Source organism: Myxine glutinosa, chromosome 2, assembly GCF_964187855.1.
Source record: "Myxine glutinosa chromosome 2, kmMyxGlut1.1, whole genome shotgun sequence".
Taxonomy (NCBI): Eukaryota; Metazoa; Chordata; class Myxini; order Myxiniformes; family Myxinidae; genus Myxine; species Myxine glutinosa.
The window spans coordinates 126,636,401-126,780,579 of NC_136262.1; positions in this window are offsets into that span (position 1 = coordinate 126,636,401).

Here is a 144,179-nt window from a genome sequence, read left to right on the forward strand (position 1 = left end):
GCAATACCTGATGGTGTCGCAATAATCTGCTAATTCCATTCTCCATCGAGTGAATTTCTCCTTCTTAATGCGCTGGGCATGGCGCGTGTCGTACATGAAAGTGACACTTTGCTGATCAGTAAAAAACCACCTTTAGAGGCCATTTTTCCCCGCAAGCGGGGGTTGGCCTTTTTCTGGGACCGTGGTTGTTGTTGTTGTTTTTTTTTTTTTGGTCCCCTTTTTGAAGCAATGTTTTACGGCCGGATGCCCTTCCTGACGCCAACCCTTTTTGTCGCCTTTTTACGACAAACAGGGAATTACCAGTGAACTGGTACTCAATTTGCTGACCTCGGAAGGATGACAGGCTGAGTCAACCCCCTGGCGTTAATTCAGCGATTGACCGGGATTCGAACCCAGGATCCTAGGATCCTAAGCCCTCACCCTAGCCGCTTGCCCAACACCAGGGCTTTCCACCACCAGGCCAGGACTTTGCTGATCAGTAATGACCTCAAAACGTTTGCCAAGCAAATATGGCCTCCAACACCTAATAGACTCAACTATGGCGTACGCTTCCTTTTCGACAGACGAGTGTCGTTTCTCTGCGGAGGAGAGAGTCCTTGAAAATAAGGCCACAGGTTGCCCCCCTTGAGAGATCGTGGCAGCTATCGCGTGGTCCGATGCATCGCTTTCCAAGCCAAAGGGCTTGCTTTCATCGATAGATGACACAGCGGCACCAGCTATGTCTGACTTCAGGCCATGGAAAGTGACCTTGGCGGTATGAAACATGGGGAACACTTTGCAATCTACAAGAGGACGAAGCTTCTCAGAAAAATTTTGGACCCACTTTGAATAATGTGCGAATAGCCCGAGAGCACGCTTCAAAGAAGCACAATCATATGGCGGGACCATGTCTTTGTCTGGGGTGATAGTGCCTTGGGTCACGGTGTACCCCAGGAGATCTATCGTTCAAGCGGAATAGTGACATTTAGCCTCATTAAGAGTCAGGCGGTACTTGGGCGCAACCTTGAGGAAGCGCTGCAGATTAGCATCATGATGAGCTTGATCTTACCCACAAACCATTAGATTGTCCAGGTAAACAAAGACATCTGTTAAATGTTCCTTAGCAATGATGACATCCAAGGCCCTTTGAAAGCATGAACCCCATTTGTGACCCCAAAAGGCAAACGCGTGAACTGGTACAACCTCTGTCCAGATTCGAACCCTGTGTAGATAGGATCAGCCTCTGCCATCGGAATCTGATGATATGCGCTGCGGAGATCTAAAGTGCTCTATACCGAGTACTGTGCCACCTGACGAACCAGGGAATCCAACCCTGGGAGTGGGTAGGCGTCCAATTCCGTAAACCGATTAATCGTCTGCGAGTATTCGATTACCAAGCGTTTGCGATGATTTTCGGTCTGGACTACCAAAACTTGAGCTCTCCAAGGCGATCGACTAGTTTTGATTATGCCCTCCTTTAGAAGTGGACTTGTCTCCTCAGCAATAAATAGCGTGTCAGCACGTGAGTAGCGTCGCGATTTAACGGCAACCGGGGTGCAGTCAGGAGTCAAATTGTGAAACAGCGACAGGGGTTCAATTTCCATCCTGGCCAGAGCACACACAGAAAGAGTGTTGTCACCACCAAATTCCATTTCTAATCGACCATGACGACGGAGAAAATCGTGTCCTAGCAATACTTCGGCACATAACGTTGGTAAGACCATTAAATGCACATCCGGATACATTCGGCCAATAATCACTAGCTTCAGTCGGCATTCTCCTTTAGTACGCAGCCAAAGAGCTTGGGAAGCCATGAAAATTCGGCGTGTTGTCCCGAGAATCGGCCAGCCATGCTTCTGGACGAGTTGCATGTCAACATAGCTATCAGTAGAGCCGTGTCGATCAAGGCGTTTGCCATCTGTCCCTCAATCATAACTGGAATAACAGCGTTGGACAGTCCAGATGGCCCGATAGTTGCCGGGTCATCCAGAGGGGGCGATCGTGGGTGGGCATGGGCGTGGGGCATGGGCCAGACGTGGGCCAGCGTCGAGCATGGAGCCGATCGAGCCCCAGGCGATGAAAGGATCCCAGTCAAAGTCGCTCGAGTCATGCGAGGCGCCAATTGTCTCTCGGTCGGCGAGATGATCCTAGTCAAGGTCGCGTGAGCCACGCGAAGCCCGCACGGGGATGTGATCCCAGTCAAGGCCGCACGGGGTGCCGATTGTTCCTTGGGCAGTGAGAGAATCATGGACAATGTCGAGCGAGTTCCCCGGCCTAGTGACGAGCGACATACCTTTGCAAAATGGCCTTTCCGAGAGCACGAGTGACATGTCGCTTCTCGAGCCGGACAAACAGACCTCAAATGATTCCGTTTTCCGCAGAAAAAGCACTTAGCATTACTCCCGACAGATAGAGTGGCAGCAGCAGCGGCTGTCACGCTCGTGCCTGAAGCCTCGAGAGTGTCCATTGTCCCCGATTTCAGCAGAGGTTCAGCATCTGTTCACTTCGCCATAGCAGCACTCTCCGGTCGCTCACCAGTTATCCCCGCAATGACGTACGGGCGACCATATGCTTCCGATTGTGTCTGCACCTCATAGTAAACAAGTGCCAACTCATGTGCCTTCGCCAGCGTTAGATCCGTCGTTTCCAGAAATCTTTGACGTATTGTCGGCGAGTGAATCCCCGAAACAAAAGAATCACGCATCAAATCATCACACACCTGTTCGTGCATCCAAGCTTCAGCTGTACAGTCCTTCGCTAAACGACGGAGGTCCTGGACAAAGTGGTCAATGGATTCCGAAGGGTCCTGTCATCGTGAAGCGAGCAGGTAGCGAGTATAGGCCATGCTCCGAGTCTTAATGTAGATTCGACGTAGTTCCGCTTCGGCGGCAGTGAACGTGTCGCACTGAGAAATGTACTCTTAGACAGAATAGGGCACGTGGGAATTAAGAACAGCTAGCTTGGTCTCACCCGGGAGGTCCGCCTGGGCTCCAAGGTAGCTTGTCATTAGACGTAGCCAGTGCTTGAGCTGGGCAGACGAGTCCGGCGCTTGAGGGTCCGCTCCGAAGATCGGTACATGCATCAGCTTGTGAGTCATGACGATCTCGTTCAAGACAAGAGATGTATTTCGATTAATTGTTGTAAAAACCAGAGTTACAACATTGGCTCAGTTTGTGAGTTTAATCGAAATAGATCCCTAGCAATACCTGTAAAGAAAACCAGTGAACATCATATCAATATTCAGCATTCATCTGGATCAGTAATGGGTTTACAAACGAGCACAAGCAAGCCTCGAACAAAGTGGTTGTACATACCATCTATTTAAGCACCTACGTAACATACAGTAAATGTCACAGGAATGATCATTGCGCTGGATGTCCGAATTCTTATAACTGCCGCGCAGTGGACAGAAGTCGCATGTCACCTGGGTTCAGACTTAGACACAATTTCACGACAGAAGACGGAATGAGAAGATGGAATGAGAAGACGGAATGAGAAGACGGAGAGAGAAGATGGAGAGAGAAGTCGGAGAGAGAAGTCGGAGAGAGAAGTCGGAGAGAGAAGTCGGAGAGAGAAGTCGGAGAGAGAAGTCGGAGAGAGAAGTCGGAGAGAGAAGACAGAGACAAGACGGGGTGGGCTTGTTCATGGGGACCGATAAGTGCTCTGACCATGGCCATGTTGCCTTGATGAATCTGGGCAGCAGGGAAGAATGGGGAAGATTTGGGCCATGATTTGTGTTGGGGGGTACAACCACTGCAAATGGGCATTCACGATAGTTTCCGCCTGAAGAAATTAGTTCAACAGGTGAGTAAAAAGAGGAACGAAGGAGTGGAGGTGAGCAGTGAGTCTGGATTGGGGAATTTCACCAGACGAGGGTTACTGGAAGACTGCACGCACCCTGCTAGAAACCTTGGCGGGAGATGTGGGAACAGAGCACAAAAGGGCAGAGGGTGCAAGACCAGGAAGGAGGTGGTAGAAGACAAAGAGACTACCGACCAGTCTGTGATGTAAAAGTGATGGACCCGGAGAATGATAGGTGGGAGACTCCAATTAATTTTTACGTTTTGGTTCATCACCTGGTGAATGTCTTTAATCTCCTTTTAGACAAATGTCCTTAATTGGTATTTTTGCTAAGATTGATTTACCAACTGTATCCTTTTAATTTCTGTGGTAATTTTCTTTCCAATTTTCACCTCTGCCACCAAAGTTGGATGGAGTTTATGTTTTCACCCCTGTCTGTCTGTGTGTTTGTCTGTGAACAAGATATCTCAAAAAGTTGTGGACGGATTCAGGCGAAATTTGGCAGAGATGTAGCGTATGTGACAAGGACGAAATGATGAGATTTTGGTGAAGATCTGGATCCGGATCCGGCGAGTATAATTTTTAAGTGATTCTTCACCATTGGGAGATAGGGCTAAAACGATACATAGCAGGATATCTCAAAAAGTTGTGGATGGATGATTTTGATTAAATATGATTCTGTATTGCGATATTCTGGTCTACTCTGGGATACAAAACGTAAACTGTTCACCTGGCGGAGGTATGCTCTTGACTGAGTGCCGTTCTAGTTTTAAAATGCATTTGAACTCCTTGGTTTCAGTGTCTGCAGGTTTGTTCAGGTCTGAATGTATTGTTGAGGTGGCTTCTTAGTTCAGATGTCAACTGGGCATATTACGGTGTGCCATGGACTTTATGGATTACAAGGCTTTGATCCACAGGGCTATAACGTGTGCTTCTCCAGTGTGAATATGAGCTCCACCATCCTATCTAATCTCATTTAGTGAGGCCAGAACACACCAGAAGCAGTTCAACATTTTGCCCGATTTCATTTTGCGGCTTATTGTGCAGCATATATGTGGTTTTTTGTTGTTGTTGTTGTTTTTTTGTATACTGAATCGAGGCTCGTGAAAGAGCTAACATTTACTTCACAAACAAATCAACCAGACAAACAAAATATATAAAAAGAGGGAGCGGAAGACAAGATGGGGAGAGAGGGGAAGCACACAAACATAACATTTGAGAGCAGGGAGATGTGTGGAAGGGAGAGGGCTTGGGGGGAGGAGGCGTGGGAAGGGGGGAGGGGGGAGGGAGAAGTATAAAACACAAGGACACCAAGGACTTCCAGGACAGAAGTTGGTATTTCAAAAAAGTGGATTTGGGGTGAAATTAGCGGGGGTAGAAAAGATCAAGGTTTTGGATGGGGGAAGATAAGAGATGGTGGTGAACAGCTGTTTTAAAGTTGTTTTAAAGTTTGTCTAGTTGTTGGTTCTTTTATCTTGGTCGAAATGGTATGTATTTCGAAAATTATAAAATGTAATGTTATCTTGATTACATTATTTTTTTAAACACACAGCACTTACCAAGTAATCTTAAATGGAAGATTGACGTGATTGCTATAATCTTTGGACATCTTTCTATCTGCAAGTCATCTTGGTTTGCATAAAATTATATTCCAAAAATAAACTCAGAAGATACAACTTAAAGTCAAATTGGTTACCAATGAACTATCTTGCTGTCATGACATCTGCATTCAATTTCCTCAGTGAAGCCTTCTGCAAAACAGAAAAAAGATTGTTCAGATAACATTGTGGGTTGTCAATGCTCATAAGGAAAGGAAGATACTCCATCTACCATGATTGCTTTTCCATGAGCATCGATAGCTATTCGAAAAAGGGTCAAAAACAGAATGAAAAAAAGGGAAAGAAAAGGGGGGTGGGGGGAAAGGGGGAAAAAAAGGTATCGATACAGTTCCATGAGTATCGATAGCTATTCCAAAAAGAGCTTCTCCAGTTCCATGAGTAACGATAGCTATTCAAAATATACCTTCTCCACTTCCATGAGCATCGATAGCTATTCAAAAAGGAGCTTCTCCACTTCCATGAGTATCGATAGCTATTCAAAATATACCTTCTCCACTTCCATGAGCATCGATAGCTATTCAAAAAAGAGCTTCTCCACTTCCATGAGTATCGATAGCTATTCAAAACATACCTTCTCCACTTCCATGAGCATCGATAGCTATTCAAAAAAGAGCTTCTCCACTTCCATGAGCATCGATAGTTATTCAAAAAAGAGCTTCTCCACTTCCATGAGCATCGATAGCTATTCAAAAAAGAACTTCTCCACTTCCATGCATATCGATAGCTATTCAAAATATACCTTCTCCACTTCCATGAGCATCGATAGCTATTCAAAAAAGAGCTTCTCCACTTCCATGAGTATCGATAGCTATTCAAAACATACCTTCTCCACTTCCATGAGCATCGATAGCTATTCAAAAAAGAGCTTCTCCACTTCCATGAGTATCGATAGCTATTCAAAACATACCTTCTCCACTTCCATGAGCATCGATAGCTATTCAAAAAAGAGCTTCTCCACTTCCATGAGCATCGATAGCTATTCAAAAAAGAGCTTCTCCACTTCCATGAGCATCGATAGCTATTCAAAAAAGAGCTTCTCCACTTCCATGAGCATCGATAGCTATTCAAAAAAGAGCTTCTCCGGGTTTTTGAGTATTGATGAGCATTTAAAAAAGAGCTTCTCCGGGTTTTTGAGTATTGATAAGCATCTAAAAAAGAGCTTCTCCGGGTTTTTGAGTATTGATAAGCATTTAAAAAAGAGCTTCTCCAGTTCCATGAGTATTGACAGCTATTCAAAAAAAAAAGTTTCTCTAGATCCTAAAAGAGTGACTTTTGTCAACCCCCAGTTGATCAAATCTATTATATTTAACAATTAGGTTTATAATCTTTTGAGTTAATAATAAATGGTACTATAGATGATAAATAAGTGTAAGACTATCTTCAAATTAATTTTCACACTCAATATCCCAACCACCTCTTGTTTCTGTGATTTTTTTTATTTGAAGATAAAGTTTTCTTTAAGCTCACTTGCAATGTGGAAAATTACTATTTTTTTGATTAAGAGGATTCAATTTTCCAAAGTGTAGATAGGAGTTTGTTTTTTTAACGAAAATCATACTAAAATATGCAATTTCATGTCTGTCTGTCTGACTGTGATATATTTGGTCGTTACTTATCCAATCTCAACCAAACTTTATCGGACTAAGGGTCACATGATAGAGGTTGTAGCGACATTGCCTCCCTCCCCCCCACCCAAAGGTTTTTTTTTAATGCAAGCAACGTATTAATGTGTATAAATAGCTTATCGGGACATTTTGTTGGTGCACCCCTACCGGAAGTAAACAAATTTTATAAACCACAAACATGTACGATTCCCTTTTCAAACGGCCACGACTGCTGTTTAACACTAAACTGAGAGGGAGGACACCCAACGTTCTTGAGGTATTATATGCTTATCGTGTCCACTACAGACTAACTGACCCGAACCTAGATCTACTGTAATCTATGTACCCTAAAGAAGACAGTAACATGACCCTTCTGCCGTTCCCTTAGGGAGTGGGTGTACTAGTAACAACAAAAGCAAAAACATAGTTTGTTGTTCTTAAATTAATATTCATCTGAAATTGAATAAAGAAAGTACGTTATATGTATACAGTGTATTTTCTTTACAACTGGGCTGTGAGCGCACTTTTTCATAGGGGATGAAAGGGGGGTGGATGAGGGTGACACCAACAGAAAGGGTTATCATGGAATATCCACTATACATATTGTCGCGCAACTCCGATTAACATCAGAGTTACGGATGCCGATCACGAAGGCTTTACTCCCGAGACGAAAACTCAATGGCGGATTCCGCAACCAAAGCTAATCAAGCGCGTGGGATGAAAGGAAGCGGCGACAGCCCCCGCAGCCTTCTCTATTAAAATCAACCAGGAAAACTGCGTTCAGGAATATGCACAAAAATAATGCAAGGGTTTATTAAGGGAAAAACAAGGACAGGAAAAAGCACGCACCGGTAATAAAATATCATAAATCGGGATCCCGCACACCAGATATCAAATACAAACAGGGGTTTATGAATTAATGAAAAGAAACACGTTCGTTGTGCAAAATGTAATCGCGGATGCGGCCTTATCTCGTCCCCGTCATCCCGTTCTTGGCTGCCGTCCAACGCGGCCCCGCTCGGCCGCAACCAGGCCTCGCTCCAAGTACCACAGTAACGTGAAGGCCCGATTGCACACCACGAGGTCCCTCGGTCCAAGTGCCACAAGGTCCCACAGCAGGACAGCGAGCTCCACTCGGGCTACACCTCAGCCTCACTCGGGTCGGGATCTCTGAACGACTCGACCGGGCTGCTCAAAACAACTCCTCGTATCGAGTCGCTCTTTTTCCAACTGCTCGGGATCAACTGCGCTGAACTGCGAACTGCCAACTCAACTCGTGCACACCTCAAACGAACTCCTCGAAAAATGGCCTCGTTAATATCGATCTTCTTCGTGACGTCAGCCCTGGCGCGCTGCCAACCAATCAGAGCCTCCACCGACTCGCCGGCTCGCCTGGTGTACGCCTACTGCGTCTCAGTTCCGCGCGCTCTTGTTTATCGTGTTATAGCACGTGCTATGCGAAGTGGATAGGCCTGTCGGAGATGTAAATGGTGGCGGCCGTGTGGCGGTGTTCTGTCCTGATTTCTTCCTAGGTCATGTCAGGGGGGAGAGAGGGTTATTAGTGTTGTGCTAAGGGATCCTAACTAAGTGTTTAAGTGGTGTGCAGTGCCAAAAGGGACAGAGGTTTGGCTAACCAGGTGAGGACACACAGGGGCTTATTCGTATTCCCTGCACTACCTATCACCCGAATCTCCTGGTAGATTCACAATTATACATCTTAACCGACAAAACGCCTGCACATGACTTATTACAGGTTGTGTTCCTTACCGCGACATCTCAAAGCATGGTACCTACTCAGATCTATTCTGCTCTATATATCACTACCCAAATTCATAACAATATATATATATATATATATGTATATCACTGTAGCTTTCATTGTGATGCAAAAGCAAAAGTAATTTTATTCAGTTCACCTCCTTGCTTTTTGTCAATATATTTTCTTAAACACCTTCCTTGAAAAATTTAACCTGAAAGGTGATTGTGTTTGCCTGTTGTTGAAGTAACCCATTGATAGTGAAGGACTTTCAGTAGGAAATGACAGAAAACTTGTTGAATGCCAATTATATGCCATCTGCATCCGGAAGATTGTCTGGCTGCTTTGTGTAAGTGGTAAATGATACACTGCTGAAAATCTATGCGTTTGGCAAACTGCAAAAACTCCAATGCAGTGTTTGTAATGCAAAAAAACAAATACAGGTTAGAGATAATCTCCATTGTGGATTTGCCTCCCACTCCCTCCTCCCCAGACTGGCACCTTCATTTCATTTGCATGTTGATAGTTCAAATGGCATTATGCATTTGAGATATTATATACACAAAGAATTAAGTTAAGCACCCCTACACAACGAATTAAGGTAAGCACCCCCTAATATATATTCTTTGTGTATATGTATACATTGGCATATATTCTAAGGTATGTGAGATCAAATAATGATTGGTATGACATTAGCAATTATCCATTGATGAAATTGAGTGATCAAAGTGAAAAAAAGTGATTGGTTGAGTCAGTGATCCGATCACGTGGGTCCTACACACGTTATTGACGCAAAGATCGCTAGAGGTCTTCTCAGAACAATGACTGTACGTTAGAAAACATAAACGTCATCCACACTGTCCGTGATGGACCTATAGCTCCATACTTAAATTGAGGTGAAAATATGCCTAAAATTCCCAAAAAATTTCACCTTAAATTATTCAGAATAAAATATTGAAAACGGCATGATTGTTATGTTTTTATGTGACCATAATATCACTTCTCCAGAAAATATAGCAATATCATGGGTATATTACACTGTTTTGACGACAACAAACTTGTAATGTGCGAGGTTGTAAAAAAACGGGGGGGGTGCTTAACTTAATTCTTTGTGTATATTTCAAGTATTGTGGGCTGGCAGGATAGCCGAAAGGTATGCACATTCTCCTCTGAACTGTGTATCCTGGGTTCCAATCTTGACCCAGCTATAAACTGTCATCCTGGTGTTCCGCATGCAGGGCGAGGCATCAATATGTGTGTGTGCCATTTCCACCAAATTCTGCATTGATGAGGTTACCCAGCATCAGGTCATGGGCACAGCACAAAAATGATGACTTACATTTTCACCTGTATGTACATGTGGCACAGTGCAAGTGGTTCAATGACCCCTGCTGAAGACAGCTGACCCCTGCCACCAGGTCGCTCTCGGAGGGAGCGGATGTTTCCAGTGATGCTAAATTCAAACAGCTAGTCCGAGAATGAATTCCTTTGTGGGATCATGAAATCAAATCTGAAGCACAGAATATCTCTCTCCCTCCATCTTTCTCTTTCCATCTTTCTCTCTCCATCTCTCTTCATCTTTTTTTCTCTCTCTCTCTCTCTCTCTCTCTCTCTCTCTCTCTCTCTCTCTCTCTCTCTCTCCCTCTCCCTCTCTCTCTTTCTTTTTTTCTCTCTCTCTCTTCTCTCTTCTCTCTTCTCTCTCCTCTCTCCTCTCTGTCCTCTCCTCTCTCTCCTCTCTCCTCTCTCCTCTCTCTCTCCTGGCTGTCAGTGTGTTTGGGCGTGGCAAGATGGCGGCTGTGCATGTGTGGTGAGGTACAAGCTGCCCTGCTGTTCTACTCTTTTGTCCCTTTCCGCGTCGTATTTCACCTTTTCCTTCCCCCTGTTCGTTTATCTTCACATCCTTACTCTGCATTTGTGCCTCAACCCCTCCCCTTTGATCAGACCCAACACTTCGGGGCTTCGGCCTCCCCACCCCCCTCTGCCTCCCTTTTCCCTCCTCGGTTTCCTTTTTCTTATCTCGTTTGTATTCATATTCACTCCTTCCTGTCTTTTGTTTCCTTTCCTTTGCTGAGAGAGAGAAAGAGAGCCCGCAGCTGTTTGTGGATAACTTTTGCATTAATCGGCGGCCCATCCCGTCCTCCGGCTGATCGTTTATTTTCTCCACCAGCTGTTTGTTTTCGCCTTTGAAAATCTGTCTCGACTCGTATTTAATTAATCACTGTTCGAGAGCGATATTCACCCCCCTCCCATCCCTCACTCGTCCCTTCTGCCCCCCCCCGTCCTCGTCTCTTCTCCTCCCCCCCTCCCCCTCCCCCACCCTCGTCCCTCGTCCCTTCTCCCCCCCATCCTCGTCCCTTCTCCCCCCACCCTCGTCCCTTCTCCCCCCACCCTCGTCCCTTCTCCCCCCACCCTCGTCCCTTCTCCCCCCACCCTCGTCCCTTCTCCCCCACCCTCGTCCCTTGTCCCTACCCCCCCAACCTCGTCCCTTGTTCCTTCTCCCCTCCCACCCTCGTCTCTTCCGTCTCTTCTCCCTTCTCCCCCCCACCCTCGTCCCTTGTCCCTTCTCCCCCCCCCACCCTCGTCCCTTGTCCCTTGTCCCCCCCCACCCTCGTCCCTTGTCCCTTCTCCCCCCCCCACCCTCGTCCCTTGTCCCTTCTCCCCCCCCCCTCGTCCCTTGTCCCTTGTCCCTTCCCTCCTCCAACCTCATCCCTTATCCCTTCTCCCCCCCCCTACCCTCGTCCCTCCCCCCCCCTAACCCTCGTCCCTTGTCCCCCCTTCACCCTCGTCCCTTGTCCCTTGTCCCCCCCCCCACCCTCATCCCTTGTCCTTTCCCCCTCCCACCCTCGTCCCTTGTCCCCCCCACCCTCGTCCCTTGTCCTCCCCCCCACCCTCGTCCCTTGTCCTTTCCCCCCCCGCCCTCGTCCCTTGTCCTCCCCCCCCACCCTCATCCCTTGTCCTTCCCCCCCCCCCACCCTCGTCCCTTGTCCCTTCTCCCCCCCCCCCACCCACCCTCGTCCCTTCTCCCCCCCCCACCCACCCTCGTCCCTTCCCCCCCCCACCCACCCTCGTCCCTTCTCCCCCCCCACCCACCCTCGTCCCTTCTCCCCCCCCACCCACCCTCGTCCCTTCCCCCCCCCACCCACCCTCGTCCCTTCTGCCCCCCACCCACCCTCGTCCCTTCTGCCCCCCACCCACCCTCGTCCCTTCTGCCCCCCCACCCTCGTCCCTTCTGCCCCCCCCCCTCGTCCCTTCTGCTCCCCACCCACCCTCGTCCCTTCTCCCCCCCACCCACCCTCGTCCCTTCTCCCCCCCACCCACCCTCGTCCCTTCTCCCCCCCACACCCACCCTCGTCCCTTCTCCCCCCCCACCCACCCTCGTCCCTTCTCCCCCCCCCCCACCCACCCTCGTCCCTTCTCCCCCCCCCACCCACCCTCGTCCCTTCTCCCCCCCCCCCACCCACCCTCGTCCCTTCTCCAATCGTCCCTTCTCCCCCCCCCCCACCCTCGTCCCTTCTCCCCCCCCACCCACCCTCGTCCCTTCTCCCCCCCCCACCCACCCTCGTCCCTTCTCCCCCCCACCCTCGTCCCTTCTCCCCCCCCACCCTCGTCCTTCTCCCCCCCCCCACCCTCGTCCTTCTCCCCCCCCCACCCACCCTCGTCCCTTCTCCCCCCCCACCCACCCTCGTCCCTTCTCCCCCCCCACCCACCCTCGTCCCTTCTCCCCCCCCACCCACCCTCGTCCCTTCTCCCCCCCCACCCACCCTCGTCCCTTCTCCCCCCCCACCCACCCTCGTCCCTTCTCCCACCCCACCCACCCTCGTCCCTTCTCCCCCCACCCCACCCACCCTCGTCCCTTCTCCCCCCCCCACCCACCCTCGTCCCTTCTCCCCCCCCCCCACCCACCCTCGTCCCTTCTCCCCCCCCACCCACCCTCGTCCCTTCTCCCCCCCCACCCACCCTCGTCCCTTCTCCCCCCCCCACCCACCCTCGTCCCTTCTCCCCCCCCCCACCCACCCTCGTCCCTTCTCCCCCCCCCACCCACCCTCGTCCTTCTCCCCCCCCCACCCACCCTCGTCCCTTCTCCCCCCCCCACCCACCCTCGTCCCTTCTCCCCCACCCCACCCACCCTCGTCCCTTCTCCCCCCCCACCCACCCTCGTCCCTTCTCCCCCCCCCCACCCACCCTCGTCCCTTCTCCCCCCCCCACCCACCCTCGTCCCTTCTCCCCCCCCCACCCACCCTCGTCCCTTCTCCCCCCCCCCACCCACCCTCGTCCCTTCTCCCCCCCCACCCACCCTCGTCCCTTCTCCCCCCCCCACCCACCCTCGTCCCTTCTCCCCCCCCCACCCACCCTCGTCCCTTCTCCCCCCCCCCCACCCACCCTCGTCCCTTCTCCCCCCCCCCCCACCCACCCTCGTCCCTTCTCCCTCCCCCACCCACCCTCGTCCCTTCTCCCTCCCCCACCCACCCTCGTCCCTTCTCCCTCCCCCACCCACCCTCGTCCCTTCTCCCTCCCCCACCCACCCTCGTCCCTTCTCCCCTCCCCCACCCACCCTCGTCCCTTCTCCCTCCCCCACCCACCCTCGTCCCTTCTCCCTCCCCCCACCCACCCTCGTCCCTTCTCCCTCCCCCCCACCCACCCTCGTCCCTTCTCCCTCCCCCCCACCCACCCTCGTCCCTTCTCCCTCCCCCCCACCCACCCTCGTCCCTTCTCCCTCCCCCACCCACCCTCGTCCCTTCTCCCTCCCCCACCCACCCTCGTCCCTTCTCCCCCCCTCCCCCACCCACCCTCGTCCCTTCTCCCCCCCTTGTCCCTTCTCCCCCCCACCCACCCACCCACCCACCCTCGTCCCTTCTCCCCCCCCTCGTCCCTTCTCCCCCCCACCCACCCACCCACCCTCGTCCCTTCTCCCCCCCACCCACCCACCCACCCTCGTCCCTTCTCCCCCCCCCACCCACCCACCCACCCTCGTCCCTTCTGCCCCCCACCCACCCACCCTTGTCCCTTCTCCCCCCCACCCACCCACCCTCGTCCCTTCTCCCCCCCACCCACCCACCCTCGTCCCTTCTCCCCCCCACCCACCCACCCTCGTCCCTTCTCCCCCCCACCCACCCACCCTCGTCCCTTCTCCCCCCCACCCACCCACCCTCGTCCCTTCTCCCCCCCACCCACCCACCCTCGTCCCTTCTCCCCCCCACCCACCCACCCTCGTCCCTTCTCCCCCCCACCCACCCACCCTCGTCCCTTCTCCCCCCCCACCCACCCACCCTCGTCCCTTCTCCCCCCCCACCCACCCACCCTCGTCCCTTCTCCCCCCCCCACCCACCCACCCTCGTCCCTTCTCCCCCCCCACCCACCCACCCTCGTCCCTTCTCCCCCCCCCACCCACCCACCCTCGTCCCTTCTCCCCCCCACCCACCCACCCTCGTCCCTCCCACCCTCGTCCCTTCTCCCCCCCACCCACCCACCCTCGTCCCTTCTCCCCCCCACCCACCCACCCTCGTCCCTTCTCCCCCCCACCCACCCACCCTCGTCCCTTCTCCCCCCCACCCACCCACCCTCGTCCCTTCTCCCCCCCACCCACCCACCCTCGTCCCTTCTCCCCCCCACCCACCCACCCTCGTCCCTTCTCCCCCCCACCCACCCACCCTCGTCCCTTCTCCCCCCCACCCTCGTCCCTTAATAATAATAATAATAATTCATTTATTTTGTATAGCGCTTTTCCAGAAGCCCAAAGGCGCTTTGACAGAGTGGAAAACATAATGCATAACAATACATGAAAACAACAATTGCAAAAAGACAAGAATCAAGAAAACAAACAGCAGCGATATACGGCATATATATAAGACAAGAATCAAAAAGACAAGACAAGAATCAATAGGGAAATATTTAAAGCAAAAGGAGGGAGAAGGAGAAGAGATAGTCAGGGGTTAAATGCTGTGGGTTGAATGTTGAATGCAGCGTTGAACAGGTGGGTCTTTAGTGATGTTTTGAATGTGGTGAGTGAGGAGGAGTCTCTGATGGTGTGAGGTAGTGAGTTCCAGAGGGTGGAGCAGCGATGGAGAAGGCCCTGTCCCCCCAGGATCTGAATTTGGTCCGGATGGAGGGGGTCAGGAGGTTGGTACCAGCAGAGCGGAGGTTGCGGGTGGGAGTGTGTCTGGAGAGGAGGTCAGCCAGGTAGGATGGGGCCAGGTTATGGAGGGCTTTGTATGTCAAGAGGAGGATTTTGTACTGGATTCTCTGGGGGATGGGGAGCCAGTGAAGCTTGTAAAGGACGGGGGTGATGTGGTCACGGGTCCGGGAATGAGTGAGTAGACGGGCAGCGGAGTTCTGAATGTATTGGAGTTTATTGGTGATTTTTGAGGGTGAACCATAGAGGAGGCTATTGCAGTAGTCCAGACGGGAGGTGATGAAGGCGTGGATGAGGGTTTCTGCAGCCGTGGAGGAGAGGGATGAGCGGAGACGGGCAATGTTTTTCAGGTGAAAGAAGGCTGACTTTGTGATCTGTTTAGTGTATTTGTCGAAGGAAAGGGTTTGGTCAAAGATGACGCCAAGATTCCGGATGTGAGGGGAGGTGGATACTGGGATACCGTCGATGTTGAGGGCAAAGTTATGGGTGGATTTTGTGAGCGTTTTTGGGCCAATGATGATTATTTCAGATTTATCACAGTTAAGCTTGAGGAAGTTGATTTGAAGCCAGGATTTTATTTCAGTGATGCAGTTTGTCAGGATAGAGTGGGTGTCGGTGGAGACGGACTTGGTGGAGATGAAAAGCTGGATGTCATCGGCGAAGCAGTGGAATTGGAGACCATGACGGCGGATTAAGTGACCGAGCGGGGACAGGTAAAGGATGAAGAGGAGGGGGCCAAGAACTGAACCTTGGGGGACACCTTGGGGGAGGGGAGCAGTGGGGGATTTGCAGTTATTGATGGAGATGAACTGGCATCTGTCAGAGAGGTATGATTTAATCCAAGAGAGGGCAGTGCCGGTGACGTTAAAGGTGGATTCAAGTCGGGTGAGGAGGATAGTGTGATCGATGGTGTCAAAGGCAGCGCTGAGGTCGAGGAGGACGAGAATGTTGAGGTTGCCAGCGTCAGAGGAGAGGAGAAGGTCGTTGGTGATTTTGAGGAGAGCAGTTTCAGTACTGTGGTTGGAGCGGAATCCGGATTGGAATGTTTCATACAAGTTATTGGCAGAGAGATGATGTTTGAGTTGAGTGGCTACAGCGCGTTCCAAAACTTTTGACAGAAAGGGTAGGTTGGAGATGGGTCTGAAGTTGTTTAGGGTGTCAGGGTTTAGACCAGGTTTTTTTAGAATGGGTCCCTTGTCCTTTCCCCCTCCCACCCTCGTCCCTTGTCCTCCCCCCCCCACCCTCGTCCCTTGTCCTCCCCCCCCCGCCCTCGTCCCTTGTCCTCCCCCCCCCACCCTCGTCCCTTGTCCCTTCTCCCCCCCCCACCCACCCTCATCCCTTCTCCCCCCCCCACCCACCCTCGTCCCTTCTCCCCCCCCCCACCCTCGTCCCTTCTCATCGTCCCTCCCCCCCCCCACCCACCCTCGTCCCTTCTCATCGTCCCTTCCCCCCCCCCACCCACCCTCGTCCCTCCCCCCCCACCCACCCTCGTCCCTCCCCCCCCACCCACCCTCGTCCCTTCTCCCCCCCACCCACCCTCGTCCCTTCTCCCCCCCCCACCCACCCTCGTCCCTTCTCCCCCCCCACCCACCCTCGTCCCTTCTCCCCCCCCCACCCACCCTCGTCCCTTCTCCCCCCCCCCACCCACCCTCGTCCCTTCTCCCCCCCCACCCACCCTCGTCCCTTCTCCCCCCCCCACCCACCCTCGTCCCTTCTCCCCCCCACCCACCCTCGTCCCTTCTCCCCCCCCACCCACCCTCATCCCTTCTTCCCCCCCCACCCACCCTCGTCCTTTCTTCCCCCCCCCACCCACCCTCGTCCTTTCTTCCCCCCCCCACCCACCCTCGTCCTTTCTCCCCCCCCCCACCCACCCTCGTCCTTTCTTCCCCCCCCCACCCACCCTCGTCCTTTCTTCCCCCCCCCCACCCACCCTCGTCCCTTCTTCCCCCCCCCACCCACCCTCGTCCCTTCTTCCCCCCCCCACCCACCCTCGTCCCTTCTTCCCCCCCCCCACCCACCCTCGTCCCTTCTTCCCCCCCCCACCCACCCTCGTCCCTTCTTCCCCCCCCCCACCCACCCTCGTCCCTTCTTCCCCCCCCCCACCCACCCTCGTCCCTTCTTCCCCCCCCCCACCCTCGTCCCTGCTTCCCCCCCCACCCACCCTCGTCCCTTCTTCCCCCCCCCACCCACCCTCGTCCCTTCTCCCCCCCCCACCCACCCTCGTCCCTTCTTCCCCCCCCCCACCCACCCTCGTCCCTTCTTCCCCCCCCCCACCCACCCTCGTCCCTTCTTCCCCCCCCCACCCACCCTCGTCCCTTCTTCCCCCCCCCACCCACCCTCGTCCCTTCTTCCCCCCCCCACCCACCCTCGTCCCTTCTTCCCCCCCCCACCCACCCTCGTCCCTTCTTCCCCCCCCCACCCACCCTCGTCCCTTCTTCCCCCCCCCCCACCCACCCTCGTCCCTTCTTCCCCCCCCACCCACCCTCGTCCCTTCTTCCCCCCCCCCACCCACCCTCGTCCCTTCTCCCCCCCCCACCCACCCTCGTCCCTTCTCCCCCCCCACCCACCCTCGTCCCTTCTCCCCCCCCCACCCACCCTCGTCCCTTCTCCCACCCCACCCACCCTCGTTCCTTCTCCCCCCCCACCCACCCTCGTTCCTTCTCCCCCCCCACCCACCCTCGTCCCTTCTCCCCCCACACCCCACCCACCCTCGTCCCTTCTCCCCCCCTCGTCCCTTCTCCCCCCCACCCACCCACCCACCCTCGTCCCTTCTCCCCCCCACCCACCCACCCTCGTCCCTTCTCCCCCCCACCCACCCACCCTCGTCCCTTCTCCCCCCCACCCACCCACCCTCGTCCCTTCTCCCCCCCACCCACCCACCCTCGTCCCTTCTCCCCCCCACCCACCCACCCACCCTCGTCCCTTCTCCCCCCCACCCACCCACCCTCGTCCCTTCTCCCCCCCACCCACCCACCCTCGTCCCTTCTCCCCCCCACCCACCCACCCACCCTCGTCCCTTCTCCCCCCCACCCACCCTCGTCCCTTCTCCCTCCCACCCACCCACCCACCCTCGTCCCTTCTCCCCCCCACCCACCCACCCACCCTCGTCCCTTCTCCCCCCCACCCACCCACCCTCGTCCCTTCTCCCCCCCACCCACCCACCCACCCTCGTCCCTTCTCCCCCCCACCCACCCACCCTCGTCCCTTCCCCCCCCCACCCACCCACCCACCCTCGTCCCTTCTCCCCCCCCACCCACCCACCCACCCTCGTCCCTTCTCCCCCCCACCCACCCTCGTCCCTTCTCCCCTCCCCCCCCACCCACCCACCCTCGTCCCTTCTCCCCCCCCCACCCACCCTCGTCCCTTCTCCCCCCCCCCCACCCACCCACCCTCGTCCCTAGTCCCTTCTCCCCTCCCCCACCCTCGTCCCTTCTCCCCTCCCCCACCCTCGTCCCTTCTCCCCTCCCCCACCCTCGTCCCTTCTCCCCTCCCCCACCCTCGTCCCTTGTAAATTATGACTTCGTTTTCGCGTTACGCGGCATATGAAGCGTTGACACGTAGACATGGCGTCGTTTGTGTCCCGCTGAACGATGTCAGCATCGAGGACCTCGTTATTGCTGTCGGCAACATAATCGGTATTGATAAAGTTCGTGCAGCCTCGCGAATGAACAAATGTGTCGTTATTTTCGTATCCGAGGCTGAACTGGTTCACGAGATTGTATCTACAGGACTATCGACAGATGATGGACATTTCGTACTCGTGCCCCCTCTCGACACTCCGGCCGTTAAGGTCATCATCTCGAACTGTCCTCCATTCCTGAAGAATGAGAGACTGGTCTCCGAACTATCTCGTTATGGTTCTGTGGCTTCCCAAATCACTATGTTACCTTTACGTTGCCAGGACGACCGGGCTAAACATGTGATGTCTTTCAGGAGACAAGCTTATCTTGTACTTCCTCCTTCTAAGTTCTAACGTCGAAAGAACGCTGAACATTGTTTTAAAATTCAAAATTGATAATCATGATTACCAATTATACGTAACCACTGACACCTTGAAATGTTTTGAATGTGGTAAATTCGGACACCTGAAACTCTCTTGCCCAAAAGCAGCTTCGTCGAACGATGGGACAAACCGTGTAAACAACAAGGATTCCTCTTCTTCATCTTTAGCTTCGACTGTGAAGGGAACATTTTCCATGTCCGGTAATGACGCTCAGCCTTCCCATCCCGATGATCCAAACAGCACAACGAACGTCGGGGATGGTTTCACCATTGTTCCGTCAAGGAAGAGAAAGACCTTTCCCGAGGGTCATTTAACTCAGAAAAAGGTAGCATTTAACATTAAGCAACCTGTCGGTAACACCCCCCAGTCGTGACTGATGCCACTCTGCAAGGCTTACCTGGGACAACCCCTGTACCTACAGCTAACAAGTTCGGCCCCCTTTCATGTGAGGACATAGACGTCCCACCTGCAGGGACTGGTTTACCTGTTAACAAATCAAATGGAATCGTCTCACCTGTTATGGACTCGGCTATTGGAAAGTCCTCTGATGATTTTGCTGAGACCACTGGTGATGAACCTGCCGAGACCACTGGTGATGAACCTGCCGAGACCACTGGTGATGAACCTGCCGAGACCACTGGTGATGAACCTGCCGAGCCAACTGGTGATGAACCTGCCGAGACCACTGGTGATGAACCTGCCGAGACCACTCGTGATGAACCTGCCGAGACCACTGGTGATGAACCTGCCGAGACAACTGGTGATGAACTTGCCGAGACCACTGGTGATGAACCTGCCGGGACCACTGGTGATGAACCTGCCGGGACCACTGGTGATGAACCTGCCGGGACCACTGGTGATGAACCTGCCGGGACCACTGGTGATGAACCTGCCGGGACCACTGGTGATGAACCTGCCGAGACCACTGGTGATGAACCTGCCGAGACCACTGGTGATGAACCTGCCGAGACCACTGGTGATGAACCTGCCGAGACCACTGGTGATGAACCTTCCGAGGCCACTGGTGATGAACCTGCTGTCACTTTGGAAAATGTTAATCCTAAGCATGATGATACTGAATTCCTGTCAGCAGAAAATAGCGAAACCGCCCCAGTTACTGCTCTCACTTCATCACCTGGTGAAGCTGGAATCGCAGGAATCAATGTTTTGCAAGAGACTTATATTCTGCTAGATACCGCCACACCATCAGAGGTTGTTGCAGTCGGGGGAAGCAACATCGCTGCATCTGCTGATGCTGTTTCTGTTTCACCAAATCCACAGATTATTGCTGTTATTCCACAAAGCAATGTTCCCACGGTGGGAGAGCACACAGATGTTACAACTAGTGCAGGTCCGTGTGCCAATATTGATGACAGTATTGACATGCAGGACTATACAAGCTTGTGTGATTCGGAAATTAAAACTGACTCTGACGAATCTGATCTGGAGGAAGCAAACAGCCAGGCGGAAGCAATGGAGAAGCTTACCAGTCTAGGTCCTACTTCCCCTGAACAAATACGACTTTTTTTTGCAAAATACGTACAGGAAACGCAGTGTAAACCTAACAGAATACTTTCCAGATTTACCGTCCTTCCTTGAGTGTGCTCAGGCTATTATACGCAGGCCTGACTCATTCAACTTTCGTCAGACACATTGTCACCGTTTAAGAAAATTGATCGCAAAGGCAAAAAAGACTCTAAGTTCACTCATGGTGAGTTTCAAGATTGGAACAGTAAATGTCAATGGTGGTGGAAGTTCACTCCGCCAGATCCAGACCAAGCAGCTGATAGACGCTAACGGTCTCGACATACCTTTGTTGCAGGAGACCCATGCCATCAGATCTGTTCAGGCACAGTGGCGACTCATTATGGATAAGGAGTGTTTCTTTAGTAACAGCTCCTCGTCTAAGGCAGGAATCATGTTTGTCTTAGGGAAACATTTCCAACCATCCTCGCTTCAATTCGCGAATATCATTGATGGCCATCTTGCTTCTGTGACCTTCTATCTCAATCAGGTCAAGTTTACAATCCTTAATGTGTACGCTCCAAGCAAAAATGGTGAGTGGACCTCCTTCTTTGCTGAACTGAGAAAGTTCCTCCAAACACTGGATCTGCAGACTTGTCTAATTATTGGTGGCGACTTTAACTGTACTGTTAATGCCTCATGCGACCGAAACGGGCCGGAACCTCAACCATGTACCACAAAACTTTTTGCGAATATCATTGCAAAATATAATCTCCATGATGTCTGGCGCTTGCAGCACCCTTCTGAACAATCCTATACATGGTGTCGTTGTTCCAACAACCACATCTCACTTGCGAGGCTTGATCGCATTTATGTAAATTCTCACCTGTTACATGGAGTTTGCAAATCTGACATCGTGCCTTCCGGTTTCTCCGATCACTCCCTCGCTCGAGCATTCGTTCAACTCTCTAAAGTTCTCACTGGAAATTCAACAATAGTTTAATAGAAGACTTCAATTTTATTCAGGCTTTTGAATCTTACTGGACAGATCTCTTGGAACGGAAGTTAAGCTGTTCTGTTAACCCACTGGTGTGGTGGGATTTAGTAAAAACCCAAATCAAAGGTTTCTGCCAACAATACCAGAGCTTCTCAAAAAGGACTGATTATGAAGCGAGGAAATTATTGCAATCGGATATTTTACATCTTCAGAGGGTCACAGGACAAAATAATAATGTGCAAAGAGCCTTAACCGAAAAACAGTCTTTATCGAAAGAAATACCTGAGAGGAATGCATGTGGTGCCTTAGTTCGGATGAGGGTGCAGCACCTTAACGAGACAGACATACCAACTAAGTATTTTTTTTCTTTAGAGAAGTGCCTTCCGAACAAACAACTGTCTCAACTGCGTTTGGCAGACTCATCCATCACCTTCAACCAATCAGTTATCAAACTTTTCACAAAGGATATTTCTCTAAAATATACTCGATGGAGCAAATACATCCTGTCAGTGTCGCCTCTATCTCCGTAGGCCTGCCAGTGTTGTGTGAGGGTCGACGTTCCCACCTGGAGAGGCCCATTACCTTGGACGAACTTGGCGCCGCTCTGCACAGCCTTGCTGTTGGGAAAGCGCCTGGATTGGACGGACTTATAACTGAATTTTATAAGAAATTCTGGCATCTACTGGGTCCCGAACTCCTCAATACCTTGAACGCAAGCTGCCAGCTTGGCATTCCCTCAGAGTTGCCGACAGGCTATTCTCACCCTCATTCCAAAGAAAGGAGACCTGCTCTATATTCAAAACTGGCGCCCAATCTCTTTGCTATGCACAGACTATAAATTATTCTCGAAAGCCCTGGCAGCGTGACTTACTCCTCATCTCTCCTCATTGTTGAAAGAAGACCAATGCTATTGTGTACCCAAACGCTCCATCTATGACAACATCTCCCTCATAAGAGACATGATTGAACTGTGCAAAGAAAACCCCACAGATTTGGGACTTCTTCTCCTTGATCAGGTGAAGGCCTTCGACCGCGTCGATCATCGGTACCTCTTCAAAGTGCTTGAACGGTTTGGACTTGGTCCGACCTTCATTTCTTACATTAAGATGCTGTACAACAATATTTCTAGTGTGCTTAAGATAAGCAATGAACTTGTTACACCCTTGCCTGTTAACAGGGGAATTCGACAAGGTTGCCCCCTCTCTGGCTTGCTCTATGCTCTCTCCATCGAACCCTTACTGGTTTATTTGCGTGCTAGACTAACCGGGGTTGGGTTTTCTCATCTTGAACGGCCCATTAAGGTGCTGGCATATGCCGATGATGAGTGTGTCTTTGTGCGGAATCTCAATGACATTAACGTTGTCCGTTATTGTCTATCCATGTTTGAAAAGGCTTCTTCAGCCAAAGTGAATTGGGACAAAACGAGCGCCTTTTGGCTTGGTCCGTCATGTCACTTGGCACCAAGACTTCCTGCTCCTCTTGCATGGACCACTGATGGCGTGAAATACCTTGGAGTGTTCTTGGGTAATGACGCCACAGTAGCAAAGAATTGGGCTGGTCTGTCGGATTTTGATGAAGGAAAACTGCAAAAATGGAGAAATCTGATAACACAACTGTCTTATCGTGGAAGGGTCTTGGTGATCAACAGTTTGGTGGCCTCTACTGTATGGCACAGGTTCTTTGTGCTGCACCCTCCAGTAGTGTTGCTTCAACAGCTCCAGAAGTGCTTTGTGTCTTTCTTCTGGGATGGAAAGCACTGGTTGCGACCCGAGGTCCTCAGCTTGCCACTGACCGATGGAGGCCAAGGCCTGGTTGACATAAAGAGCCGGTTAATGGCCTTTCGACTTTCGGTTGCTCTACGCATGCTGTACATGCACCCCTCGCCACCTTGGGTTAACGGCGCTCGTCGCCTTTTGCAGCAGGCGGGAGACTAGGCTATGACCACGCTATATTCTTGATGGATCTCTTGCATCTTGATATGTCTCCCCTCTCTAGGTTTTATCAGAGTGTACTAAACGCATGGTGAGCTCTAACGACAACAAGAGCCACGCATTCGTACACAAAGTAAATGTTCTTGATGGAGCCTTTGTTTTACAATTCAATTTTCCACAATATGCCTGCTGATAGGTGTCTCATTCAGTGCTTTGTTGCGAAGAACATAAAATCGGTCGCCGATCTTTTAAGCCCAAATGGCAGTTGGATTGGAGCTGATGCACTGGCAAGCCTGGTTGGCGTGCGATCCTCCAGAGTTGTGGAATGCATGTTATGCTGTGTGCTTCATACCTATGCACAGCTTGCACCTCATTGGGAGCAAGTCCAAGCAGACAACGAACAAGGTGCTTCTCCTGCTACCTTTCCTGAACGTATTTGCAAGTTTTCTCTTGCCAACTCTCCTCCTTGTACCTCCTTTAGCATAGGATTCAATAGTTTTCCTAAACAAAATGACCTCTATTTGGGTTGCGTAAGTTTTCTTGACAAGGGCAAATGACACAGCGGAGGGTTCGATGGAGAGACCTCTTACCTTCTTCCCCCCCATATTTTCCTAATTGGAAAGGATTCTGTCATCCTCCTGTGCCGCCACGACATGGCGACCTCCAATGGAGACTTGCACACTGGATCCTCCCTTCTAACCACTTGCTGCACCGCTTCTCAAGTCTCCTGGCAGATGAATGTCCCTTTTGTAAAGGGCCTGAAAACCTCTTTCATATTTATGTTGAATGTCAACGGTTGGCTCCTTTATTTATTTTCCTTAAGAATTGTTTTGGCAGGATTGGTTTGGTTTTCAACACTTGTGTTTTCATTTATGGCTTAGACATCTCACACAATAATTTGAATGATGTGTGAGGTAATTTCCTGCTTGCACAGGCAAAAATGGCAGTGTATAAATCAAGAAAAAGAAAAGTTGATGATCTTGGAGCTAATGAGGAAAATGCCTTGTTCTTGTTTTAAAATCTTGTGACGAGCTGTGTAAAGTTGGACTTTGCTTTTTTTTCCATAACAGGAAGGCTGCCACAGTTTGAGGCCAAATGGTGTGTGAAAGAAGTCATTTGTAAAATCCTGGAGAAACGTTTATTGTTTTGTGAAATATTTTGTGCATCATTTTACTGGATTAATTTTTTTTGTATGTTTTTCTCCTTGAAATGAGAATGTGACCCCTATTTGGGGGTTTTCTTTTCTATTTTTATAATAAAAAGATACAAAAGTCTTTCTCTCTCTCCATCTTTCTTTCTCTCCATATTTCTCTCTCTCCATCTTTCTCTCCGTCTTTCTCTCTCTCTCCGTCTTTCTCTCTCTCTCCGTCTTTCTCTCTCTCTCCATCTTTCTATCTCTCCATCTTTCTTTCTCTCCATCTTTCTCTCTCTCTATCTTTCTTTCTCAGTCTTTCTCTCTCCACCTTTCTCTCTCTCTCCATCCAATCCTCAACTGCCACTTGTCCTGACAGCACAGTGTCCATATACATTGTCTGCTCTTCGTTCTATCATGAAAAATTACCAATATTACCCCAATTCATCATAATCCTGTCAAAGTTGACTCAATAAACTATGGACAAGTTCGACATTTCCCCCATGCTATGCAAAGTAACGGCATCGATAATTTCAACAAACTCGTACTTTTTCCAATTTTTTGCCACCATACTCAAATCATTCCATCTCGGTCATTCTGTTTCTATGTTAGCAACAAATTGAAGTCTTCAAACTGAAACTGTAGGTCATTGCTATTTCACTGGACATCTCCCATCCATTCTGACTGGCAAGCATCAGTTTGCTTTGGATGGAACTCGAGCTTATCGCTGACACTTGGTCAAATTCCAAATTCCTGCCCTAACTAGTGGAACGTCAGGCATTGCCAGCTGGTTCGTGAAGACTCGGGCCATGTTTCCCCTTAATGGTGGCCATTAAAGAAGAAGATGTGTATATATATATTATTTTCGTATACAGAGTCAAGGATAATGGAAGAGCTAGAACACTGAATGTATCAGTATGCAAAATAATAAAAGGAACAGTGGAGAGGGCGGTGGAGGAGGGGGACACCAACAGCAGAGTCCAAGGACAAATTAGAGGGAGACTTGGACAAACAATGGGATGGGGAGGGATGAGGGGAAGGAGAGGATGCATGGGGTGGACAAGATGGATAGGGAAGGAACTCTCTGGAAGAAAAAACAGGAGATTTGGAAGCGGTGGGCTTGGGTAGGGGGGAGTAACGGGGATAGAGAAGATCATGGTTTTGGATGGGGAATGATCTGAGATGGTGGTGAACAGCTGTTTTAAAGGCTTGGAGGGAAGAATGAGATTGAAGAGAATGTGAAAGTTGGTTCCGCAGGTGGGAAGAAAGAGGAACAAATGAGTGGAGGTGAGCAGTAATCCTGGATTTGGGGTGTTTTACCAGGAGGCGCTTGATGGTGGTCCATGTGTGCACTACAGAAACTTGAATCTTGGTTTCCATAACGTCATGCTGAGCAAGATGTGAGGCAGGAGCACCAGCCCAGAGAGGAGAGCAGTACTCCATCAAGCTGCGGAGGAAGGCCTTGCAGGCAGACATGAGTTCAGGTGTGCCAAGGAAAGACTCTAAAATCACAAGACAATACCATCAGGCAGGGTTGTTGCAATATCTTGCCATTTTGTTTTTCTGCTTTGCAGCAAGCAAAGTTGATTTCCATGTTTGCAGAGTTGAAAGAGTTGATGCGCATTAATTGTTGAGTGCTCAAGAGTTGATGTTGAGCGCTCATGCCGTGTCCACTTTTTACGTCTAAATCGCTGGCATAATCGATACATTGATTAAACCCAGATTAACGACGAGGATTGGAACATATAATTGAAATACAGTGCTGTCAATGAAAAAGATGTCTATCAATAATAATCAAGGACCTTGCAGAGTGTGATCAGCAAATTGAGCATGGTGTTAAGATTTGTTACCTTTGGACTCCAATGTTTGTTTTTTGCTTTTAGAGCTCTATAGTGTGCCACCCTGCTGTGTCTGCTGTGTTCTTATTCTACTGAAAATATTGGGAACCCCAGCTTAAAATTTTGGATGCAACACTATGCCTGCAAAGCACCATCCGATAGTTTATGGTCGAGTTGGGATCATGCTGACTGATCTCCTATGTGCTATCACTGTCACAAAGAGGGCCCATTATATTGAGAGTGAGAGACAACATTGGTATAAACTGGGTGGTATAAACTGTTCTAAATATAAACTTTGTCACGAAAAGTATTGAATAGCACAGGAAATTATTGAAATAGCTAATTACTTCTTCGATGTACCAGCAGCTGCTGTATCAATGAGGTGTTACGTGCTCCTCCCCAACCCCCTGGTCACGGTGTACCTCCGAGCCCCGAGAGGAGTCATGGCAGAAAAATGTGCTATTCTGTATGTCAAAGGTCAATGGTGAAACCACACCAATTGTTACCAACAAACAAGTATTTTATTAAGGTCACACAAGAATAACAGTACAATAACAATAGTAATCAATTGTACAACCAATATATCCTTCCTATGATGGTACCATCAGTTTCGTACAATATAACTCACTGTGCTCCAAGTGAGTGAAACAAGAACATTCCCAATGTCTCTATTCCGGCATCAAGCCAAAGTCGATCCGCTCCAGTGATCGTCAGAACGATGTCTAATCGAGACCAGAATCCCGTTCCACCAAATCGAGACCAGACCAGAATTCCACCAAATAACATCCAAATCCGTCCATAATTCTTTGAGATATCCTGATATATATCGTTTTTGGCCCCATCTCAATGGTGACAAATCACTCAAAAATGATAGTTTTCGGATTCAGATTTGTATCTTTACCGAAATTGAATCAATCCATCCTTGTCACACACCCAAACTGTCCAACAAATTTCGTCTGAATCTGTCCATAACCTTTTGAGATATCCTGCGATATATCGTTTTGGCCCATCTCTCAATTGTGAGAAATCACTAAAAAATGATAGTTTTCGGATTCAAATTTGGATCTTCAGCAAAATAGAATTAAATTCAACCTTGTCACACACCCAAACTGTCCACCAAATTGCAACCAAATCCGTCCATAATTCTTTGAGATATCCTGCTATATATCGTTTTTGGCCCCATCTCAATGGTGACAAATCACTAAAAAATGATAGTTTTCGGATTCAAATTTGTATCTTCAGCAAAATCAAATCAATTCATCATTGTCACACACCCAAACTGTCCACCAAATTGCAACCAAACCCGTCCATAATTCTTTGAGATATCCTGCTATATATCGTTTTTGGCCCCATCTCAATGGTGACAAATCACTAAAAAAAATGATAGTTTTCGGATTCAAATTTGGATCTTCAGCAAAATAGAATTAAATTCAACCTTGTCACACACCCAAACTGTCCACCAAATTGCAACCAAATCCGTCCATAATTCTTTGAGATATCCTGCTATATATCGTTTTTGGCCCCATCTCAATGGTGACAAATCACTAAAAAATGATAGTTTTCGGATTCAAATTTGGATCTTCAGCAAAATCAAATCAATTCATCATTGTCACACACCCAAACTGTCCACCAAATTGCAACCAAACCCGTCCATAATTCTTTGAGATATCCTGCTATATATCGTTTTTGGCCCCATCTCAATGGTGACAAATCACTAAAAAATGATAGTTTTCGGATTCAAATTTGGATCTTCAGCAAAATCAAATCAATTCATCATTGTCACACACCCAAACTGTCCACCAAATTGCAACCAAACCCGTCCATAATTCTTTGAGATATCCTGCTATATATCGTTTTTGGCCCCATCTCAATGGTGACAAATCACTAAAAAATGATAGTTTTCGGATTCAAATTTGGATCTTCAGCAAAATCAAATCAATTCATCATTGTCACACAGCCAAACTGTCCACCAAATTGCAACCAAACCCGTCCATAATTCTTTGAGATATCCTGCTATATATCGTTTTTGGCCCCATCTCAATGGTGACAAATCACTAAAAAAATGATAGTTTTCGAATTCAAATTTGGATCTTCAGCAAAATAGAATTAAATTCAACCTTGTCACACACCCAAACTGTCCACAAAATTGCAACCAAATCCGTCCATAATTCTTTGACATATCCTGCTATATATCGATTTTGGCCCCATCTCTGAATGGTGACAAATCACTAAAAAATGATCGTTTTCTGATTCAAATTGGGATCTTCAGCAAAATCAAATCAATTCATCATTGTCACACACCCAAACTGTCCACCAAATTTCTTCCGAATCCGTCCACATGTGTTTGAGATATTCCGCTCACATTAAGACAAACAGACAGGGATGAAAACATAACCTCCGTCCACCTTCGGTGGCGGGGATAACGAGAAATATTTACAGGGGTACAAACAATCGCTTTGAACTTTATAATGATCGTACATAGAAGCATAATCTTGCAGTTTTCTAACATTACACTCGTTATCAATTAAATGCATCTATTGCCAAATGTGACAATTAGCAAAACGCCTTGAAAATCGATTTCAAAGGCATTTTTGATCGCTTGTGTTTTGATCCGCTTCGGCTGTGATATCAAATGAAATAATGGGCAATAATAAAAGAGCTTGTGGTCTGTGAACTTTATTATTTATAAAGCTGTAATTAGTTCCTTAAACATTCTTATTTATTGGGAAGCAGGGTGGATCACAGGACACCAATTGTCACCAGTTTTGAAGGTTTTCGCGAATTAGAAATGGTGGACATCTATTTTGACGTTGTCGCTAGCGAGCAGTCAAAAGGGGAGATGGAGGAAAAATTACTGGTTTGTAAAAGTTTCCATGAACCCCAATGTTGTACGTCAATTAGAGCTGTTAGTTGAGGGGATAATACAGGTTAACTAAGAACCAGCAATGTGTGAGTCTGTTTTGTTCAATGTCTGCTCCTCTGTTTTGTTCAATGTCTGCTCCTCTGTTTGTCTTTCTTCCTTTTCACCTTTCACTTAGCATTGATTTTGTCTACCTGCAAACTCAGTTGTTCATCCAAGCATGCGGGTTTCCATCCAAGTGGAGGGTTAGTGATGCTGATGTCTCTGTTTTGAATAATTTCGCTGCCACAGAGCATCATTGACTTGCCTGGGGTAGAAGCAAATTGTGCTCCCAATATAGGACTGGATTGCATGGTGTTACCTGCGGCTGAAACTAATTGTTCTTCCTAATCTTGGAGCTCATTGTCCTAGTTTTGGGTTGGATCACACAGTTCCACCTGATCCTGATGATCATGCTCGCACTTGGGGCTGGTACTTATTGCTATAAGCTTCAAGAATCAAGGTTATAATTATTCCAAGTTGAATCGAAAGCATAGAATTTCGTTTTACGACGTTTTGCTCATCAGGATTATCCCTTTGAGTTGGGTCATTTTAGCGCTTGCCTCGTGACGCAGTCTCCCAGGTTCAGATCCCACACACTATACTGACTGGTCCTCGCTTCATTAGGGGTGTCCTAGAGCTGGAGGTACGCACTCTCGCCTATAAGCTATCTAGCTCTGGGTTAGAATCCCCTTGGATGTCCTGGCGGATTGACGTTAAACCGGGCGTCCCATCTGCTGGTATTAGTTGGTGGACGTTACAGATCCCAACTGTGTCCTTCGCGAGGAGGAGGTGATCCGTCCTGGACAAATTAGAAATTCCTGCCCTAACTTCCTGCGTCGGAGTGGTGACCTAACCTGGATTGTGCTCCGACCCAGCTAACACAACACCGTTGGGCCAACGTTGGTATTTGGTCAATTGGTCGCAAGCGCATTGTTGACATCGGGGTAACGTTGCCCATTGGTTGTAATCGCGACGTATATTTTTCCAACGTTGGCCTGACGTTGCCTATTGGTTGCAATTACGACGTCTACTTTCCAACGTTGGCCTGACGTTGTCCATTGGTTGCAATTGCAACGTCTATTTTCCAACGTTGGCCTGACGTTGTCCATTGGTTGCAATTGCGACGTCTATTCTCCAACGTTGGCCTGACGTTGCTTATTGGTTGCAATTGCGACGTTTATTTTCCAACGTTGGCCTGACGTTGCCTATTGGTTGCAATTGCGACGTCTATTTTCGAACGTTGGCCTGACGTTGTCCATTGGTTGCAATTGCAACGTCTATTTTCCAACGTTGGCCTGACGTTGCCTATTGGTTGCAATTGCGACGTCTATTTTCGAACGTTGGCCTGACGTTGTCCATTGGTTGCAATTGCAACGTCTATTTTCCAACGTTGGCCTGACGTTGCCTATTGGTTGCAATTGCAACGTCTATTTTCCAACGTTGGCCTGACGTTGCCTCTTGGTTGCCATTGCGACGTCTATTTTCCAACGTTGGCCTGACGTTGTCCATTGGTTGCAATTGCAACGTCTATTTTCCAACGTTGGCCTGACGTTGTCCATTGATTGCAATTGTGACGTCTATTTTCCAACGTTTGCCTGACGTTGTCCATTGCAGGCAATTGCGACGTCTATTTTCCAACGTTTGCCTGACGTTGTCCATTGAAGGCAATTGCGACGTCTATTTTCCAACGTTTGCCTGACGTTGTCTATTGAAGGCAATTGCGACGTCTATTTTCCAACGTTGGCTTGACGTTGTCCATTGGTTGCAGTTGCAACGTCTATTTTCCAACGTTAGCCTGACGTTGCCTATTGGTTGCAATTGCGACGTCTATTTTCCAACTTTGGCCTGACGTTGCCTATTGGTTGCAATTGCGACGTCTACTTTCTAACGCTGGCCTGACGTTGCCTATTGGTTGCTATTGCAACGTCTATTTTCCAACGTTGGCCTGACGTTGTCCATTGGTTGCAGTTGCAACGTCTATTTTCCAACGTTGGCCTGACGTTGCCTATTGGTTGCAATTGCAACGTCTATTTTCCAACGTTGGCCTGATGTTGCCTATTGGTTGCAATTGCGACGTCTATTTTCCAACGTTGGCCTGACGTTGTCCATTGGTTGCAATTGCAACGTCTATTTTCCAACGTTGGTCTGACGTTGCCTATTGGTTGCAATTGCGACGTCTATTTTCCAACGTTGGCCTGACGTTGTCCATTGGTTGCCATTGCGACGTCTATTTTCCAACGTTGGCCTGATGTTGCCTATTGGTTGCAATTGCGACGTCTATTTTCCAACGTTGGCCTGACGTTGCCTATTGGTTGCCATTGCGACGTCTATTTTCCAACGTTGGCCTGACGTTGCCTCTTGGTTGCAGTTGCAACGTCTATTTTCCAACGTTGGCCTGACGTTGTCCATTGGTTGCAATTGCAACGTCTATTTTCCAACGTTGGTCTGACGTTGTCCATTGGTTGCAATTGCAACGTCTATTTTCCAAGGTTGGCCTGACGTTGTCCATTGGTTGCAATTGCAACGTCTATTTTCCAACGTTGGCCTGATGTTGCCTATTGGTTGCAATTGCGACGTCTATTTTCCAACGTTGGCCTGAGGTTGTCCATTGGTTGCAATTGCAACGTCTATTTTCCAACGTTGGCCTGACGTTGTCCATTGGTTGCAATTGCGGCGTCTATTCTCCAACGTTGGCCTGACGTTGCTTATTGGTTGCAATTGCAATGTCTATTTCCCAACGTTGGCCTGACGTTGTCCATTGGTTGCCATTGCGACGTCTATTTTCCAACGTTGGCCTGACGTTGCCTATTGGTTGCCATTGCGACGTCTATTTTCCAACGTTGGCCTGACGTTGCTTCTTGGTTGCAATTGCAACGTCTATTTCCCAACGTTGGCCTGACGTTGCTTATTGGTTGCAATTGCGACGTCTATTTTCCAACATTGGCCTGACGTTGCCTCTTGGTTGCAGTTGCAACGTCTATTTTCCAACGTTGGCCTGACGTTGTCCATTGGTTGCAATTGCAACGTCTTTTTTCCAACGTTGGTCTGACGTTGCCTCTTGGTTGCAGTTGCAACGTCTATTTTCCAACGTTGGCCTGACGTTGTCCATTGGTTGCAGTTGCAACGTCTATTTTCCAACGTTAGCCTGACGTTGCCTATTGGTTGCAATTGCGACGTCTATTTTCCAACTTTGGCCTGACGTTGCCTATTGGTTGCAATTGCGACGTCTACTTTCTAACGCTGGCCTGACGTTGCCTATTGGTTGCTATTGCAACGTCTATTTTCCAACGTTGGCCTGACGTTGTCCATTGGTTGCAGTTGCAACGTCTATTTTCCAACGTTGGCCTGACGTTGCCTATTGGTTGCAATTGCAACGTCTATTTTCCAACGTTGGCCTGATGTTGCCTATTGGTTGCAATTGCGACGTCTATTTTCCAACGTTGGCCTGACGTTGTCCATTGGTTGCAATTGCAACGTCTATTTTCCAACGTTGGTCTGACGTTGCCTATTGGTTGCAATTGCGACGTCTATTTTCCAACGTTGGCCTGACGTTGTCCATTGGTTGCCATTGCGACGTCTATTTTCCAACGTTGGCCTGATGTTGCCTATTGGTTGCAATTGCGACGTCTATTTTCCAACGTTGGCCTGACGTTGCCTATTGGTTGCCATTGCGACGTCTATTTTCCAACGTTGGCCTGACGTTGCCTCTTGGTTGCAGTTGCAACGTCTATTTTCCAACGTTGGCCTGACGTTGTCCATTGGTTGCAATTGCAACGTCTATTTTCCAACGTTGGTCTGACGTTGTCCATTGGTTGCAATTGCAACGTCTATTTTCCAAGGTTGGCCTGACGTTGTCCATTGGTTGCAATTGCAACGTCTATTTTCCAACGTTGGCCTGATGTTGCCTATTGGTTGCAATTGCGACGTCTATTTTCCAACGTTGGCCTGAGGTTGTCCATTGGTTGCAATTGCAACGTCTATTTTCCAACGTTGGCCTGACGTTGTCCATTGGTTGCAATTGCGGCGTCTATTCTCCAACGTTGGCCTGACGTTGCTTATTGGTTGCAATTGCAATGTCTATTTCCCAACGTTGGCCTGACGTTGTCCATTGGTTGCCATTGCGACGTCTATTTTCCAACGTTGGCCTGACGTTGCCTATTGGTTGCCATTGCGACGTCTATTTTCCAACGTTGGCCTGACGTTGCTTCTTGGTTGCAATTGCAACGTCTATTTCCCAACGTTGGCCTGACGTTGCTTATTGGTTGCAATTGCGACGTCTATTTTCCAACATTGGCCTGACGTTGCCTCTTGGTTGCAGTTGCAACGTCTATTTTCCAACGTTGGCCTGACGTTGTCCATTGGTTGCAATTGCAACGTCTTTTTTCCAACGTTGGTCTGACGTTGCCTCTTGGTTGCAGTTGCAACGTCTATTTTCCAACGTTGGCCTGACGTTGTCCATTGGTTGCAGTTGCAACGTCTATTTTCCAACGTTGGCCTGACGTTGTCCATTGGTTGCAATTGCAACGTCTATTTTCCAAGGTTGGCCTGATGTTGCCTATTGGTTGCAATTGCGACGTCTATTTTCCAACGTTGGCCTGATGTTGCCTATTGGTTGCAATTGCAACGTCTATTTTCCAACGTTGGCCTGAGGTTGTCCATTGGTTGCAATTGCGGCGTCTATTCTCCAACGTTGGCCTGACGTTGCTTATTGGTTGCAATTGCGGCGTCTATTCTCCAACGTTGGCCTGACGTTGCTTATTGGTTGCAATTGCAACGTCTATTTCCCAACGTTGGCCTGACGTTGCTTATTGGTTGCAATTGCGACGTCTATTTTCCAACATTGGCCTGACGTTGCCTGTTGGTTGCAATTGCGACGTCTATTTTCCAACGTTGGCCTGACGTTGTCCATTGGTTGCAATTGCAACGTCTATTTTCCAACGTTGGCCTGACGTTGCCTATTGGTTGCAATTGCGACGTCTATTTTCCAACGTTGGCCTGACGTTGTCCATTGGTTGCAATTGCAACGTCTATTTCCCAACGTTGGCCTGACGTTGTCCATTGGTTGCAATTGCGGCGTCTATTCTCCAACGTTTGCCTGACGTTGCTTATTGGTTGCAATTGCAACGTCTATTTCCCAACGTTGGCCTGACGTTGCTCCAACGTTGGCCTGACGTTGCTCCAACGTTGGCCTGACGTTGCCTATTGGTTGCAATTGCAACGTCTATTTTCCAATGTTGGCCTGACGTTGTCCATTGGTTGCAATTGCAACGTATATTTTCCAACGTTGGTCTGACGTTGCCTCTTGGTTGCAGTTGCAACGTCTATTTTCCAACGTTGGCCTGACGTTGTCCATTGGTTGCAGTTGCAACGTCTATTTCCCAACGTTGGCCTGACGTTGCCTGTTGGTTGCAATTGCGACGTCTATTTTCCAACGTTGGCCTGACGTTGCCTGTTGGTTGCAATTGCGACGTCTATTTTCCAACGTTGGCCTGACGTTGTCCATTGGTTGCAGTTGCAACGTCTATTTTCCAACGTTGGCCTGACGTTGCCTATTGGTTGCAATTGCGACGTCTATTTTCGAACGTTGGCCTGACGTTGTCCATTGGTTGCCATTGCGACGTCTATTTTCCATCGTTGGCCTGACGTTGCCTGTTGGTTGCAATTGCGACGTCTATTTTCCAACGTTGGTCTGACGTTGCCTGTTGGTTGCAATTGCGACGTCTATTTTCCAACGTTGGCCTGACGTTGTCCATTGGTTGCAGTTGCAACGTCTATTTTCCAACGTTGGCCTGACGTTGCCTATTGGTTGCAATTGCGACGTCTATTTTCGAACGTTGGCCTGACGTTGTCCATTGGTTGCCATTGCGACGTCTATTTTCCAACGTTGGCCTGACGTTGCTTATTGGTTGCAATTGCGACGTCTATTTCCCAACGTTGGCCTGACGTTGCTTATTGGTTGCAATTGCGACGTCTATTTCCCAACGTTGGCCTGACGTTGCTTATTGGTTGCAATTGCGACGTCTATTTTCCAACGTTGGCCTGACGTTGCTTATTGGTTGCAATTGCGACGTCTATCTTCCAACGTTGGCCTGACGTTGCTTATTGGTTGCAATTGCAACGTCTATTTCCCAACGTTGGCCTGACGTTGTCCATTGGTTGCAATTGCGGCGTCTATTCTCCAACGTTGGCCTGACGTTGCTTATTGGTTGCAATTGCAACGTCTATTTCCCAACGTTGGCCTGACGTTGCTCCAACGTTGGCCCAACGGTGTTGTGTTAGCCGGGTAGCCATTGACACTGCCTCGGCCACCCTATGCAGCTGATGGTGAGTGAAGAAGCATCCATCCATTTCTTAAAGTCTGAGACATTATTCATGTAAAACGCCATTTCTTATAACATCCATGTCTTACATGTGATATTAGAAACAGCTTCTCCTGGATCCCGATAGATACTTACAAATGCAAATTCCCCCAAAAAGCAGTGATAATCTACGTAAACTTACACTCGGCTGTTGAACTTTCTCTCCAACATCAACATGAGCCACTCTGTGGTTCTCGGTGCTCATTGTTTGCCAATGATATATTATTTCCTTTACAATTACAATTCTAGAATGTATATCGCAAATGACAATTTCCTAAAATTATCAAGTTTCGGCCTCGGCAAAGTTGTGCAAGAACTACGAATCATGGAGGGCTCGTGCAGATATTACTTTTAGGAAAAGGACATTATGGAAGACTATAGGCAAATCAACACAATCAATCAACATAATTGGAATTTGAACCTGGAAAGCCGGCGTCATGAGCTACATGCTCAGATGGGAATGACAGATAGCTCAATTGAGATTACAGTGAACCTCCGCTTCCCGTAGTCGACCATCCATGCAGAGTTAAGACTCCAGATGCTGTTCGATCAGGTGTGGTGGAAAGGTGTCGCACTGTTATTGCCGGAACCTGAGATGTTTTAGAATGAGTGGAATGAATAAGGAGACCTTCACCAGGCAGCACAACCCGCCATGTGTATTAAAGGTGCACAGCGCAGTCTTCTTGTGCGCTTGTCTCGGCGAAGTTGGATTCCTAAATCTTGGGAAGGAAAGATAGCCGGATTTACCAGACGACCCACACATCCTGGTATTTGGTCCACGCGACCCCCTGTTACCCTCTACAAGGGTTGAAATAAAGACAGGAATGGGGATTTTCAAAAAACGTACTTTACTTGGGAACTACTGGGTTTATTCAAGAGAGGGTTTTCAAAACGAGAAAAGGGAAAGTGAATATTGAGTTGAAGAGAGGTTTGTGTGAGCAAGAGGTAGGGAAAGAGAACGAGACTGCGTGTGTGTGTGTGTGTGTGTGTGTGTGTGTGTGTGTGTCAGAGAGAGGGAGGTAGAGAGAGGGAGAGAGAGCGAGACTGTGTGTGTGTGTGTGTGTGTGTGTGTGTGTGTGTGTGTGTGTGTGTGTGACAGAGAGGGAGGTAGGGAGAGGGAGAGAGAGCGAGAGTGTGTGTGTGTGTGTGTGTGTGTGTGTGTGTGTGTGTGTGTGTGTGACAGAGAGGGAGGTAGGGAGAGGGAGAGAGAGCGAGAGTGTGTGTGTGTGTGTGTGTGTGTGTGTGTGTGTGTGTGTGTCAGAGAGAGGGAGGTAGGGAGAGGGAGAGAGAGCGAGACTGTGTGTGTGTGTGTGTGTGTGTGTGTGTGTGTGTGTGTATATATGTGTGTGTGTGTACATGTTTGTGTGTGTGCGTACCAGTGTACCTCTAAAGTTTAAACATTTTGTGCATTATGTAAAACCTCAAAACTGGTTTTAAAAACACCATTTACATTCGAATATGCGCCTTCATGGAAATAGTCATGCTGGACTGTGGTACGAACACTGATTCAGCCAAAATCGAATTTAAAGTTAATTACCTGTTTCCGGTTCATTGATCGTCTGATTTAGACCAACAGCCTCGGCCGAGGCACATTGCTTGAAATGTGCATTATCAGAAGTACAAAATTCTTTTTTGTCCCAATTATTATTTTTTGTCCCAAGTGTTAAAACACGCTGTCCAAATATCTACACTTTGCAGTAGCATGAATTTGCTTGCTGGGAGGAAATTCTTATAACAAGCTAAATACGTAATATATTTCACTACCAAACTACTCGATCATTTTACGATTGGTGATTGCTGAGACTTTTACACGTTTGTTGAATACATAATGCTCAGCTCAGCAATAGGTTTTCTCACGCCTCATCTTACCCAGTGGACCAAGGTTTATCGAAAAATAAAATTGATAAGATATATCTCTCTGCTCTTTCATTTCAACTTCACATCTGAAAGTCTCTTTCTTCTCCGTCGAATCCGTATCTATTTTGTCTTTCTCTGCTTATGTACGAGATTCTTGTTTGAACGTGCATATCTGTACTAGCTTATTTTTTTCTGTTATTTTCTCAGCCATTTCTCAGTTGTATTTAAAATTTTGATCTTGTCTTCTTATTTCCATCCAGATATTTCTAGTCCCCTACCAGCTTCACCAGAGGTGACAATAGGTTTGCTCTCCCTCTGTCTTCCCGTCCGTTCACCTGTCCGTCCCACCTGTGGTTTTCCAGACTTTTTTTCCCATACACTTTAACATATTCAACTGAATCTTGGTACATGGCTTTATTATGACAAGTTACAGAAAAATTTTGAGTTTTGGGGCGTTTTGTCAGTTTTTCAGAGTTTTGCCCTTTTTGGGATAAGAGGATATTACATATTATACATGGGTCTGTTTTCCAGACTTTTTCCCCGTCACCTTTAACATATGGAACTGAATCTTGGTACATGGATTTATTATAAGTTACAGAAACTGCAACTTGTTCTGGAGCTTTGCATACCTTAAACTAGAACGGGCACTCGGTAGAGCGCATACCTTCGCCGCAGCTACTGTTCTGTACTTGGCATGGGAGTGTAGGGAACAGAACAGTGAACAGTTTGGTGCTGATTTCATGCAAATCGGATAAGAATTGACCGAGTTATGACAAAAAACGCACATTTTGCAAGGTCGTGACCCCCCTGACCTTTGACCCGATTGCTCCCAAAATCTAATCAAATGTGTCCCGTATAATAACCAATCATCCCACCAAATTTCATGCAATTCGGTTGAATACTTTTTGAGTTATGCGAATAACATACACACACACACACACACAGACATACAAATAAATACACAGCGATCAAAACATAACCTTCCGCTTTTGCGAAGGTAATAATTTGTCCTATTGTACATGGCTCACAGCTGCTGAGTGCTAACGTGCATTGGGACATGTAGGGGACGTGTACTGCAAAACAATTCTCCCTGTTTTTTATTGGAAGAACTTTTTTGTGATTAAAAATATATATTTTGAAATTTTGATCTTGTCTTCTTATTTCCATCCAGATATTTCTAGTCCCCTACCAGTTTCACCAGCGGTGACAATAGGTTTGCTCTCCCTCTGTCTGTCCGTCCGTCCACCTGGCCGTCCCACCTGTGGTTTTCCAGACTTTTTTCCCATACCCTTTAACATATTCAACTACTACTTGGTACATGGCTTTATTATGACAAGTTACAGAACAAGTTGGAGTTTCGGGGCTTTTTGTCAGTTTTTCAGAGTTTTGCCCTTTTTGGGCTAAGAGGATATTACATATTATACATGGGTCTGTTTTCCAGACTTTATCCCCTTCACCGTTAACATATTCAACTGAATCTTGGTACATCGCTTTATTATGACAAGTTACAGAACAAGTTTGAGTTTTGGGGCGTTTTGTCAATTTTTCAGAGTTATGCCCTTTTTGAATTTAGAAGATATCACATATTATAGATATTACTAGCAACGGTACCCGCCCAATGGGCGGAGCTTCAATTGGGAAGCCCAATTGAAAAAGGAAAATATCAGAAATTGAAGGCTTTTTTTATTTTAAACGATTCATATAAACATCTGTTGAATCATATCACACGCAAATCATCAAAATCTAAACAGTACATGGTGCCCATTTTGAAAAAAGATTGAATTCTGCAAAACGGAAGCGGCCGCTGCACGTCTTTCTCAGTCGCACGTTTATGTGTGAAGAGTGCGCGCCGAATCAGTAACACGGAAGCGGCCGCTACACCTGTTTCTCAGTCGCTTTGCACACGCTGCCGTGTTACTTCGGAGCCGCACGTTTATATAGGAAGAGTTCATCAGGAGTCGATCTACTCTCTCCTGGTACGTAGAATTTCAACAAAAGCCACATCAGTGTTCATATCGGGAAATATTATTCCATCGTGTTTGGAAAAACTGGAAAATTGGAAAAATTGGAAAAACAATATAGCCTATTATGCTCCAGGGGTCCCAGCCGCTGCGACCCACCCAAAATATCATTGCGATCGGTTCAGCCGTTTTTGCGGTAGCTTCGAACGGACGGACGGACATTTGGTGAATTATAGTAAGATGGTTATTATATTGGAATAACTTTTTTTTGGTATTCTGATGCTCATCCTTGTTCTTGTATCAGTCATTTAATCTTCATAAGTAAAGAGAGCTTTAACTGATCCTGCCGAAGGCTGTTGTTGATATCAACTTTTGCATTCTCACTTTACCATTTCAACATTGCTTTTGAGTGATGGTCTTGCTGTTGGTTTGTGTAGATCTCATTCTCTTTTTATCCTCCAAATCCTGTTTGCCAGGCGTGTCAGAGAAGCCTTTACGTCTGTACCCCCAAATTACTCCTTTGATTATAAGAATCAAAGCGAAAGGAAAGGAAGAATATATTTCTCAATCAAACTGACTTTCACCCTGGGGTACCGTTCCGTGTTAACTTTGCACCACGTTATCTTTTGCATTATTTTTGTTTTTAATCTCTCTTCACAACGCACAGCCTGAAATGTTGTCGGTGGCATTCGCTTTCTGTGCGCTTTGCCTAAATGATAAGGTGCAAAGATGTTGCAATTGACATTCCCTGCCATGTTCGTCATGTTTGTCTGACTTCTCTGTAGACATGCAAAACTTAAAGTATGATGTTTTGCCTTTAGATTTCACCAGTTAAATGTTACATGTGACATTTTGACAGTTTCGTCTTGCAGAATTTTACAAAGTTTGATGACATAGCTGAGTTTTATCCTTATTTTTTTTCCATATTCTGATTCTTTTAAAGAGATTGCACAGTGAATGTTAAGGTGAGAATTTTTATCTGCTCCACCAAAGGTGAACGAGGTTATGTTTTCACCCCTGTTTGTCTGTCTGTCTGTCTGTTTGTCTGAGTAGGATATCTCAGGTTATGGACAGATTCATTTTTAAAGTTTAGGTAGTAGGTTTTTTTCATTTGGTGTTTTAATTTAGGTAGTAGGTTGTAGACAGCACCTGCCCAGGGTGGTACTACCGTCCTGACTTAGGAGTGTTAAAGTGGTGCCCGGAACCATCTTACACGCTCCGTGTCAGGATTGCTGGTCTTACCTACTGTTTCACTCGCACTACAGCTACCTGGCTAGCTTCAATCTCCCTTTCTCGCAAACAAAGACCATACACTTTTCACCATACACTTTTCATCATACACCATTCTTCTCTTTTATTTAAGGCCTGGCCTCAATGAGGGCTATTCAGTCCGTGCTGGGAGCCTCCAACATAAAAAAAATAAATCTAATTCTGGAATAAATACTTGCAAAAATGTGCTGAAGTGTTTCATAACAATGAACCAGATTACTGGGGTTGATTCTATTGTAAGTAATGTTTACATTTTTGTACACCGCTCCTTTCCTATTCCATCTCCAGGAGCTTCATGACGTCATCACGGGACACTGAAGGGGGCCCGGCGATGACACGTGCTGAAAGGGAGTACTCAGTTTTTACTCCGGTTTCTTGTTTTCTTGTTTGTTTGTTTTCTTGTTTGTTTGTTTTCTTCTTTGTTTGTTTTCTTGGTTGTTTGTTTTCTTGGTTGTCCGGGCGATATCTCAGCGATCCTTTGAGCTTGGAAGCTGAAATTTCGGCACAATAGTGAGCACGTGCTTTGGCAAAAACGGTACTTTTTTGTTTTTTGATTAATCAATTAATTGATTAGTTACTTAATTATTATCGATCAATTAAGTACTTATTTATTTCCTTTCTCTTCTGGGCATTATCTCAGGTACCTTTTGAGCTAGGAAGCTGATATTTGGACATGCCAATGATCAAGTGATTTGGCTGTAAAGGGTATTTTTGATTTCTTGATTAATCAATGAATCAATTAATTATTTAATTATTCCATTAATGGCTTAATCAATTTTTCTTACAGTTACAGATTCGGATGAAATGGTGGTGGTTTAAGGTATTCTATTAGCCAATTGATTGATAATTTAATTATTTTACCATTATTATTTATTTATTTTTTATTATTAATCACGTTTCTTTTCTTTCTCATCTGGGCAATATCTCAGGCACCTTTTGAGCTAGGAAGCTGATATTCAGACACGACAGTGACCAAGTGATGTGGCTCTAAAGAATATTTTTTATTTATTGATTAATAAATTAATTGATTTATTGATTACTTAATTATTTTTGGATTAATGACTTGTTTAATTAATTTACAAAAAGTTACAGTTTCGGATGAAACACTGGTGGTTGAGGTATGCTATTAGTCAATTGATTAAGAAATTATTTTATGATTACTATTTATTGATTTAATTACACAATCAATCAATTACTGTACACTTCTCCCTCCCAATACCGTCTCTAAGTGCTGCACAGCGATATCACTGGGCGCTTAAGGCGCCCTGGCAATGCTGCGCTGGAGGATATTTATTTATTTGGCATGGGGGCGGTGTACTTTGAATGTATCTGTACTTATTTTGTTTTTATTTTCATATGGCCAAAGCTTAGTTCTTAATCTTGTTGGAATCATAGCAAATGTAGCATTTTTTTTTTTTGTATTTTCTTGTTGCACTTAGCAATATGGATTTTTCTATCTACAATTTATTTTATCTTTAAATATTTATAATTTGTATCAGCATTGCTAATTGATAATGCACTAAGTACATACTATTGATAATGAACTAAGTTGAGTTTTGAAGTTCTGAGGTAGTTTTATACAGACGTCTTCATTGCATCGGCTCCAAGGAGGGAGGCACGTGATTGAGGAAGACTGAGGAGGCAGACAGAGAAACGAGAAAGAGAAAGACAAATGAGATGGACAGAAATGTGAGATGAGCATTAGATAGATTAATCAAGGGTAGGCATATGTGGTGTGCCCTGATCGTCTGTCATCACTGCACCTCCACACATAACCCCCGTGAGGAGGAGTGGGATTGGGATGAGAGATAACATGTCAGTCCCCCCTTGTTTGGAATTCACGAGCATTAATCATCAGGAGAGATGTAATGGGTTAGGAGTGTCGAGAGGTTTTCTCCTTTCTCGTTCTTGCTTCTCTTCGCCTCTATTGTTGTTTTTGTCAGTCTTTCACAATGTCCTCTGTCTATGTTCCTTTGTCTTTCCCACTATGGCTATAGATCTTTGTCTTTGTTACCTTGTTACCTTTTCTCTGATAAAAGGATAAATAATTAAATTTCAATCACCTGAAAAATAAGAATGATATTCATATTTTGATGAACCCACAAGCACCTAGAACGACACTCAGTAGAGAGCATACCTCCACCTGGTTGGCCATATCACTCAATGGTGAAGAATCACTTAAATAATTCTACTAGCTGGATCCGGATCTTCACCAAAATTGAATCGATTCTTCCTTGTCACACACACAACCTGTCCAACAAGTTTCGTCCAAATCATCCATAACTTTGAGATATCCTGCTATGTATCATTTTTGGCCCTGTCTCCCAATGGTGAAGAATCACTTAATAAATTAAATAATTATCATATCCGAATCTATATTCAGATTTTCACCAAAATCGAATCGAATCGTCCTTGTCAGACACCCAACCGGTCCACCAGGTTTCGTCCAAATCCGTCCATAAGCTTTTGAGATATCCCGCTATGTATCGTTTTTGGCCCTATGGTCGCAATGGTGAAGAATCACTTTAAAAATTCCAGTAGCCGGATCCGAATCCGGATCGACACCAAAATGTAATAATTTCGTCCTTGTCACATATGCTACATCTCTATCAAATTTCGTCCGAACCAGTCCACAACTTTTTGAGATATTTTGTTCACAATCGGACAGACAAACGGACAGACAGACAGGCAGGGGTGAAAACATAACCTCCATCCACCTTTGGTGGTGGAGGTAATTAAATAAAACTGCACCAAATTAAGAGAGTAATTGCTTCAGCCTTCAAATACTTCATCATAAAAGAGAAAATAGAAAAGTATTGTAAAAGGTACCCACCAACAAAAATGATGCAGGCTTTCTGTTGAGGTCATCATACACTGGTCATTGCATGTAGTGTCTCTTGTCATTATTTTCAACTTTTTTACACAACACAGCTTTCAAACATTAGCAGACTTTATGAAGTCTTCTCCATCTCCTAAACTCCTGTGCAGCTGAGCTTTGTCTCTTGTACTTTTACACATGGGCCATTACCTCCCTGCACTTCTACTGTCTCCGTTCCACATCCCCCTCCCTCCTGACCTACATTCTCACCCAACACTCTCCCGTCACATTGCGTTCTGACCTTGTGTATCTGGTATGCCAACATCCATATTTCCAGGTCAAACCATTACTATCTCACCTACCAAGTCACTTGATCATCACCTGACAGTGTGCTTTTGCAACACCTACCGCAAGTTATGTACTCGATTTAATCATTTCTTTTTTCATGAATGCTCGTCCACTTCCTTGATCGTGATCGGCCTGTTCCATGCACTGCAGGTGGTGGTGTTGTTGTTTATGATTGTGATACCCTATAGTCCTTGTTACCTCCCTCTCCATTCCCAATTCCCTAGAATATCTCTGCTCTGCTTCTTCCCCTCCACATTAACCTCTGTTTTATTTAGTTTGTGCTGTTTCGTCCCCCAAATGCCAATTTTTTTTTTGTATGCAAGATCGAGGCTCGTGTAAGAGCTAACATTAATAACAAAAAAACAAACGGACACATGAGACAAAATACAGGGAGCGGGAGACAAGATGGGGAGAGAGGGGGAAGCACACAAGTACAACATTTGATAGCAGGGACATCGGGAGATCTGTGGGAGGGAGAGGGCTTGAGGGTAGGAGGCGTGGGAAGGGAGTGGGGGGGGGGGGGGGGTGGGAGAAGTATAAAACACATGGACACTGCTAGGACTTCAAGGAAAGAAGCCAGTATTTCAAAAAAGTGGATTTGGGGTGAAATTAGCGGGGGTAGAAAATATCAAGGTTTTGGATGGGGGAAGATAAGAGATGGTGGTGAACAGCTGTTTTAAAGACCTGGAGGGAGGAGAGGGATTGAAGGGAGTGAGGGAGTTTGTTCCAGAGGCGGGAGAAAAGAGGAATGAAAGAGTGAAGGTGAGCAGAGAGCCTTGATTTTGGCAGAAAGAGAGGACACAGGCATTTGGCATGACGCTCTCTACGAAGCCCTTGTCCATCCTCCGATTTCCGCTCATCCTTGCTCCCTGGTCCTCTTTCGTGACAATTCTTACTGTCAACATGGCTGTGTCTTGTGACCTTCAAGTATGGAATTTCAGAAAAAACTGCAAGGCAGTAGTCTCATACAGTGAGTCAGATTTCAAACCCATATATGTCATCAACAGGTGCACTCTCTCTGCTTCACCTAGTAATGTCAAACTTTTCTGGAATATATATTATGTGGAAGGAGAAGGAGGTTTATCCATAGATAGATCATGTTAAGAATAATATGGACCATGTGTTTGAGTATGTCAGATTTACTCTTGTATTCAATATCTGTAGAGGTAAGTCATATGGTTAAACGTACACCGAGGAGGAGGTGATTGTAAAGCTTAAAGCAAAATAGATTGTAAGATTGCATGGTGCAAAACCTTCTGTACAGGCGAGGCCAGGTGGAGGATTTGGGCACAAAGGCACAAGGGAAAGCACGACGTTCTTTAACCTTTTTGTGCCCAGTGTCCGATATGAGTACACCAAAAGAAAATGGTCTCCTGGTAATTCTCTTTACAGATAATGGATGACTAATGTGTCTGATCACAGAGGAGACATCCAAGTTTCATATTCCAAGAAGATAAGTTTCCTACACTGCATATACAGACTTGGCATTTAATATGGAATATATATTTTTTCTTGACTTGAGTTTACTTTCTGAACTCAGTATATCAATCTGGTGAGTTCTTTTACCCTTCGGTGATGTCTTTGTTGAAAGAACCATGTCACTGATTGTCTTTTGCAGCAAGAAGTCAATAACAGGATTATATCACAGGTGGCGTGACAAAATGTAAGGACAGGTACATTTGACGATTGGCTTCACAATCGGGTATATAAGGGTTGTTGCGTTCTGTATTAGTGGAAAGCAACTGCTGCACGTCTACAAAAGTTATTGCCGCTTCCTCTGGAGATGGTCCGTCAACTTGACAATGCTGTTTGTCATGGAGTGGTTGCTTTACGAAATTCTGGCATGAAAAAGCGTGCTATTGCTCGGCAGTATGGCATCACTCAAGGTCAGGTGTCAAATATCCTAAAACGAAATGCTCAGAGGGGTGTCCCTACTCCAATACCGAGGCCAGGACGTCCACGACTCCACGCAGAACCACAAGGAGAGATGATCGCCAGCTGCACCGGTTAGTCTGCAATGGCCGTACCAAGTCAGCTAATCGGCTTAGGGCTGAGTGGCAGCAAATGACAAATGTGCCTGTGTCCAGAAGGCTAGTCAACCAACGACTGGTTCAAGCAGGCTATCGTGCCAGGCGTCCCCTGAGAAAGCCATGCCTGACCAGACAACACAGCCAGCGCCGCTTGCAGTGGGCCAGAGAGCACCGTGAATGGCAGCCAGGACACTGGAATCACGTGACCTTCAGTGACGAGTCTAGATTTCTGGTCTATCGTCAAGATGGCCACGTCCGAGTGCACAGACAAGTGCATGAAGCCCACAACGAAGATTTTATAGTGCCAAGAGTCAAGCTGGAGGTGGTGGGGTGACCGTTTGGGCTGCTTTTCATGCAGGGGGCAAAACTGACCTGGTTGTTCTGAATGGAAACCTGAACCAGTTCAAGTACAGGGTCATTCTGGAAGAAACATTGCTTCCATTTGCTCGTGCAGCCTTTCGAGGAAACTTTGTCTTCCAAGATGACAATGCACGGCCTCATCGTGCTTGCATGATCCAACACTTTCTTGCTGACCATGGTGTAGAGCATATGGAGTGGCCTGCCATGTCCCCGGATATGAATCTGATAGAGAACTTGTGGGCAGAATTAACGCGTCAAATCGACAACTTGGACCAGCAGCCTGCCTCTGTGCGTGAATTGCAGCAGGCTATTGTCACTGCATGGCAAGCGATTCCTGTCCAAACCTTGGCAAATCTCGTGAACAGCATGCCTCGACGTGTACGTGCTCTCCTGAATGCTCGTGGGGGTTACACGAAGTACGGAACTGTAATTTCACTGTCCGTAATCCCAGTCATAATTTAGCTTTTGTTTTTGTTGAAAAATTTTTGGGCTAATGTGCAAAATAAAGAGATACTTCTGGAAAACGTACAGAAGTTTAACACAGTACTGTCCATGAATTGAGTTCGATATCAGTTTACATCACTTTCAAGGATCAATTTATTTGCTTCGAAATGTCAAATGTGGTTTTTGTTTCTTTTAAAGGTCACATTAACAAAATCTAGAATAATTTCAACATAATTCCAATGAACTTTTGGTTCTAAGTCATCTTGAAAAGTAAGTTCACCCCCACAAAAAAAAAATTCCATATTAAATGCCAAGTCTGTATTTTGGAATGGTGATGCAAAACTACTATTGATATACTACAATAATACTATTGGGCACAAAGTGGTTGAAAGGACATTGCACAAACTTTTGTGAGGGGCTGCACCTCCCTAGCGTGGGACAACCTCGAAGATGGTACCACCTACAGACTACGGGCAGCTAATAACGGGACCCGCTGCCCATGAAGGTGGTCCCAGGGGAGGAAAAGGCCATGTCCACACATGCACGCGACAGTACAGAGTTGGACATTGGAGAGACAACGCCTCTCTTTCTCTGTTTGATTGCTGCCCGAGGAGAACGTGTGTGAGAGATCGGACGGCTCGTCATCCTTCCTCATCATCATTCCTCCTCATTGACATCCATTCTCGCGCCTGAGATTCACTTCACTCTGTGCCATGCCAACCTGCACTACACCAGCCCAAGACCAGCTCGTGCCTGCCTAAAGTCCTCACCTGTGTTTCTCCTTTGTTGTGGGAATCTGGTATTTTGGCGCCAGAGCGGGTTATTCCTTTTTATTGTCCATAAGATTTGCTTGTTGCTTCCATCCCTCTTTGTGTCTGTCAACCGAAGGTCTGTTCCATATTTATTTATTGTGTACTGTCTATCATTTTCCCTGAATACATTATTAAATCAACTTCTATTTAACTATAAGATGCATTTTCCCATTCTTCCTGCTTCCACGCACGATCCACCACCAAGTTTGCGCTTGCATTTGGGCGATCCTTGGGGTTTTGTAAATGGTAAAGAACAATTAATTGAAAGTAGTAACTTAAAAAATTGTTTCGGTATTCAATATTGTTTCGGAATGGTTGGACCCATTCATTTTTCCGCCAAGTGCTGCACATACCAGTGTGGATGAAGCCACCGGCTGTCCCCTACAAACAGGCCTGAACTCCCTTCTCTTCCTTATCTCCCATTTTATTTTAATTCCCTGCAAATGTTGTTTTCTTGCTTTGCTTCTCTTTCCTTACCCTGAGTTAGATAGACGGTCCGTGTGTATGATGCGATGCTGTGTCGGCCTTTCAAATTGGTTGGGTGGCCTGTGTTGTAGTTAATTAATTCAGTCAGTCATTACAGTTGAGTGCCTTTGTGACTTGCTTCTTGTATCTTTTTGTTTTCAGTGTACCCCTTCCCTTGATGTAGTAAGTAAATTGATTACATTCCATTGTGTTTGACTTTGTGCTGTTGTTCCATGGGGCTTTGTTTTGAAAAATCCACTTAGGCCAATGCGTGAAGTTTGCACACTTGTTTTGGAAACAACACTGATCAAGTCACAAGCTACCTGAGTTGTCAGCGTGGCAGTCTAGAACTCTTCTCATTGGGCTGAACCTTAAGTTCAAGCTTGCACAACCGTTCGGCTAGCTTGTGGGCTTCGGCCCAGAGTGCTGGGTGGAACCCATGTCTCTTGTCCTCGCCCTCTCCTTTGAGGTTACTAACAATCCTTATTACTAAGGTGTTTGTTGTTGGGCCTGAGCTGCACATGCCATTATTGTTGGCTGGTATCCCAGCTGTGACATCAATTGTGAAAAGCACCTGGTCGATATCCCCCAATCACGATGTGAAACTTGATTAAAATCATGCAAAGTGGGTTATTGAGACAATGTTCTGAGAAAATTAATGAAGTCATGGAGAACTTTGACATCAGATCTTTAACATCATCCTGCAACCTCGGTGCTGTAATGGTTCGAGCGTCTGCTCTGAGTCTGGGGGGTCGGCGGAACAAACCCTAACCGACTCGCACCAAAGATTTGATAAATGGTACATGCTACCTTCTTGCTTGACGCTCAGCATTCAAAAAGGTTAGGAGCATGGACAATTCCGATAGGTTGGCATCCATGGGGAGGAGGAAATTCCACCTTAGGAAATGCCGAGTGCGGTAAGAAAAGCGGCGCCATTGTTGTGACGTCTCTGCTGCCCAGAATGTCCCTGAATTGACGGTACTCCCCCAATTTCAGGGGCTGTGTTTGTCTCATCTAACAGTCGTGCGTGTGTGTGCGTGTTCTCCACTACTAGCCTGAGATCATGGAAAAAGAAACATGATTTCTGTTTCCTTTATCATTCTTTTTCTTCGCACCACTTCTTTTTTAAGGTCTTAACTTGTGCTGTTATTCTAACCTGTTCTCTACTTCTATCTTTGCTTATATTTGCCCATGTTTCCTGCACCCTAAAAATTACAAACATTTACATATAATTTAATAATTCATATTTATAAAATTATGGTATGTGAATTTCTACTCACGAAAATGGCAGAGGGAAAACACAGCGCACATCAGTGTCCGTGGTGGAAAAAATACCCAAAAAGGAGAAAAAAATCGTCGCGTCCACATGAGTAGTGAGCAAGTAGTAAGGGACGAGAACCCTGCCGATAGTCACAATTCCCGGGGAAAGTGAAACATAGAGCAGTATGGTATTTCACCAACTTGTCTTGAAGCTCTCAAAACCTTGGACAGAGTGACGTCAGAGTGTCATTTACTCAGAGCATCACTCATATTCTCTCTTGAATAGAACGTATTGTCCTGTCAGCCCCAGTGGTTAACACTGCTGGATGACGAATAGCTGTAATGGTCCTCAATTCTGAGGCGCGTAGCCGAAACTGGCGGTTGGTCTGTTGCGCGCGAGTGAGGGAACCAAAGCGTTTCCCTGGATGGAGCACATGGGTTTATTCTTGGACCCACAAACAAGTAAACACACAACAAATGAAATAAACACCACAATAATTAATTTAATGAAATAAAGCACGGTATTAAAATGAATGCTGAGGTAAAATAAATCTTACTTTGAGACATCTCCATTCAGACATAAATACACAACAGGGGAATGATAAAATAAAAAAAATGTTTTCTCTGGTCAGTCAGCACTCAGCTTGCTCAACGAGATCATTGAATGAAGTCGGCAGTACAAAGTGGCCCAAAACCGCTCGCACAGGAAATGCGCCAGCAATGACGCCGAGTCGCTCTCCACATCCCCATGTACGTGAGGTAACTCATGCAGGCGGTCCTCTTTCGGTCCCCACTCTATCTGAAGTGCCAAGAGCCTCACAAACCGCCACTAACATCTCCTCCTCACGATCGCAAAAGTTCCACACTGCTCTCTCTCAGCACCAGCACACCGAGCCAGCACAAAAGCGACTGACGGAGCACAAAGACCAGACCGAGAGAGGGAAATCTTTCTTGCTTCCAGAACCTTCTCGCTCTGACGTCACTCTGTCCAATGGCCGAGCTCCGTCGAATCACCCCATGGTCTTGCTTGACCAATGACGAACTTCCAGGTGGCGTGGCCTGCCGGCTTGTGCTCTCCTCTGGAGGCGGGGTTTAGCCCGATCGGTTGTTGTTAGTTAATGGGAGGTTGTTGTTGTAAAAAAAAAAAACGTAGGGTAAAGCCACAGGAGGTAATCAAAAACTGGTGGGAAACTAACTTAACCCCTATTTAGATAACACCGCTCCATTCTCCATGACTGTGAAGACACATAAACAACCTTAAGCTCCAGTTTCCCTACTTAATACATCAAGATGCCTCCGACGCGTCCATGGTACGTCCCATGCTATCCCTATACAATCCTACCCATACTATGGTATGTCATCCTCTACCCCCCACAAACGTAACAGTATTCTCTAGGTTTAGAAGGAATCTTCTTCCTCTTTTTCTTGTCCTATCGTTTTTGTGTTCAAGTCCTGGGAGTTGATTGGTTGCTCCTGGTTTTGGACCACTGCCCAGCTATCAAAAAGTTTGCTAGGAGTGTCACTATGTGAGGAACAAGCTTGGTGAATTAATTCTGCCTGCACCGTCTGTTTATGTTGAAATTAATGCATGTTAAAATGGATGTCTACAAGAGTGTCCGCTCTCAGTCTGAGAGGTTGATAGTTAGATCTCTGGTTATGTTCATATTCATACCAATGACCCTTAAAAATAGTATGTTCTACTGCCTTGCTTGATGCTCGGCATTTAAAAAAAGGATGGAGCACGGACAAACAATCTTAACTTGGTAATAACAGCTTGGGCATTGATGGGCCTAATGGCCTCCTTGTGCGGCGAAGCTCCCTGTAAGGGAACTCATTTTGTTATTAATGTCTGCTTTTACTTCCTTGTTGAGAAATCAGATTTGAAACATCAATAATGTTTAATTTGCTCCTCATTTTCTTGGAAGATAGAGTTTAATGGAAACACTCTCAAATGATGAATGGCACACAGTAGCTAGTTTGTGGAATGTAAGGGAGTTGTGTTTTGATGACTATTCCCCACTCCCTCCTCTATTCCCTCTCCTGATGTTGCAAATATTGTACATGTGAGACATCTCAAAATTAAACAGACATTTTCATGAATTGCTAAACTCACAACACTACTTTCCTTTGGGGGCGAGGAGGTTGTTTTAGGCTGGATTTCAAATTAGAGGATTTTGTGGAATCTTTCTCAACACTTCTTAGGCCAAAACCACATGTTTAGGGTTAGGGCGAGAGTTTAGGGTTAGGGTTAGGGGTTTAGGGTTTAGGGTAAGGTTCACTCTCTCTCTTTCTCCATCTTTCTTACCTCACTGGCTTTTCGTTTCACTGTGTTTTTCTTCATATTCTCAACTTGCATGGCTTCGCCATGGCAGGGCAACTAATCATCTACTGTTGCATAAAATTGACAACCGCGTGCTTTTCTTTTCCCCAGCCTCCTGCTAAGAATGATTGGAGAGATCCAAACGTCTTTTCTAATTACCAGTACTCCTGATGACTCGCACTGGTGTTTGGATTCGTGAGGGTCAACAAATTGAAAAGATCACCATTTCTTTATTATTTTATAATCCAACAAGGAAGCCACATTGAGCCATAACAGCTCACTTTGGCTTTAATATCAAGTAGTCATTGAAGCATAAGGAAGTGAAGGAGATGCAGAGAGAGAGGGAGAAAAAAAACATTTACATCTGGATAACTGTGGATGAAAATTCTAAAGTATTTGTTGTCTTTCTCATTCCTCCCTTTGAAATATTTGATCCATTAGAATTTATCTTCCGAGGCCTTTTTTAGTTGGTTGGGGGGTGGGGGGAGGCGGGGGGTGAATAGTGGTGAAGGTGTGGGGTGTGAGAAGGGCGAGGAGGCACAATCCTGGATGGGTCGCCACATCGACCCAGGCTAACAACAAGCTGGTACTCATTTTGCCAACCTCGAAAGGACGACAGACTGAATGACCTGCCTGCTGTTATTTTGCCAAGTTTGGGGCTTCATGTCAGTATCTTAATATCCCAAGCCAACGTGTGTGTGTGTGTGTGTGTCGTTGTTGTTATTTCTAAATACAGGCTTCAGGAGGTGGAACAGAGTCCTCCCGGGTCTCTAAGTATCCACCTCCGTTCCAGTAAGGGATCATGATTCATGGACCAGTTTGTGAAGTTTTCTTATTCTCAAAGTTTTGTTCTGAGAGCTCTTTCGAAGATCATCAATGAGCCTCGGACAGCTTCCAACTGCAGTTCGTTTGTCGTAATATTCCCAGGGATGTTTTTTTAAAGATCTCTGTTAGGTTCTTTTTTTATCATTCCCGTTGTTCCAATAATCACTGGTACAATTTTGGCATGCTTCAGCTTCCAGGATCTTTTCACTTTATTTTTGAGGGCTTGGTATTTGGTCATTTTATTGATTTCTGTGTTGCTTAGACAAAATCGCTGGGGATTGTCACCTCAATCAACAATGCCTTCTTTTCTTTTTTGTTCCTCAGTAATACAGTGCATTCAGAAAGTATTCAGACCCCTTCACTTTTTTCACATTTTGTTATGTTGCAGCCTCATGCTGAAATCGTTTAAATTCATTTTTTCCCTCATCAATCTACACTCAATACCCCATAATGACAGAGAGAAAACAGGATTTTAGAAAGTTTTGCAGATTTATTAAAAAGAAAAAACTGAAATATCACATTGACATTAGTATTCATACCCTTTGCTATGACACTTGAAATTTAGCTCAGGTGCCTCCCATTTCTCTTGATCATCTTTGAGATGTTTCTACACCTTGATTGGAGTCCACCTGTGGCAAATTCAATTGCAACAAAACATAGCTACAAAGATACAGTGCATTCAGAAAGTATTCAGACCCCTTCACTTTTTTCACATTTTGTTATGTTGCAGCCTTTTGCTGAAATCGTTTAAATTCATTTTTTCCCTCATCAATCTACACTGAATACCCCATAATGACAAATAGCAAACAGGATTTTACAATGTTTTGCAAATTTATTAAAAAGAAAAAAGTGAAATATCACATTGACATAAGTATTCATACCCTTTGCTATGACACTTGAAATTTAGCTCAGGTGCCTCCCATCTCTCTTGATCATCTTTGAGATGTTTCTACACCTTGATTAGAGTCCACATGTGGCAAATTCAATTGAATGGACACGATTTGGAAAGGCACACACCTGTCTATATAAGGTCTCACAGCTGACAATGCATATCAGAGCAAAAACCCGAGAACCCGATGGTCACTCTGGCTGAGCTCTGGAGATCCTGTGTGGAGATGGGAGAAACTTCCAGAAGGACAAGCGTTACACCTAGGTCCCCTGTCGGTGAAGTGATGCGAGTTGACAAGTGGACGACGCAAGGCGTCCATCTTGGATTTTGACGTGGCGACCCAATTTTTAATAGCGTTCTCCCTTATGCGTAGATACACCCACACACCAGATTAGAAGTTAGTAGTTCGTTTATTTTTCAAGATATTTCGCTCACAAGGTTCAGACATACATGGTGGCGACCATCTTGGATTTTGACGTGGCGACCCAATTTTCAATAGCGTTCTTCCTTATGCCTAGATACACCCACACACCAGATTAGAAGTTGGTACTTCACTTATTTTTCAAGATATTCCATTCACAAGGTTCAGACATACATGGTGTCAGACATACATGGCGGCGGCCATCTTGGATTTTGACGTGGGTTGCACCCACACACCAAATTAGAATTCGGTCCTTCACTTACGCACGCACGCACGTCCGCACGCACGCACACATGGACGGACGGATGCACACACGGACGGAGGGGAAAACCATAGTCCCCCTTTCGCTCCGCGGTGCGACGGGGGACAACAACCATCACTGCAACACTCCACCGATCTGGGCTTTATGGCAGAGTGGCCAAACGGAAGCGGAAGCCAAACAGTTCAATCTTGGTTTCATCAGACCACAGAATCTTGTTTCTCACAGTCTGAGAGTCCTTTAGGTGCTTTTTTGCAAACTCCAAGCAGGCTTTCATGTGTCTTTCACTGAGGAGAAGCTTCCGTCTGGCCAAAAAAACATGTTTATTTCGTTTATTAAAAATGCTAACGCGAAGAGGTTAGAATTCGTCAAACACATATTTGCTCCCACGAAAATGATATTTTTTTTCCCAGATGGGAGAAACTTACACAAATGTTCCCCTTGGGGGGAAGTTTATATAATACTTGAGACGTTTTGATAAGTGACATGGTTTGGCCGCAATAAATAATTGAAGGAAAATCCTAAAAAGCTTCTAAGTCTTGAACCACTGCATTGATAGACTTGAAATTTTAATGCATTGTAGATCTCATCAAGCGGAACAAGTGTGTTAAATTTCAACATGATTGGTTGTACTGTCTCGAAGCTAATAGTCGTTATTGTTGAAAGAAGAAGAAACGCAACATTTTTTAGCAGGCCACGTGACTCAATGTGCTACTGCCATTTTAATGACTTATTTCCTTCAAAAACCATTTTCTCTGCAATAATTGGAGCGATTGAGAGCAAATTTTCACCATAGGAGGGACTCGGTCTGTAGAATATTTTAAGGGTAAGTATGACGTCACAGGTCACGTGGTTCGGCCGCCATATTGGTTTGAGTGAAAAGTCTGAAAAAAACACTAAAATCCCATTTTCTCCAAAACGCCTGAACAGATCGAGGCCAAACTTTGCAGGCAGAATCGCATACCCATGAGGAACAAAAAAGTCAGCGAGCATGACGTCATGCATCACATGGTTTCAGAGTTATGACGTTTTTAAGCATAACCTTTAAAACCTAGCTCCTCCCTTATTTTTGTTCCAATCGAGGGAAAACTTCACAGATGTGTTCAGCATATCAGTCTACTAAATTGACCGTTGGAATTTGCGATAGGTCACGTGTTTTTTTGTTTTTTTTGTACACTGAATCGAGCTCGTGAAAAAGCTAACATTTATTTCACAAACAAATCAACCAGACAAACAAAATATATAAAAAGAGGGAGCGGAAGACAAGATGGGGAGAGAAGGGGAAGCACACAAACATAACATTTGAGAGCAGGGAGATGTGTGGGAGGGAGAGGGCTTGGGGGGAGGAGGTGTGGGAAGGGGGGGGGGGGGAGAAGTATAAAACACAAGGACACCAAGGACTTCTGTCCAAGGACCAAGGACAGAAGTTGGTATTTCAAAAAAGTGGATTTGGGGTGAAATTAGCGGGGGTAGAAAAGATCAAGGTTTTGGATGGGGGAAGATAAGAGATGGTGGTGAACAGCTGTTTTAAAGACCTGGAGGGTGGAGTGGGATTGAAGAGAGTGAGGGAGTTTGTTCTAGAGGTGGGAGAAAAGAGGAATGAAGGAGTGAAGATGAGCAGAGAGTCTTGATTTTGGCAGTTTAACCATAAGAGGGTTGCAGGCAGATCTTGTGCGACCTGTAGGAATATTTGGGGGACAGAGCCCAGAGAGAGCTGGGGGGGGGGGGGGCAAGGCCAGAGAGGAGTCGGTAGAAGACGGAAAGATCACCAACCTGCCTGCGGTGAGTGAGGGAAAGGCCCTTGGAGTTAGCTTCATCGCGGGAGATTCCAATGATTCTGAACACTTTGGTTTCAACAGCGTGAAGACGAGCTAGGTGTGAGGCAGGAGCACCAGCCCAGAGGGGAGAGCAGTATTCCATTGAGCTGCGGATGAAAGCCTTGTATGTGGTGAGGAGCTCAGGTGTGCCAAGGAAGGACTTCGCACGACGGAGGATGCCCAGTCGGCGACTGGCTTTGGAGGCCAGATTTGAAATGTGGTTTTCCCCTGGAAAGATCATGGCAGATAGTGAGACCCAAAAGCTTGAGTGACAGAACTTCTTGGAGAGGATTATTCAGAAAGTGGATGGGAGGGTTGTCCAGTCGTTCTTTTCGGAGAGACATCGTAAGAGTGTGAGATTTGTCAGGATTGAAAGACATGTTCCACTTGTTTGCCCAGTCTGTGATTTTGTCCAGGTCTGCAGAGAGCGAGGAGGCTGCAGACTGCTGATGTGAGGGATGAGGAATGGAGCGACAGAGAGAAGAGTCATCAGCAAAGAGATAGAGAGGATTTTCAAGAGAGTCAGAGAGATCATTGATGAAGACCAGAAAAAGCACAGGGCCCAGAACACTGTTTGGCAGATATCGTTAATTAAACGACAATATAAAAAAAAACATATCTCTTGAACCGCTTCATTGATCGACGTGAAACTTCATACTATAGTAGAAGTCATGAACAGTAACAAGTTTGCAAAATTTCAAGATTGGATGTACGGTCTGGAAGCTAGAAATTGTCATTGCGTGAAGAAGTAGAGTCTTTGAGTGTGGGCAATTAATTATTTATCACAAGTACAGACGTGCAGGCATCGTTCGACACGATCTCACGGGGTAATTTGAACCTGAAATAAAATTATAATTCCAGATTTGTCAATGGCTGAGGTATATTAACAAACGAATAAAGCAGATTTGGCAAAATTCAGACTTTTTGTTTTACGATCGCATTTCACACAGAGTTGTGCTTGGCTGAAGAAGAAACCTCGCATGGGCTTCTCAGACCATATAAATAATTATTTGTGATGTTCAGGTTTATGTTCTATAGAAATCGCTTTTTCTGCAGTCATTGCACAGATTGACAGGAAATTTTCACCACAGGTGCGCCTGGGCATGAATAATCTTTCAAGGTTAATTATGACGTCACAGGTCACGTGGTATGGCCGCCAGCTTGGAAAAACTGAAAATTTTTACATCTCCATATCTCCAAAAGCACTGCGTAGAAAAGATTAAGACACATCTCATTATAAAGAACTATCCATGGAGAATAAGCCTTGCAAATGATGATGTCATATGTCCCTCCATTATGACATCATAATTCGACAAGTACAAAACTTCATCCGATCAGGATGAAATTTTTTAAGCATCATCTAGGGATAAATTGATGGCACACGTCCCATGTAGATCAAATTTGTGCAGCCTCTTTCTAATGGTAGACTCGTGCACTTTGGAATTGTAGGAGAATGTGTTAAGACTCAGGAGACTCCAATAGATCGAAACAGCTTTATAAAGTAAGGATTTATTATAATTAATGTCACTTGTTTCAATTCAATAATGACGACAATAGCTAAACGGATTGGTAATTCAAGTCGTTGGTTCTTCTTTCTTTGGCCGGTCCTCTCTCAGCGCTGTTCACAGGGTTCCATTCCGTTCCGTAGGTCAGAGCTTCTGGTGACAAGTGTGTTCCTCCCAGGACGTTGTTCACGTTTTATGGTCACAGAAATCTTAATCCTCTCTGCGCTAATCCTAATCCGTTCTCCGCAAACGTTACTCGGTCGCCTCACCGGCACCAGCTCACCCCCCCAGGCGTTGACAACCATCCCCTCCTGCTTGGAGTTCCTCCAATGCTACATTTGCTTCACAATAGTGAAAGCCTAGTCATGTGCTCTAGCCCGGGGCCGTGACAAGGTGAACAAAAGGACTCCCAGGTTCCATGTTCCGAGGTACATTCCTGACATTCTTATGAACCACTCATTGGTTCACTCACCAATCTCATAACTAGTAAAGATTTATACTACCACAGCATCAACAGTGGCAAGAGCTACCTGTAGGTCCCGTGATGACATTCTGGGGTTCTTCGACTTCTTTCAGCATCTTGCAGTCTGCTCTCGGGCTGAACTTGCTGGGGCGGGATGGCCTGAACAAGTTGGAAGTTGTTTGGAATCTTCTCCACCTGTAGATGATCTTCCGGACAGTCGAATGATTGATTTCAAATTGTTTGGAGATCTTTTTAAATCCCTTCCCAGACTCGTAGGCATCTATAACCTTCTTTCTGAAGGCGTCAGAGAGCTCTTTTGATCTGGGCATGGTGACGCCGCACACTTCAACAACAAAGAGCAAACTAAACTAAATGTCTGAGGTTTAAATAAGACAGGTTCCTCCTCACTCTCTGCAGACCTGGACAAAATCACAGACTGGGCAAACAAGTGGAACATGTCTTTCAATCCTGACAAATCTCACACTCTTACGATGTCTCTCCGAAAAGACCGACTGGACAACCCTCCCATCCACTTTCTGAATAATCCTCTCCAAGAAGTTCTGTCACTCAAGCTTTTGGGTCTCACTATCTGCCATGATCTTTCCTGGGAAAACCACATTTCAAATCTGGCCTCCAAAGCCAGTCGCCGACTGGGCATCCTCCGTCGTGCGAAGTCCTTCCTTGGCACACCTGAGCTCCTCACCACATACAAGGCTTTCATCCGCAGCTCAATGGAATACTGCTCTCCCCTCTGGGTTGGTGCTCCTGCCTCACACCTAGCTCGTCTTCACGCTGTTGAAACCAAAGCATTCAGAATCATTGGAATCTCCCGCGATGAAGCTAACTCCAAGGGCTTCTCACTCACTCACCGCAGGCAGGTTGGTGGTCTTTCCATCTTCTACCGACTCCTCTCTGGCCTTGCCCCCCCAGCTCTCTCTGGGCTCTGTCCCGCAAATATTCCTACAGGTCGCACAAGATCTGCCTGCAACCCTCTTATGGTCAAACTGCCAAAATCAAGACTCTCTGCTCACCTTCACTCCTTCATTCCTCTTTTCTCCCGCCTCTGGAACAAACTCCCTCACTCTCTTCAATCCCACTCTATCCTCCAGGTCTTTAAAACAGCTGTTCACCACCATCTCTTATCTTCCCCCATCCAAAACCTTGATCTTTTCTACCCCCGCTAATTTCACCCCAATTCCACTTTTTTGAAATACCAACTTCTGTCTTGGAAGTCCTTGGTGCCCTTGTGTTTTATACTTCTCCCTCCACCCCCCACCCCTTCCCACGCCTCCTCCCCCCAAGCCCTCTCCCTTCCACACATCTCCCTGCTCTCAAATGTTGTGTTTGTGTGCTTCCCCTTCTCTCCCCGTCTTGTTTTCCGCTCCCTCTTTTTATATATTTTGTTTGTCTGGTTGATTTGTTTGTGAAGTAAATGTTAGCTCTTTCACGAGCCTCGATTCAGTATACAAAAAAAAAGAAAAAAAGAAAAAAAAGAAAAGAAAAGATTCTCTCTAACGATGTTCTAATCATTTGCACCTGAGCTGGTGCACCTGATTCTAATTTTAGGTATTTGAAGTAGTGATAAATGTAGGGGTGTACTTACTTTTTCCACATGCGAAATTTGCATTTATGTTTATTTAAATTATACAATGGACTACAAAATGTAAATGTTTCATGATATTTGTTATATTATATCACCTTTATCTATCAATATTGTTGAAATGAAGATCAAATAGCTGTATGTTGAAATATGTTGAAAAAGTCAAAACTTTACACCCGGTTGGGTGTACTTACTTTTTCACGTGACTGTATGTTAGCCATCATTCATTACCTGTGTGCCAAGTTTGAATAAGATCGGTAAATGTATGTCTGAGAAATTGTTGAGGACGTGCTCAACATTGGATTTTTTAAACAACTAAAATGGCCGCCAGTCGGCCATCTTTGATTGCATTGCGAAACATTGCGCATATGTATGTCATTGCGCATATGTATGTCATCATGAATTGTCTTTGTGCATCATAGTATGAACAAAATTGGTCCACACATCTCCGAGATATGGTTGTGGACAGACGCACAGATGCACAGAAGGATGGACGAGACCCAATCTATCAGCCCCTGTTTCGGACCAAGTCCAACAGGCGCTAATAACAGGACATTCTAAACACCCTGTTTGATAATGAATCAAAACAATGTTATGGGCATCGAGGATGAGGACCTGAGTCCCAAACGTCACTCCTGACTAAATGTGTTAAAGGGTGACTAATGTCAGCGACCCTAAGTCCTTCCCCAACCCGCCGGGCCGAGGCCTGCAAGCTGGCCGAGCGGTTTTTGGAAGCTTGAACTTTTGGTTTAGTGCAAGGAGTTTAACTGCCACACTGTCAGCTCAGGGGAGCTTGCAACCCATTCCGAAAAAGGTCAATCAAACAAAATGAAAACGATAAATTTACATTCACAGAATGCAAAATGATACAATAATCAAATCATATAAGTATAAGTATGACAGACTTAATTAATTAATAATGACAGACTGAAACAATTAACACAGGCCACATACAACTGATACGAAAGGCCGACACAACATCCACACACAACACTCTATCTAACCCAGGGAAGGGAAGGGAAGCAAAATAATAAAATTATATTCGCAGGGAATTTAAATAAAATGTGATATGAGGATGCGAATGGAATGGGGTTCAGTCCTGTTTGAAGAGCAGCTTCATCAACGTTCATCAGAGCGGGCTTGGCAGGAACCAATGTTCATCAACGTTCTGCAATCCCTTTCTCCTTTGATCCCTTTCATTTCATCAACCTCCTTCATACAACACAGAAAATACCTCAGGATGATCATCGAGATTGATTCCTTGATATAGCACACGCCGAGGCCGTTCACAGAATGAAGCATGAATAGCTTTTTCACCATCCCAAAGATGCGCCTTTTTCCACACAATACGCTCTCTTCCTTTTTGTCCACCTCCTTCATGCACAATTAATCCTTCAGAAAGTTGAATCCTTCCCAAAGCTGTTTTTGTGCAACCAACACCACCAGCAGTCAAAATCACGAGGCGTAAAGGGAGTGGATATGGGGTAAACTTTAAGTAAAAGGAAAAATAAATACGAAAAGGTCCTATTTGGGGAACCACAACCGAACTGGCACCCCTATGCAACACACCCCAAACAACCGACATTCCCACAAACGCAACAATAATATTGTTACCGTACGTTTATTTTTCAGTGCATATTGATGTTTGCTGTGTAATAAAACTGAAGACATTCGTATACAGGAAAGAACATACAAGTAAGCCTCCAACTCCATTGTATCTGTGGCTGGGGTATATTTGTATTGTGTTTATGTATTGATTGCAACATTTATATTCTTGTATTTATGTACCGGTAATAATCCCTTTGACCTCTTCTTCTTCCGTATGCAGCACAAGGCTGCGGGTTTCATCATTGGCTGTGAGTGTGGCTGTGTTGCTGATGCAATGCCCTCTTATAGGTCAGGGCAGCAATTTGTAATTTGTTCATGGTGCCGGTGATCGCTCGCCTACTCTTTGCGAAGGACAGCGTGATATCTCTAACGTCCGGTAAACGGGACTAATGCAGGTAGAAGGGACACCCAGTTTTGACGTTCATCAGAGGGACAGTACACACATTGATGAATCACCAGGATGACAGTTTATAGCCGGGCCAAGATTCGAACCCAGGCTGGACAGCTTAGAGGTAAGTTTGTAACCTGCAGGCCATCCTGCCAGCCTATCCTTTTAATTACATGTGTTATATTTGTACTTATAATTATTTATGGAATCCTGGGGTCCTGAGTTTGAGCCCCTATCATGCCATTGAATCAGCACCAGTAGTTTGACTCAGTCTGTCATCCTTCTGAGGTCAGCAAAAGGAGTACCAGCTGACTGGTAATGGGGTTGGCACAGCTGTGCCCCCAGAAAATGATGCAGCCAAGCAGCCACAGGCTGCACACAAACCACCGCCATTAGTTATGCAATAAACTGCTGCGTTTTGTTGGGTTTCCTACCAAATTTGTAAATTTTGGGATTAACTATAATTTGTCTGTATTAATATTACTAGGGCATGCCCGTACTATATATATATCTAAAATTATATCCCCCCCCCTCTATTTACATGAAATGGTTTGGTCCATTCGCAAAGCCAAAGCGGACGGCTTGCGAGTACGGTGACAATCCCCCCCCTCTATTTACATGAAATGGTTTGGTCCAAAGCGAACGGCTTGCGAGTACGGTGACAATCCCCCCCCTCTATTTACATGAAATGGTTTGGTCCAAAGCGAACGGCTTGCGAGTACGGTGACAATCCCCCCCCTCTATTTACATGAAATGGTTTGGTCCAAAGCGAACGGCTTGCGGAGTTTGGTAAAGAAATCGCCATAGCTCGGTAACTACTTGTCCGATTAATTTAAAACCTTGAAAAGGCACATCCTCGGGTCCCCAGCAATATACCTGGCAAGTTTCAAGTATATCGGACCGGTAGTTGTCGAGAAACAGCGGTCGCATACACACACACAGACACACACACAGACACACACACAGAGATTACTGGAATTATAGATAGATAATAGACTGATAATAGAGTAAATTAAGGGAAATGGGGGGAAGTAGGGCAGGGGACGAGAAGTGATGAGAATGGAAAGAAAGATCATGAAGGTGTAAAAGAGAATAATGAATTCATTCCTTTGTAGCTCAGATGGTAACACGTCTTAAGATTTATAGCATGCACTCGAGCGTCACATCAAATGCATTTACATTTTCGCCCTCTCTCTCTCTCTCCCTTTCTTTTCTCAACGAATGCTGCTGGAAACTTTTCTGATGTGCTGGCTCACATCCAATGAACTGGACTTGCTTGGAGACCTGACTCTACACAGTTTGTTTCCTGGAAAGGCAGCAGTTGAGGAAAGTGTGTCCTATCTCAGTTAAGGAATAGCAGGTGTCAATGGCTGAAAGTCAAGTTGCTACATTCCAGAAGTCCTAATGTGTTTCCTTAGGGGGAATTATTGATTAACTTTGCCATTATATGATAGTGTGAGCTTCGTTCACTTCTTCCCTGACACGATAAGGACCTGCCCCAGGTGCTCCTATGATTGTCAGAATCAATTGTGAGCTCTAATTGAAACCTGTCACCACAAGCCTAAGATTTAGGGAAAATGAGTTTTGATTTAAAATAGCTATTTCTGCTCAAGATTAAGAAGGTATTATTTGCTTCAGACTAGGTTAACATAATTGAAAATTAATATCACTGAAAGCTTCACGATGGCTAACTCAACAGTGATGTATAAAGCTGAGTCGGAGTTTCAGTCCAGGTAAATAAATATTGCGTCAAACCCAGGGGGCCAAACCAGTTTTTTTTGAAAAACAGATACTGCGTGCTGTAAAGGGTTGGCTGCCAAAAATCATATATATATATATATATCATATATATATGTAGGAACAAAATGTATATGGACAACCTTGCCAACAAGTTACTGGAAATCTGTAGGAAGCCTCCAAACAACATGACCCTGTACGCGAATACGGCGCCTTTACCGACGATCAGCCATTATGGTTTATCTATGTCCCACCAAATGGAAAAGTTAGTTCTAGCAACCCAAATAGACCATAACTAAGTAATGATGACAGCCTGTACCAACTGCAGTTCCCTTCCAAGCCATAATATTGGGCCAGTCATTAAATAGTGTTCGGAAAACCATATATTTATGTTTAATTTAATTTAACCTTTTACAGCACACCATGTCTGTTAAACCCATTTGGCCCCCTGGGTATATGGATTTATATATATATTTTATAGATGTTTATTGTGAAAGCTAACATTATGTCAACTTGTGTTGCAGGTATCTGAAGGAAGATGACTAGCCATACAGGAAAACGGGTGCTGGAGGGAGCCGTGTCTGGAACGGCCGAAGAGAAGGCGTGAACACACGCTTACAGACTACACCAAGTGTGTCATATGTCAAGGACCTGCAATCAAACAACTGTTGAACATTCAGCTGACAACAGCTCCAAAACTTCTTGAAGTCATGACCTGTCGACAGGCCGAGCTCTCCTTGGGTTGGTACCCTTGGTTTGTCACAGAGCAGCATGGCTGTGAAGTTGAAAAGGGAATCAGGAATCATCTTCTCAGCAGCAGCAAATGAAACTTCAGTTGACTGCTCTTGTCTCTCCTTCCTGCACGTCTTGATGTCTCCTCTCAGTATTTTGGCTGCACGCAGTATGATCTGCTGTGTTTCATCGATTTGGCTCTCTGCTTCCAGATTCCTCAGCTTCTCAAGGGCATCACCGAGGGGTATGGAAGATGCACAGATGAAGGCAGATCCACCGGTTTTGTTGATGATAGAGAGGTGCTCCCTTAATTGCTGCTGCAGTTTAAATTTCAGTGATATTGACATGTAGGTGTCTGCAGTCTTTACTCCCAGCTCCCAGAGAATCACCCGGTACTTTTCACGCAAGGACTTGATCAGGAAGCCACATTTCTCCTGGAACAGGGAAATCTCCAGCTGCTCCACCAGATGATTCAAAGCCACATCATACAGATTCTTCTGTGCAGATATACCAGTGGGGACTCATGTTGCCTTGAATGCATTCATGCGTGGTATGTGATATGATACGTCATCCGCGACCATGTCATGTCCTTGCCCAATCAGTCTCAGCAAAATGTCATCTCTACTCATCTTCTTGGCCTTCTCGGCGATCGCCTGTTGGCTGCTTTCTGTCGACACCCTGGCTCTAGGTGCCTTTCCTTTCACCCACCTTTTTTTTTTACATATGATACATGTACTCTTGGCATCAAATGGTGCTGTGCGGTGCCTGTTTGGAATGCACTCTGGCTGGGCCACCGTTGTGCAACTTGCTCCTGGATGCCTCTTATCTGCGAGCCTGTAGCTCTTTTCATTGATGTACAAGTTTCTGCATTTGGCATGCCACTTGGGTGACTTCTCTGCCATCATGGTGCAGCTTTCTGTAGGTCTCGTCCTGTCGACAGGTCATGGCTACAAGAAGTTTTGGAGCAGTTGTCAGCTGAATGTTCAACAGTTGTTTGATTGCAGGTCCTTGACATTTAACACACTTGGTGTAGTCTGTAAGAAGTGTGTCTTCGCGCCTTCTCTTCGGCCGTTCCAGAGACACAGCTCCCCCCAGCAGCCGTTTTCCTGCATGGCTAGTCATCTTCCCTCAGACAGCTGCAACACAAATTGACATCATGTTAGCTTTAACAATAAACAACTATATATTAAATATATATATATATACGGTATATATATATATATATATATATATATATATATATATATATATATATATATATATATATATATATATATGTATGTATGTATATATATGAATGTATGTATGTATGTATATATATATATATATATATATATATATATATATATATATATATATATATATATATATATATATATATATATAAATGAATGAATGAATGATCGTTTTAAGGCCATTTTTCCCCGCTAGAGCAGGGGTTAGCCTTGCGGGCCCCATGACAATCATGGTTCCCTATTTGAGGCAATGTTTTTATGGCCGGATGCCCTTCCTGGCGCCAACCCTTAGTCACCTCTTGCAATGTGCAGGGATACGGTGTACCTATTCTAAACCGGGGTACAAACCGGGATCATTAATCCCAGCAAGCTGGTACTCAATTTGCCGACCTCGGAAGGATGACAGGCTGAGTCAACCCCCCTGGTGTTAATTCGGCGATCGACCAGGATGCAAACCCAGGATCCTAGGATCCCAAGCCGGCACCCTAACCACTAAGCCAACACCAGGTTATATATATGCCATAAGCCAACACCAGGACGCCCGGGAGAACATTGATCGCAGGTCGAGCGGGATATATATATATATATATATATATATATATATATATATATATATATATATATATATATATATATATATATATATATATATATTGTTGCGGTTCTGAGAAGTGTACATATTGATCATTAAAGGTTAATGGTTGGCCCCCATAGTTAGGCCACAAGCAACACGTAGGCCACCTTAGCACATTAGTTATGTCATAGTATGTGTCAGGATAAGGCCATTTCCATTAGTGATACCTGCGTTGTGTAAGAGAAATAAGCTTAGGTCCAGTTCATTTTGCGGCCCACCCTCCAAATCTACCTCGTTGGTCAGCATCCATCCCGTGCCCTGATTCGGCTAATCCACCTCCTTTGCCAGCAGCGTTGGCTGCTGGCGAGGGTTTTCGCTCGAAACCAGCCAAATGCCATGAGGTAGGCCTGAGAGAGGGTGGAGCCAGCGTTGAGGTTGGGGAGGGGTAGCGAGACGGTAAGAGCCAACAACCAACTCGGGCTTGGGTGAAAGTGCGTGAGGGGCGTGGTAAGGGCACGGCTGGAAAGTTCCAGAGGGTTCGCTGGGCGGCGCTATATAAACGCGCGCACAAAGCCCTTGTAAAAGGACTGATGAGCGAGGGGCTTTGTAAGAGGACTGACGCAACTGCAATCGTTGTTTAAAGGACTGATGAGCGAGGGGCTTTGTAAGAGGACTGACGCAACTGCACTCGTTGAAAAGGACGGCCCTTATGAGAGAACTGTATAAGAGGACTGAAGGAATCACGCTTGATACCAAAGGGCCTATGCGACATGATTGTGCAAAGAGGCCTCGTGAGGAAAGCGCATTGGGGAGCGCCTATTGAGCGGCATTGGGAGCGCGTATAGCGCCAGTGCATTTAATACGTACGCGAACGTGGTCGCCAGTAACCGCCGGCCAGCCGTGCCTTTCGCCCTGTAACTGTCCGCTCCACGTAAACGACCCATGGGGAGCTTCTGCTGCCCTGACCATCTGCTTCGCGGTATGAGCCGGGGACCGGAGCGACTGCCTGGATGCCATCATCCCTGGACCATCACCCTGACCTTCTACATCCCCGTGTGAGTGTGTCTGAGAGTGAAATGGGCCCGTGTCCAGGGGATAAGTAAGACTGTATAAGCTTCACTGTGTGTTCTTCTTCTCCTTCCTGTGCAAGTTGTAATAAACCAATTGTTATTCCTTGTTTCTTCCTAATTCGACCGTATCAGTCCTTTCCTCCATTGGGTAAGCGTGGCACGATTCGGAACCGCTCAGATCGGGTTTAGTTCCTGTTAACAGCTCGGATCATGGCTCGCTATCACTCGGCGTTTCCACTACAACCGTGATTCGGGCAGGGTTATTTCCTTGCTTCCTGGGAGGCGTTGGTAATTATGTATTAGGAATTTGGCCTACGACCCTACCCAACGCTGACCGGAAGGAACGTCATAGCCCCGGATCACGTCGGCTAGTAAAAGACAAGGGAACTAATCTCCCCTTGGTAAGGGGAAGGCCGACGTTGAGATCCGCAACAATATATATGTATATATATATATATATATATATATATATATATATATATATATATATATATATATATATATATATATATATATATATATATATATACAGTGATCCCTCGTTTATCGCGGGGGTTACGTTCCAGAACCCCCCGCGATAGACGAAAATCCGCGAAGTAGCGACCATATTTTAATTTTATTATTTATATATATTTTAAAGCTTTATGACCCTCCCCACACTCTTATTAACCTTTCCCATACTCTTATAAACACTTCCTATACTCTTAAACACTTTTTACACTCTTAAACATACGTAATTTTAACAACATATAAAATTCTAATGGGTACTCACCATTGAAGATACTATAGCTACCCATGGGTCCCCCAAGCAAGACCAGCATCAGAATCTCCTTGCTCAAGCTGGTGACGTCACCGGCGGGGATCCCCGGCGCCAGAGTGGCTGGTCACGTGACCGCTAAAGCGTGCCGCGTGTGCGGGTATAATCAGCTACACCTGTTGATCACGTGACCACCGAAGCACGCCACGCTTGAGAGGCGTGGCTTTCGGTTTCTGGTTGTGCTTTATAATGCAGCCCGATAAACGGGATTTTCAGTGTTCCCGAGTTGGTTTTGAGAATAAATATCTTCTCGGACGAGTTTGTGTCTTGCCCGTCATTTCGTCCGTATCAAGCAAGAGCCCCGGCTCTTCAATACTACAACTTGCGTGATGAAGATGATGATGAATTAGCTGTGCAGTACTGATGACGATGAAGGTGATGACGATGAAGGTGATGACTATGACGATGACGATGAAGGTGATGACAATGAAGGTGATGACGATGAAGGTGATGACGATGAAGGTGATGACGATGAAGGTGATGACGATGAAGGTGATGACGATGAAGGTGATGACGATGAAGGTGATGACGATGAAGGTGATGACGATGAAGGTGATGACGATGAAGGTGATGACGATGATGAATGTACTGCACAGCCAGAAAGAGCATTACAGTTACCCATTACGTGGGTAACTAGCGCAAGTGGAAGCTGCCGCATCTGAGTTTTCCATACACACGACTCTTTGTCTCTTTGTCTACCCTTCTACTGTACACTATGTACAGTATTTTATTTCTTGTAATATGTTTTAATCACTGTATTTTTCTTATTTTTTTACGTTTTTTAATTTTTTAGGCTAGAAAATGCTTATTTTACCACAAAAATATTTAAAATAATAGTATATAAAAATACATTTATACCGCAAAATCCCGCGATATAGCGAAAAATCCGCGATATAATTTTACATATACTAGCGAGAAAAACCCGCGATGTACCGAAGCCGTGAAAAGTGAACCATGATATAGCGAGGGACGACTATATATATATATATATATATATATATATATATATATATATATATAAAAATATATATCTATATATATCTATATATACTGAAACGCAAAAGAAACTTACCACCTTTGAAACCTTTAAATATCAACAATAACACTGCGTGTAGTAAATGTGTGAACTTATTTGTGGACAATAGTGTCCTCACTGTCAGACAAAATGGTCACGGATGGTCACTTGAACCTTCAATGGTCACTTCATAGCACAGCTGTTGAACAGCCGTTTTGACTGTCAGTGATTAGCCAAGAGGTACGGGATGATTTTAATGAGCTGCACGTGATGTCTTGATATTGGCTTTAAAAAGGCCAGTGCAAAATGGGCATTTTGACCGAAAAATTTGACCATTTTGACCAACTTCAAAAAGACCGAAAACATAAAAGAAACTTACCACCTTTGAAACCTTTAAATATCAACAATAACACTGCATATAGTAAATGTGTGAACTTATTTGTGGACAATAGTGTCCTCACTGTCAGACAAAACGGTCACGGATGGTCACTTGAACCTTCAATGGTCACTTCATAGCACAGCTGTTGAACAGCCGTTTTGACTGTCAGTGATTAGCCAAGGGGTACGGGATGATTTTAATGAGCTGCACGTGATGTCTTGATATTGGCTTTAAAAAGGCCAGTGCAAAATGGGCATTTCAATCAACATGCCACGATTGTCAAGGGATCAACGGCAGCGTGCCCTGGGCATGCTGCAAGGTGGACTGAGCTACCGTGAGGTAGCACATCGCCTTGGCTGTTCACACCAGACGATATCGGCCCTGGTGGACAGAGACACCCTCCACAACTCTGCAGATGACAGACCTCGATCAGGGAGGCCAAGAGTCACCACTGCAAGGCAGGACAGGCAGATGGTCCGAAGTCACCTGCGGGATCGATTCCGTCCAGCATCCTGCACTGCGGCAGAAACTCCGGGGCGTGCAAACCCACGGATCTCCAATGATACTGCACGAAGACGACTGCATGACTATGGTCTGACTGCCAGAAGACCATACAGAGGCCCCGTGATGACGGTTGCCCATCGCCGCAACCGTCAGAGATGGTGCCAGCAGCATCAGCGGTGGACCTTGGCGCAGTGGAACGAGGTCGCTTTCAGCGATGAGTCAAGGTTCTGTGTGGACAGTCCTGATAGGCGTGAGTGTGTCTGGAGAAGAACTGGCGAGCGATATGCCGATTGTTGCGTGCGTCAAGCCAACAGGTGGGGTGGCCCAAGTGTGATGGTGTGGGCAGCCATATCAGGCCGGTACAGGACGCCACTGGTGGTTGTGGATGGGAATGTTAACGCCCAGCGGTATGTGGATAACATCCTGCGACCTCATCTGCTGCCATTCCTGCTAGACCACCCAGAACTGAGAACCTTTCAGCATGACAACGCTCGTCCCCATGCTGCTCGCTTTACCACTGCATTTCTCCAAGGCGAGAACATCAACACCATGCAGTGGCCTGCGCTATCTCCTGACCTGAATCCCATAGAGCACCTGTGGGATGAGCTTGGGAGACGCGTAGTTGGCAGGGCCAGGACACGGGCAGAGCTGCTTCAGACATTGAGGACTGAGTGGGACAGAATCCAGCAGCAATCCATCCAAAGACTGGTAGGCAGTATACGCCGACGATGCACTGCCTGTATCCAAAACAATGGTGGCCATACACGCTATTGAAAGGGGACTGACATTGCACCCTGTGCTGTTCTGTACTGTAGAACAAACTGATGAGATGGTGTATCTTGGTCAAAAACTTGACATGTCATCAATAAAATGCCAATGTTTCAATTAGCAATTGTTGGTTTGTTTTATTTTGAAGTGTTACAATTTTATTACATTTCAAACAAGTGGTAAATTTCTTTTGCGTTTTCGGTCTTTTTGAAGTTGGTCAAAATGGTCAAAATGGTCAAATTTTTCGGTCAAAATGCCCATTTTGCACTGGCCTTTTTAAAGCCAATATCAAGACATCACGTGCAGCTCATTAAAATCATCCCGTACCCCTTGGCTAATCACTGACAGTCAAAACGGCTGTTCAACAGCTGTGCTATGAAGTGACCATTGAAGGTTCAAGTGACTATCCGTGACCATTTTGTCTGACAGTGAGGACACTATTGTCCACAAATAAGTTCACACATTTACTATACGCAGTGTTATTGTTGATATTTAAAGGTTTCAAAGGTGATAAGTTTCTTTTGTGTTTTCGGTCTTTTTGAAGTTGGTCAAAATGGTCAAATTTTTCGGTCAAAATGCCCATTTTGCACTGGCCTTTTTAAAGCCAATATCAAGACATCACGTGCAGCTCATTAAAATCATCCCGTACCCCTTGGCTAATCACTGACAGTCAAAACGGCTGTTCAACAGCTGTGCTATGAAGTGACCATTGAAGGTTCAAGTGACCATCCGTGACCATTTTGTCTGACAGCGAGGACACTATTGTCCACAAATAAGTTCACACATTTACTACACGCAGTGTTATTGTTGATATTTAAAGGTTTCAAAGGTGGTAAGTTTCTTTTGCGTTTCAGTATATATATATATATATATATATATATATATATATATTTTATATATATATATATATATATATATATATATATATTGTCGCGCAACCGTGATTAACACCACAGTTACGGATGACCGATTTGCGAGACTTTAACTCCCGAGGCGAACACTCAATGGCGGACTCAAGTTCAACACCAACGCGCGGAATGGCGGGGCGCAGCGAAGGCTCCGCAACCTTATCTATTAAAATCAAACACCCAGGAAGACTGCGTTCAGATATTATGTACAAAAAGTAATATAAGGGTTTATTAGGAAAAGTAAAGCCAGTGAAAAAGCCCGCCGGTAAATCTAATAATTCTAATAAACCTAAATCGGGACGTCCCCACACGACTGACAGCAAACACAAACGAGGGAGATTAATCACGAAAATAACACGTCCCGTCGTTCAAAATATACGCGGAGATCGGGCTTATCTGTCTTTGTCGTCTTGTATTGTTGGTGTCCAGCACCGCTCCTTCCGGCCCGATCGCACACCACGAGGCCCCTCGCTCCAAGCACCACGCGTCCGACGCAGGCCAGCGGCTCCACTTGACCAGGGACAGGAAGGACTCCTTTCAACTCCACTCGACTCGACGACGCGGGAGTGCTGGCAGCCAAGTGCCAACGAACTGCTCAGTGCCAACTGGGTGTGCTCTCGTGTGTCTCCTGCGACTCCCTACAACCCGAACTGCACTCGAACTGCGACTGGAATGGCGTGTCCTCTCCAACTCTCCACCACCGCTCAACTCTCTGGTGCCTGCCTGCGTCTGCCAGTGCCTGCCACGAACTCAACTCAACTCCTGGCTTGCGACTCAACTCGAACTTCCGACTTGATCGCTCATCGACGTGTGTGTCCGTGTCTGTCGAAATGGCGTCCGACCGTCGCCTATATTGGTGGCCGATGACGTCACATTGCGCACTCCTCAGCCAATCAAAGCCTCCCGCGACTCCTGACATCTCCCCCGTTACGCGACCCTGCGGTCCTGGCATAACACGTGCCGGCCAGGTTTGTAGGCCTTTGGAGGTGTACACGGTGGCGGCCAATTGTGGTGGTGTTTTTGACCTGGTTTCCTGTCAATTTAATACGAAGTCCTTGTCAGGGAAAGGGGATTATTTAATGTTGCGCTAAGGACCTAACTAATGTTTATGTGGTTTGCAGTGCCATAAAGGACAAAGGTTTGATTACTAGGTGAGACTCACAGGGGCGTTACCTTTAATCCCTCACTATTTAACACTCGAATCTCCAGGTAGATCCACACTCATACATCTTACCCCGACAACCGCCTGAACATCAATAACTTATTACATGTAGAGTCCCTGTCACGACAGCCGAATACCTACCTATTCAGATCTACCTAGCTCTAGATGTTGCATTACCAAATTCATAACACAGCCCCCCCCCTGGAACCGTAGCTCCTGCAAGGTTCACCGCAGGGCTACCATTCCAGCCTTAACACTTACTGTCACACACTTAATTAACCTATGAAATAAATCAGGAAGGGCTGTGGGAAGTGAGTCGGACTACCTACCTACACTTCCTTAACATGCTGAACCCCTTAACCATCATGCAAGTATGTACATCTTCTTCGTTGTTCCTGTGGAGGGAGGAAACAACAACACACAACACTAACTTAACCACAAAACTTAACCATCTTTCCAAAACTCAAAACTCTAACCTTTGTACATACCCCGGTCTACAGACCGCGTCCCCCGGTGGATGCCACAAGACTCAACCTTACCTGCGGGGCCATCCCCAATGCATCCCCCCTAAATTTCCACGGGCCCTGTCCAGATGTTACAGGTGAGTGACACGGCTCGGTGGATTTCGCCCACATTCATGCAACACCGACCCCTTAACCACTCATTCTCATTCCATAGGTCATCAAGGCATTTCAAAAATCAACAAAGCACTTATTTCAATACACCCCCTGCAGGACCATGGCATTGATGTCATTCACGTGTGTGGGCATTCCTCAACTAGGCAGCGGGGAGGTACCGCACAAAAAGATGGTGGGGGCGCATCAGGCTGTGGTGCCCGCAGTCCCAAAAACAAGTCAACCGACTTACAAATTTATTGCCCCCCCCCCCCTTTACCTCTTGGCCCCGTGACAGCCCAACAGCCCCTTTCCGCCGTTACCTCGCCGGTGAGGGTCTCCACACACACCAGGCTCCTTTGCCTCCTGCTTTCACGCAGCAACACGGGTCACCGGGGGACTTCCTCACCCCGCGGCGCCCAACCAGACCCTCCACCGACGAGCTCCAATTTCCAGTTACCACCGGCTGCCAGGGGTAATTGCCGCAGAGGGGGGCCCGCAGGCATCGCTCCTCAGAGCTTGCTCTGTACCTGCGGACACACACACCTTCCCCACCCACAAGACCCCAAAACACACTTCCTCCCCCACTGCCATTCAATTCTCCACACAACTCAGCACAATTCAGTACAATTCCATAGATGGTGTAAAAGGTGTTACAAGGCTTGCCATGGCCTGCTACATGTGAAATTCCCCCAGTTCACATTTAAACCATCACATCTTCCCAAAAGTACATTTCCAAAAGCACAATTATCATCCCTCATTATCTCCAATAATCATCACTCACTCTCCAGGTTCCACTCTCACGACCACATCAAAACACCTAACCACAACACAAAAACATACGCCACCCACAAGACACTGTGGCTCCCATTCCATCCCCTCACCGGCCATGTCATCACTCACACCCGCCTCCCAACTCCAATTTACATGTCCCCAATTTCCAAAGCAAATCCTGAAGCCTGGGACAGTACTCCTCAAAGCACTCACCTCAAGTGCAGGTAGTTGCAGGTTGGTCAGGTTCAAAGTGCAATCCACCCATACAATTCCCAAAATTTCACATTGGGCCTACCAAATACTTCCAAATTTCTCTTTTGTCCCCACTACACTGGCAGGTATGTGGATCCGCATCCAACGGTGATCATCACTACACAACTACCTGTGGCCACGACAGCTCTGCACCTCTACCGTGCAAGGGTCACCGGGACAAGGTGAGCAGTCAAAACGCCAACATGGCCCATGAGTGTCCATAAGGGTGCGACCCACCATCCATCCTTCGGCCCCCCTGCGAGGAACACAGCTGCAGCAGCCCCAGCTGGCCAATGTGGTGAGCACTTGCTGCCACAACACACACTACCGCACACACAACCTCGGCCCTGGGGGGCACGGTCGCAGTGCGTGGCATCCCTACAGCCACGTCCCCTGCACCTCCCCATCATCCCCCAGTCCGACTACAGAACTGCAGCCCCCCCAGTGCTCACCCACACTTGACCACACCAAGGTCCAGTCAACAGCCATGCTCCACCAGGAGACTCACCCAGAAGACATGGTCCACACACCTCGGACACGCACAGCACCACGTTGACCCTCAGGCTACACAACTACATCCCCATCATCCCGCGTCCCAAATATCAGCACAGTTGCCCCCGCAACCAGTTGAAAGCTGTCTTGCTACCCTATTAATTTCATCACAGCCTCCAACACTTTGGTCTACACACCCGGATCAATAATGGCGTCACTGTACAGTGTCCACCATGACATTTCAAAATCCACCCTTAAATTTGCATCTAACCCACAGATTACCCATGCCAACCATTTGTCACCTTTTACTAACCTCACCAAAGAAGGATGCTTTGCCATACACATGCCAGCCGAGCATGGCCCATATGCTCGGCTCGCTCTAGTTTCCCGCACACTCCACCGCTATTGGCCCAGGCGGAGGTGATGGTCCTCTGTCTGGCACCTGTGGACCTACTGGGGGCCCCCTCCTTTCTGGACTGCGAAGCCTGTCAGGAGGTGGGGGCCCATATGGTTGCCGACAATTCCTCTGACTGTGCCCTCTTCTCCCACATCTAAAACAAGTCCCCAAGAACGGACCCCTCTGGTAGCCAGGTGGAGCCCCCCTTTCTCCCGGCCCAGCCCGATAAAAATCAGGCCGTCCTGATGGCCAACCTGGACCACCCTGTCGTGACTCGCTCCCTGCAATTTGTCCCCCCATCAAATTTGTCAGCTGGCGGCTGATTCCCCTTAACATTCGCCCGATGTCATCCTCTGGCTTTTCCCGATCCCGCACCTCGGTCTGCCGTACCGTCACAGGTGCCCTCTCCGATGCGCGGTTCGACCTTCTCAAAAAGGTCAGTCTCGCCGCGCATTCCGCTGCCCGGTGCACCGTGGGTGGGTCCTGTAACTCCACCAACGTCCGGACCTCAGGATCAGGGAGAGCCGCCATAAATTTTTCTATCGCCAGCTTGTCCCACGCCTGTGCTGGTAGGTCCCTGTATGCTATCCTCACAGACTGGTATATATCCTGGGCCAGCTCCTGCAACGTCTCATTAGGCTTTTGCCTGCGATGCAGCAGCTGTGCCCTGACCAGGTCGCACCTTGCGCCTGTCCCGTACCTGTTATTTAAGGCCTCACAAATGGCCTTGCTGGTCAATATTCCCTCTGGGACTACGTTCAACACGTCGGCGGCTGACCCACGCAGTGTCGCCACCAGATTCCCCATGCGCTCCCGCTCTCCCCAACCATTGAGCTGAGACACGCACTCAAATTGTGTCAGGAAAGCCTCGAGGCTCCCTGATCCGTCAAAATGTACGAGGGGGATTGTTTTTCCAGAGACTCTATTCCCCGATTCCTCTCTGTCCAAATCCAGTCCGGGGCCAAAACACCCCCCCAACTGGGTATTCCGTTTCGGAGCCTCTGGTGTCCAAATGTGGCTCGTGGTGAGGGTCTCCTGGGTCACTTTAATCTGGTCCTGAAGATGTTTAACCGACCTACTCACCTCTTCCTTCAGGCTCTCTTGAACCCGACCAACCTCCTGCTTGATGGTATTGTCCCAGATCTCCAGTCGCTCCTGCATAAAATCACTCACCCTTTCATTATCCATTAGTGGCCCCCACAGGCCTTTCTCAATTAACCCTTGCTCCTGCTCTTTTATGCGGGTTTCCAACCCCCTCACCTCCTCGGCCAATTTGCCCCCTTGTCGGTTGAGCAATCCCCATTCCTCACTCTGCTGTAGCATTCTGGCATCCACCCGGCCCCGATAGCCTTCCAGGTCCCCATTTGCTTTATCAATTCGCGCATTTGTGGCACCAATCTGACCCTCCAACTTTTCCCCCATTTGGACAGCCTGCGTCACGCCCTCCTCTATTTTTGACATTAATTCTTCCCGTTTCAATTCAATTTCCACCCCTATGGCTTTTTCCATCTCCCCCATTTGAGTTTCTACTTTACCCTCAAATTTCCCCAGTCTGTCCGTAATTTGGTTTTGCACTCTCCCTTCTATGCCATCAATTCGTTCCCCCAGCTGCTGTGCCATTTCCCCAATTTTTCCTTCCATACTGTTTTCTAACCCCTCTAACCCATTTTTCACTCCCTCTATCTGATTCTCCTGGGCAGCCATTCTATTTTCTACCCCCATTAACCCATTTTTCACCTCTTTTATCCCGTTGTCTAACCCCTCAAAATTTTTGTCTAACTTCCCAATTTTCTTGTCTAACTTCTCACCGGTACCCCTCGCTTCGTCCCTCATTACCCCCATTTGGTTCTCCAATCGCTCACTATCGGCCCTCTGAGCATTTATTAAATTTACTATGGTCTGGAGATCTATCGGGGCCGTCCCAGCGGCGGGGAAAGTTCCAACACTATCCTCCATATCCCCCATTTCCGGCTCACTCCCGACGCTGACGGAGGCCTCGCTGCGCACCTCCATTTCGTCGACCTCCGACATCCGCCTTTCGGAAGGTTGTTTCCCGCGCGCGTATTTATTTTAATAATTCCAGTAACACAATTTAAATTTGACGAAGACGCGATATCGCGCTCCGTATGCCCAATTGATTACTAAATTTCTCCGCCTCGCCTATAACAATTTTGCGTTCGAACGTCGGGCGCAATGTACGCCCGACCGTGTCGATGTCGCCCCGCGGACAAAAAAAATTTGTCCGACCGTGTCGATGTCTCGCCGCGGACAAAAAAATTTGTCCGACGGGTTCAAATCCCACTCCTGACACCACTTGTCGCGCAACCGTGATTAACACCACAGTTACGGATGACCGATTTGCGAGACTTTAACTCCCGAGGCGAACACTCAATGGCGGACTCAAGTTCAACACCAACGCGCGGAATGGCGGGGCGCAGCGAAGGCTCCGCAACCTTATCTATTAAAATCAAACACCCAGGAAGACTGCGTTCAGATATTATGTACAAAAAGTAATATAAGGGTTTATTAGGAAAAGTAAAGCCAGTGAAAAAGCCCGCCGGTAAATCTAATAATTCTAATAAACCTAAATCGGGACGTCCCCACACGACTGACAGCAAACACAAACGAGGGAGATTAATCACGAAAATAACACGTCCCGTCGTTCAAAATATACGCGGAGATCGGGCTTATCTGTCTTTGTCGTCTTGTATTGTTGGTGTCCAGCACCGCTCCTTCCGGCCCGATCGCACACCACGAGGCCCCTCGCTCCAAGCACCACGCGTCCGACGCAGGCCAGCGGCTCCACTTGACCAGGGACAGGAAGGACTCCTTTCAACTCCACTCGACTCGACGACGCGGGAGTGCTGGCAGCCAAGTGCCAACGAACTGCTCAGTGCCAACTGGGTGTGCTCTCGTGTGTCTCCTGCGACTCCCTACAACCCGAACTGCACTCGAACTGCGACTGGAATGGCGTGTCCTCTCCAACTCTCCACCACCGCTCAACTCTCTGGTGCCTGCCTGCGTCTGCCAGTGCCTGCCACGAACTCAACTCAACTCCTGGCTTGCGACTCAACTCGAACTTCCGACTTGATCGCTCATCGACGTGTGTGTCCGTGTCTGTCGAAATGGCGTCCGACCGTCGCCTATATTGGTGGCCGATGACGTCACATTGCGCACTCCTCAGCCAATCAAAGCCTCCCGCGACTCCTGACATCTCCCCCGTTACGCGACCCTGCGGTCCTGGCATAACACGTGCCGGCCAGGTTTGTAGGCCTTTGGAGGTGTACACGGTGGCGGCCAATTGTGGTGGTGTTTTTGACCTGGTTTCCTGTCAATTTAATACGAAGTCCTTGTCAGGGAAAGGGGATTATTTAATGTTGCGCTAAGGACCTAACTAATGTTTATGTGGTTTGCAGTGCCATAAAGGACAAAGGTTTGATTACTAGGTGAGACTCACAGGGGCGTTACCTTTAATCCCTCACTATTTAACACTCGAATCTCCAGGTAGATCCACACTCATACATCTTACCCCGACAACCGCCTGAACATCAATAACTTATTACATGTAGAGTCCCTGTCACGACAGCCGAATACCTACCTATTCAGATCTACCTAGCTCTAGATGTTGCATTACCAAATTCATAACAATATATATATATATATATATATATATATATATATATATATATATATTGTTATGAATTTGAGAATGGTGTTTTTTTTGTGTTGTAAAATATCACCCTCCTTCCTCCAGTTGTTGTGTATAAAGGTCAAAGGGCGTCCCATAGTTAGGTCATATACAATCACGTAGCCAAATCATTGATCTCCCTGTTCAGTAGTTATCTTCTTATTGTGTATTAGATTAAGGCTGTGTCTTCCATTAATTGACACTCCATTGCAGCGAATCCAGACAAGGTAGTATCCCCTTTCAATTTCCCCAGAACCTCCATTGGATTCCCCTTTTCTCAATTGCCAACTGCATTCGCACTTGTGTTGGTGCAGGAAACCACTTTTGCACTTGTATTAGTGTGGAAAAACCACTTTTTGCACTTGTGTTAGTGTTGAAAAACCACTTTTCGCACTTGTGTTGGTGCAGGAAACCACTTTTGCACTTGTATTGGTGTGGTAAAACCACTTTTCGCACTTGTGTTAGTGTTGAAAAACCACTTTTCGCACTTGTTTTAGTGTAAAAAACCACTTTTCGCACTTGTGTTGGTGCAGGAAACCACTTTTGCACTTGTATTAGTGTGGAAAAAACACTTTTTGCACTTGTGATAGGGTTGAAAAACCACTTTTCGCACGTGTTAGTGTTGAAAAACCACTTTTCGCACTTTTGTTGGTGCAGGAAACCACTTTTGCACTTGTATTAGTGTGGAAAAACCACTTTTCGCACTTGTGTTAGTGTTGAAAAACCACTTTTCGCACTTGTGTTGGTGCAGGAAACCACTTTTGTACTTGTGTTGGTGCAGGAAACCACTTTTGCACTTGTATTAGTGTGGAAAAAACACTTTTTGCACTTGTGTTTGTGTTGAAAAACCACTTTTCGCACTTGTGTTAGTGTTGAAAAACCACTTTTCGCACTTGTGTTAGTGTTGAAAAACCACTTTTCACACTTTTGTTGGTGCAGGAAACCACTTTTGCACTTGTATTAGTGTGGAAAAACCACCTTTTGCACTTGTATTTGTGTGGAAAAAACACTTTTTGCACTTGTGATGGTGTTGAAAAACCACTTTTCGCACTTGTGTTGGTGCAGGAAACCACTTTTGCACTTGTATTAGTGTGGAAAAAACACTTTTTGCACTTGTGATAGTGTTGAAAAACTACTTTTCGCACTTGTGTTAGTGTTGAAAAACCACTTTTCGCACTTGTGTTAGTGTTGAAAAACCACTTTTCGCACTTTTGTTGGTGCAGGAAACCACTTCTGCACTTGTATTAGTGTGGAAAAACCACTTTTCGCACTTGTGTTAGTGTTGAAAAACCACTTTTTGCACTTGTGTTGGTGCAGGAAACCACTTTTGTACTTGTGTTGGTGCAGGAAACCACTTTTGCACTTGTATTAGTGTGGAAAAACCACTTTTTGCACTTGTGTTTGTGTTGAAAAACCACTTTTCGCACTTGTGTTAGTGTTGAAAAACCACTTTTCGCACTTGTGTTAGTGTTGAAAAACCACTTTTCACACTTTTGTTGGTGCAGGAAACCACTTTTGCACTTGTATTAGTGTGGAAAAACCACTTTTCACACTTGTGTTGGTGTGGAAAAACCACTTTTGTATTTGTGTGGAAAAAACACTTTTTGCACTTGTGATGGTGTTGAAAAACCACTTTTCGCACTTGTGTTGGTGCAGGAAACCACTTTTGCACTTGTATTAGTGTGGAAAAAACACTTTTTGCACTTGTGATAGTGTTGAAAAACTACTTTTCGCACTTGTGTTAGTGTTGAAAAACCACTTTTCGCACTTGTGTTAGTGTTGAAAAACCACTTTTCACACTTTTGTTGGTGCAGGAAACCATTTTCGCACTTGTGTTGGTGCAGGAAACCACTTTTGCACTTGTATTAGTGTGGAAAAACCACTTTGCGCACTTGTGTTAGTGTTGAAAAACCACTTTTCGCACTTGTGTTAGTGTTGAAAGACCACTTTTCGCACTTGTGTTAGTGTTGAAAAACCACTTTTCGCACTTGTGTTAGTGTTGAAAAACCACTTTTCGCACTTGTGTTGGTGCAGGAAACCACTTTTGCACTTGTATTAGTGTGGAAAAACCACTTTTCGCACTTGTGTTAGTGTTTAAAAACCACTTTTCGCACTTGTGTTAGTGTTGAAAAACCACTTTTCGCACTTGTGATAGTGTTGAAAAACCACTTTTTGCACTTGTGATAGTGTTGAAAAACCACTTTTCGCACTTGTGTTGGTGCAGGAAACCACTTTTGCACTTGTATTAGTGTTGAAAAACCACTTTTCGCACTTGTGTTAGTGTTGAAAAACCACATTTCGCACTTGTGTTGGTGCAGGAAACCACTTTTGCACTTGTATTAGTGTGGAAAAAACACTTTTTGTACTTGTGATAGTGTTGAAAAAACACTTTTCGTACTTGTGTTAGTGTTGAAAAACCACTTTTCGCACATGTGTTTGTGCAGGAAACCACTTTTGCACTTGTATTAGTGTGGAGAAACCACTTTTCGCACTTGTGTTGGTGAAGGAAACCACTTTTGCACTTGTGCTAGTGTTGAAAAACCACTTTTCGCACTTGTGTTAGTGTTGAAAAACCACTTTTCGCACTTGTGTTAGTGTTGAAAAACCACTTTTCGCACTTGTGTTGGTACAGGAAACCACTTTTGCACTTGTATTAGTGTGGAAAAACCACTTTTCGCACTTGTGTTAGTGTTGAAAAACCACCTTTCGCACTTGTGTTGGTGCAGGAAACCACTCGTGCACTTGTATTAGTGTGGAAAAACCACTTTTCGCACTTGTGTTAGTGTTGAAAAACCACTTTTCGCACTTGTGTGAGGGATGAAAAACCACTTTTCGCACTTGTGTTGGTGCAGGAAACCACTTTTGTACCTGAATTAGTGTGGAAAAAACACTTTTCGCACTTGTGTTAGTGTTGAAAAACCACTTTTCACACTTTTGTTGGTGCAGGAAACCACTTTTGCACTTGTATTAGTGTGAAAAAACCACTTTTCGCACTTGTGTTGGTGTGGAAAACCACTTTTGTATTTGTGTGGAAAAAACACTTTTTGCACTTGTGATGGTGTTGAAAAACCACTTTTCGCACTTGTGTTGGTGCAGGAAACCACTTTTGCACTTGTATTAGTGTGGAAAAAACACTTTTTGCACTTGTGATAGTGTTGAAAAACTACTTTTCGCACTTGTGTTAGTGTTGAAAAACCACTTTTCACACTTTTGTTGGTGCAGGAAACCATTTTCGCACTTGTGTTGGTGCAGTAAACCACTTTTGCACTTGTATTAGTGTGGAAAAACCACTTTTCGCACTTGTGTTAGTGTTTAAAAACCACTTTTCGCACTTGTGTTAGTGTTTAAAAACCACTTTTCGCACTTGTGTTAGTGTTGAAAAACCACTTTTCGCACTTGTGATAGTGTTGAAAAACCACTTTTCGCACTTGTGATAGTGTTGAAAAACCACTTTTCGCACTTGTGTTGGTGCAGGAAACCACTTTTGCACTTGTATTAGTGTGGAGAAACCACTTTTCGCACTTGTGTTAGTGTTGAAAAACCACTTTTCGCACTTGTGTTGGTGCAGGAAACCACTTTTGCACTTGTATTAGTGTTGAAAAACCACTTTTTGCACTTGTTAGTGCTGAAAAACCACATTTCGCACTTGTGTTGGTGCAGGAAACCACTTTTGCACTTGTATTAGTGTGGAAAAAACACTTTTTGTACTTGTGATAGTGTTGAAAAACCACTTTTCGCACGTGTTTGTGCAGGAAACCACTTTTGCACTTGTATTAGTGTGGAAAAACCACTTTTCGCACTTGTGTTGGTGAAGGAAACCACTTTTGCACTTGTGCTAGTGTTGAAAAACCACTTTTCGCACTTGTGTTAGTGTTGAAAAACCACTTTTCGCACTTGTGTTAGTGTTGAAAAACCACTTTTCGCACTTGTGTTGGTACAGGAAACCACTTTTGCACTTGTATTAGTGTGGAAAAAACACTTTTCGCACTTGTGTTAGTGTTGAAAAACCACTTTTCGCACTTGTGTTGGTGCAGGAAACCACTCGTGCACTTGTATTAGTGTGGAAAAACCACTTTTCGCACTTGTGTTAGTGTTGAAAAACCACTTTTCACACTTGTGTTAGGGATGAAAAACCACTTTTCGCACTTGTGTTGGTGCAGGAAACCACTTTTGCACTTGTATTAGTGTGGAAAAAACACTTTTCGCACTTGTGTTAGTGTTGAAAAACCACTTTTCGCACTTGTGTTGGTGCAGGAAACCACTCGTGCACTTGTATTTGTGTGGAAAAACCACTTTTCGCACTTGTGTTAGTGTTGAAAAACCACTTTTCGCACTTGTGTTAGGGTTGAAAAACCACTTTTCGCACTTGTGTTGGTGCAGGAAACCACTTTTGCACTTGTATTAGTGTGGAAAAACCACTTTTCGCACTTGTGTTAGTGTTTAAAAACCACTTTTCGCACTTGTGTTAGTGTTGAAAAACCACTTTTCGCACTTGTGATAGTGTTGAAAAACCACTTTTCGCACTTGTGATAGTTGAAAAACCACTTTTCGCACTTGTGTTGGTGCAGGAAACCACTTTTGCACTTGTATTAGTGTGGAGAAACCACTTTTCGCACTTGTGTTGGTGCAGGAAATCACTTTTGCACTTGTATTAGTGTTGAAAAACCACTTTTCACACTTGTGTTAGTGTTGAAAAACCACTTTTCGCACCTGTGTTGGTGCAGGAAACCACTTTTGCACTTGTATTAGTGTGGAAAAAACACTTTTTGCACTTGTGATAGTGTTGAAAAAACACTTTTCGCACATGTGTTAGTGTTGAAAAACCACTTTTCGCACTTGTGTTTGTGCAGGAAACCACTTTTGCACTTGTAATAGTGTGGAAAAACCACTTTTCGCACTTGTGTTAGTGTTGAAAAACCACTTTTGCACTTGTATTACTGTTGAAAAACCACTTTTCGCACTTGTGTTAGTGTTGAAAAACCACTTTTCGCACTTTTGTTAGTGCTGAAAACCACTTTTCGCACTTGTGTTGGTGCAGGAAACCACTTTTGCACTTGTATTATTGTGGAAAAAAGACTTTTTGCACTTGTGATAGTGTTGAAAAACCACTTTTCGCACTTGTGTTGGTGCAGGAAACCACTCGTGCACTTGTATTAGTGTGGAAAAACCACTTTTCGCACTTGTGTTAGTGTTTAAAAACCACTTTTCGCACTTGTGTTAGTGTTGAAAAACCACTTTTCGCACTTGCGTTGGTGCAGGAAACCACTTTTGCACTTGTATTAGTGTGGAAAAACCACTTTTCTTACTTGTGTTAGTGTTGAAAAACCACTTTTCGCACTTGTGTTAGTGTTGAAAAACCACTTTTGCACTTGTATTACTGTTGAAAAACCACTTTTCGCACTTGTTAGTGTTGAAAAACCAATTTTCGCACTTTTGTTAGTGTTGAAAACCACTTTTCGCACTTGTGTTGGTGCAGGAAACCACTTTTGCACTTGTATTATTGTGGAAAAAACACTTTTTGCACTTGTGATAGTGTTGAAAAACCACTTTTCGCACTTGTGTTGGTGCAGGAAACCACTCGTGCACTTGTATTAGTGTGGAAAAACCACTTTTCGCACTTGTGTTAGTGTTTAAAAACCACTTTTCGCACTTGTGTTAGTGTTGAAAAACCACTTTTCGCACTTGTGATAGTTGAAAAACCACTTTTCGCACTTGTGTTGGTGTAGGAAACCACTTTTGCACTTGTATTAGTGTGGAGAAACCACTTTTCGCACTTGTGTTAGTGTTGAAAAACCACTTTTCGCACTTGTGTTGGTGCAGGAAACCACTTTTGCACTTGTATTAGTGTGGAAAAAACACTTTTTGCACTTGTGATAGTGTTGAAAAAACACTTTTCGCACATGTGCTAGTGTTGAAAAACCACTTTTCGCACTTGTGTTTGTGCAGGAAACCACTTTTGCACTTGTATTAGCGTGGAAAAACCACTTTTCGCACTTGTGTTGGTGAAGGAAACCACTTTTGCACTTGTGCTAGTGTTGAAAAACCACTTTTCGCACTTGTGTTAGTGTTGAAAAACCACTTTTCGCACTTGTGTTAGTGTTGAAAAACCACTTTTCGCACTTGTGTTAGTGTTGAAAAACTACTTTTCGCACTTGTGTTAGTGTTGAAAAACTACTTTTCGCACTTGTGTTAGTGTTGAAAAACCACTTTTCGCACTTGTGTTAGTGTTGAAAAACCACCTTTCGCACTTGTGTTGGTACAGGAAACCACTCGTGCACTTGTATTAGTGTGGAAAAACCACTTTTCGCACTTGTGTTAGTGTTGAAAAACCACTTTTTGCACTTGTGTTAGGGTTGAAAAACCACTTTTCGCACTTGTGTTGGTGCAGGAAACCACTTTTGCACTTGTATTAGTGTGGAAAAACCACTTTTCGTACTTGTGTTAGTGTTGAAAAACCACTTTTCGCACTTGTGTTAGTGTTGAAAAACCACTTTTGCACTTGTATTACTGTTGAAAAACCACTTTTCGCACTTGTGTTAGTGTTGAAAAACCACTTTTCGCACTTTTGTTAGTGTTGAAAACCACTTTTCGCACTTGTGTTGGTGCAGGAAACCACTTTTGTACTTGTGTTGGTGCAGGAAACCACTTTTGCACTTGTATTAGTGTGGAAAAAACACTTTTTGCACTTGTGTTTGTGTTGAAAAACCACTTTTCACAATTTTGTTGGTGCAGGAAACCACTTTTGCACTTGTATTAGTGTGGAAAAACCACTTTTCGCACTTGTGTTGTTGTGGAAAAACCACTTTTGTATTTGTGTGGAAAAAACACTTTTTGCACTTGTGATGGTGTTGAAAAACCACTTTTCGCACTTGTGTTGGTGCAGGAAACCACTTTTGCACTTGTATTAGTGTGGAAAAAACACTTTTTGCACTTGTGATAGTGTTGAAAAACTACTTTTCGCACTTGTGTTAGTGTTGAAAAACCACTTTTCACACTTTTGTTGGTGCAGGAAACCATTTTCGCACTTGTGTTCGTGCAGGAAACCACTTTTGCACTTGTATTAGTGTGGAAAAACCACTTTTCGCACTTGTGTTAGTGTTGAAAAACCACTTTTCGCACTTGTGTTGGTGCAGGAAACCACTTTTGCACTTGTATTAGTGTGGAAAAACCACTTTTCGCACTTGTGTTCGTGTTTAAAAACCACTTTTCGCACTTGTGTTAGTGTTTAAAAACCACTTTTCGCACTTGTGTTAGTGTTTAAAAACCACTTTTCGCACTTGTGTTAGTGTTGAAAAACCACTTTTCACACTTGTGATAGTGTTGAAAAACCACTTTTCGCACTTGTGATAGTGTTGAAAAACCACTTTTCGCACTTGTGATAGTGTTGAAAAACTACTTTTCGCACTTGTGTTGGTGCAGGAAACCACTTGTGCACTTGTATTAGTGTGGAAAAACCACTTTTCGCACTTGTGTTAGTGTTGAAAAACCACTTTTCGCACATGTGTGAGGGATGAAAAACCACTTTTCGCACTTCTGTTGGTGCAGGAAACCACTTTTGCACTTGTATTAGTGTGGAAAAAACACTTTTCGCACTTGTGTTAGTGTTGAAAAACCACTTTTCGCACTTGTGGTGGTGCAGGAAACCACTTGTGCACTTGTATTAGTGTGGAAAAACCACTTTTCGCACTTGTGTTAGTGTTGAAAAACCACTTTTCGCACTTGTGTTAGGGATGAAAAACCACTTTTCGCACTTGTGTTGGTGCAGGAAACACTTTTGCAGTTGTATTAGTGTGGAAAAAACACTTTTCGCACTTGTGTTAGTGTTGAAAAACCACTTTTCGCACTTGTGTTGGTGCAGGAAACCACTCGTGCACTTGTATTTGTGTTGAAAAACCACTTTTCGCACTTGTGTTAGGGTTGAAAAACCACTTTTCGCACTTGTGTTGGTGCAGGAAACCACTTTTGCACTTGTATTAGTGTGGAAAAACCACTTTTCGCACTTGTGTTAGTGTTTAAAAACCACTTTTCGCACTTGTGTTAGTGTTGAAAAACCACTTTTCGCACTTGTGATAGTGTTGAAAAACCACTTTTCACACTTGTGATAGTTGAAAAACCACTTTTCGCACTTGTGTTGGTGCAGGAAACCACTTTTGCACTTGTATTAGTGTGGAGAAACCACTTTTCGCACTTGTGTTAGAGTTGAAAAACCACTTTTCGCACTTGTGTTGGTGCAGGAAACCACTTTTGCACTTGTATTAGTGTTGAAAAACCACTTTTCACACTTGTGTTAGTGTTGAAAAACCACTTTTCGCACCTGTGTTGGTGCAGGAAACCACTTTTGCACTTGTATTAGTGTGGAAAAAACACTTTTTGCACTTGTGATAGTGTTGAAAAAACACTTTTCGCACATGTGTTAGTGTTGAAAAACCACTTTTCGCACTTGTTTGTGCAGGAAACCACTTTTGCACTTGTATTAGTGTGGAAAAACCACTTTTTGCACTTGTGTTGGTGAAGGAAACCACTTTTGCACTTGTGCTAGTGTTGAAAAACCACTTTTCGCACTTGTGTTAGTGTTGAAAAACCACTTTTCGCACTTGTGTTAGTGTTGAAAAACCACTTTTCGCACTTGTGTTAGTGTTGAAAAACCACTTTTCGCCTTGTGTTAGTGTTGAAAAACCACTTTTCACACTTGTGTTGGTACAGGAAACCACTTTTGCACTTGTATTAGTGTGGAAAAACCACTTTTCGCACTTGTGTTTGTGTTGAAAAACCACTTTTCGCACTTGTGTTAGGGTTGAAAAACCACTTTTCGCACTTGCGTTGGTGCAGGAAACCACTTTTGCACTTGTATTAGTGTGGAAAAACCACTTTTCGTACTTGTGTTAGTGTTGAAAAACCACTTCTGCACTTGTATTACTGTTGAAAAACCACTTTTCGCACTTGTGTTAGTGTTGAAAAACCACTTTTCGCACTTTTGTTAGTGTTGAAAACCACTTTTCGCACTTGTGTTGGTGCAGGAAACCACTTTTGCACTTGTATTTGTGTGGAAAAACCACTTTTCGCACTTGTGTTAGTGTTTAAAAACCACTTTTCGCACTTGTGTTAGTGTTGAAAAACCACTTTTCGCACTTGTGATAGTGTTGAAAAACCACTTTTCGCACTTGTGATAGTTGTAAAACCACTTTTCGCACTTGTGTTGGTGCAGGAAACCACTTTTGCACTTGTATTAGTGTGGAGAAACCACTTTTCGCACTTGTGTTAGTGTTGAAAAACCACTTTTCGCACTTGTGTTGGTGCAGGAAACCACTTTTGCACTTGTATTAGTGTGGAAAAAACACTTTTTGCACTTGTGATAGTGTTGAAAAAACACTTTTCGCACATGTGTTAGTGTTGAAAAACCACTTTTCGCACTTGTGTTGGTGCAGGAAACCACTTTTGCACTTGTATTAGTGTGGAAAAACCACTTTTCGCACTTGTGTTGGTGAAGGAAACCACTTTTGCACTTGCGCTAGTGTTGAAAAACCACTTTTCGCACTTGTGTTAGTGTTGAAAAACCACTTTTCGCACTTGTGTTAGTGTTGAAAAACCACTTTTCGCACTTGTGTTAGTGTTGAAAAACTACTTTTCGCACTTGTGTTAGTGTTGAAAAACCACTTTTCGCACTTGTGTTAGTGTTGAAAAACCACCTTTCGCACTTGTGTTGGTACAGGAAACCACTCGTGCACTTGTATTAGTGTGGAAAAACCACTTTTCGCACTTGTGTTAGTGTTGAAAAACCACTTTTCGCACTTCTGTTAGTGTTGAAAAACCACTTTTCGCACTTGTGTTGGTGCAGGAAACCACTTTTGCACTTGTATTTGTGTGGAAAAAACACTTTTTGCACTTGTGATAGTGTAGAAAAACCACTTTTCGCACTTGTGTTAGTGTTGAAAAACCACTTTTCGCACTTGTGTTAGTGTTGAAAAACCACTTTTCGCACTTGTGTTGGTGCAGGAAACCACTTTTGCACTTGTATTAGTGTGGAGAAACCACTTTTCGCACTTGTGTTAGTGTTGAAAAACCACTTTTCGCACTTGTGTTGGTGCAGGAAACCACTTTTGCACTTGTATTAGTGTTGAAAAACCACTTTTTGAACTTGTGTTAGTGCTGAAAAACCACATTTCGCACTTGTGTTGGTGCAGGAAACCACTTTTGCACTTGTATTAGTGTGGAAAAAACACTTTTTGTACTTGTGATAGTGTTGAAAAAACACTTTTCGCACATGTGTTAGTGTTGAAAAACCACTTTTCGCACGTGTTTGTGCAGGAAACCACTTTTGCACTTGTATTAGTGTGGAAAAACCACTTTTCGCACTTGTGTTGGTGAAGGAAACCACTTTTGCACTTGTGCTAGTGTTGAAAAACCACTTTTCGCACTTGTGTTAGTGTTGAAAAACCACTTTTCGCACTTGTGTTAGTGTTGAAAAACCACTTTTCGCACTTGTGTTGGTACAGGAAACCACTTTTGCACTTGTATTAGTGTGGAAAAAACACTTTTCGCACTTGTGTTAGTGTTGAAAAACCACTTTTCGCACTTGTGTTGGTGCAGGAAACCACTCGTGCACTTGTATTAGTGTGGAAAAACCACTTTTCGCACTTGTGTTAGTGTTGAAAAACCACTTTTCACACTTGTGTTAGGGATGAAAAACCACTTTTCGCACTTGTGTTGGCGCAGGAAACCACTTTTGCACTTGTATTAGTGTGGAAAAAACACTTTTCGCACTTGTGTTAGTGTTGAAAAACCACTTTTCGCACTTGTGTTGGTGCAGGAAACCACTCGTGCACTTGTATTTGTGTGGAAAAACCACTTTTCGCACTTGTGTTAGTGTTGAAAAACCACTTTTCGCACTTGTGTTAGGGTTGAAAAACCACTTTTCGCACTTGTGTTGGTGCAGGAAACCACTTTTGCACTTGTATTAGTGTGGAAAAACCACTTTTCGCACTTGTGTTAGTGTTTAAAAACCACTTTTCGCACTTGTGTTAGTGTTGAAAAACCACTTTTCGCACTTGTGATAGTGTTGAAAAACCACTTTTCACACTTGTGATAGTTGAAAAACCACTTTTCGCACTTGTGTTGGTGCAGGAAACCACTTTTGCACTTGTATTAGTGTGGAGAAACCACTTTTCGCACTTGTGTTAGTGTTGAAAAACCACTTTTCGCACTTGTGTTGGTGCAGGAAACCACTTTTGCACTTGTATTAGTGTTGAAAAACCACTTTTCACACTTGTGTTAGTGTTGAAAAACCACTTTTCACACCTGTGTTGGTGCAGGAAACCACTTTTGCACTTGTATTAGTGTGGAAAAAACACTTTTTGCACTTGTGATAGTGTTGAAAAAACACTTTTCGCACATGTGTTAGTGTTGAAAAACCACTTTTCGCACTTGTGTTTGTGCAGGAAACCACTTTTGCACTTGTATTAGTGTGGAAAAACCACTTTTCGCACTTGTGTTAGTGTTGAAAAACCACTTTTGCACTTGTATTACTGTTGAAAAACCACTTTTCGCACTTGTGTTAGTGTTGAAAAACCACTTTTCGCACTTTTGTTAGTGCTGAAAACCACTTTTCGCACTTGTGTTGGTGCAGGAAACCACTTTTGCACTTGTATTATTGTGGAAAAAACACTTTTTGCACTTGTGATAGTGTTGAAAAACCACTTTTCGCACTTGTGTTGGTGCAGGAAACCACTCGTGCACTTGTATTAGTGTGGAAAAACCACTTTTCGCACTTGTGTTAGTGTTTAAAAACCACTTTTCGCACTTGTGTTAGTGTTGAAAAACCACTTTTCGCACTTGCGTTGGTGCAGGAAACCACTTTTGCACTTGTATTAGTGTGGAAAAACCACTTTTCTTACTTGTGTTAGTGTTGAAAAACCACTTTTCGCACTTGTGTTAGTGTTGAAAAACCACTTTTGCACTTGTATTACTGTTGAAAAACCACTTTTCGCACTTGTTAGTGTTGAAAAACCACTTTTCGCACCTTTGTTAGTGTTGAAAACCACTTTTCGCACTTGTGTTGGTGCAGGAAACCACTTTTGCACTTGTATTATTGTGGAAAAAACACTTTTTGCACTTGTGATAGTGTTGAAAAACCACTTTTCGCACTTGTGTTGGTGCAGGAAACCACTCGTGCACTTGTATTAGTGTGGAAAAACCACTTTTCGCACTTGTGTTAGTGTTTAAAAACCACTTTTCGCACTTGTGTTAGTGTTGAAAAACCACTTTTCGCACTTGTGATAGTTGAAAAACCACTTTTCGCACTTGTGTTGGTGCAGGAAACCACTTTTGCACTTGTATTAGTGTGGAGAAACCACTTTTCGCACTTGTGTTAGTGTTGAAAAACCACTTTTCGCACATGTGTTAGTGTTGAAAAACCACTTTTCGCACATGTGTTAGTGTTGAAAAACCACTTTTCGCACTTGTGTTTGTGCAGGAAACCACTTTTGCACTTGTATTAGTGTGGAAAAACCACTTTTCGCACTTGTGTTGGTGAAGGAAACCACTTTTGCACTTGTGCTAGTGTTGAAAAACCACTTTTCGCACTTGTGTTAGTGTTGAAAAAACACTTTTCGCACTTGTGTTAGTGTTTAAAAACCACTTTTCGCACTTGTGTTAGTGTTGAAAAACCACTTTTCGCACTTGCGTTGGTGCAGGAAACCACTTTTGCACTTGTATTAGTGTGGAAAAACCACTTTTCTTACTTGTGTTAGTGTTGAAAAACCACTTTTCGCACTTGTGTTAGTGTTGAAAAACCACTTTTCGCACTTGTTAGTGTTGAAAAACCACTTTTCGCACTTTTGTTAGTGTTGAAAACCACTTTTCGCACTTGTGTTGGTGCAGGAAACCACTTTTGCACTTGTATTATTGTGGAAAAAACACTTTTTGCACTTGTGATAGTGTTGAAAAACCACTTTTCGCACTTGTGTTGGTGCAGGAAACCACTCGTGCACTTGTATTAGTGTGGAAAAACCACTTTTCGCACTTGTGTTAGTGTTTAAAAACCACTTTTCGCACTTGTGTTAGTGTTGAAAAACCACTTTTCGCACTTGTGATAGTTGAAAAACCACTTTTCGCACTTGTGTTGGTGCAGGAAACCACTTTTGCACTTGTATTAGTGTGGAGAAACCACTTTTCGCACTTGTGTTAGTGTTGAAAAACCACTTTTCGCACATGTGTTAGTGTTGAAAAACCACTTTTCGCACATGTGTTAGTGTTGAAAAACCACTTTTCGCACTTGTGTTTGTGCAGGAAACCACTTTTGCACTTGTATTAGTGTGGAAAAACCACTTTTCGCACTTGTGTTGGTGAAGGAAACCACTTTTGCACTTGTGCTAGTGTTGAAAAACCACTTTTCGCACTTGTGTTAGTGTTGAAAAACCACTTTTCGCACTTGTGTTAGTGTTGAAAAACCACTTTTCGCACTTGTGTTAGTGTTGAAAAACTACTTTTCGCACTTGTGTTAGTGTTGAAAAACCACTTTTCGCACTTGTGTTAGTGTTGAAAAACCACCTTTCGCACTTGTGTTGGTACAGGAAACCACTCGTGCACTTGTATTAGTGTGGAAAAACCACTTTTCGCACTTGTGTTAGTGTTGAAAAACCACTTTTTGCACTTGTGTTAGGGTTGAAAAACCACTTTTCGCACTTGTGTTGGTGCAGGAAACCACTTTTGCACTTGTATTAGTGTGGAAAAACCACTTTTCGTACTTGTGTTAGTGTTGAAAAACCACTTTTCGCACTTGTGTTAGTGTTGAAAAACCACTTTTGCACTTGTATTACTGTTGAAAAACCACTTTTCGCACATGTGTTAGTGTTGAAAAACCACTTTTCGCACTTTTGTTAGTGTTGAAAACCACTTTTCGCACTTGTGTTGGTGCAGGAAACCACTTTTGTACTTGTGTTGGTGCAGGAAACCACTTTTGCACTTGTATTAGTGTGGAAAAAACACTTTTTGCACTTGTGTTTGTGTTGAAAAACCACTTTTCACAATTTTGTTGGTGCAGAAAAACCACTTTTCGCACTTGTGTTGTTGTGGAAAAACCACTTTTGTATTTGTGTGGAAAAAACACTTTTTGCACTTGTGATGGTGTTGAAAAACCACTTTTCGCACTTGTGTTGGTGCAGGAAACCACTTTTGCACTTGTATTAGTGTGGAAAAAACACTTTTTGCACTTGGGATAGTGTTGAAAAACTACTTTTCGCACTTGTGTTAGTGTTGAAAAACCACTTTTCACACTTTTGTTGGTGCAGGAAACCATTTTCGCACTTGTGTTGGTGCAGGAAACCACTTTTGCACTTGTATTAGTGTGGAAAAACCACTTTTCGCACTTGTGTTAGTGTTGAAAAACCACTTTTCGCACTTGTGTTGGTGCAGGAAACCACTTTTGCACTTGTATTAGTGTGGAAAAACCACTTTTCGCACTTGTGTTCGTGTTTAAAAACCACTTTTCGCACTTGTGTTAGTGTTTAAAAACCACTTTTCGCACTTGTATTAGTGTTTAAAAACCACTTTTCGCACTTGTGTTAGTGTTGAAAAACCACTTTTCACACTTGTGATAGTGTTGAAAAACCACTTTTCGCACTTGTGATAGTGTTGAAAAACCACTTTTCGCACTTGTGATAGTGTTGAAAAACTACTTTTCGCACTTGTGTTGGTGCAGGAAACCACTCGTGCACTTGTATTAGTGTGGAAAAACCACTTTTCGCACTTGTGTTAGTGTTGAAAAACCACTTTTCGCACATGTGTGAGGGATGAAAAACCACTTTTCGCACTTCTGTTGGTGCAGGAAACCACTTTTGCACTTGTATTAGTGTGGAAAAAACACTTTTCGCACTTGTGTTAGTGTTGAAAAACCACTTTTCGCACTTGTGTTGGTGCAGGAAACCACTTGTGCACTTGTATTAGTGTGGAAAAACCACTTTTCGCACTTGTGTTAGTGTTGAAAAACCACTTTTCGCACTTGTGTTAGGGTTGAAAAACCACTTTTCGCACTTGTGTTGGTGCAGGAAACCACTTTTGCACTTGTATTAGTGTGGAAAAACCACTTTTCGCACTTGTGTTAGTATTTAAAAACCACTTTTCGCACTTGTGTTGGTACAGGAAACCACTTTTGCACTTGTATTAGTGTGGAAAAAACACTTTTCGCACTTGTGTTAGTGTTGAAAAACCACTTTTCGCACTTGTGTTGGTGCAGGAAACCACTCGTGCACTTGTATTAGTGTGGAAAAACCACTTTTCGCACTTGTGTTAGTGTTTAAAAACCACTTTTCGCACTTGTGTTAGTGTTGAAAAACCACTTTTCGCACTTGTGATAGTGTTGAAAAACTACTTTTCACACTTGTGATAGTTGAAAAACCACTTTTCGCACTTGTGTTGGTGCAGGAAACCACTTTTGCACTTGTATTAGTGTGGAGAAACCACTTTTCGCACTTGTGTTAGTGTTGAAAAACCACTTTTCGCACTTGTGTTGGTGCAGGAAACCACTTTTGCACTTGTATTAGTGTTGAAAAACCACTTTTCACACTTGTGTTAGTGTTGAAAAACCACTTTTCGCACCTGTGTTGGTGCAGGAAACCACTTTTGCACTTGTATTAGTGTGGAAAAAACACTTTTTGCACTTGTGATAGTGTTGAAAAAACACTTTTCGCACATGTGTTAGTGTTGAAAAACCACTTTTCGCACTTGTTTGTGCAGGAAACCACTTTTGCACTTGTATTAGTGTGGAAAAACCACTTTTTGCACTTGTGTTGGTGAAGGAAACCACTTTTGCACTTGTGCTAGTGTTGAAAAACCACTTTTCGCACTTGTGTTAGTGTTGAAAAACCACTTTTCGCACTTGTGTTAGTGTTGAAAAACCACTTTTCGCACTTGTGTTAGTGTTGAAAAACCACTTTTCGCACTTGTGTTAGTGTTGAAAAACCACTTTTCGCACTTGTGTTGGTACAGGAAACCACTTTTGCACTTGTATTAGTGTGGAAAAACCACTTTTCGCACTTGTGTTTGTGTTGAAAAACCACTTTTCGCACTTGTGTTAGGGTTGAAAAACCACTTTTTGCACTTGCGTTGGTGCAGGAAACCACTTTTGCACTTGTATTAGTGTGGAAAAACCACTTTTCGTACTTGTGTTAGTGTTGAAAAACCACTTTTGCACTTGTATTACTGTTGAAAAACCACTTTTCGCACTTGTGTTAGTGTTGAAAAACCACTTTTCGCACTTTTGTTAGTGTTGAAAACCACTTTTCGCACTTGTGTTGGTGCAGGAAACCACTTTTGCACTTGTATTAGTGTGGAAAAACCACTTTTCGCACTTGTGTTAGTGTTTAAAAACCACTTTTCGCACTTGTGTTCGTGTTTAAAAACCACTTTTCGCACTTGTGTTAGTGTTTAAAAACCACTTTTCGCACTTGTGTTAGTGTTTAAAAACCACTTTTCGCACTTGTGTTAGTGTTGAAAAACCACTTTTCACACTTGTGATAGTGTTGAAAAACCACTTTTCGCACTTGTGATAGTGTTGAAAAACCACTTTTCGCACTTGTGATAGTGTTGAAAAACTACTTTTCGCACTTGTGTTGGTGCAGGAAACCACTCGTGCACTTGTATTAGTGTGGAAAAACCACTTTTCGCACTTGTGTTAGTGTTGAAAAACCACTTTTCGCACATGTGTGAGGGATGAAAAACCACTTTTCGCACTTCTGTTGGTGCAGGAAACCACTTTTGCACTTGTATTAGTGTGGAAAAAACACTTTTCGCACTTGTGTTAGTGTTGAAAAACCACTTTTCGCACTTGTGTTGGTGCAGGAAACCACTTGTGCACTTGTATTAGTGTGGAAAAACCACTTTTCGCACTTGTGTTAGTGTTGAAAAACCACTTTTCGCACTTGTGTTAGGGATGAAAAACCACTTTTCGCACTTGTGTTGGTGCAGGAAACACTTTTGCAGTTGTATTAGTGTGGAAAAAACACTTTTCGCACTTGTGTTAGTGTTGAAAAACCACTTTTCGCACTTGTGTTGGTGCAGGAAACCACTCGTGCACTTGTATTTGTGTTGAAAAACCACTTTTCGCACTTGTGTTAGGGTTGAAAAACCACTTTTCGCACTTGTGTTGGTGCAGGAAACCACTTTTGCACTTGTATTAGTGTGGAAAAACCACTTTTCGCACTTGTGTTAGTGTTTAAAAACCACTTTTCGCACTTGTGTTAGTGTTGAAAAACCACTTTTCGCACTTGTGATAGTGTTGAAAAACCACTTTTCACACTTGTGATAGTTGAAAAACCACTTTTCGCACTTGTGTTGGTGCAGGAAACCACTTTTGCACTTGTATTAGTGTGGAGAAACCACTTTTCGCACTTGTGTTAGTGTTGAAAAACCACTTTTCGCACTTGTGTTGGTGCAGGAAACCACTTTTGCACTTGTATTAGTGTTGAAAAACCACTTTTCACACTTGTGTTAGTGTTGAAAAACCACTTTTCGCACCTGTGTTGGTGCAGGAAACCACTTTTGCACTTGTATTAGTGTGGAAAAAACACTTTTTGCACTTGTGATAGTGTTGAAAAAACACTTTTCGCACATGTGTTAGTGTTGAAAAACCACTTTTCGCACTTGTTTGTGCAGGAAACCACTTTTGCACTTGTATTAGTGTGGAAAAACCACTTTTTGCACTTGTGTTGGTGAAGGAAACCACTTTTGCACTTGTGCTAGTGTTGAAAAACCACTTTTCGCACTTGTGTTAGTGTTGAAAAACCACTTTTCGCACTTGTGTTAGTGTTGAAAAACCACTTTTCGCACTTGTGTTAGTGTTGAAAAACCACTTTTCGCCTTGTGTTAGTGTTGAAAAACCACTTTTCACACTTGTGTTGGTACAGGAAACCACTTTTGCACTTGTATTAGTGTGGAAAAACCACTTTTCGCACTTGTGTTTGTGTTGAAAAACCACTTTTCGCACTTGTGTTAGGGTTGAAAAACCACTTTTCGCACTTGCGTTGGTGCAGGAAACCACTTTTGCACTTGTATTAGTGTGGAAAAACCACTTTTCGTACTTGTGTTAGTGTTGAAAAACCACTTCTGCACTTGTATTACTGTTGAAAAACCACTTTTCGCACTTGTGTTAGTGTTGAAAAACCACTTTTCGCACTTTTGTTAGTGTTGAAAACCACTTTTCGCACTTGTGTTGGTGCAGGAAACCACTTTTGCACTTGTATTTGTGTGGAAAAACCACTTTTCGCACTTGTGTTAGTGTTTAAAAACCACTTTTCGCACTTGTGTTAGTGTTGAAAAACCACTTTTCGCACTTGTGATAGTGTTGAAAAACCACTTTTCGCACTTGTGATAGTTGTAAAACCACTTTTCGCACTTGTGTTGGTGCAGGAAACCACTTTTGCACTTGTATTAGTGTGGAGAAACCACTTTTCGCACTTGTGTTAGTGTTGAAAAACCACTTTTCGCACTTGTGTTGGTGCAGGAAACCACTTTTGCACTTGTATTAGTGTGGAAAAAACACTTTTTGCACTTGTGATAGTGTTGAAAAAACACTTTTCGCACATGTGTTAGTGTTGAAAAACCACTTTTCGCACTTGTGTTGGTGCAGGAAACCACTTTTGCACTTGTATTAGTGTGGAAAAACCACTTTTCGCACTTGTGTTGGTGAAGGAAACCACTTTTGCACTTGCGCTAGTGTTGAAAAACCACTTTTCGCACTTGTGTTAGTGTTGAAAAACCACTTTTCGCACTTGTGTTAGTGTTGAAAAACCACTTTTCGCACTTGTGTTAGTGTTGAAAAACTACTTTTCGCACTTGTGTTAGTGTTGAAAAACCACTTTTCGCACTTGTGTTAGTGTTGAAAAACCACCTTTCGCACTTGTGTTGGTACAGGAAACCACTCGTGCACTTGTATTAGTGTGGAAAAACCACTTTTCGCACTTGTGTTAGTGTTGAAAAACCACTTTTCGCACTTCTGTTAGTGTTGAAAAACCACTTTTCGCACTTGTGTTGGTGCAGGAAACCACTTTTGCACTTGTATTTGTGTGGAAAAAACACTTTTTGCACTTGTGATAGTGTTGAAAAACCACTTTTCGCACTTGTGTTAGTGTTGAAAAACCACTTTTCGCACTTGTGTTAGTGTTGAAAAACCACTTTTCGCACTTGTGTTGGTGCAGGAAACCACTTTTGCACTTGTATTAGTGTGGAGAAACCACTTTTCGCACTTGTGTTAGTGTTGAAAAACCACTTTTCGCACTTGTGTTGGTGCAGGAAACCACTTTTGCACTTGTATTAGTGTTGAAAAACCACTTTTTGCACTTGTGTTAGTGCTGAAAAACCACATTTCGCACTTGTGTTGGTGCAGGAAACCACTTTTGCACTTGTATTAGTGTGGAAAAAACACTTTTTGTACTTGTGATAGTGTTGAAAAAACACTTTTCGCACATGTGTTAGTGTTGAAAAACCACTTTTCGCACGTGTTTGTGCAGGAAACCACTTTTGCACTTGTATTAGTGTGGAAAAACCACTTTTCGCACTTGTGTTGGTGAAGGAAACCACTTTTGCACTTGTGCTAGTGTTGAAAAACCACTTTTCGCACTTGTGTTAGTGTTGAAAAACCACTTTTCGCACTTGTGTTAGTGTTGAAAAACCACTTTTCGCACTTGTGTTGGTACAGGAAACCACTTTTGCACTTGTATTAGTGTGGAAAAAACACTTTTCGCACTTGTGTTAGTGTTGAAAAACCACTTTTCGCACTTGTGTTGGTGCAGGAAACCACTCGTGCACTTGTATTAGTGTGGAAAAACCACTTTTCGCACTTGTGTTAGTGTTGAAAAACCACTTTTCACACTTGTGTTAGGGATGAAAAACCACTTTTCGCACTTGTGTTGGCGCAGGAAACCACTTTTGCACTTGTATTAGTGTGGAAAAAACACTTTTCGCACTTGTGTTAGTGTTGAAAAACCACTTTTCGCACTTGTGTTGGTGCAGGAAACCACTCGTGCACTTGTATTTGTGTGGAAAAACCACTTTTCGCACTTGTGTTAGTGTTGAAAAACCACTTTTCGCACTTGTGTTAGGGTTGAAAAACCACTTTTCGCACTTGTGTTGGTGCAGGAAACCACTTTTGCACTTGTATTAGTGTGGAAAAACCACTTTTCGCACTTGTGTTAGTGTTTAAAAACCACTTTTCGCACTTGTGTTAGTGTTGAAAAACCACTTTTCGCACTTGTGATAGTGTTGAAAAACCACTTTTCGCACTTGTGATAGTTGAAAAACCACTTTTCGCACTTGTGTTGGTGCAGGAAACCACTTTTGCACTTGTATTAGTGTGGAGAAACCACTTTTCGCACTTGTGTTAGTGTTGAAAAACCACTTTTCGCACTTGTGTTGGTGCAGGAAACCACTTTTGCACTTGTATTAGTGTTGAAAAACCACTTTTCACACTTGTGTTAGTGTTGAAAAACCACTTTTCGCACCTGTGTTGGTGCAGGAAACCACTTTTGCACTTGTATTAGTGTGGAAAAAACACTTTTTGCACTTGTGATAGTGTTGAAAAAACACTTTTCGCACATGTGTTAGTGTTGAAAAACCACTTTTCGCACTTGTGTTTGTGCAGGAAACCACTTTTGCACTTGTATTAGTGTGGAAAAACCACTTTTCGCACTTGTGTTAGTGTTGAAAAACCACTTTTGCACTTGTATTACTGTTGAAAAACCACTTTTCGCACTTGTGTTAGTGTTGAAAAACCACTTTTCGCACTTTTGTTAGTGCTGAAAACCACTTTTCGCACTTGTGTTGGTGCAGGAAACCACTTTTGCACTTGTATTATTGTGGAAAAAACACTTTTTGCACTTGTGATAGTGTTGAAAAACCACTTTTCGCACTTGTGTTGGTGCAGGAAACCACTCGTGCACTTGTATTAGTGTGGAAAAACCACTTTTCGCACTTGTGTTAGTGTTTAAAAACCACTTTTCGCACTTGTGTTAGTGTTGAAAAACCACTTTTCGCACTTGCGTTGGTGCAGGAAACCACTTTTGCACTTGTATTAGTGTGGAAAAACCACTTTTCTTACTTGTGTTAGTGTTGAAAAACCACTTTTCGCACTTGTGTTAGTGTTGAAAAACCACTTTTGCACTTGTATTACTGTTGAAAAACCACTTTTCGCACTTGTTAGTGTTGAAAAACCACTTTTCGCACTTTTGTTAGTGTTGAAAACCACTTTTCGCACTTGTGTTGGTGCAGGAAACCACTTTTGCACTTGTATTATTGTGGAAAAAACACTTTTTGCACTTGTGATAGTGTTGAAAAACCACTTTTCGCACTTGTGTTGGTGCAGGAAACCACTCGTGCACTTGTATTAGTGTGGAAAAACCACTTTTCGCACTTGTGTTAGTGTTTAAAAACCACTTTTCGCACTTGTGTTAGTGTTGAAAAACCACTTTTCGCACTTGTGATAGTTGAAAAACCACTTTTCGCACTTGTGTTGGTGCAGGAAACCACTTTTGCACTTGTATTAGTGTGGAGAAACCACTTTTCGCACTTGTGTTAGTGTTGAAAAACCACTTTTCGCACATGTGTTAGTGTTGAAAAACCACTTTTCGCACATGTGTTAGTGTTGAAAAACCACTTTTCGCACTTGTGTTTGTGCAGGAAACCACTTTTGCACTTGTATTAGTGTGGAAAAACCACTTTTCGCACTTGTGTTGGTGAAGGAAACCACTTTTGCACTTGTGCTAGTGTTGAAAAACCACTTTTCGCACTTGTGTTAGTGTTGAAAAAACACTTTTCGCACTTGTGTTAGTGTTTAAAAACCACTTTTCGCACTTGTGTTAGTGTTGAAAAACCACTTTTCGCACTTGCGTTGGTGCAGGAAACCACTTTTGCACTTGTATTAGTGTGGAAAAACCACTTTTCTTACTTGTGTTAGTGTTGAAAAACCACTTTTCGCACTTGTGTTAGTGTTGAAAAACCACTTTTGCACTTGTATTACTGTTGAAAAACCACTTTTCGCACTTGTTAGTGTTGAAAAACCACTTTTCGCACTTTTGTTAGTGTTGAAAACCACTTTTCGCACTTGTGTTGGTGCAGGAAACCACTTTTGCACTTGTATTATTGTGGAAAAAACACTTTTTGCACTTGTGATAGTGTTGAAAAACCACTTTTCGCACTTGTGTTGGTGCAGGAAACCACTCGTGCACTTGTATTAGTGTGGAAAAACCACTTTTCGCACTTGTGTTAGTGTTTAAAAACCACTTTTCGCACTTGTGTTAGTGTTGAAAAACCACTTTTCGCACTTGTGATAGTTGAAAAACCACTTTTCGCACTTGTGTTGGTGCAGGAAACCACTTTTGCACTTGTATTAGTGTGGAGAAACCACTTTTCGCACTTGTGTTAGTGTTGAAAAACCACTTTTCGCACATGTGTTAGTGTTGAAAAACCACTTTTCGCACATGTGTTAGTGTTGAAAAACCACTTTTCGCACTTGTGTTTGTGCAGGAAACCACTTTTGCACTTGTATTAGTGTGGAAAAACCACTTTTCGCACTTGTGTTGGTGAAGGAAACCACTTTTGCACTTGTGCTAGTGTTGAAAAACCACTTTTCGCACTTGTGTTAGTGTTGAAAAACCACTTTTCGCACTTGTGTTAGTGTTGAAAAACCACTTTTCGCACTTGTGTTAGTGTTGAAAAACTACTTTTCGCACTTGTGTTAGTGTTGAAAAACCACTTTTCGCACTTGTGTTAGTGTTGAAAAACCACCTTTCGCACTTGTGTTGGTACAGGAAACCACTCGTGCACTTGTATTAGTGTGGAAAAACCACTTTTCGCACTTGTGTTAGTGTTGAAAAACCACTTTTTGCACTTGTGTTAGGGTTGAAAAACCACTTTTCGCACTTGTGTTGGTGCAGGAAACCACTTTTGCACTTGTATTAGTGTGGAAAAACCACTTTTCGTACTTGTGTTAGTGTTGAAAAACCACTTTTCGCACTTGTGTTAGTGTTGAAAAACCACTTTTGCACTTGTATTACTGTTGAAAAACCACTTTTCGCACTTGTGTTAGTGTTGAAAAACCACTTTTCGCACTTTTGTTAGTGTTGAAAACCACTTTTCGCACTTGTGTTGGTGCAGGAAACCACTTTTGTACTTGTGTTGGTGCAGGAAACCACTTTTGCACTTGTATTAGTGTGGAAAAAACACTTTTTGCACTTGTGTTTGTGTTGAAAAACCACTTTTCACAATTTTGTTGGTGCAGAAAAACCACTTTTCGCACTTGTGTTGTTGTGGAAAAACCACTTTTGTATTTGTGTGGAAAAAACACTTTTTGCACTTGTGATGGTGTTGAAAAACCACTTTTCGCACTTGTGTTGGTGCAGGAAACCACTTTTGCACTTGTATTAGTGTGGAAAAAACACTTTTTGCACTTGGGATAGTGTTGAAAAACTACTTTTCGCACTTGTGTTAGTGTTGAAAAACCACTTTTCACACTTTTGTTGGTGCAGGAAACCATTTTCGCACTTGTGTTGGTGCAGGAAACCACTTTTGCACTTGTATTAGTGTGGAAAAACCACTTTTCGCACTTGTGTTAGTGTTGAAAAACCACTTTTCGCACTTGTGTTGGTGCAGGAAACCACTTTTGCACTTGTATTAGTGTGGAAAAACCACTTTTCGCACTTGTGTTCGTGTTTAAAAACCACTTTTCGCACTTGTGTTAGTGTTTAAAAACCACTTTTCGCACTTGTGTTAGTGTTTAAAAACCACTTTTCGCACTTGTGTTAGTGTTGAAAAACCACTTTTCACACTTGTGATAGTGTTGAAAAACCACTTTTCGCACTTGTGATAGTGTTGAAAAACCACTTTTCGCACTTGTGATAGTGTTGAAAAACTACTTTTCGCACTTGTGTTGGTGCAGGAAACCACTCGTGCACTTGTATTAGTGTGGAAAAACCACTTTTCGCACTTGTGTTAGTGTTGAAAAACCACTTTTCGCACATGTGTGAGGGATGAAAAACCACTTTTCGCACTTCTGTTGGTGCAGGAAACCACTTTTGCACTTGTATTAGTGTGGAAAAAACACTTTTCGCACTTGTGTTAGTGTTGAAAAACCACTTTTCGCACTTGTGTTGGTGCAGGAAACCACTTGTGCACTTGTATTAGTGTGGAAAAACCACTTTTCGCACTTGTGTTAGTGTTGAAAAACCACTTTTCGCACTTGTGTTAGGGTTGAAAAACCACTTTTCGCACTTGTGTTGGTGCAGGAAACCACTTTTGCACTTGTATTAGTGTGGAAAAACCACTTTTCGCACTTGTGTTAGTATTTAAAAACCACTTTTCGCACTTGTGTTGGTACAGGAAACCACTTTTGCACTTGTATTAGTGTGGAAAAAACACTTTTCGCACTTGTGTTAGTGTTGAAAAACCACTTTTCGCACTTGTGTTGGTGCAGGAAACCACTCGTGCACTTGTATTAGTGTGGAAAAACCACTTTTCGCACTTGTGTTAGTGTTTAAAAACCACTTTTCGCACTTGTGTTAGTGTTGAAAAACCACTTTTCGCACTTGTGATAGTGTTGAAAAACTACTTTTCACACTTGTGATAGTTGAAAAACCACTTTTCGCACTTGTGTTGGTGCAGGAAACCACTTTTGCACTTGTATTAGTGTGGAGAAACCACTTTTCGCACTTGTGTTAGTGTTGAAAAACCACTTTTCGCACTTGTGTTGGTGCAGGAAACCACTTTTGCACTTGTATTAGTGTTGAAAAACCACTTTTCACACTTGTGTTAGTGTTGAAAAACCACTTTTCGCACCTGTGTTGGTGCAGGAAACCACTTTTGCACTTGTATTAGTGTGGAAAAAACACTTTTTGCACTTGTGATAGTGTTGAAAAAACACTTTTCGCACATGTGTTAGTGTTGAAAAACCACTTTTCGCACTTGTTTGTGCAGGAAACCACTTTTGCACTTGTATTAGTGTGGAAAAACCACTTTTTGCACTTGTGTTGGTGAAGGAAACCACTTTTGCACTTGTGCTAGTGTTGAAAAACCACTTTTCGCACTTGTGTTAGTGTTGAAAAACCACTTTTCGCACTTGTGTTAGTGTTGAAAAACCACTTTTCGCACTTGTGTTAGTGTTGAAAAACCACTTTTCGCACTTGTGTTAGTGTTGAAAAACCACTTTTCGCACTTGTGTTGGTACAGGAAACCACTTTTGCACTTGTATTAGTGTGGAAAAACCACTTTTCGCACTTGTGTTTGTGTTGAAAAACCACTTTTCGCACTTGTGTTAGGGTTGAAAAACCACTTTTCGCACTTGCGTTGGTGCAGGAAACCACTTTTGCACTTGTATTAGTGTGGAAAAACCACTTTTCGTACTTGTGTTAGTGTTGAAAAACCACTTTTGCACTTGTATTACTGTTGAAAAACCACTTTTCGCACTTGTGTTAGTGTTGAAAAACCACTTTTCGCACTTTTGTTAGTGTTGAAAACCACTTTTCGCACTTGTGTTGGTGCAGGAAACCACTTTTGCACTTGTATTAGTGTGGAAAAACCACTTTTCGCACTTGTGTTAGTGTTTAAAAACCACTTTTCGCACTTGTGTTAGTGTTGAAAAACCACTTTTCGCACTTGTGATAGTGTTGAAAAACCACTTTTCGCACTTGTGATAGTTGTAAAACCACTTTTCGCACTTGTGTTGGTGCAGGAAACCACTTTTGCACTTGTATTAGTGTGGAGAAACCACTTTTCGCACTTGTGTTAGTGTTGAAAAACCACTTTTCGCACTTGTGTTGGTGCAGGAAACCACTTTTGCACTTGTATTAGTGTGGAAATAACACTTTTTGCACTTGTGATAGTGTTGAAAAAACACTTTTCGCACATGTGTTAGTGTTGAAAAAACACTTTTCGCACTTGTGTTGGTGCAGGAAACCACTTTTGCACTTGTATTAGTGTGGAAAAACCACTTTTCGCACTTGTGTTGGTGAAGGAAACCACTTTTGCACTTGCGCTAGTGTTGAAAAACCACTTTTCGCACTTGTGTTAGTGTTGAAAAACCACTTTTCGCACTTGTGTTAGTGTTGAAAAACCACTTTTCGCACTTGTGTTAGTGTTGAAAAACTACTTTTCGCACTTGTGTTAGTGTTGAAAAACCACTTTTCGCACTTGTGTTAGTGTTGAAAAACCACCTTTCGCACTTGTGTTGGTACAGGAAACCACTCGTGCACTTGTATTAGTGTGGAAAAACCACTTTTCGCACTTGTGTTAGTGTTGAAAAACCACTTTTCGCACTTCTGTTAGTGTTGAAAAACCACTTTTCGCACTTGTGTTGGTGCAGGAAACCACTTTTGCACTTGTATTTGTGTGGAAAAAACACTTTTTGCACTTGTGATAGTGTTGAAAAACCACTTTTCGCACTTGTGTTAGTGTTGAAAAACCACTTTTCGCACTTGTGTTAGTGTTGAAAAACCACTTTTCGCACTTGTGTTGGTGCAGGAAACCACTTTTGCACTTGTATTATTTTTTTTTTTTTTTTTTTTTTTTTTTTTTGTATACAATATCGAGGCTCGTGAAAGAGCGAACATTAATCACATGAACACACAGAAAGACAAACCGACACATAAAACATATAACATAGGGAGCGGTAGACAAGATGGGGAGAGAGGGGGAAGGACACAAACACAACATTTGAGAGCAGGGACCGAGAGACATGGAGACATCGAGAGATCTGAGAGAGGGCGAGGGCTTTGGGGGGGGGGGGGGGGGGCGTGGGAAGGGGGCAGTGGGAGAGGTATAAAACATATGGACACTGCCAGGACTTCCAGGAAAGAAGTTGGAATTTCAAACAAGGTGGATCTGGGGTGAATTAGCGGGGGTAGAAAAGATCAAGGTTTTGGATGGGGGAAGATAAGAGATGGTGGTGAACAGCTGTTTTAAAGACCTGGAGGGAGGAGTGGGATTGAAGGGAGTGAGGGAGTTTGTTCCAGAGGCGGGAGAAAAGAGGAATGAAAGAGTGAAGGTGAGCGGAGAGCCGAGATTTCGGCAGTTTAACCATCAGAGGGTTGCTGGCAGATCTTGTGCGACCTGTAGGAATATTTGGGGGACAGAGCACAGAGAGAGCTGGGGGTGCAAGGCCGGAGAGGAGTCGGTAGAAGACAGAAAGACCACCTACCTGCCTGCGGTGAGTGAGTGAAAGGCCCTCAGAGATAGCTTCATTGCGGGAGATTCCAATAATTCTGAAAGCTTTGGTTTCAACAGCGTGAAGCCGAGCTAGGTGTGAGGCAGGAGCACCGGCCCATAGGGGAGAACAGTATTCCATTGAGCTGCGGATGAAAGCCTTGTATGTGGTGAGGAGCTCAGGTGTGCCGAGGAAGGACTTCGCACGACGGAGGATGCCCAGTCGGCGACTGGCTTTGGAGGCCAGCTTGGAAATGTGGTTTTCCCAAGAAAGATCATGGCAGATAGTGAGACCCAAAATCTTGAGCGACAGAACTTCTTGGAGAGGATTGTTGAGAAAGTAGATGGGAGGGTTGTCCAGTCGATCTTTTCGGAGAGACATAGTAAGAGTGTGAGATTTGTCAGGATTGAAAGACATGTTCCACTTGTTTGACCAGTCTGTGATTTTGTCCAGGTCTTCAGAGAGTGAGGAGGCAGCAGACTGCCGATCTGAGGGAAGAGGAATGGAGCGGCAGAGAGTGGAGTCATCAGCAAAGAGATAGAGAGGATTTTCGAGAGAGTCAGAGAGATCATTGATGAAGACCAGAAAAAGCACGGGGCCCAGAACACTGCCTTGGGGAACTCCAGCCTGAACAGGAAGAGGAGATGAGAGAAACCCATTCAGGGCCACACGTTGACGACGACTAGAGAGGAAGTCCGCCAGCCATGCGTGGAGATTTCCATGGATACCAAAGGAGGAGAGTTTGGTGAGCAGAGCGGGGTGCCAGACCGTGTCGAAGGCACGTGATATGTCGAGGGAGACAGCTCTAATTTCCTGTTTGGCATTGAGGACCTCCATCCATTGTTGAGACAGCAGAAGCAGCATGTCCAGAGTAGAGTGACCTGGTCTGAAACCAAATTGATGATCAGAGATCAAGCCATTGGAGAAGAGGAAAGATTTCATATCAGAAGCAATGATGGATTCCATGACTTTGCTGATAATTGGGAGAAGGCTGATTGGTCTGTAGTTGCTAGGATCTGTTTTTGCACCTTTTTTGTGCAAAGCGGTGATGTTGGCTGATTTCCAAGCAGATGGCAGTTGACCTTGAGCAAAAGAGAGGGTGAAGAGAACAGAGAGAGGGTGAGATAGAGCAGCAGAGCAGGATTTTAGGACCCGTGGGCTGATGCCGTCGGGTCCAGTTGCAGAATCAGAGTCGAGGGTTGACAGAAACTTTTCCACCTTGTCAGGAGGAAAGAACACGGAGTCCAGGAGCAGCAGGGTACGACTGGGTATGGTGGGTACAGAGAGGGATGGGTTTGGGACACAAGATTTAGAGGCAAACACAGAGTTGAGGCATTCAGCTTTTTCATGTGCGGAGTCAGCTGTGTAGCCGTTTGAGGTAAGGGAGGGGATGGAGGGGGAACAAACACCAGAAACGGATTTGACCAGACGCCACCAGGATTTGGAAGAGGGAGACAGATAAGAGAGTTCGGTCTTGAGAACGGAGAGATATTGTTTCCTGGCTCTCCTGAGGGTGGACACACACTTGTTTCGGGCTTTGTGAAAGGAAATGAGATTTCCTTCCGTTGGATTTGCTTTCCAGGAGACGAAGGCAAGTTGTTTCTGGGCAACAGCCTCACCACAAGATTCCGTGTACCATGGACGGGAGGAAGGGTATGACAACTGAAGACGAGATGGGATAAATCTGTGCATGAGAGAGAGCAATTTACTTTGGAAGAATTCCCAGGATGAGTTGATGTCAGAGGTGGTAGAGATGGGAGACCAGTCCAGATGATTGATGGCTGCTTGAAGACCGTGCCAGTTGGCCTGAGTGAAATGCCAGACTCGTCGACGCTGAGCAGGCTCCCTGAGGATGGTCAGAGAGATGTATTAGTGTGGAAAAACCACTTTTCGCACTTGTGTTAGTGTTGAAAACCACTTTTCGCACTTGTGTTAGTGTTGAAAAACCACTTTTCTCACTTGCGTTAGTGTTGAAAAACCACTTTTCGCATTTGTGTTGGTGCAGGCAACCACTTTTGCACTTGTATTAGTGTGGAAAAACCACTTTTCGCACTTGTGTTAGTGTTGAAAAACCACTTTTCGCACTTGTGTTAGTGTTGAAAAACCACTTTTCGCACTTGTGTTGGTGCAGGAAACCACTTTTGCACTTGTATTTGTGTGGAAAAAACACTTTTTGCACTTGTATTAGTGTGGAAAAACCACTTTTTGCACTTGTGTTAGTGTTGAAAAACCGCTTTTCACACTTGTGTTGGTGCAGGAAACCACTTTTGCACTTGTCTTAGTGTGGAAAAAACACTTTTTGCACTTGTGATAGTGTTGAAAAACCACTTTTCGCACTTGTGTTGGTGCAGGAAACCACTTTTGCACTTGTATTAGTGTGGAAAAACCACTTTTTGCACTTGTGTTATCGTTGAAAAACCACTTTTCGCACTTGTGTTAGTGTTGAAAAACCACTTTTCGCACTTGTGTTAGTGTTGAAAAACCACTTTTCGCACTTGTGTTGGTGCAGGAAACCACTTTTGCACTTGTATTAGTGTGGAAAAAACACTTTTTGCACTTGTGATAGTGTTGAAAAAACACTTTTCGCACATGTGTTAGTGTTGAAAAACCACTTTTCGCACTTGTTTGTGCAGGAAACCACTTTTGCACTTGTATTAGTGTGGAAAAACCACTTTTTGCACTTGTGTTGGTGAAGGAAACCACTTTTGCACTTGTGCTAGTGTTGAAAAACCACTTTTCGCACTTGTGTTAGTGTTGAAAAACCACTTTTCGCACTTGTGTTAGTGTTGAAAAACCACTTTTCGCACTTGTGTTGGTACAGGAAACCACTTTTGCACTTGTATTAGTGTGGAAAAACCACTTTTCGCACTTGTGTTTGTGTTGAAAAACCACTTTTCGCACTTGTGTTAGTGTTGAAAAACCACTTTTCGCACTTGTGTTAGTGTTGAAAAACCACTTTTCGCACTTGTGTTAGTGTTGAAAAACCACTTTTCGCACTTGTGTTAGTGTTGAAAAACCACTTTTCGCACTTGTGTTAGTGTTGAAAAACCACTTTTCGCACTTGTGTTGGTACAGGAAACCACTTTTGCACTTGTATTAGTGTGGAAAAACCACTTTTCGCACTTGTGTTTGTGTTGAAAAACCACTTTTCGCACTTGTGTTAGGGTTGAAAAACCACTTTTCGCACTTGCGTTGGTGCAGGAAACCACTTTTGCACTTGTATTAGTGTGGAAAAACCACTTTTCGTACTTGTGTTAGTGTTGAAAAACCACTTTTCGCACTTGTGTTAGTGTTGAAAAACCACTTTTGCACTTGTATTACTGTTGAAAAACCACTTTTCGCACTTGTGTTAGTGTTGAAAAACCACTTTTCGCACTTTTGTTAGTGTTGAAAACCACTTTTCGCACTTGTGTTGGTGCAGGAAACCACTTTTGCACTTGTATTATTGTGGAAAAAACACTTTTTGCACTTGTGATAGTGTTGAAAAACCACTTTTCGCACTTGTGTTGGTGCAGGAAACCACTCGTGCACTTGTATTAGTGTGGAAAAACCACTTTTCGCACTTGTGTTAGTGTTTAAAAACCACTTTTCGCACTTGTGTTAGTGTTGAAAAACCACTTTTCGCACTTGTGTTGGTGCAGGAAACCACTTTTGCACTTGTATTAGTGTGGAAAAACCACTTTTCGCACTTGTGTTAGTGTTTAAAAATCACTTTTCGCACTTGTGTTAGTGTTGAAAAACCACTTTTCGCACTTGTGATAGTGTTGAAAAACCACTTTTCACACTTGTGATAGTTGAAAAACCACTTTTCGCACTTGTGTTGGTGCAGGAAACCACTTTTGCACTTGTATTAGTGTGGAGAAACCACTTTTCGCACTTGTGTTAGTGTTGAAAAACCACTTTTCGCACTTGTGTTGGTGCAGGAAACCACTTTTGCACTTGTATTAGTGTTGAAAAACCACTTTTCACACTTGTGTTAGTGTTGAAAAACCACTTTTCGCACCTGTGTTGGTGCAGGAAACCACTTTTGCACTTGTATTAGTGTGGAAAAAACACTTTTTGCACTTGTGATAGTGTTGAAAAAACACTTTTCGCACATGTGTTAGTGTTGAAAAACCACTTTTCGCACTTGTTTGTGCAGGAAACCACTTTTGCACTTGTATTAGTGTGGAAAAACCACTTTTTGCACTTGTGTTGGTGAAGGAAACCACTTTTGCACTTGTGCTAGTGTTGAAAAACCACTTTTCGCACTTGTGTTAGTGTTGAAAAACCACTTTTCGCACTTGTGTTAGTGTTGAAAAACCACTTTTCGCACTTGTGTTAGTGTTGAAAAACCACTTTTCGCACTTGTGTTAGTGTTGAAAAACCACTTTTCGCACTTGTGTTGGTACAGGAAACCACTTTTGCACTTGTATTAGTGTGGAAAAACCACTTTTCGCACTTGTGTTTGTGTTGAAAAACCACTTTTCGCACTTGTGTTAGGGTTGAAAAACCACTTTTCGCACTTGCGTTGGTGCAGGAAACCACTTTTGCACTTGTATTAGTGTGGAAAAACCACTTTTCGTACTTGTGTTAGTGTTGAAAAACCACTTTTGCACTTGTATTACTGTTGAAAAACCACTTTTCGCACTTGTGTTAGTGTTGAAAAACCACTTTTCGCACTTTTGTTAGTGTTGAAAACCACTTTTCGCACTTGTGTTGGTGCAGGAAACCACTTTTGCACTTGTATTAGTGTGGAAAAACCACTTTTCGCACTTGTGTTAGTGTTTAAAAACCACTTTTCGCACTTGTGTTAGTGTTGAAAAACCACTTTTCGCACTTGTGATAGTGTTGAAAAACCACTTTTCGCACTTGTGATAGTTGTAAAACCACTTTTCGCACTTGTGTTGGTGCAGGAAACCACTTTTGCACTTGTATTAGTGTGGAGAAACCACTTTTCGCACTTGTGTTAGTGTTGAAAAACCACTTTTCGCACTTGTGTTGGTGCAGGAAACCACTTTTGCACTTGTATTAGTGTGGAAATAACACTTTTTGCACTTGTGATAGTGTTGAAAAAACACTTTTCGCACATGTGTTAGTGTTGAAAAACCACTTTTCGCACTTGTGTTGGTGCAGGAAACCACTTTTGCACTTGTATTAGTGTGGAAAAACCACTTTTCGCACTTGTGTTGGTGAAGGAAACCACTTTTGCACTTGCGCTAGTGTTGAAAAACCACTTTTCGCACTTGTGTTAGTGTTGAAAAACCACTTTTCGCACTTGTGTTAGTGTTGAAAAACCACTTTTCGCACTTGTGTTAGTGTTGAAAAACTACTTTTCGCACTTGTGTTAGTGTTGAAAAACCACTTTTCGCACTTGTGTTAGTGTTGAAAAACCACCTTTCGCACTTGTGTTGGTACAGGAAACCACTCGTGCACTTGTATTAGTGTGGAAAAACCACTTTTCGCACTTGTGTTAGTGTTGAAAAACCACTTTTCGCACTTCTGTTAGTGTTGAAAAACCACTTTTCGCACTTGTGTTGGTGCAGGAAACCACTTTTGCACTTGTATTTGTGTGGAAAAAACACTTTTTGCACTTGTGATAGTGTTGAAAAACCACTTTTCGCACTTGTGTTAGTGTTGAAAAACCACTTTTCGCACTTGTGTTAGTGTTGAAAAACCACTTTTCGCACTTGTGTTGGTACAGGAAACCACTTTTGCACTTGTATTAGTGTGGAAAAACCACTTTTCGCACTTGTGTTTGTGTTGAAAAACCACTTTTCGCACTTGTGTTAGTGTTGAAAAACCACTTTTCGCACTTGTGTTAGTGTTTGAAAAACCACTTTTCGCACTTGTGTTAGTGTTGAAAAACCACTTTTCGCACTTGTGTTAGTGTTGAAAAACCACTTTTCGCACTTGTGTTAGTGTTGAAAAACCACTTTTCGCACTTGTGTTGGTACAGGAAACCACTTTTGCACTTGTATTAGTGTGGAAAAACCACTTTTCGCACTTGTGTTTGTGTTGAAAAACCACTTTTCGCACTTGTGTTAGGGTTGAAAAACCACTTTTCGCACTTGCGTTGGTGCAGGAAACCACTTTTGCACTTGTATTAGTGTGGAAAAACCACTTTTCGTACTTGTGTTAGTGTTGAAAAACCACTTTTCGCACTTGTGTTAGTGTTGAAAAACCACTTTTGCACTTGTATTACTGTTGAAAAACCACTTTTCGCACTTGTGTTAGTGTTGAAAAACCACTTTTCGCACTTTTGTTAGTGTTGAAAACCACTTTTCGCACTTGTGTTGGTGCAGGAAACCACTTTTGCACTTGTATTATTGTGGAAAAAACACTTTTTGCACTTGTGATAGTGTTGAAAAACCACTTTTCGCACTTGTGTTGGTGCAGGAAACCACTCGTGCACTTGTATTAGTGTGGAAAAACCACTTTTCGCACTTGTGTTAGTGTTTAAAAACCACTTTTCGCACTTGTGTTAGTGTTGAAAAACCACTTTTCGCACTTGTGTTGGTGCAGGAAACCACTTTTGCACTTGTATTAGTGTGGAAAAACCACTTTTCGCACTTGTGTTAGTGTTTAAAAATCACTTTTCGCACTTGTGTTAGTGTTGAAAAACCACTTTTCGCACTTGTGATAGTGTTGAAAAACCACTTTTCACACTTGTGATAGTTGAAAAACCACTTTTCGCACTTGTGTTGGTGCAGGAAACCACTTTTGCACTTGTATTAGTGTGGAGAAACCACTTTTCGCACTTGTGTTAGTGTTGAAAAACCACTTTTCGCACTTGTGTTGGTGCAGGAAACCACTTTTGCACTTGTATTAGTGTTGAAAAACCACTTTTCACACTTGTGTTAGTGTTGAAAAACCACTTTTCGCACCTGTGTTGGTGCAGGAAACCACTTTTGCACTTGTATTAGTGTGGAAAAAACACTTTTTGCACTTGTGATAGTGTTGAAAAAACACTTTTCGCACATGTGTTAGTGTTGAAAAACCACTTTTCGCACTTGTTTGTGCAGGAAACCACTTTTGCACTTGTATTAGTGTGGAAAAACCACTTTTTGCACTTGTGTTGGTGAAGGAAACCACTTTTGCACTTGTGCTAGTGTTGAAAAACCACTTTTCGCACTTGTGTTAGTGTTGAAAAACCACTTTTCGCACTTGTGTTAGTGTTGAAAAACCACTTTTCGCACTTGTGTTAGTGTTGAAAAACCACTTTTCGCACTTGTGTTAGTGTTGAAAAACCACTTTTCGCACTTGTGTTGGTACAGGAAACCACTTTTGCACTTGTATTAGTGTGGAAAAACCACTTTTCGCACTTGTGTTTGTGTTGAAAAACCACTTTTCGCACTTGTGTTAGGGTTGAAAAACCACTTTTCGCACTTGCGTTGGTGCAGGAAACCACTTTTGCACTTGTATTAGTGTGGAAAAACCACTTTTCGTACTTGTGTTAGTGTTGAAAAACCACTTTTGCACTTGTATTACTGTTGAAAAACCACTTTTCGCACTTGTGTTAGTGTTGAAAAACCACTTTTCGCACTTTTGTTAGTGTTGAAAACCACTTTTCGCACTTGTGTTGGTGCAGGAAACCACTTTTGCACTTGTATTAGTGTGGAAAAACCACTTTTCGCACTTGTGTTAGTGTTTAAAAACCACTTTTCGCACTTGTGTTAGTGTTGAAAAACCACTTTTCGCACTTGTGATAGTGTTGAAAAACCACTTTTCGCACTTGTGATAGTTGTAAAACCACTTTTCGCACTTGTGTTGGTGCAGGAAACCACTTTTGCACTTGTATTAGTGTGGAGAAACCACTTTTCGCACTTGTGTTAGTGTTGAAAAACCACTTTTCGCACTTGTGTTGGTGCAGGAAACCACTTTTGCACTTGTATTAGTGTGGAAATAACACTTTTTGCACTTGTGATAGTGTTGAAAAAACACTTTTCGCACATGTGTTAGTGTTGAAAAACCACTTTTCGCACTTGTGTTGGTGCAGGAAACCACTTTTGCACTTGTATTAGTGTGGAAAAACCACTTTTCGCACTTGTGTTGGTGAAGGAAACCACTTTTGCACTTGCGCTAGTGTTGAAAAACCACTTTTCGCACTTGTGTTAGTGTTGAAAAACCACTTTTCGCACTTGTGTTAGTGTTGAAAAACCACTTTTCGCACTTGTGTTAGTGTTGAAAAACTACTTTTCGCACTTGTGTTAGTGTTGAAAAACCACTTTTCGCACTTGTGTTAGTGTTGAAAAACCACCTTTCGCACTTGTGTTGGTACAGGAAACCACTCGTGCACTTGTATTAGTGTGGAAAAACCACTTTTCGCACTTGTGTTAGTGTTGAAAAACCACTTTTCGCACTTCTGTTAGTGTTGAAAAACCACTTTTCGCACTTGTGTTGGTGCAGGAAACCACTTTTGCACTTGTATTTGTGTGGAAAAAACACTTTTTGCACTTGTGATAGTGTTGAAAAACCACTTTTCGCACTTGTGTTAGTGTTGAAAAACCACTTTTCGCACTTGTGTTAGTGTTGAAAAACCACTTTTCGCACTTGTGTTGGTGCAGGAAACCACTTTTGCACTTGTATTAGTGTGGAAAAACCACTTTTCGCACTTGTGTTAGTGTTGAAAACCACTTTTCGCACTTGTGTTAGTGTTGAAAAACCACTTTTCTCACTTGCGTTAGTGTTGAAAAACCACTTTTCGCATTTGTGTTGGTGCAGGCAACCACTTTTGCACTTGTATTAGTGTGGAAAAACCACTTTTCGCACTTGTGTTAGTGTTGAAAAACCACTTTTCGCACTTGTGTTAGTGTTGAAAAACCACTTTTCGCACTTGTGTTGGTGCAGGAAACCACTTTTGCACTTGTATTTGTGTGGAAAAAACAATTTTTGCACTTGTATTAGTGTGGAAAAACCACTTTTTGCACTTGTGTTAGTGTTGAAAAACCGCTTTTCGCACTTGTGTTGGTGCAGGAAACCACTTTTGCACTTGTATTAGTGTGGAAAAACCACTTTTCGCACTTGTGTTATTGTTGAAAAACCACTTTTCGCACTTGTGTTAGTGTTGAAAAACCACTTTTCGCACTTGTGTTAGTGTTGAAAAACCACTTTTCGCACTTGTGTTGGTGCAGGAAACCACTTTTGCACTTGTATTAGTGTGGAAAAAACACTTTTTGCACTTGTGATAGTGTTGAAAAAACACTTTTCGCACATGTGTTAGTGTTGAAAAACCACTTTTCGCACTTGTTTGTGCAGGAAACCACTTTTGCACTTGTATTAGTGTGGAAAAACCACTTTTTGCACTTGTGTTGGTGAAGGAAACCACTTTTGCACTTGTGCTAGTGTTGAAAAACCACTTTTCGCACTTGTGTTAGTGTTGAAAAACCACTTTTCGCACTTGTGTTAGTGTTGAAAAACCACTTTTCGCACTTGTGTTGGTACAGGAAACCACTTTTGCACTTGTATTAGTGTGGAAAAACCACTTTTCGCACTTGTGTTTGTGTTGAAAAACCACTTTTCGCACTTGTGTTAGTGTTGAAAAACCACTTTTCGCACTTGTGTTAGTGTTGAAAAACCACTTTTCGCACTTGTGTTAGTGTTGAAAAACCACTTTTCGCACTTGTGTTAGTGTTGAAAAACCACTTTTCGCACTTGTGTTAGTGTTGAAAAACCACTTTTCGCACTTGTGTTGGTACAGGAAACCACTTTTGCACTTGTATTAGTGTGGAAAAACCACTTTTCGCACTTGTGTTTGTGTTGAAAAACCACTTTTCGCACTTGTGTTAGGGTTGAAAAACCACTTTTCGCACTTGCGTTGGTGCAGGAAACCACTTTTGCACTTGTATTAGTGTGGAAAAACCACTTTTCGTACTTGTGTTAGTGTTGAAAAACCACTTTTCGCACTTGTGTTAGTGTTGAAAAACCACTTTTGCACTTGTATTACTGTTGAAAAACCACTTTTCGCACTTGTGTTAGTGTTGAAAAACCACTTTTCGCACTTTTGTTAGTGTTGAAAACCACTTTTCGCACTTGTGTTGGTGCAGGAAACCACTTTTGCACTTGTATTATTGTGGAAAAAACACTTTTTGCACTTGTGATAGTGTTGAAAAACCACTTTTCGCACTTGTGTTGGTGCAGGAAACCACTCGTGCACTTGTATTAGTGTGGAAAAACCACTTTTCGCACTTGTGTTAGTGTTTAAAAACCACTTTTCGCACTTGTGTTAGTGTTGAAAAACCACTTTTTGCACTTGTGATAGTGTTGAAAAACCACTTTTCGCACTTGTGATAGTTGAAAAACCACTTTTCGCACTTGTGTTGGTGCAGGAAACCACTTTTGCACTTGTATTAGTGTGGAGAAACCACTTTTCGCACTTGTGTTAGTGTTGAAAAACCACTTTTCGCACTTGTGTTGGTGCAGGAAACCACTTTTGCACTTGTATTAGTGTGGAAAAAACACTTTTTGCACTTGTGATAGTGTTGAAAAACCACTTTTCGCACTTGTGTTGGTGCAGGAAACCACTTTTGCACTTGTATTAGTGTGGAAAAACCACTTTTCGCACTTGTGTTGGTGAAGGAAACCACTTTTGCACTTGTGCTAGTGTTGAAAAACCACTTTTCGCACTTGTGTTAGTGTTGAAAAACCACTTTTCGCACTTGTGTTAGTGTTGAAAAACTACTTTTCGCACTTGTGTTAGTGTTGAAAAACCACTTTTCGCACTTGTGTTAGTGTTGAAAAACCACCTTTCGCACTTGTGTTGGTACAGAAAACCACTCGTGCACTTGTATTAGTGTGGAAAAACCACTTTTCGCACTTGTGTTAGTGTTGAAAAACCACTTTTCGCACTTGTGTTAGTGTTGAAAAACCACTTTTCGCACTTGTGTTGGTGCAGGAAACCACTTTTGCACTTGTATTAGTGTGGAAAAACCACTTTTCGTACTTGTGTTAGTGTTGAAAAACCACTTTTCGCACTTGTGTTAGTGTTGAAAAACCACTTTTGCACTTGTATTACTGTTGAAAAACCACTTTTCGCACTTGTGTTAGTGTTGAAAAACCACTTTTCGCACTTGTGTTAGTGTTGAAAAACCACTTTTCGCACTTGTGTTGGTGCAGGAAACCACTTTTGCACTTGTATTAGTGTGGAAAAACCACTTTTCGCACTTGTGTTAGTGTTGAAAACCACTTTTCGCACTTGTGTTAGTGTTGAAAAACCACTTTTCTCACTTGCGTTAGTGTTGAAAAACCACTTTTCGCATTTGTGTTGGTGCAGGCAACCACTTTTGCACTTGTATTAGTGTGGAAAAACCACTTTTCGCACTTGTGTTAGTGTTGAAAAACCACTTTTCACACTTGTGTTAGTGTTGAAAAACCACTTTTCGCACTTGTGTTGGTGCAGGAAACCACTTTTGCACTTGTATTTGTGTGGAAAAAACACTTTTTGCACTTGTATTAGTGTGGAAAAACCACTTTTTGCACTTGTGTTAGTGTTGAAAAACCGCTTTTCGCACTTGTGTTGGTGCAGGAAACCACTTTTGCACTTGTCGTAGTGTGGAAAAAACACTTTTTGCACTTGTGATAGTGTTGAAAAACCACTTTTCGCACTTGTGTTGGTGCAGGAAACCACTTTTGCACTTGTATTAGTGTGGAAAACCACTTTTCGCACTTGTGTTAGTGTTGAAAAACCACTTTTCGCACTTGTGTTAGTGTTGAAAAACCACTTTTCGCACTTGTGTTGGTGCAGGAAACCACTTTTGCACTTGTATGAGTGTGTAAAAAACACTTTTTGCACTTGCGATGGTGTTGAAAAACCACTTTTCGCACTTGTGTTAGTGTTGAAAAACCACTTTTCACACTTTTGTTGGTGCAGGAAACCACTTTTGCACTTGTATTAGTGTGGAAAAACCACTTTTCGCACTTGTGTTGGTGTGGAAAAACCACTTTTGCACTTGTATTTGTGTGGAAAAACCACATTTCGCACTTGTGTTAGTGTTGAAAAACCACTTTTCACACTTTTGTTGGTGCAGGAAACCACTTTTGCACTTGTGTTAGTGTTGAAAAACCACTTTTCGCACTTGTGTTAGTGTTGAAAAACCACTTTTCGCACTTGTGTTAGTGTTGAAAAACCACTTTTCGCACTTGTGTTAGTGTTGAAAAACCACTTTTCGCACTTGTGTTAGTGTTGAAAAACCACTTTTCGCACTTGTGTTGGTACAGGAAACCACTTTTGCACTTGTATTAGTGTGGAAAAACCACTTTTCGCACTTGTGTTTGTGTTGAAAAACCACTTTTCGCACTTGTGTTAGGGTTGAAAAACCACTTTTCGCACTTGCGTTGGTGCAGGAAACCACTTTTGCACTTGTATTAGTGTGGAAAAACCACTTTTCGTACTTGTGTTAGTGTTGAAAAACCACTTTTCGCACTTGTGTTAGTGTTGAAAAACCACTTTTGCACTTGTATTACTGTTGAAAAACCACTTTTCGCACTTGTGTTAGTGTTGAAAAACCACTTTTCGCACTTTTGTTAGTGTTGAAAACCACTTTTCGCACTTGTGTTGGTGCAGGAAACCACTTTTGCACTTGTATTATTGTGGAAAAAACACTTTTTGCACTTGTGATAGTGTTGAAAAACCACTTTTCGCACTTGTGTTGGTGCAGGAAACCACTCGTGCACTTGTATTAGTGTGGAAAAACCACTTTTCGCACTTGTGTTAGTGTTTAAAAACCACTTTTCGCACTTGTGTTAGTGTTGAAAAACCACTTTTTGCACTTGTGATAGTGTTGAAAAACCACTTTTCGCACTTGTGATAGTTGAAAAACCACTTTTCGCACTTGTGTTGGTGCAGGAAACCACTTTTGCACTTGTATTAGTGTGGAGAAACCACTTTTCGCACTTGTGTTAGTGTTGAAAAACCACTTTTCGCACTTGTGTTGGTGCAGGAAACCACTTTTGCACTTGTATTAGTGTGGAAAAAACACTTTTTGCACTTGTGATAGTGTTGAAAAACCACTTTTCGCACTTGTGTTGGTGCAGGAAACCACTTTTGCACTTGTATTAGTGTGGAAAAACCACTTTTCGCACTTGTGTTGGTGAAGGAAACCACTTTTGCACTTGTGCTAGTGTTGAAAAACCACTTTTCGCACTTGTGTTAGTGTTGAAAAACCACTTTTCGCACTTGTGTTAGTGTTGAAAAACTACTTTTCGCACTTGTGTTAGTGTTGAAAAACCACTTTTCGCACTTGTGTTAGTGTTGAAAAACCACCTTTCGCACTTGTGTTGGTACAGAAAACCACTCGTGCACTTGTATTAGTGTGGAAAAACCACTTTTCGCACTTGTGTTAGTGTTGAAAAACCACTTTTCGCACTTGTGTTAGTGTTGAAAAACCACTTTTCGCACTTGTGTTGGTGCAGGAAACCACTTTTGCACTTGTATTAGTGTGGAAAAACCACTTTTCGTACTTGTGTTAGTGTTGAAAAACCACTTTTCGCACTTGTGTTAGTGTTGAAAAACCACTTTTGCACTTGTATTACTGTTGAAAAACCACTTTTCGCACTTGTGTTAGTGTTGAAAAACCACTTTTCGCACTTGTGTTAGTGTTGAAAAACCACTTTTCGCACTTGTGTTGGTGCAGGAAACCACTTTTGCACTTGTATTAGTGTGGAAAAACCACTTTTCGCACTTGTGTTAGTGTTGAAAACCACTTTTCGCACTTGTGTTAGTGTTGAAAAACCACTTTTCTCACTTGCGTTAGTGTTGAAAAACCACTTTTCGCATTTGTGTTGGTGCAGGCAACCACTTTTGCACTTGTATTAGTGTGGAAAAACCACTTTTCGCACTTGTGTTAGTGTTGTAAAACCACTTTTCACACTTGTGTTAGTGTTGAAAAACCACTTTTCGCACTTGTGTTGGTGCAGGAAACCACTTTTGCACTTGTATTTGTGTGGAAAAAACACTTTTTGCACTTGTATTAGTGTGGAAAAACCACTTTTTGCACTTGTGTTAGTGTTGAAAAACCGCTTTTCGCACTTGTGTTGGTGCAGGAAACCACTTTTGCACTTGTCGTAGTGTGGAAAAAACACTTTTTGCACTTGTGATAGTGTTGAAAAACCACTTTTCGCACTTGTGTTGGTGCAGGAAACCACTTTTGCACTTGTATTAGTGTGGAAAACCACTTTTCGCACTTGTGTTAGTGTTGAAAAACCACTTTTCGCACTTGTGTTAGTGTTGAAAAACCACTTTTCGCACTTGTGTTGGTGCAGGAAACCACTTTTGCACTTGTATGAGTGTGTAAAAAACACTTTTTGCACTTGCGATGGTGTTGAAAAACCACTTTTCGCACTTGTGTTAGTGTTGAAAAACCACTTTTCACACTTTTGTTGGTGCAGGAAACCACTTTTGCACTTGTATTAGTGTGGAAAAACCACTTTTCGCACTTGTGTTGGTGTGGAAAAACCACTTTTGCACTTGTATTTGTGTGGAAAAACCACATTTCGCACTTGTGTTAGTGTTGAAAAACCACTTTTCACACTTTTGTTGGTGCAGGAAACCACTTTTGCACTTGTATTTGTGTGGAAAAAACACTTTTTGCACTTGTGATAGTGTTGAAAAACCACTTTTTGCACTTGTGATAGTGTTGAAAAACCACTTTTCGCACTTGTGTTGGGCAGGAAACTACTTTTGTACTTGTGTTGGTGCAGGAAACCACTTTTGCACTTGTATTAGTGTAGAAAAACCACTTTTCGCACTTGTGTTAGTGTTGAAAAACCACTTTTCGCACTTGTGTTAGTGTTGAAAAACCACTTTTCGCACTTGTGTTGGTGCAGGAAACCACTTTTGCACTTGTATTAGTGTGGAAAAACCACTTTTCGCACTTGTGTTAGTGTTTAAAAACCACTTTTCGCACTTGTGTTAGTGTTGAAAGACCACTTTTCGCACTTGTGTTAGTGTTGAAAAACCACTTTTCGCACTTGTGATAGTGTTGAAAAACCACTTTTCGCACTTGTGTTGGTACAGGAAACCACTTTTGCACTTGTATTAGTGTGGAAAAAACACTTTTTGCACTTGTGATAGTGTTGAAAAAACACTTTTCGCACATGTGTTAGTGTTGAAAAACCACTTTTCGCACTTGTGTTTGTGCAGGAAACCACTTTTGCACTTGTATTAGTGTGGAAAAACCACTTTTCGCACTTGTGTTGGTGAAGGAAACCACTTTTGCACTTGTGCTAGTGTTGAAAAACCACTTTTCGCACTTGTGTTGGTGTTGAAAAACCACTTTTCGCACTTGTGTTGGTGTTGAAAAACCACTTTTCGCACTTGTGTTAGTGTTGAAAAACCACTTTTCGCACTTGTGTTAGTGTTGAAAAACCACTTTTCGCACTTGTGTTAGTGTTGAAAAACCACTTTTCGCACTTGTGTTGGTACAGGAAACCACTTTTCGCACTTGTGTTAGTGTTGAAAAACCACCTTTCGCACTTGTGTTGGTGCAGGAAACCACTCGTGCACTTGTATTAGTGTGGAAAAACCACTTTTCGTACTTGTGTTAGTGTTGAAAAACCACTTTTCGCACTTGTGTTAGTGTTGAAAAACCACTTTTGCACTTGTATTACTGTTGAAAAACCACTTTTCGCACTTGTGTTAGTGTTGAAAAACCACTTTTCGCACTTGTGTTAGTGTTGAAAAACCACTTTTCGCACTTGTGTTGGTGCAGGAAACCACTTTTGCACTTGTATTAGTGTGGAAAAAACACTTTTTGCACTTGTGATAGTGTTGAAAAAACACTTTTCGCACATGTGTTAGTGTTGAAAAACCACTTTTCGCACTTGTGTTGGTGCAGGAAACCACTTTTGCACTTGTATTAGTGTGGAAAAACCACTTTTCGCACTTGTGTTGGTGAAGGAAACCACTTTTGCACTTGCGCTAGTGTTGAAAAACCACTTTTCGCACTTGTGTTAGTGTTGAAAAACCATTTTTCGCACTTGTGTTAGTGTTGAAAAACCACTTTTCGCACTTGTGTTAGTGTTGAAAAACTACTTCTCGCACTTGTGTTAGTGTTGAAAAACCACTTTTCGCACTTGTGTTAGTGTTGAAAAACCACCTTTCGCACTTGTGTTGGTACAGGAAACCACTCGTGCACTTGTATTAGTGTGGAAAAACCACTTTTCGCACTTGTGTTAGTGTTGAAAAACCACTTTTCGCACTTCTGTTAGTGTTGAAAAACCACTTTTCGCACTTGTGTTGGTGCAGGAAACCACTTTTGCACTTGTATTTGTGTGGAAAAAACACTTTTTGCACTTGTGATAGTGTTGAAAAACCACTTTTCGCACTTGTGTTAGTGTTGAAAAACCACTTTTCGCACTTGTGTTAGTGTTGAAAAACCACTTTTCGCACTTGTGTTGGTGCAGGAAACCACTTTTGCACTTGTATTAGTGTGGAAAAACCACTTTTCGCACTTGTGTTAGTGTTGAAAACCACTTTTCGCACTTGTGTTAGTGTTGAAAAACCACTTTTCTCACTTGCGTTAGTGTTGAAAAACCACTTTTCGCATTTGTGTTGGTGCAGGCAACCACTTTTGCACTTGTATTAGTGTGGAAAAACCACTTTTCGCACTTGTGTTAGTGTTGAAAAACCACTTTTCGCACTTGTGTTAGTGTTGAAAAACCACTTTTCGCACTTGTGTTGGTGCAGGAAACCACTTTTGCACTTGTATTTGTGTGGAAAAAACACTTTTTGCACTTGTATTAGTGTGGAAAAACCACTTTTTGCACTTGTGTTAGTGTTGAAAAACCACTTTTCGCACTTGTGTTGGTGCAGGAAACCACTTTTGCACTTGTCTTAGTGTGGAAAAAACACTTTTTGCACTTGTGATAGTGTTGAAAAACCACTTTTCGCACTTGTGTTGGTGCAGGAAACCACTTTTGCACTTGTATTAGTGTGGAAAAACCACTTTTCGCGCTTGTGTTATTGTTGAAAAACCACTTTTCGCACTTGTGTTAGTGTTGAAAAACCACTTTTCGCACTTGTGTTAGTGTTGAAAAACCACTTTTCGCACTTGTGTTAGTGTTGAAAAACCACTTTTCGCACTTGTGTTGGTGCAGGAAACCACTTTTGCACTTGTATTAGTGTGGAAAAAACACTTTTTGCACTTGTGATAGTGTTGAAAAAACACTTTTCGCACATGTGTTAGTGTTGAAAAACCACTTTTCGCACTTGTTTGTGCAGGAAACCACTTTTGCACTTGTATTAGTGTGGAAAAACCACTTTTTGCACTTGTGTTGGTGAAGGAAACCACTTTTGCACTTGTGCTAGTGTTGAAAAACCACTTTTCGCACTTGTGTTAGTGTTGAAAAACCACTTTTCGCACTTGTGTTAGTGTTGAAAAACCACTTTTCGCACTTGTGTTGGTACAGGAAACCACTTTTGCACTTGTATTAGTGTGGAAAAACCACTTTTCGCACTTGTGTTTGTGTTGAAAAACCACTTTTCGCACTTGTGTTAGTGTTGAAAAACCACTTTTCGCACTTGTGTTAGTGTTGAAAAACCACTTTTCGCACTTGTGTTAGTGTTGAAAAACCACTTTTCGCACTTGTGTTAGTGTTGAAAAACCACTTTTCGCACTTGTGTTAGTGTTGAAAAACTACTTTTCGCACTTGTGTTAGTGTTGAAAAACTACTTTTCGCACTTGTGTTGGTGCAGGAAACCACTTTTGCACTTGTATTAGTGTGGAAAAACCACTTTTCGCACTTGTGTTGGTGAAGGAAACCACTTTTGCACTTGTGCTAGTGTTGAAAAACCACTTTTCGCACTTGTGTTAGTGTTGAAAAACCACTTTTCGCACTTGTGTTAGTGTTGAAAAACTACTTTTCGCACTTGTGTTAGTGTTGAAAAACCACTTTTCGCACTTGTGTTAGTGTTGAAAAACCACCTTTCGCACTTGTGTTGGTACAGAAAACCACTCGTGCACTTGTATTAGTGTGGAAAAACCACTTTTCGCACTTGTGTTAGTGTTGAAAAACCACTTTTCGCACTTGTGTTAGTGTTGAAAAACCACTTTTCGCACTTGTGTTGGTGCAGGAAACCACTTTTGCACTTGTATTAGTGTGGAAAAACCACTTTTCGTACTTGTGTTAGTGTTGAAAAACCACTTTTCGCACTTGTGTTAGTGTTGAAAAACCACTTTTGCACTTGTATTACTGTTGAAAAACCACTTTTCGCACTTGTGTTAGTGTTGAAAAACCACTTTTCGCACTTGTGTTAGTGTTGAAAAACCACTTTTCGCACTTGTGTTGGTGCAGGAAACCACTTTTGCACTTGTATTAGTGTGGAAAAACCACTTTTCGCACTTGTGTTAGTGTTGAAAACCACTTTTCGCACTTGTGTTAGTGTTGAAAAACCACTTTTCTCACTTGCGTTAGTGTTGAAAAACCACTTTTCGCATTTGTGTTGGTGCAGGCAACCACTTTTGCACTTGTATTAGTGTGGAAAAACCACTTTTCGCACTTGTGTTAGTGTTGAAAAACCACTTTTCACACTTGTGTTAGTGTTGAAAAACCACTTTTCGCACTTGTGTTGGTGCAGGAAACCACTTTTGCACTTGTATTTGTGTGGAAAAAACACTTTTTGCACTTGTATTAGTGTGGAAAAACCACTTTTTGCACTTGTGTTAGTGTTGAAAAACCGCTTTTCGCACTTGTGTTGGTGCAGGAAACCACTTTTGCACTTGTCGTAGTGTGGAAAAAACACTTTTTGCACTTGTGATAGTGTTGAAAAACCACTTTTCGCACTTGTGTTGGTGCAGGAAACCACTTTTGCACTTGTATTAGTGTGGAAAACCACTTTTCGCACTTGTGTTAGTGTTGAAAAACCACTTTTCGCACTTGTGTTAGTGTTGAAAAACCACTTTTCGCACTTGTGTTGGTGCAGGAAACCACTTTTGCACTTGTATGAGTGTGTAAAAAACACTTTTTGCACTTGCGATGGTGTTGAAAAACCACTTTTCGCACTTGTGTTAGTGTTGAAAAACCACTTTTCACACTTTTGTTGGTGCAGGAAACCACTTTTGCACTTGTATTAGTGTGGAAAAACCACTTTTCGCACTTGTGTTGGTGTGGAAAAACCACTTTTGCACTTGTATTTGTGTGGAAAAACCACATTTCGCACTTGTGTTAGTGTTGAAAAACCACTTTTCACACTTTTGTTGGTGCAGGAAACCACTTTTGCACTTGTGTTAGTGTTGAAAAACCACTTTTCGCACTTGTGTTAGTGTTGAAAAACCACTTTTCGCACTTGTGTTAGTGTTGAAAAACCACTTTTCGCACTTGTGTTAGTGTTGAAAAACCACTTTTCGCACTTGTGTTAGTGTTGAAAAACCACTTTTCGCACTTGTGTTGGTACAGGAAACCACTTTTGCACTTGTATTAGTGTGGAAAAACCACTTTTCGCACTTGTGTTTGTGTTGAAAAACCACTTTTCGCACTTGTGTTAGGGTTGAAAAACCACTTTTCGCACTTGCGTTGGTGCAGGAAACCACTTTTGCACTTGTATTAGTGTGGAAAAACCACTTTTCGTACTTGTGTTAGTGTTGAAAAACCACTTTTCGCACTTGTGTTAGTGTTGAAAAACCACTTTTGCACTTGTATTACTGTTGAAAAACCACTTTTCGCACTTGTGTTAGTGTTGAAAAACCACTTTTCGCACTTTTGTTAGTGTTGAAAACCACTTTTCGCACTTGTGTTGGTGCAGGAAACCACTTTTGCACTTGTATTATTGTGGAAAAAACACTTTTTGCACTTGTGATAGTGTTGAAAAACCACTTTTCGCACTTGTGTTGGTGCAGGAAACCACTCGTGCACTTGTATTAGTGTGGAAAAACCACTTTTCGCACTTGTGTTAGTGTTTAAAAACCACTTTTCGCACTTGTGTTAGTGTTGAAAAACCACTTTTTGCACTTGTGATAGTGTTGAAAAACCACTTTTCGCACTTGTGATAGTTGAAAAACCACTTTTCGCACTTGTGTTGGTGCAGGAAACCACTTTTGCACTTGTATTAGTGTGGAGAAACCACTTTTCGCACTTGTGTTAGTGTTGAAAAACCACTTTTCGCACTTGTGTTGGTGCAGGAAACCACTTTTGCACTTGTATTAGTGTGGAAAAAACACTTTTTGCACTTGTGATAGTGTTGAAAAACCACTTTTCGCACTTGTGTTGGTGCAGGAAACCACTTTTGCACTTGTATTAGTGTGGAAAAACCACTTTTCGCACTTGTGTTGGTGAAGGAAACCACTTTTGCACTTGTGCTAGTGTTGAAAAACCACTTTTCGCACTTGTGTTAGTGTTGAAAAACCACTTTTCGCACTTGTGTTAGTGTTGAAAAACTACTTTTCGCACTTGTGTTAGTGTTGAAAAACCACTTTTCGCACTTGTGTTAGTGTTGAAAAACCACCTTTCGCACTTGTGTTGGTACAGAAAACCACTCGTGCACTTGTATTAGTGTGGAAAAACCACTTTTCGCACTTGTGTTAGTGTTGAAAAACCACTTTTCGCACTTGTGTTAGTGTTGAAAAACCACTTTTCGCACTTGTGTTGGTGCAGGAAACCACTTTTGCACTTGTATTAGTGTGGAAAAACCACTTTTCGTACTTGTGTTAGTGTTGAAAAACCACTTTTCGCACTTGTGTTAGTGTTGAAAAACCACTTTTGCACTTGTATTACTGTTGAAAAACCACTTTTCGCACTTGTGTTAGTGTTGAAAAACCACTTTTCGCACTTGTGTTAGTGTTGAAAAACCACTTTTCGCACTTGTGTTGGTGCAGGAAACCACTTTTGCACTTGTATTAGTGTGGAAAAACCACTTTTCGCACTTGTGTTAGTGTTGAAAACCACTTTTCGCACTTGTGTTAGTGTTGAAAAACCACTTTTCTCACTTGCGTTAGTGTTGAAAAACCACTTTTCGCATTTGTGTTGGTGCAGGCAACCACTTTTGCACTTGTATTAGTGTGGAAAAACCACTTTTCGCACTTGTGTTAGTGTTGTAAAACCACTTTTCACACTTGTGTTAGTGTTGAAAAACCACTTTTCGCACTTGTGTTGGTGCAGGAAACCACTTTTGCACTTGTATTTGTGTGGAAAAAACACTTTTTGCACTTGTATTAGTGTGGAAAAACCACTTTTTGCACTTGTGTTAGTGTTGAAAAACCGCTTTTCGCACTTGTGTTGGTGCAGGAAACCACTTTTGCACTTGTCGTAGTGTGGAAAAAACACTTTTTGCACTTGTGATAGTGTTGAAAAACCACTTTTCGCACTTGTGTTGGTGCAGGAAACCACTTTTGCACTTGTATTAGTGTGGAAAACCACTTTTCGCACTTGTGTTAGTGTTGAAAAACCACTTTTCGCACTTGTGTTAGTGTTGAAAAACCACTTTTCGCACTTGTGTTGGTGCAGGAAACCACTTTTGCACTTGTATGAGTGTGTAAAAAACACTTTTTGCACTTGCGATGGTGTTGAAAAACCACTTTTCGCACTTGTGTTAGTGTTGAAAAACCACTTTTCACACTTTTGTTGGTGCAGGAAACCACTTTTGCACTTGTATTAGTGTGGAAAAACCACTTTTCGCACTTGTGTTGGTGTGGAAAAACCACTTTTGCACTTGTATTTGTGTGGAAAAACCACATTTCGCACTTGTGTTAGTGTTGAAAAACCACTTTTCACACTTTTGTTGGTGCAGGAAACCACTTTTGCACTTGTATTTGTGTGGAAAAAACACTTTTTGCACTTGTGATAGTGTTGAAAAACCACTTTTTGCACTTGTGATAGTGTTGAAAAACCACTTTTCGCACTTGTGTTGGGCAGGAAACTACTTTTGTACTTGTGTTGGTGCAGGAAACCACTTTTGCACTTGTATTAGTGTAGAAAAACCACTTTTCGCACTTGTGTTAGTGTTGAAAAACCACTTTTCGCACTTGTGTTAGTGTTGAAAAACCACTTTTCGCACTTGTGTTGGTGCAGGAAACCACTTTTGCACTTGTATTAGTGTGGAAAAACCACTTTTCGCACTTGTGTTAGTGTTTAAAAACCACTTTTCGCACTTGTGTTAGTGTTGAAAGACCACTTTTCGCACTTGTGTTAGTGTTGAAAAACCACTTTTCGCACTTGTGATAGTGTTGAAAAACCACTTTTCGCACTTGTGTTGGTACAGGAAACCACTTTTGCACTTGTATTAGTGTGGAAAAAACACTTTTTGCACTTGTGATAGTGTTGAAAAAACACTTTTCGCACATGTGTTAGTGTTGAAAAACCACTTTTCGCACTTGTGTTTGTGCAGGAAACCACTTTTGCACTTGTATTAGTGTGGAAAAACCACTTTTCGCACTTGTGTTGGTGAAGGAAACCACTTTTGCACTTGTGCTAGTGTTGAAAAACCACTTTTCGCACTTGTGTTGGTGTTGAAAAACCACTTTTCGCACTTGTGTTGGTGTTGAAAAACCACTTTTCGCACTTGTGTTAGTGTTGAAAAACCACTTTTCGCACTTGTGTTAGTGTTGAAAAACCACTTTTCGCACTTGTGTTAGTGTTGAAAAACCACTTTTCGCACTTGTGTTGGTACAGGAAACCACTTTTCGCACTTGTGTTAGTGTTGAAAAACCACCTTTCGCACTTGTGTTGGTGCAGGAAACCACTCGTGCACTTGTATTAGTGTGGAAAAACCACTTTTCGTACTTGTGTTAGTGTTGAAAAACCACTTTTCGCACTTGTGTTAGTGTTGAAAAACCACTTTTGCACTTGTATTACTGTTGAAAAACCACTTTTCGCACTTGTGTTAGTGTTGAAAAACCACTTTTCGCACTTGTGTTAGTGTTGAAAAACCACTTTTCGCACTTGTGTTGGTGCAGGAAACCACTTTTGCACTTGTATTAGTGTGGAAAAAACACTTTTTGCACTTGTGATAGTGTTGAAAAAACACTTTTCGCACATGTGTTAGTGTTGAAAAACCACTTTTCGCACTTGTGTTGGTGCAGGAAACCACTTTTGCACTTGTATTAGTGTGGAAAAACCACTTTTCGCACTTGTGTTGGTGAAGGAAACCACTTTTGCACTTGCGCTAGTGTTGAAAAACCACTTTTCGCACTTGTGTTAGTGTTGAAAAACCATTTTTCGCACTTGTGTTAGTGTTGAAAAACCACTTTTCGCACTTGTGTTAGTGTTGAAAAACTACTTCTCGCACTTGTGTTAGTGTTGAAAAACCACTTTTCGCACTTGTGTTAGTGTTGAAAAACCACCTTTCGCACTTGTGTTGGTACAGGAAACCACTCGTGCACTTGTATTAGTGTGGAAAAACCACTTTTCGCACTTGTGTTAGTGTTGAAAAACCACTTTTCGCACTTCTGTTAGTGTTGAAAAACCACTTTTCGCACTTGTGTTGGTGCAGGAAACCACTTTTGCACTTGTATTTGTGTGGAAAAAACACTTTTTGCACTTGTGATAGTGTTGAAAAACCACTTTTCGCACTTGTGTTAGTGTTGAAAAACCACTTTTCGCACTTGTGTTAGTGTTGAAAAACCACTTTTCGCACTTGTGTTGGTGCAGGAAACCACTTTTGCACTTGTATTAGTGTGGAAAAACCACTTTTCGCACTTGTGTTAGTGTTGAAAACCACTTTTCGCACTTGTGTTAGTGTTGAAAAACCACTTTTCTCACTTGCGTTAGTGTTGAAAAACCACTTTTCGCATTTGTGTTGGTGCAGGCAACCACTTTTGCACTTGTATTAGTGTGGAAAAACCACTTTTCGCACTTGTGTTAGTGTTGAAAAACCACTTTTCGCACTTGTGTTAGTGTTGAAAAACCACTTTTCGCACTTGTGTTGGTGCAGGAAACCACTTTTGCACTTGTATTTGTGTGGAAAAAACACTTTTTGCACTTGTATTAGTGTGGAAAAACCACTTTTTGCACTTGTGTTAGTGTTGAAAAACCACTTTTCGCACTTGTGTTGGTGCAGGAAACCACTTTTGCACTTGTCTTAGTGTGGAAAAAACACTTTTTGCACTTGTGATAGTGTTGAAAAACCACTTTTCGCACTTGTGTTGGTGCAGGAAACCACTTTTGCACTTGTATTAGTGTGGAAAAACCACTTTTCGCGCTTGTGTTATTGTTGAAAAACCACTTTTCGCACTTGTGTTAGTGTTGAAAAACCACTTTTCGCACTTGTGTTAGTGTTGAAAAACCACTTTTCGCACTTGTGTTAGTGTTGAAAAACCACTTTTCGCACTTGTGTTGGTGCAGGAAACCACTTTTGCACTTGTATTAGTGTGGAAAAAACACTTTTTGCACTTGTGATAGTGTTGAAAAAACACTTTTCGCACATGTGTTAGTGTTGAAAAACCACTTTTCGCACTTGTTTGTGCAGGAAACCACTTTTGCACTTGTATTAGTGTGGAAAAACCACTTTTTGCACTTGTGTTGGTGAAGGAAACCACTTTTGCACTTGTGCTAGTGTTGAAAAACCACTTTTCGCACTTGTGTTAGTGTTGAAAAACCACTTTTCGCACTTGTGTTAGTGTTGAAAAACCACTTTTCGCACTTGTGTTGGTACAGGAAACCACTTTTGCACTTGTATTAGTGTGGAAAAACCACTTTTCGCACTTGTGTTTGTGTTGAAAAACCACTTTTCGCACTTGTGTTAGTGTTGAAAAACCACTTTTCGCACTTGTGTTAGTGTTGAAAAACCACTTTTCGCACTTGTGTTAGTGTTGAAAAACCAATTTTCGCACTTGTGTTAGTGTTGAAAAACCACTTTTCGCACTTGTGTTAGTGTTGAAAAACCACTTTTCGCACTTGTGTTGGTACAGGAAACCACTTTTGCACTTGTATTAGTGTGGAAAAACCACTTTTCGCACTTGTGTTTGTGTTGAAAAACCACTTTTCCCACTTGTGTTAGGGTTGAAAAACCACTTTTCGCACTTGCGTTGGTGCAGGAAACCACTTTTGCACTTGTATTAGTGTGGAAAAACCACTTTTCGTACTTGTGTTAGTGTTGAAAAACCACTTTTCGCACTTGTGTTAGTGTTGAAAAACCACTTTTGCACTTGTATTACTGTTGAAAAACCACTTTTCGCACTTGTGTTAGTGTTGAAAAACCACTTTTCGCACTTTTGTTAGTGTTGAAAACCACTTTTCGCACTTGTGTTGGTGCAGGAAACAACTTTTGCACTTGTATTATTGTGGAAAAAACACTTTTTGCACTTGTGATAGTGTTGAAAAACCACTTTTCGCACTTGTGTTGGTGCAGGAAACCACTCGTGCACTTGTATTAGTGTGGAAAAACCACTTTTCGCACTTGTGTTAGTGTTTAAAAACCACTTTTCGCACTTGTGTTAGTGTTGAAAAACCACTTTTTGCACTTGTGATAGTGTTGAAAAACCACTTTTCGCACTTGTGATAGTTGAAAAACCACTTTTCGCACTTGTGTTGGTGCAGGAAACCACTTTTGCACTTGTATTAGTGTGGAGAAACCACGTTTCGCACTTGTGTTAGTGTTGAAAAACCACTTTTCGCACTTGTGTTGGTGCAGGAAACCACTTTTGCACTTGTATTAGTGTGGAAAAAACACTTTTTGCACTTGTGATAGTGTTGAAAAACCACTTTTCGCACTTGTGTTGGTGCAGGAAACCACTTTTGCACTTGTATTAGTGTGGAAAAACCACTTTTCGCACTTGTGTTGGTGAAGGAAACCACTTTTGCACTTGTGCTAGTGTTGAAAAACCACTTTTCGCACTTGTGTTAGTGTTGAAAAACCACTTTTCGCACTTGTGTTAGTGTTGAAAAACTACTTTTCGCACTTGTGTTAGTGTTGAAAAACCACTTTTCGCACTTGTGTTAGTGTTGAAAAACCACCTTTCGCACTTGTGTTGGTACAGAAAACCACTCGTGCACTTGTATTAGTGTGGAAAAACCACTTTTCGCACTTGTGTTAGTGTTGAAAAACCACTTTTCGCACTTGTGTTAGTGTTGAAAAACCACTTTTCGCACTTGTGTTGGTGCAGGAAACCACTTTTGCACTTGTATTAGTGTGGAAAAACCACTTTTCGTACTTGTGTTAGTGTTGAAAAACCACTTTTCGCACTTGTGTTAGTGTTGAAAAACCACTTTTGCACTTGTATTACTGTTGAAAAACCACTTTTCGCACTTGTGTTAGTGTTGAAAAACCACTTTTCGCACTTGTGTTAGTGTTGAAAAACCACTTTTCGCACTTGTGTTGGTGCAGGAAACCACTTTTGCACTTGTATTAGTGTGGAAAAACCACTTTTCGCACTTGTGTTAGTGTTGAAAACCACTTTTCGCACTTGTGTTAGTGTTGAAAAACCACTTTTCTCACTTGCGTTAGTGTTGAAAAACCACTTTTCGCATTTGTGTTGGTGCAGGCAACCACTTTTGCACTTGTATTAGTGTGGAAAAACCACTTTTCGCACTTGTGTTAGTGTTGAAAAACCACTTTTCGCACTTGTGTTAGTGTTGAAAAACCACTTTTCGCACTTGTGTTGGTGCAGGAAACCACTTTTGTACTTGTATTTGTGTGGAAAAAACACTTTTTGCACTTGTATTAGTGTGGAAAAACCACTTTTTGCACTTGTGTTAGTGTTGAAAAACCGCTTTTCGCACTTGTGTTGGTGCAGGAAACCACTTTTGCACTTGTCGTAGTGTGGAAAAAACACTTTTTGCACTTGTGATAGTGTTGAAAAACCACTTTTCGCACTTGTGTTGGTGCAGGAAACCACTTTTGCACTTGTATTAGTGTGGAAAACCACTTTTCGCACTTGTGTTAGTGTTGAAAAACCACTTTTCGCACTTGTGTTAGTGTTGAAAAACCACTTTTCGCACTTGTGTTGGTGCAGGAAACCACTTTTGCACTTGTATGAGTGTGTAAAAAACACTTTTTGCACTTGCGATGGTGTTGAAAAACCACTTTTCGCACTTGTGTTAGTGTTGAAAAACCACTTTTCACACTTTTGTTGGTGCAGGAAACCACTTTTGCACTTGTATTAGTGTGGAAAAACCACTTTTCGCACTTGTGTTGGTGTGGAAAAACCACTTTTGCACTTGTATTTATGTGGAAAAACCACTTTTCGCACTTGTGTTAGTGTTGAAAAACCACTTTTCACACTTTTGTTGGTGCAGGAAACCACTTTTGCACTTGTATTTGTGTGGAAAAAACACTTTTTGCACTTGTGATAGTGTTGAAAAACCACTTTTTGCACTTGTGATAGTGTTGAAAAACCACTTTTCGCACTTGTGTTGGTGCAGGAAACTACTTTTGTACTTGTGTTGGTGCAGGAAACCACTTTTGCACTTGTATTAGTGTGGAAAAACCACTTTTCGCACTTGTGTTAGTGTTGAAAAACCACTTTTCGCACTTGTGTTAGTGTTGAAAAACCACTTTTCGCACTTGTGTTGGTGCAGGAAACCACTTTTGCACTTGTATTAGTGTGGAAAAACCACTTTTCGCACTTGTGTTAGTGTTTAAAAACCACTTTTCGCACTTGTGTTAGTGTTGAAAGACCACTTTTCGCACTTGTGTTAGTGTTGAAAAACCACTTTTCGCACTTGTGATAGTGTTGAAAAACCACTTTTCGCACTTGTGTTGGTACAGGAAACCACTTTTGCACTTGTATTAGTGTGGAAAAAACACTTTTTGCACTTGTGATAGTGTTGAAAAAACACTTTTCGCACATGTGTTAGTGTTGAAAAACCACTTTTCGCACTTGTGTTTGTGCAGGAAACCACTTTTGCACTTGTATTAGTGTGGAAAAACCACTTTTCGCACTTGTGTTGGTGAAGGAAACCACTTTTGCACATGTGCTAGTGTTGAAAAACCACTTTTCGCACTTGTGTTGGTGTTGAAAAACCACTTTTCGCACTTGTGTTGGTGTGGAAAAACCACTTTTGCACTTGTATTTGTGTGGAAAAACCACTTTTCGTACTTGTGTTAGTGTTGAAAAACCACTTTTCGCACTTGTGTTAGTGTTGAAAAACCACTTTTGCACTTGTATTACTGTTGAAAAACCACTTTTCGCACTTGTGTTAGTGTTGAAAAACCACTTTTCGCACTTTTGTTAGTGTTGAAAACCACTTTTCGCACTTGTGTTGGTGCAGGAAACAACTTTTGCACTTGTATTATTGTGGAAAAAACACTTTTTGCACTTGTGATAGTGTTGAAAAACCACTTTTCGCACTTGTGTTGGTGCAGGAAACCACTCGTGCACTTGTATTAGTGTGGAAAAACACTTTTCGCACTTGTGTTAGTGTTTAAAAACCACTTTTCGCACTTGTGTTAGTGTTGAAAAACCACTTTTTTGCACTTGTGATAGTGTTGAAAAACCACTTTTCGCACTTGTGATAGTTGAAAAACCACTTTTCGCACTTGTGTTGGTGCAGGAAACCACTTTTGCACTTGTATTAGTGTGGAGAAACCACGTTTCGCACTTGTGTTAGTGTTGAAAAACCACTTTTCGCACCTGTGTTGGTGCAGGAAACCACTTTTGCACTTGTATTAGTGTGGAAAAAACACTTTTTGCACTTGTGATAGTGTTGAAAAACCACTTTTCGCACTTGTGTTGGTGCAGGAAACCACTTTTGCACTTGTATTAGTGTGGAAAAACCACTTTTCGCACTTGTGTTGGTGAAGGAAACCACTTTTGCACTTGTGCTAGTGTTGAAAAACCACTTTTCGCACTTGTGTTAGTGTTGAAAAACCACTTTTCGCACTTGTGTTAGTGTTGAAAAACTACTTTTCGCACTTGTGTTAGTGTTGAAAAACCACTTTTCGCACTTGTGTTAGTGTTGAAAAACCACCTTTCGCACTTGTGTTGGTACAGAAAACCACTCGTGCACTTGTATTAGTGTGGAAAAACCACTTTTCGCACTTGTGTTAGTGTTGAAAAACCACTTTTCGCACTTGTGTTAGTGTTGAAAAACCACTTTTCGCACTTGTGTTGGTGCAGGAAACCACTTTTGCACTTGTATTAGTGTGGAAAAACCACTTTTCGTACTTGTGTTAGTGTTGAAAAACCACTTTTCGCACTTGTGTTAGTGTTGAAAAACCACTTTTGCACTTGTATTACTGTTGAAAAACCACTTTTCGCACTTGTGTTAGTGTTGAAAAACCACTTTTCGCACTTGTGTTAGTGTTGAAAAACCACTTTTCGCACTTGTGTTGGTGCAGGAAACCACTTTTGCACTTGTATTAGTGTGGAAAAACCACTTTTCGCACTTGTGTTAGTGTTGAAAACCACTTTTCGCACTTGTGTTAGTGTTGAAAAACCACTTTTCTCACTTGCGTTAGTGTTGAAAAACCACTTTTCGCATTTGTGTTGGTGCAGGCAACCACTTTTGCACTTGTATTAGTGTGGAAAAACCACTTTTCGCACTTGTGTTAGTGTTGAAAAACCACTTTTCGCACTTGTGTTAGTGTTGAAAAACCACTTTTCGCACTTGTGTTGGTGCAGGAAACCACTTTTGCACTTGTATTTGTGTGGAAAAAACACTTTTTGCACTTGTATTAGTGTGGAAAAACCACTTTTTGCACTTGTGTTAGTGTTGAAAAACCGCTTTTCGCACTTGTGTTGGTGCAGGAAACCACTTTTGCACTTGTCGTAGTGTGGAAAAAACACTTTTTGCACTTGTGATAGTGTTGAAAAACCACTTTTCGCACTTGTGTTGGTGCAGGAAACCACTTTTGCACTTGTATTAGTGTGGAAAACCACTTTTCGCACTTGTGTTAGTGTTGAAAAACCACTTTTCGCACTTGTGTTAGTGTTGAAAAACCACTTTTCGCACTTGTGTTGGTGCAGGAAACCACTTTTGCACTTGTATGAGTGTGTAAAAAACACTTTTTGCACTTGCGATGGTGTTGAAAAACCACTTTTCGCACTTGTGTTAGTGTTGAAAAACCACTTTTCACACTTTTGTTGGTGGCAGGAAACCACTTTTGCACTTGTATTAGTGTGGAAAAACCACTTTTCGCACTTGTGTTGGTGTGGAAAAACCACTTTTGCACTTGTATTTATGTGGAAAAACCACTTTTCGCACTTGTGTTAGTGTTGAAAAACCACTTTTCACACTTTTGTTGGTGCAGGAAACCACTTTTGTACTTGTATTTGTGTGGAAAAAACACTTTTTGCACTTGTGATAGTGTTGAAAAACCACTTTTTGCACTTGTGATAGTGTTGAAAAACCACTTTTCGCACTTGTGTTGGTGCAGGAAACTACTTTTGTACTTGTGTTGGTGCAGGAAACCACTTTTGCACTTGTATTAGTGTGGAAAAACCACTTTTCGCACTTGTGTTAGTGTTGAAAAACCACTTTTCGCACTTGTGTTAGTGTTGAAAAACCACTTTTCGCAATTGTGTTGGTGCAGGAAACCACTTTTGCACTTGTATTAGTGTGGAAAAACCACTTTTCGCACTTGTGTTAGTGTTTAAAAACCACTTTTCGCACTTGTGTTAGTGTTGAAAGACCACTTTTCGCACTTGTGTTAGTGTTGAAAAACCACTTTTCGCACTTGTGATAGTGTTGAAAAACCACTTTTCGCACTTGTGTTGGTACAGGAAACCACTTTTGCACTTGTATTAGTGTGGAAAAAACACTTTTTGCACTTGTGATAGTGTTGAAAAAACACTTTTCGCACATGTGTTAGTGTTGAAAAACCACTTTTCGCACTTGTGTTTGTGCAGGAAACCACTTTTGCACTTGTATTAGTGTGGAAAAACCACTTTTCGCACTTGTGTTGGTGAAGGAAACCACTTTTGCACATGTGCTAGTGTTGAAAAACCACTTTTCGCACTTGTGTTGGTGTTGAAAAACCACTTTTCGCACTTGTGTTGGTGTGGAAAAACCACTTTTGCACTTGTATTTGTGTGGAAAAACCACTTTTCGCACTTGTGTTAGTGTTGAAAAACCACTTTTCACACTTTTGTTGGTGCAGGAAACCACTTTTGCACTTGTATTTGTGTGGAAAAAACACTTTTTGCACTTGTGATAGTGTTGAAAAACCACTTTTTGCACTTGTGATAGTGTTGAAAAACCACTTTTCGCACTTGTGTTGGTGCAGGAAACTACTTTTGTACTTGTGTTGGTGCAGGAAACCACTTTTGCACTTGTATTAGTGTAGAAAAACCACTTTTCGCACTTGTGTTAGTGTTGAAAAACCACTTTTCGCACTTGTGTTAGTGTTGAAAAACCACTTTTCGCACTTGTGTTGGTGCAGGAAACCACTTTTGCACTTGTATTAGAGTGGAAAAACCACTTTTCGCACTTGTGTTAGTGTTTAAAAACCACTTTTCGCACTTGTGTTAGTGTTGAAAGACCACTTTTCGCACTTGTGTTAGTGTTGAAAAACCACTTTTCGCACTTGTGATAGTGTTGAAAAACCACTTTTCGCACTTGTGTTAGTGTTTAAAAACCACTTTTCGCACTTGTGTTAGTGTTGAAAGACCACTTTTCGCACTTGTGTTAGTGTTGAAAAACCACTTTTCGCACTTGTGTTAGTGTTGAAAAACCACTTTTCGCACTTGTGTTAGTGTTGAAAAACCACTTTTCGCACTTGTGTTGGTGCAGGAAACCACTTTTGCACTTGTATTAGTGTGGAAAAACCACTTTTCGCACTTGTGTTAGTGTTGAAAACCACTTTTCGCACTTGTGTTAGTGTTGAAAAACCACTTTTCTCACTTGCGTTAGTGTTGAAAAACCACTTTTCGCATTTGTGTTGGTGCAGGCAACCACTTTTGCACTTGTATTAGTGTGGAAAAACCACTTTTCGCACTTGTGTTAGTGTTGAAAAACCACTTTTCGCACTTGTGTTAGTGTTGAAAAACCACTTTTCGCACTTGTGTTGGTGCAGGAAACCACTTTTGCACTTGTATTTGTGTGGAAAAAACACTTTTTGCACTTGTATTAGTGTGGAAAAACCACTTTTTGCACTTGTGTTAGTGTTGAAAAACCGCTTTTCGCACTTGTGTTGGTGCAGGAAACCACTTTTGCACTTGTCGTAGTGTGGAAAAAACACTTTTTGCACTTGTGATAGTGTTGAAAAACCACTTTTCGCACTTGTGTTGGTGCAGGAAACCACTTTTGCACTTGTATTAGTGTGGAAAACCACTTTTCGCACTTGTGTTAGTGTTGAAAAACCACTTTTCGCACTTGTGTTAGTGTTGAAAAACCACTTTTCGCACTTGTGTTGGTGCAGGAAACCACTTTTGCACTTGTATGAGTGTGTAAAAAACACTTTTTGCACTTGCGATGGTGTTGAAAAACCACTTTTCGCACTTGTGTTAGTGTTGAAAAACCACTTTTCACACTTTTGTTGGTGCAGGAAACCACTTTTGCACTTGTATTAGTGTGGAAAAACCACTTTTCGCACTTGTGTTGGTGTGGAAAAACCACTTTTGCACTTGTATTTGTGTGGAAAAACCACTTTTCGCACTTGTGTTAGTGTTGAAAAACCACTTTTCACACTTTTGTTGGTGCAGGAAACCACTTTTGCACTTGTATTTGTGTGGAAAAAACACTTTTTGCACTTGTGATAGTGTTGAAAAACCACTTTTTGCACTTGTGATAGTGTTGAAAAACCACTTTTCGCACTTGTGTTGGTGCAGGAAACTACTTTTGTACTTGTGTTGGTGCAGGAAACCACTTTTGCACTTGTATTAGTGTGGAAAAACCACTTTTCGCACTTGTGTTAGTGTTGAAAAACCACTTTTCGCACTTGTGTTAGTGTTGAAAAACCACTTTTCGCACTTGTGTTGGTGCAGGAAACCACTTTTGCACTTGTATTAGTGTGGAAAAACCACTTTTCGCACTTGTGTTAGTGTTTAAAAACCACTTTTCGCACTTGTGTTAGTGTTGAAAGACCACTTTTCGCACTTGTGTTAGTGTTGAAAAACCACTTTTCGCACTTGTGATAGTGTTGAAAAACCACTTTTCGCACTTGTGTTGGTACAGGAAACCACTTTTGCACTTGTATTAGTGTGGAAAAAACACTTTTTGCACTTGTGATAGTGTTGAAAAAACACTTTTCGCACATGTGTTAGTGTTGAAAAACCACTTTTCGCACTTGTGTTTGTGCAGGAAACCACTTTTGCACTTGTATTAGTGTGGAAAAACCACTTTTCGCACTTGTGTTGGTGAAGGAAACCACTTTTGCACATGTGCTAGTGTTGAAAAACCACTTTTCGCACTTGTGTTGGTGTTGAAAAACCACTTTTCGCACTTGTGTTGGTGTGGCAAAACCACTTTTGCACTTGTATTTGTGTGGAAAAACCACTTTTCGCACTTGTGTTAGTGTTGAAAAACCACTTTTCACACTTTTGTTGGTGCAGGAAACCACTTTTGCACTTGTATTTGTGTGGAAAAAACACTTTTTGCACTTGTGATAGTGTTGAAAAACCACTTTTTGCACTTGTGATAGTGTTGAAAAACCACTTTTCGCACTTGTGTTGGTGCAGGAAACCACTTTTGCACTTGTCGTAGTGTGGAAAAAACACTTTTTGCACTTGTGATAGTGTTGAAAAACCACTTTTCGCACTTGTGTTGGTGCAGGAAACCACTTTTGCACTTGTATTAGTGTGGAAAACCACTTTTCGCACTTGTGTTAGTGTTGAAAAACCACTTTTCGCACTTGTGTTAGTGTTGAAAAACCACTTTTCGCACTTGTGTTGGTGCAGGAAACCACTTTTGCACTTGTATGAGTGTGTAAAAAACACTTTTTGCACTTGCGATGGTGTTGAAAAACCACTTTTCGCACTTGTGTTAGTGTTGAAAAACCACTTTTCACACTTTTGTTGGTGCAGGAAACCACTTTTGCACTTGTATTAGTGTGGAAAAACCACTTTTCGCACTTGTGTTGGTGTGGAAAAACCACTTTTGCACTTGTATTTGTGTGGAAAAACCACTTTTCGCACTTGTGTTAGTGTTGAAAAACCACTTTTCACACTTTTGTTGGTGCAGGAAACCACTTTTGCACTTGTATTTGTGTGGAAAAAACACTTTTTGCACTTGTGATAGTGTTGAAAAACCACTTTTTGCACTTGTGATAGTGTTGAAAAACCACTTTTCGCACTTGTGTTGGTGCAGGAAACTACTTTTGTACTTGTGTTGGTGCAGGAAACCACTTTTGCACTTGTATTAGTGTGGAAAAACCACTTTTCGCACTTGTGTTAGTGTTGAAAAACCACTTTTCGCACTTGTGTTAGTGTTGAAAAACCACTTTTCGCACTTGTGTTGGTGCAGGAAACCACTTTTGCACTTGTATTAGTGTGGAAAAACCACTTTTCGCACTTGTGTTAGTGTTTAAAAACCACTTTTCGCACTTGTGTTAGTGTTGAAAGACCACTTTTCGCACTTGTGTTAGTGTTGAAAAACCACTTTTCGCACTTGTGATAGTGTTGAAAAACCACTTTTCGCACTTGTGTTGGTACAGGAAACCACTTTTGCACTTGTATTAGTGTGGAAAAAACACTTTTTGCACTTGTGATAGTGTTGAAAAAACACTTTTCGCACATGTGTTAGTGTTGAAAAACCACTTTTCGCACTTGTGTTTGTGCAGGAAACCACTTTTGCACTTGTATTAGTGTGGAAAAACCACTTTTCGCACTTGTGTTGGTGAAGGAAACCACTTTTGCACATGTGCTAGTGTTGAAAAACCACTTTTCGCGCTTGTGTTGGTGTTGAAAAACCACTTTTCGCACTTGTGTTGGTGTGGAAAAACCACTTTTGCACTTGTATTTGTGTGGAAAAACCACTTTTCGCACTTGTGTTAGTGTTGAAAAACCACTTTTCACACTTTTGTTGGTGCAGGAAACCACTTTTGCACTTGTATTTGTGTGGAAAAAACACTTTTTGCACTTGTGATAGTGTTGAAAAACCACTTTTTGCACTTGTGATAGTGTTGAAAAACCACTTTTCGCACTTGTGTTGGTGCAGGAAACTACTTTTGTACTTGTGTTGGTGCAGGAAACCACTTTTGCACTTGTATTAGTGTAGAAAAACCACTTTTCGCACTTGTGTTAGTGTTGAAAAACCACTTTTCGCACTTGTGTTAGTGTTGAAAAACCACTTTTCGCACTTGTGTTGGTGCAGGAAACCACTTTTGCACTTGTATTAGAGTGGAAAAACCACTTTTCGCACTTGTGTTAGTGTTTAAAAACCACTTTTCGCACTTGTGTTAGTGTTGAAAGACCACTTTTCGCACTTGTGTTAGTGTTGAAAAACCACTTTTCGCACTTGTGATAGTGTTGAAAAACCACTTTTCGCACCTGTGTTGGTACAGGAAACCACTTTTGCACTTGTATTAGTGTGGAAAAAACACTTTTTGCACTTGTGATAGTGTTGAAAAAACACTTTTCGCACATGTGTTAGTGTTGAAAAACCACTTTTCGCACTTGTGTTTGTGCAGGAAACCACTTTTGCACTTGTATTAGTGTGGAAAAACCACTTTTCGCACTTGTGTTGGTGAAGGAAACCACTTTTGCACTTGTGCTAGTGTTGAAAAACCACTTTTCGCACTTGTGTTGGTGTTGAAAAACCACTTTTCGCACTTGTGTTAGTGTTGAAAAACCACTTTTCGCACTTGTGTTAGTGTTGAAAAACCACTTTTCGCACTTGTGTTAGTGTTGCAAAACCACTTTTCGCACTTGTGTTGGTACAGGAAACCACTTTTCGCACTTGTGTTAGTGTTGAAAAACCACCTTTCGCACTTGTGTTGGTGCAGGAAACCACTCGTGCACTTGTATTAGTGTGGAAAAACCACTTTTCGTACTTGTGTTAGTGTTGAAAAACCACTTTTCGCACTTGTGTTAGTGTTGAAAAACCACTTTTGCACTTGTATTACTGTTGAAAAACCACTTTTCGCACTTGTGTTGGTGCAGGAAACCACTTTTGCACTTGTATTTGTGTGGAAAAAACACTTTTTGCACTTGTATTAGTGTGGAAAAACCACTTTTTGCACTTGTGTTAGTGTTGAAAAACCGCTTTTCGCACTTGTGTTGGTGCAGGAAACCACTTTTGCACTTGTCTTAGTGTGGAAAAAACACTTTTTGCACTTGTGATAGTGTTGAAAAACCACTTTTCGCACTTGTGTTGGTGCAGGAAACCACTTTTGCACTTGTATTAGTGTGGAAAAACCACTTTTCGCACTTGTGTTAGTGTTGAAAAACCACTTTTCGCACTTGTGTTAGTGTTGAAAAACCACTTTTCGCACTTGTGTTGGTGCAGGAAACCACTTTTGCACTTGTATGAGTGTGTAAAAAACACTTTTTGCACTTGCGATGGTGTTGAAAAACCACTTTTCGCACTTGTGATAGTGTTGAAAAACCACTTTTCACACTTTTGTTGGTGCAGGAAACCACTTTTGCACTTGTATTAGTGTGGAAAAACCACTTTTCGCACTTGTGTTGGTGTGGAAAAACCACTTTTGCACTTGTATTTGTGTGGAAAAACCACTTTTCGCACTTGTGTTAGTGTTGAAAAACCACTTTTCACACTTTTGTTGGTGCAGGAAACCACTTTTGCACTTGTATTTGTGTGGAAAAAACACTTTTTGCACTTGTGATAGTGTTGAAAAACCACTTTTTGCACTTGTGATAGTGTTGAAAAACCACTTTTCGCACTTGTGTTGGTGCAGGAAACTACTTTTGTACTTGTGTTGGTGCAGGGAACTACTTTTGCACTTGTATTAGTGTGGAAAAACCACTTTTCGCACTTGTGTTAGTGTTGAAAAACCACTTTTCGCACTTGTGATAGTGTTGAAAAACCACTTTTCGCACTTGTGTTGGTGCAGGAAACCACTTTTGCACTTGTATTAGTGTGGAAAAACCACTTTTCGCACTTGTGTTAGTGTTTAAAAACCACTTTTCGCACTTGTGTTAGTGTTGAAAGACCACTTTTCGCACTTGTGTTAGTGTTGAAAAACCACTTTTCGCACTTGTGATAGTGTTGAAAAACCACTTTTCGCACTTGTGTTGGTACAGGAAACCACTTTTGCACTTGTATTAGTGTGGAAAAAACACTTTTTGCACTTGTGATAGTGTTGAAAAAACACTTTTCGCACATGTGTTAGTGTTGAAAAACCACTTTTCGCACTTGTGTTTGTGCAGGAAACCACTTTTGCACTTGTATTAGTGTGGAAAAACCACTTTTCGCACTTGTGTTGGTGAAGGAAACCACTTTTGCACTTGTGCTAGTGTTGAAAAACCACTTTTCGCACTTGTGTTGGTGTTGAAAAACCACTTTTCGCACTTGTGTTGGTGTTGAAAAACCACTTTTCGCACTTGTGTTAGTGTTGAAAAACCACTTTTCGCACTTGTGTTAGTGTTGAAAAACCACTTTTCGCACTTGTGTTAGTGTTGAAAAACCACTTTTCGCACTTGTGTTGGTACAGGAAACCACTTTTCGCACTTGTGTTAGTGTTGAAAAACCACCTTTCGCACTTGTGTTGGTGCAGGAAACCACTCGTGCACTTGTATTAGTGTGGAAAAACCACTTTTCGCACTTGTGTTAGTGTTGAAAAACCACTTTTCGCACTTGTGTTAGGGATGAAAAACCACTTTTCGCACTTGTGTTGGTGCAGGAAACCACTTTTGTACTTGTATTAGTGTGGAAAAAACACTTTTCGCACTTGTGTTAGTGTTGAAAAACCACTTTTCGCACTTGTGTTGGTGCAGGAAACCACTCGTGCACTTGTATTAGTGTGGAAAAACCACTTTTCGCACTTGTGTTAGTGTTTAAAAACCACTTTTCGCACTTGTGTTAGTGTTGAAAAACCACTTTTCGCACTTGTGATAGTGTTGAAAAACCACTTTTCGCACTTGTCATAGTTGAAAAACCACTTTTCGCACTTGTGTTGGTGCAGGAAACCACTTTTGCACTTGTATTAGTGTGGAGAAACCACTTTTTGCACTTGTGTTAGTGTTGAAAAACCACTTTTCGCACTTGTGTTGGTGCAGGAAACCACTTTTGTACTTGTATTAGTGTTGAAAAACCACTTTTCGCACTTGTGTTGGTGCAGGAAACCACTTTTGCACTTGTATTAGTGTGGAAAAAACACTTTTTGCACTTGTGATAGTGTTGAAAAAACACTTTTCGCACATGTTAGTGTTGAAAAACCACTTTTCGCACTTGTGTTTGTGCAGGAAACCACTTTTGCACTTGTATTAGTGTGGAAAAACCACTTTTCGCACTTGTGTTGGTGAAGGAAACCACTTTTGCACTTGTGCTAGTGTTGAAAAACCACTTTTCGCACTTGTGTTAGTGTTGATAAACCACTTTTCGCACTTGTGTTAGTGTTGAAAAACCACTTTTCGCACTTGTGTTAGTGTTGAAAAACCACCTTTCGCACTTGTGTTGGTGCAGGAAACCACTCGTGCACTTGTATTAGTGTGGAAAAACCACTTTTCGCACTTGTGTTAGTGTTGAAAAACCAGTTTTCGCACTTGTGTTAGGGTTGAAAAACCACTTTTCGCACTTGTGTTGGTGCAGGAAACCACTTTTGCACTTGTATTAGTGTGGAAAAACCACTTTTCGTACTTGTGTTAGTGTTGAAAAACCACTTTTGCACTTGTATTACTGTTGAAAAACCACTTTTCGCACTTGTGTTAGTGTTGAAAAACCACTTTTCGCACTTTTGTTAGTGTT